This window comes from Amblyomma americanum, chromosome 1 (assembly GCF_052857255.1).
Source record: "Amblyomma americanum isolate KBUSLIRL-KWMA chromosome 1, ASM5285725v1, whole genome shotgun sequence".
Taxonomy (NCBI): domain Eukaryota; kingdom Metazoa; phylum Arthropoda; class Arachnida; order Ixodida; family Ixodidae; genus Amblyomma; species Amblyomma americanum.
The window spans coordinates 99,707,442-99,829,230 of NC_135497.1; the positions used below are offsets into that span (position 1 = coordinate 99,707,442).

Below are 121,789 nucleotides of genomic sequence, written 5' to 3' on the forward strand. Positions count from 1 at the left end.
CGATCAGTAGCTTCCAAGTAGCATCACTTGCACCAAGCGCTTCGTATGGAGTTCCTTGCGAATTCAGAACTGTAAACTAACTGGAAACCTGCCGCGGTGGCTCAGTGGTTAGGGCGCTCGAGCTACTGATCCGGAGTTTTCGGGTTCGAACCCGACCGCGGCGGCTGCGTTTTTATGGAGGAAAAACGCTAAGGCGCCCGTGTGCTGTGCGCTGTCAGTGCACGTTAAAGATTCTCAGGTGGTCGAAATTATCCCGGAGCCCTCCACTACGGCACCTCTTTCTTCCTTCACTCCCTCCTTTCCCCCTTCCCTTACGGCGCGGTTCAGGTGTCCAACGATATATGAGACAGATATTGCGCCATTTCCTTTCCCCAAAAACCAATTATTATTATTATTATTATTATTATTATTATTATTATTATTATTAAACTAACTGGAAAGTTAATTCGCAGATTTTTTTTTCGAAAATTGAAAATGAAAATTGGTTTTGAGTGAGGAGGAGGAAAGAACATTTATTGAGCTCTCAAATTCGTTTTTGATGGCTTCAGATGGTGTCTTCCTTCTTCGGTTGACACTTACAGGGTTGGGGCCCTAGTCTGCACTGAGTATGGCTGCGCCTCGCACTCTGTTTATCATACCCTAGCTTTTGAGTCTCCAGCAGGTGTGTGCTGGTCAGCATACACACCCAATGTTCCATATTCGGCTTATTGACTATCATAATGATCGGCGGCTCACAATGACAGGCCCATGACGTATGATAGTGCATTGGTTTGTCACCACACCATGGGCATCTTGCCTCGTACTGTGTAGGAAACATTTTGCTTAAGATATTTAGGTTGGGGAAGGTGTCTGTTTGGATTAATGTCCATGCAGCTGTGTCTTCCCTGCTTAGTCTTGCGTTGTGCTGGATATCTTCTTCTTACACCTTTGTAGTAATTCAGTTATGTCCGATATTTTAGGGTTACTGGTTCGGGTTCCTCGTGGCTGTATGCATAGGGTGCTCGGCTTGTATGCCCTCGAGCCACTCTATCAGCAACCTGGTTTCCCTTAACAGCTGTATGCCCTGGTATCCAGATAATCGTGTTTAATATTTTTGTCGGCTGGGTGGGCATCTATAATGAGTAGCGCTCTGATCCCTATTCAGCCATTCATGTAATTTCGACTTGCCGTTTCGGAGTCCGTTACGATTGTCAGGGATCCGCCGGTACGGTTGCCTTCCAAGATTGCTATAGAGCTATCGCCGTCTCTTCTGCTTTCACTAGTGACGCGCTTGTCAGTTGTAGGTTTTCGTTTACAACTGTGGCTACTGCGCCGTTGTGGTCGTATCTCGCAGCGTCGGTGTACGCAACGTTGCTTTTCTCCTCTAACCTTTTTTGCATGTGTTCGGCCCTAGCCTATTTTCTTGCCTTATGCAGATTTGGATCCATATTTTTTCGTATCGGCGCGACATGTAATGTGTTCTGATACTCTTCACGTATCTCTTTTGTGGCCTCGAGTTCCTTTACGAGTCCTTCGCTGAAGTATCTCCTTTAGAGTACCCTTCCTGCTTTGGTTTGTTTTAGTCTTTCGATTTGGTTGCTCATTAATGTCTCCTTTAGCTCGGCAAAGATATTATGTATCCTTAGCGCTAATAGTTTTTCGGTTGATGTGCGTTGTGGCAGGTGTAATGCTGTTTTGTATGCCTGCCTTATAGCGTCAATTCTTTGCTCTTCCTGCTTGGTGTAGCTAATTGGTAGGGTAGGCTGTATGTTTGCTGATTACGAGGCTTGTGACCAGCTGGAGTGTGTCTTCCTCTCTCATCCAGTCTTCTGTTGGATACCCTGTTTATCATGTGTGCTACTTGCGTCGTGGTGTTCTTGAGTAGCGCCAGAGTGTGGTTGCACCTTTGGTTGGACTGGAGCCACATTCCTAGTACTCTTACGGTTGTCTTCTCTGGTATCGGCTGACCCTACAGATAAACCCTTAGCTTATACTCTTCTTCTTGCGGCACCGTCTGGTTCATCTTGCCTCTCGACTCTTAGCAGTTCTGATTTTTCTGTAGAGCAAGCGAGCTAGGCCTCTTGCTTTTATGTATTCCTCTATGCATGTGGCCGCTTCTTCCAGCTTTTCTTTTTCTCCAAGTGAGCCTCGGTTTATCCAGACCGTGATGTTGTCGGCGTATATCGCATGTCTGATTCTTTCTATCTTTTCTAGTTGTTTGGCCAGCTCGATCATTGCTATATTGAAGAGTAGCGGGGAAAGTACTGTTCCTTGGGGGGGTTCCCTTGCTTCGGGTGCGTATCACCTCGGATGTAACTTCTCCCATTCCAATCGTTGCACTCCTTTTTGATAGAAAGACCTTCACGTATCCATGGATCTTTTCCCCACAGTTTAGATTATTTAGATTAGATTTAGATTATCCATTGAGTATGGCTTCATGCCTGACATTGTCAAAGGCTCCCTTTATATCCAGGGCCATGATGATGTGAAGGAAATGACACATTTACTCCAACTGGAATGTCCAAATTGAATGCCTTGAGCATTGCAAGTGATACCAATTGGAAGGTCCAACTGGTTCCGAATACGAAATTGGAAGTCATCGGTTGCCTTGACTTGCAAGTCAAGGCAATCGATGGCTCTGCATATATTGCTCTCCCCACATAGAACAGTCAATTAGGTTTTTCTACAAGATATTACCAGCTTTATCTGCTGAACTGTTTTCATCGTTTCCATCATCACCGCGGGCGTGCTTAAATACCTTTGCTCAAAGGAGAAGCGCCACTGGTTCCAGGGTGGAGCACTTAATTTGGATTTTATGGGGTTTATAACGTCCCAAAGAGAGTCTGGCTATGAATGATGCCATAACTAGTGGACGGCTGCGGTAATTTCAACCATCTGGGATTCTTTAGCGTGCATTGACACTGCGCAGCACACGGGCCTCTAGCATTTCAAAATGAAACACCCACGGCTGGGACTGAACCCGAGTCTTTCGGGTCAGCAGCTGAGCACAATAATCACTGAGCCACCGCGTCAGAAAGTCGAGTACATAAGTAAGAACAAAGTGTGTTCTGTGGATATCTATTAAGCTTAAGCTCCTTCTGTGTGATGCAGGCTTGTTTGTTCGAATCCACTTCCCTAAAAGCGTGCAATTCCCAACTTTTATGCCCCTGTAAAAATTATGGTTTTGGGGTTTAACGTCCCAAAGCGACTCGGGCCGTAAGGGACGCCATAGTGAAGGGCTCCGGAAATTTCGACCACCTGGGGTTCTTTAACGTGCCCTGACATCACACAGTACACGGGCCTCTAGAATTTCGCCTCCATCGAAATTTGACTGACGCGACTGCGAACGAACCCGCGTCTTCTGGGCCAGCAGCTGAGCACCATAACCACCGAGCCACCGCGGCGGGTCCCCCTGTAAAATTTATAGCACAAGGCAGTATCCCCCTGCAAGTCCTGGAAGAAAACCGAATTGGTTACGTCTGGAACTCCCAATGTTTTTTTTTTAACTGGTATTCTCCTGAACCAATAGGAATGTCCATCCTGTTAGATTAATCCAACTGGTTTTGAAAATTCCAACTGGTTCCTGAACTGGGAGAGATGACATCAAATGGAATTTGCGAAACCAGTTGGATAATCCATTTGGACTAACCAATTGGAGCTGCACGTCTATTTGAATTATGATGGCTATCCAATTGGTTCTATTTGGATTGAGCTGGGATGCCAACAAGTACCTTTTTTTTTTTTTAGTGGGATGGTACCGGTACATCCCAACCGGTCCTGACACCATGGGTGGAATAGGACTTCTGACAAGGTCCTTGCTTCTTAGTCGGATTTTCTACATGCAGCACAGATCCCATTGACGGGTCTAAAGTTCTGTCGGCAAATGACGGAAAGGAGGTTAGCAGGTCCAGCCAAGAGTCTTTCTCCCAAATTCTGATGAGACCTTGGAATGCTATGCTCTGCTTCACCAGACAGATTGGGCAATGTCACACTGAGCCTTTAAAGACTGGTTTTCTGGCGCTTCTCGTTCATGATTAAACTGCGTGATAGAACGGGGACAGACGGGAAACATGTACACACACTGCGCTCTACGTGTGTATGTTTCCTGTCTCTATCCTCGTTCTATCGCGCAGTTTAATCACGACTGAGCCTTTCAGCAACTTCATTATGAATTCCGAATGTGCGCTCTCTTATTCCATTATATATCGGATGTTGCACACCATAGTTTGTAACACGCAGCAGTAAGACGTACTTCCATTCCATGCTAACATTTTCTGCCTAAGTAGTACATCACTGCTTTAAGAAAGCCAATTTGTTAGTTTTAGAAAGCAAAATACCAACGGGCAAGTTTTTACATGCATGTAAAAAATTACGTTAAAGTGTCGCAAAGGCTAGAAATCACAATGATCAATGCCACAATTTGTCAAACAGCTGAGGGATTGAGGATTACATTGTTTCAAAGATGCACATGGTGCTAGAAATTCAGAAAAAAATTATAGCTGACAGAAAAATCAGTCTTCATTGACATGGCAAAGGTCGTGCTACCAAGCTCACTGTTACTGCAAGATGACATAAAAAGCCACCTTATTTGCAATATGAAAGAAGCCAAATTACCCTGAAACAAAGCAATCCCTGCTATACTCAGTTTCATAGATAGCAGTCAACACTGTCAAAGCTCACGCACCTGTTTGCACAGGCGAAGCCCGCACCCAAAAAGTAGTTCGCCATACAACCGAAGTGAACACTGGCACATTTCGTTGAGACAGGTCTCAAGTACCATGACTGACAACCTCCCCCAATTTGTTTTACCTCTTGCCACAGTTTCGTCCTGTGACCCATCAAGACTTCGAGAAGTAAGACTGACGTGTGGTGGTATGATACGCGGCTGGTAAGGCGAGTCGCTTGGACTCCATCCGCACCTAAAAAGTAGATCACTCAGTGAAAATTATAGCCAGAGGTTCTGAACACTGAGCACCTCACAACTTCGACTGAGATTACCAATGCTAGCACTTCCAATTTACAGTGCTCTTTGTTTTCGTCCAAACACTCAATGAGGCTTAGAGAAAAATGAATGATACATATCATAGCAATATGGCTTTCCAGGTGCACCACTTCTGCAGCCCCCGTAGCACTGAATGCTGTGTATGAAATGGTTTGGTTTGGTTTATGAGGGTTTAACGTCCCAAAGCAACCGAGGCTATGAGGGACGCCGTAGTGAAGGGCTCCAGAAATTTCGGCCACCTGGGGTTCTTTAACGTGCACTGACATCGCACAGTACACGGGCCTCTAGAATTTCGCCTCCATCGAAATTCGACCGCCGTAGCCGGGATCGAACCCGCGTCTTTCGGGCCAGCAGCCGAGTGCCATAGCCACTCAGCCACTGCGGCGGCCGCTGTATGATATGGAGTATAGGTACAGCACACAATCAAAACAGGCAGAGAGTTCACTTTGTACACAGCTGTGTACAAAGAACCTTTAAAGGGGCCCCGAAACACAATCTGTGCATTGTTTTGCCTCTTGGTCGCACAGAGAGAGTTAGTGATGCTATTAGCATATACTCCGGTTTTTAATATTTCAATTAGCTCGCAAAAACAAATTCATGGCGCTGACGGTGTCACCATACAGTGGCGGTTTTTAGCAGTGGATATGACATCACTTAGTGGGAGCTTGATGATTGGACAGAGTAAATATAGTAAAAATTGGGTTAATAACTAGAGATACGTTTTGTCAGTTTTTGTGTCTTATATTACATCAACAAAACCAACTTGTTTGCCTTAGATAAAAGCGCTGTAAAGCAAGCAAAACAAAAATACACCACCAGAGGCTCTGGCTACTTTTTGCATGGAAGGCCTTTGTGCCTTTCTGTACACATCCTATGACCTAGCACAAGAAACTTATGGCTACTCTCTATGTATCTGAGAACGGCTTTGCGGAATCTATCCGATCGAGCCATTGCACTCTATAAGCGTTCGTTTCGGTCCCAAGGAAGGATGCAAAGAAAAAAACCGTTCGTTTAACATTAAACAGTGTGCATCGTCAGCTTGTGGAGGATCACCGGGCGGCTGTGCCAGATGGCACCATTCCTGTCAACAGCGTGCTCCTTGCTCGCCGTGACCAACCAGTGCGCTAGGAGCGACGGGCCATGGTAGGCGGTAACCAGTAGCGGTACGCGCTATTCTAAATGTGTCTGATATCTTGGCAGGCCGTCGCAGTATCTCGCTCTCGAATTCGGATCCAGTTCGGATCGCGTTCGAATCCATAAGTCAGGGACACCACTGATCAGTGTTCCCTTCTGCGCCGTCGACGTGACGATGAAGTATCGCTGGGCGTTCACATGGCTGTTGTAGCCATGCAAACGGCGCTGCCAGCCTTGGCAAGAACAAGTTACAGAGAACAAGCAATTATGAAGTGCAAACCTCCGCGACATGCTCAGATAGGCTGTTTTGATTGGTCCCCCCCACGGTGTAAGAATAACATACTGAGGTGTTGACACTCTCCCCCCGTCGCGCACGAGAGCGCCGCCCGCTCGCGGCCACAGTATGTTCAGAGGGAAGGCGAAGGGTTGCCATGGAAACCGGTTGCTAACTTAGTGGGCGCTGCGAAAGGCGGGCCCACGCTGGGCGGCTCGGTCCGGCGTGGTGCGGCACTGCGCACGTGTTTTTGCACATTTCGGAGTGTGCGGCTGCACTGCTGTGCAGTTTTTAACAAGTTCTTTTATTCTGCACCAAAACCTTGTGTTTGGCTATCGTCGGCAGAGTAGCCCAGAGTAGGCGAGTGCTGCGCAATGGGAAGAAAGGGCTTCGTGCCGAACTGCAATTCGGGCTGCCGGACATGTGCGGAGCGTGTGCCATTATTCAAAGCTCCGTCCGACAATGTTGTTTTGGAGAAGTGGCGCCGTGCGATTCCTAGGGCAGACCGGACGTTAATGCCCACTGACCATGTCTGCGCCAAGCATTTTGCAGAGGACGCAATTTCCCGGGCATATTACGCGGAGCTCGATGGAAGAATGCTACTTTACGCGGAAAAGAGGCCCGTGCTTTCCAGAGATGCAGTTCCTACATTATTTCCGAACTGTCCCAAGTATTTTACGTGGCCAAAGAGACACATAAAGCCACTCCGGAAGAGGAAACCTCCTGTGCAAGCATCCAAGCTACGTCGGCCGAAAGTCAACGAAAACTGTGCGATGCAGCCTCTCCAAGCTTCCTTGCCTGTTGTGATGCCTGCAGGTCCGGAAACAGCCTAATTGTGCTTCACCAAATACCCCGCATCGCCATTTAGCCTCCAGTGGAAAGGAGCTTATTGAAAATTATACCCGTTCTATGAAAATTTGCATCGGAATAAAAATGCTGTTTTCTCAAGCTTTCGTGTTGGGTTATGGTCCATGATCCGACACACCCCTTGATCCCGTCTGGCACACTTCCGGCGTGAGAAAGTTTTTACCTAAAACTTGAGTCGTAAATAGCCGCGCTATACTAGCGCTCTGCATCTTCAAAATTAGCCCACTGAACGAAACAATGTTTGAACGGTCTTCATATCGAGTGAAGAAGCAACGATAAGCGTGGAGCAAAAACTTTCCGGTGCAATAATTTTCTGCCCTTGTGAGCGGAAAAGGGCACGAGGATACCCAGTTACGTTTATTATGCCTAGATCTATGATTAGATTGAACGAAACATCAATTGAGTGAGGAAGCGAAACGTGAATGAGCTTCGAGTGTTGCTCGACCGAGTCCATAACATTAACTGCTTTACACAAGATAATTTCATGCAAAAAAATTTTAAGACTGCCACACTACTGATTTTAATTTCTAGCAACGAATTTCTTTCGCGTTTTGAGTTCGATTCACGCCACCAAAGCGAAAATCGAGCTTGGGCAGCGGAATCTCAAGGCGCCAGAACCGCTCAACTGGGCCTGCTGACATCGGCGCCATCCGTCGGCTTGCAGCCGAACTACAAGGCGCGCTCCGCCGCGGCCGAACATAATCTGGACGCTCCAGCGGGCGCAGTGTCAACACCTCAGTATTCTTGCACCGTGGTCCCCCCCAAGTGCCGTCATTGGGAGAGTAAAATGGGAATGGGAAGCTGCATGAAAATCGAGTTGAGGGCAGCATTTTGTTTGCTTGTATTTTGAAATTTCTTCACTGAATAACTCCCGTACCTATGCATCGATTCTTGTAATTCTTTGAGTCAGCATCTGTGACATAAAGAATCCATGCGAAGTGTAACCGGCATTCGTTCAAGCAGTGTTTCGCAGCCCCTTTAAAAAAACAAGATGTGTGGCAGCGTAGCAAGTAAGGCAATGCAATACTTTGCAATACTTGTCACACTGCAGAGACCATCAAATTGGCATGTTGACAAGCCAAAACAAAACTCCTGGCAAATTTAACATGGGAAAAATGGTGCAATCCACATTCAAGATACGCACGCACGCTCAGAGATAAATGGCTAGCACTTGGCCTCTCAATGCAACAAAAGATGAAAACCAGTATAGCACCTATAGTCCGGTTCAAGAACATTGTTAGCAGAGTGTATGTTCATTTACTAAATGTTAACCTTACAGCTTCTTTTGTCAAGTTCTGATTACTTTCAGATTACCTTTAACTCGCTTCATTTGCTGCCTGATACGAATGTGCACATTCTCACCTGTGGCCTAGATCATCATGCAGTAAAGAATAAAACTGGCAGAGTGCAGCAATATAACCACCACACTGATTTACCATGGGGAAGCGGAAACATGCGCACGTTGCTACTTATCAAACAGTATTTCGAGCAGGTGTTCCAAGTGCAACAAAGGCACTGGTACCAGATTGTGATCAGCACCTAGCTTAGCTCCTTTTGTGAAAGGCCACAAACCTAAGCATGCAGGAGCAATGGCAAATACTGAGAAAAGCCACAAACTATACTATGCATAGGGTTCTGTGCCTATCCACTAGAGCTGTCCATAAAGATTCTCTAGGGACCTGGATCTTTCAAAATAGTGCTAGAGCCCTTGAGCTGTCGTTTTCAATGAAGTTTCCTACTTTTCACAGCTGAGAACAAGACATCAAGGTGCGTGTGCCTGCTCCAGGATATGAATTGAATCGCAGCTATTCACTGCTTTGCAGCACAACACAAGAAAAAAATGGTGGAATAGCCTAGTGAAAAGCTACCAGCAGTAGCTTGTGTGTGTCCATTCCATACGCCCAATTCATGGTCTCATTTATCATTTGCATTCCTATCATTCTAACATAGCACTTCTACACCTGCTCCCCTATGCACTTCAATCAATTGCTAGTGCTCAAGGGGTCCCAACACACACATGGCTGCGAATCACTGCACTACAAATTATAAGTGCAAGGAAACAGCGTCTACAAGTGTGCTGTGCTTATGCACTGGTAGTTCAATCACAGCTGTGAAAGCTGTCATCACACATTTGAGTCTTCCACAAAGCTACAGAAATTTTCCCCGAATACAGATGTACAAAGATAATTTCTGGAAAGAATCTACAATGTCTGAGAAGCATGCAGTCTGCAATTTTTAAACTTAGTTAATAATCATTATAAAGAAACAAAAGCAAAAGTACAAACAGCTGAACACAGTAAATGCTATGGGACTGACAATGCAATGGCACTACCATGGGAACAGAAGTATCAGTGATCATGAGATCTTTTGAGGCACACTGAAATAAGCAAGCGTCATATGAAAAGCTCACATGGAGCTCACACATGGAGGCATTACACAGACTGCCTCAGGGACACCTACAGCCCCGAGCAACCAGCATGGTTGAAGAAAAACATCCACAGAAGACGAACTGTTTAATGTACCGGAAACCATTACAAAACGGCACCTCTAGTGAAGCCTCCAGGCCACTTGCCACAAATTCACTGCACAGTGAGTTAAGCATTACATGACAGGTGCATCTGCACTATAAACAAGAACTACAGATACACAGTGATAAGTGATGCTGCACTCTACTCCTTCCATTGTCAACCTTTCATACTGTGCCAGAAGCCCTTTTTACAAAGAAATGCAAAGCACAGCCGGCCTCGGGCTGACAACATTAAAATACTTACTTTTCATATCCTAGGTACATATGAAACATATTTTGTGTTTTATTTTTATTCACACGCAAAACTGTTCATTGCACATAAAAAAAAAATGAATGGGGGAGGGACAGGTTGTGATACCAAAATTTAGAGCTGAGTCTATAAGTCAGCATGGGAAAGCTGTTGGCCTACAAGAGAAACAGGTACCAGCAGCATGCCTTCAATTAGTGCACATGCCAGCTATAGGAACACACAGAAAAAGAAAGGCTCAACGCTAACCAGAAAGGAAGAAAGCTATGTGGAACGGTTTCAGCTAACATGACCAGGAGAAGCAAGCCCAAACACTGGCATTCGCGACCCCAGGCCCTAGTGCCAAGTCCACCAACAGTGGAAAGCTTTGAATCCTCCCCTCTAGCCCCCCGACCCTTCCTTCCGGGGCTCTTCCGCCACAGGGACCGTGCTTCCTGGATTGGATTCTAGGAGGTGCAGCTACTGATGCGCACACTCCACACTGCTCCGTGGTTGCTGCTCATCCTCATGGTATGCCTCCTGACGCTGGCTCTGGCTGTTGGGGTCATAGTCGTGCAAGTCCACTTCCTCCACATGCTCCCCAACTGGAACTTCGCCTAGGCCACCGCTGGGCCGGTCTCCAAGCAAGGCCTCCAGCTCCTGCAGCCAACAGGGATCAGGCTCAGTTCAATGCCCCAAGTCACACACAAGAAGCCCCCATGGCCTGACACCACAGCAGAAGCGGCAAGAGAGGTACAAAAAAAAAACACTGCCCCACATGTTCACCCCACACATGCAAAGTGACCAACCCCTATGTGTAGCTTCATTAAAGGAGTATAGACACCTATCATAAAAGCCGGAATATAGGTCGAACTTTTTTTTCAAAGAACCATGGCGAAAAGTCGACCCCCATCCTATATACTGGTCACTGGCGGAAAAACTACGGAACTCTTGCAACAATGGGCGGCTGATGTCAACAGCCTCCATCACCATCGCCATCAGCAGCAGCACAGCGTGGCGATGTTAGAGACGTTCTCGCACCGCCATTTTGCGTTTCCGTTGTTGCAAAGCTATTTTGGTTAAAGGCTGCTTTTGCACATTTTGTTTTAAAATGAGCAGAAGTCGACGGCAATTTATCGTCGCCTTCAAGAAAAACGCGATTGAGTACGCGGAGGCTAACAGCAAACTGGCGGCACAGCACAAATTTGGAGTATCCGAAAAGAGCATTCAGTACTGGCGGAGGCAGGAGCTGCGTATTACAACTTGCAGCAACAAGAAGAAAACATCATTTCGTGGGCGGACTGCAGCGTATCCACAACTCGGAGAAAAGGTTGCGCTGCGTGCAAGATTGCTGCCTGTGACTGCCTAATGCATCCGCGTGAATACAGTAGAGATCGCGCGTGCCTCTAGACTCACAAGGGCGCAACTTAAGGGCATGCCATCCTGGGTGCGGCGATTCATGAAGAGAAAGGGCTTTGCTCTACGGCACCGTACTTGTGTGTGCCAGAAACAAATACGCGGGTCGATGGGAATGCGATACCGTTACAAAATTGGCCAAGTGTACATACGAGCAGCATTTTAATGAAAATAAATACTGTCTCCATTGTGCAACCTGTTGAGTCACATTTGTTTCAAGGTAAGGGTGTCTTTGGATACTTTTTCCACTGAAAAATAGTTTTTTCATTTTAGAATTGGTTAGTTAGGGGGTCGACCTATAGTCCGGTTTTTACGGAAATCTTGGTGGCATGTTTTATTTTCTACAAAGATGCAGAAGACACTTCTATGTGGGAAGCACCACGTTAATTTGCCTATGATCACTACATAATTTATAATCGAATTTTTCTGCCGTCTTGTTTCAGTTTTGGTTTCAACAGACAACCGGTGACTGCGATGTCAACATGTGCTTATAGGTCACGTGATACATAAAAAAACCATGATTTAAACACAACATTTACTTGGTTAAGTAGGTTTCAGCACTGCATAAGTAGGAAAAAGTGTCATAAGCATCACGAAAGCAGAAGATTGGACAGCCGTCGCCATAGCTCAGTTGGTAGAGCACCAGATGCGAAATTCGAAGGTCGTGGATTCAGATCCCAGTGGCGGCATGTGGTTGTTTTTTCTTCTGCTTTCTAATCAATTATGTTTAAAATAATTACCCTATAATGAACACCACAAAATTAGAAGAAAAAAAACATCTATGCTCCTCGATTTCCATGACTGTTGGCTTCCGTCATGTAAAAGTGTTGTGTTTTGTCTGCCACAACGGTTCAGCAGCAGTTCCACCACAGTCAGGCCACAGATCACATGATGTCCCACCCTCTCGAGTGCAACAGCTCAAGGAGAACACAACAACCCAGTTTTTAGAAGTAAACTTAAATTGTCGTTTTCGTTTGTAGGTTCCATCTTTAACTTCCACTGCTTTCTTAAATAGGAATGCAATTTGCTTCTACAAACACAGCTGTGTATGATCATTTGTGCAGTAATTACAAGGAAATGGATTGCTCGGGCTAACAAAATGTCAACGATATACTCTAAACGACATTTTATTTCACAGGAATACGACATTATATCACTTAAAAAGAAAAAAATCTAATTCATTCATAAAAGTAATAGTCCAAAAAAAAAAGAACGAAAGCTGCATTCTAAAATAAACACCAAAAAATGTCCGCCTAATTTTCAAAACATTAAAATCGAAAAGTCCAGCCTGTACCTTCTACAAGCAATACATTGCACCCAAGCTAGTGGCGCACATCTTAAAGTGACGCCCGACCCGCCGGTGCCACGGCACCGCGCTGTTCAAAGGTACTGATTGCTATAGGGCTAATCTGCTTCAGATCAAAGCCGCTACAGACATTACTTAGAAACGTAAACATTTCGGCAGAAATCTGCATGGTCAGGAGGGGAATTAGAAATAAAACTGATATTCCGACCAAACTCTCATGAGAGAACAGACATTTCACTGCCAACTCGGTACCTGCTTCAGGGTTAACTGGGTGGAAGCAAGGGTGCACTTTTTCTAACCACTGCCACTGGGGGGTCACCGCCATGCGAGTCACATTAAAGCCCCTTGATAATTTAAAAGTAGCGACACTCTCCTCCGCGCCGCGCTTTCCTCAATTCTCCTCGCGTGGCGGCTGCGAGCTCTGTGCACGACACGCTTTTTCTCCTAGGCGCCCGCCGGCCACAGCAGTGAGTGAAGCGCATTTTTGGGCCAGGTCTGCGCTCCAGGAGTGCACAAAATATTTGAAAAATTACGAGAAAAGCATTGAGAATACCAGAAGTAACGTTCATGAAGAGATTAGTTTCTTCTTTGAATGGGGAATACTGATGTAAACAAAGCTTTCAGGCGAGTTCTGTACTGCAGACACTTTTTAAGTCACATGATCAGGTGTTTTACTTTGTGCACCTGATCTAGTACTGCCTCTGACTTTGTGTTTGTTTTTTTAGGGCGTGAACTCTGTCAACGCGGTAAAACTTCGGAAAACGACCCAGTCTGGTGCTTTGAACTTCAAGATCAGAGAGGTCAAAGCGGGACTTAGTCTATTATGCTACTGTCAAGCTATCTGTCTAAGCATAGTATATGTCACGTGACCAACTGTGAGTTTGGATCATTGGTTAATTATACTTATTTTGACCAATTACTGGGCCAAATAAATCGACATTTAGCAAATTGCAATTAAAACCCAAATTTGGACTGCAGCATCGAGTCATATACAGATAGAAAGTTTAGGCCAATGTAATGGCACTGTACTAGTTAGCGATCTGCATGAACCAGCATTAGTCAATTTTGTATAAAACAAAACTGAGCTAGACAATGGTCATATACCGTTGAAAAGCTTAGGATGAATGCAAATGCTCTGAATTAGTGATCTCTATTAATTAGCATTAATGAGCTATATGCAATCAAACCCACCCTTTGCATTATAGCATCGAGTCATATCTTTCGAAAGCTTAGGTTGAGTGCAAATGAGCTGTGCTAGTTATCGACCTGAATTAATTAGTGCTAATTATTTACCGGCAGTTAAATCCAAACTTGCGTGCATCCGCTTAGAATAAATTAGTTATGAGTGCATCTTCCGTCCATAGGTTTGTCTCATCACTGTAAAAGTGGCTTTTGCACTACAGTCTGTTCATTGAATAAATCAGTTGCGCACTTTCAATGAGATCAAGGAGTGCAGAACAATTCATCGAACCTTATTAGGCACTGGTGTCAAGGAAGCTTAAGAACATACTCCGTATACCTATGAGAGAATGCATTCTATATCTATAGGCAAGATAAACGTTTCTCGATAATGTAATACTTGCCACTGAAATTTCGTTCCAGTATGTAGTAGGGAATATAAAGCTGGTATTTTGATTAGGCATCACAAAAAAATGTATCATTAAAGAAAATGAGAGCATGGTCAGCAGGATGATTTATTTTCGCACACACACAAGAACGTTGAATGACAAGATACACGTAAGAGACGGAAGTATCACATAATATTCGACATCTACGCTAGTGCAGAAATGTGCTGTGCAGTATTGACGACAGTTGAGAAAAAACATGCTCAAGGAAATATAACAGTGGTGCACGTCATAGCTCAAATCAACGTCACTTTGTACATCTATACAGCAGTTGATGGACAATGGAATCTTACGCTAAAAGCTTGTCTGTTACAAATTGCGGATTTGTTATAGAGACGACGCAGCTGGTGCAAGAACTAGGACGTTTTGAGTCGAGTCGCTGTTTCCAGAGAAGATGCAATGCGCGGATGCTTTGGAGATTCATTCTGTTCTGGTCTCGCATGCAAAATAACCTAAAAACAAAGCAGCAAACAACCCCCGAAGGCTGCCTTCCAACCAACGGCGTCAACCATTTGTTATGACGTCATGGTTAATCCCCTAATGTGAATATATATGGTATCATGAATACCGCATAACCATCTTCAGGCTGCTTGCTGCAGTTGTACGCGCAACAGCACGGCATAGCGCTTGCACGTTGCAATAAAAGCACAGCACTGTAACATTCGGTCGCCGAGCCTAGGAGAAAAATGGCACAGAGGAAAAAGAAAAACAAGCAAAACGCCGGACCCGCGCATTTCCAAGGGCAACGGCAGGGAGACCAATCGTCGCGCAGGAAATTGGGCGGAGAGCTGGCCCTCAGGGAAGGGGCGCACAAGGGGTGAGGAGGAGGCAAGGAGGTCGCGCGGCGGCGGCGAAGTCCAATGGTTGGTGGAACTTTCATATTATCAAGAGACTAAGTTGCATGAGTTGGTGCTGACAATGCGCCATCGCTAGTTTGGGGGGGGGGGGGGGGTGATGTCATGAAGGTTGTGTATATAAACTGATGGAAGATTTACATTTCCAGGTGTGGTTTGAATGTGCCAGGATTCTATGAGCTGTCGCTTGAATGCATTGGGCTCAGTGTCTACAACCCCAGCATGCTCAAAGTTGATGTGATGGTCTAAGTCCTCAGGATGCTCCATAATTGCACTGCGCTCTCGTTCGAAATTCTATGCTTAGTTCCTGTGCAGGTGAATCCTTTGTGGAAAATTTTTCGTTTCACCGATGTAGCGGGCGGAACAATCAGCACAGCATATTTTGTAAATGATGGCAGGCGCTTGTTCCTTCGGTGTGTGGTCCTTTGGCCAAGGAATGAAGGTGCCCAAGAGTTGACGATCTGTGACACACCTGTTTTCCCTACTTACGAAACAGGCGGACCAGCCTTTCACTTGTGCCTTTCATGTACGGAATGGTGCTGCGGGCTGTTTTTGTGTCTCTGGTAGTCTTTTGTCATTCCAGTTTGCTGTGCAGCCATCGGATGACCTGTCGGATAAAGTTCTTCATGAAGCCATTGCGGCAGAGATCAGTTACATCATTTTTCTCCTCAGCTTGCGCTCGATGACCCAGGAGCAGACTGTCTTGGCTCTTGACAGAAGAGTGCAGACACCTGTTGCTTTGTGGGCTGTAAAGCAATTTGAAACAAAATTCAAATAGCGCCCAGTGTGGGTGGGTCTTCTGTAGACGGAGAGTGCCAGTTGAGGTCCTTTTCTCTTCACTAGTACATCGAGAAACAGGAGGCCGTTGCTTGCCTCACATTCCAGGGTGAACTTGATGCCTGGTTTAATTCTGTTAAGGTGAGTCAGGAATTCTTCTGCCGCGGATATCTTCAGGATGGCAAAACAATCATCCACGTAATGAAGGAATACCTTGGGTCCATTCATGAATGACTGCAGCTCTCGTTGCTCAATCACCTCCAGCACTAGGTTTGCAGCCTTCACAGAAATTGCCACTCCCATTGCCGCGCCGCTGGTTTGCCTGAAGAATTCTCCTTTAAAGGAGACGTATGTACCACCCAGGCAAAACTCCAGGAATTGGAATAGCTCGTCTACGCCCGCATCATCATTCCGTACATCAAAGGCACAAGTGAAACGATGGTCCACCTTTTTCGCAGGCAGAAAATACAGGTGTGTCAGACCATTGTCAACCTTTGGGCGCTTCATTCCTCAGCCGAAGGACCACACACCGAAGGAACAAGTACCCGGCATCGTTTACAAAATACCCTTTGCCGACTGTTCCACCAGCTACATCAGTGAAACGAAGAATTTGCCCCACAGGCTTTGCCAGCACAAGAACCATACGCAGAATTTCAAACGAAAGCGCAGTGCAAGTGGAGAGCATTCTGATGACTTTGGCCGTTGCATCAACTTCGAGCATGTAGCATGGGTTGTAGACACGAGCCCAATCCATTCCAGTCATATTCAAAACACACCCGGAAATGTAATCCACTCTAAAGGCTTTCTTTCAGCAGTGTAAGTACAAGACAGCATACATGTATGTATGCTACGCAGTTGGCTTTTTTCAACTGAGAAAGACTTATTCCAGAATAAATTTTGTGAATTTATAGGCTAGTTGGCATTAAATTGTATTCAAAGCAGCATATCTGCTTTGAAGAAATTTTCTGCATAAGCTACAGGGTTTGATGTGAACGTGTTTGCAAATTTATGAGATTCCACAATCGTGCACCTGCGCTTGGCTACTGAGCCAGAGTTCCTGGGTGCAAACCCGGCCACGCCGGCCACGTTTAAATGGAGGTGAAACTCAAAAGGTGTCCATGTGCTAAGCGATGCTAGCACTTGTTAAAGATCCCCAAGTGGTCGAAATTATCCAGGAGCCCTCCACTGCGGCGCCTTTCTTCCTTCTCTCACTTCCTCCTTTCTCCCTTCCCCTACGGAGCAGTTCAGGTGTCCACCGAGGTGCGAGACAGTTACTGCGCCATTTCCTTTCCTCAAAAACCAATTTCCAATTTTCACCTGCAGTACAAGGGCAGCTAATGAGAAGTATGAGAAGTGGGTGTTGCACCATTTTACAGCAGCTCAATTACTAATTTTACACTTAGAAAAGCTCTACAAATAAGCATAATTATGAGACATGCCAGCTTTATTCATTAAAATTGCGATAGAAACCATTCGTGAAATGAAAACCCCCGCCAAATGCTGCCATCCTCATAATCATGATAATAAATGTCAGCTCGTGGTCAGCCCAATCCAGATTAATTCATCAGACACCCAGTGCACCGCCATTGTCAATTTGCTGCGAAGTGTAATGCTGCTTTACAGCTCTTTTATTAAAATGCATGGCTTTGTTTGGTCTGTGGACGAAAGTGGTGTGTAACTTGACCAATTCAAAAGACGTGGGAAGTGCCTGAAGCTCTTCTGGAACACTGGAATGCCATACTACGCTGACTTTGGATGAAAGAAGGCTTAGTATGATTGCCTATGAAGGTAAGTACAGTACAGACAATGCAGAAGGATCATATATCATTTGTTCGCAGGAGCGTGCGAGTTAAAAGCGCGAGACGATGGCTTCCACAAGTGTGCTCTACTTGTGGTTTCGAGAGCCTGCACAACACAGCTCTGGGAGCCCAACTCATAGTGCTAATTCCCACTCCTGCGCCAAGAATTCTAGGACAGAGTATTTCCGTATGTTGTGAACTTTTAAGGTGTCGCCTGGTTCATTGTTCTGATAAAGAAAGCCAACGTGCGAAAGGCAGAACGTCGCGAGCACACGCGGTTTGCAAGAGTTCGCAACAGAAGCTTGGAGGCCTTCTGTGCACAGTCGCATACAGTGTTGAGCAAGTCGGGGCCTTGTGACGGTGAATTGACTGTTGTAAATATAAAATCACCAGACCATAACGTATAGATACATTTTCGCATATACTATGCAAAAAGTGAGAGCTGATAATGCCTTACAATTATTGATGCGCTTATTAAAGGGACTATGCAACGAATAAAAAGTCACTTGTAAATGTTTTCAATCCTTAGAAATGATGCTAAGAAGCATTCACACCAAGCATGAGTCTTCAGAACTGAGCCGGCAATTTATTAAGAAATTTTAAAAACCGTGTTTTTTAAAATTCGCGGGCCAATTGGTGTGCCCGTAGTGACCGATTTTGGAACTAAAATCGTGGAAGAAAGACGTCACACTACCAATGACGTCGCCAGGCCACCACACGCTCTCATTTGCTGGAGCCACGGCAGCCACGACGTCACAGACACACTTCCGGTAGCCGTGAAAATTGTCTGCTCGTGCCGCCGCCCGACCCTCTCGGGCAAGCACAAGCCAGGGCATTGCCTTCGCGCATATGGTTTCAATTTTCCTCTGCCGCCTCCTTCAGTCGGGAGTTCCGGAGCCACTCGCACGGCTCTTCGTGCGCACACATAGGGCTAGATGCCCATCGCGGCCGTAAAAGCAAGCAGTCGCACCTCAAGGTCCGGGTTTATTACTGCTAATTGCCACAGATGACAAGCAAAGAAACCCAACGCGCGCCGCAATCCAGGAAGGCGAAGAGACCGGAGAGATGCCGCCATGCCGCCGACGCTGCTGCTGGGGGGCTAGGAGCTACAACCGGAAGTTGCAAAGCGAACGTCATCTGATGACGTATTCATGGGCGGGGCTCAGTCCCAGAGCTGTTTTCTTTATTATTTTTCTGGTGCCCCGCATGTACGAGTTGAGGGGGGAGAGGAGGAGCGTAATTTTTAATCGTCTATATCTTCGCTGTTGTTGATGCTAGCTCAAAAATTCTTGCACTGGGGTGACGAGTGATCGAATGCCTATCTCTCGTCTGCTTTACGTAAACTCAATTTATTGCATAGTCCCTTTAACGTGAATTTTTTGTTATACTTGCATCACGAACAACACTAAGCTTTTTGTGGAAACTGTTTTTGTTAATGTTTCCCTTTGTAGCTGAAAAAGACAGTGCTAAAAAGGACCTTTGCAAATGAATAGAAGAAAAAGAACCGTTTGCTAGACATGAACGCCAAATTCCTTCCAAGCAAAATGTGCAATATTCTGTGCAAAATGTGCAATATTACATAAAACACATCATACCCCTGTCACACTAAAACATTTGTGTTATCTGGAACAGTTGACATGTGTAATTTGAAATAGTTGATATTCAGTACATGAAGTGCCATTTAGCCCCTTCGGTGTTATCTGGTAAAAAAATTGTCTTTCTCAAATGATGGCAATAGCACTTACAGAAAAGGGCATGATATGAAACACACCTATGAATTAATTTTAATTTAATGTTAATATATTCAGTATTTCTAGATTCATTTAAAGGCTAAAAATATTAATATGAAATGTTTGCTCCATAACATAGAAAGTAATTAGGAATGCTCTGTGAACACTTCTGCTAATTCGTTCCAGATGTATTCACTTCAGCTACTGCATTCTGGCATGAGTTTCGCAAGACTGATGTTTGTTGCTTTTTTTCCCCAGATCCTGTGGGTGGGAAGATTATGGATGTGCATCCAAAGCTCGTCATATCTGAGAAGACAGATTTATGGAATTTTACGAATATAACCCAGTATTCTTCTGACGTACATCAACCACAATAAAATGTGCCTGCTATACATTGTTTTTCCATTTTATTGCCTCACGCATACCTGCCAACCTGGCGAGATCAAAAATCGGAAGATTTTTTATTTGCGCCAAAGGGAGGGGGGATGTTCACCTTTTCTTGATGTCAAATTCAGAAGCATAAGATCACAAAAATTTCTGCAAATACCGTACTCGCATAATTTGCACACTTATTTTCTTTATATTAAGGCTCCATTTTCCAAGCACGACTTAAGAACGCTACAGTGGTCATAACGCGCAACATATACTGTACATTTCCGCCTATATGTTGACCTGGTACCCATTAAGCATCCCTTGCTGGCCAAAAAAAAAGAGAAAAAGTTGACTCCAAATATAACTCATATCCCCCCACGTTAAGTTACGTAGTTCCCCACGGGACGGTCTGACGGCGCATGCGCAGCTCAGAGCAATAAGCCAGCAACTGTACAATCGCGAAGATAACAGTGGGAGGCAAAGGAGATAGCGGGTGCAACAAAACGGCCCCCTTGCGAGCAGCCCGGCTCACTAGCGGAAAACCGAGCAGCAAACGGCTCTGTATAGTATCGGATTCGGGTGCACGCGCAACTGATTGTGTGGGAAAGCGACCACCAGCGCGAGCGAGCTGGCTAAACAGCACACAATTCGTGCCCTTGTCAGTCGCAACCACACATGGTGATGCGGCCGTGCCAATCTTCCCAAGACTGCCTTGCGCGCACCCGCGTACGTGTTGATGGTCTGGCTCAACAGAGTGCGCAAAATATGCAAGTAAAAGTTTTTTTTTTTAAATCCGGGTAAAAAGTTGGGGCTGTGAAAAATTATGTGAGTAAATACGGAACCTTTTCTAGGGCTCTGATATCGCCATGACATCACACGAGAATTTGCTGTGCACCGCACACAGACGGCCTAGCTAACCCTAACCATACACACAAGCAGCAGCAATAGCAAGCACAAAATCATGCATGAAATGCAACTAGCCACAGCTACTTGGGCTTGGCTTGATTTGGCTTTGATCAGCTGCTTAGCCGATGATGCCGATGGTACTAGTGTGACCGTTGATGGTGATGCTGGTGATTGCGGCGCGGTTGCCGATACTGCGGTGCCGGTTTCGAAAAAACCATTTTTGCGTAGGCAGAGACAACTTTTCGGGAGATATAAGGACGTGGTCATACAATTGGAAAGTTATCAAAAATCTGGAGTCACCCGGGTGAATCAAGAGAGTTGGCAAGTATGTTCACGGTAGCGAGAAAAGTATGTATGCACCATATATGCATTTATCCGAGAAAGACCCAGAGACAAATGTCCTTAACCGGATGTCCGTCGGCGAGACAAATATCTTTGGATTCCTATCAGATGGTCGACGGACATCCACTGGCTGTTAACGGATGTTCAATGGATGTCCGGAACATCCGAAATAGACCTCCGTCAGCCATCTGAAGGATATCGGTGGTTGCTTAAGGCTATTGAAGCTGTAGAATAGTCACAGAATAAATTTTTAAGCACGATGAGAAAATTTCTACCAAGTCCCTGTCTAATAAACCTTATGAAATGACTATGGTAGTACTAATCTTCTGGCTGTAAAATATAAGATCCCAAAAATAACTTCTGGTCTGTACTGCCATGGCTAACTATGCTTGCCTACTCAGTCTGACAAACTTAATATCCAGTGCAGAGGAGAAACACAAGAAGGGAAGCTCGCCACTAGCATGAGCATGAACAGGTTACCAGATATCCCCTACTGGCAGAAATTATTTTTCAAGGGAGGAATGTTAAAATTTTCATCCTCCCAGAAACTTAATTATGAGATTTCTGTGGGAACCTCAAATCTCCGCATCCGTGACTCAACCCTGGTTTCAGTATCTGTTACGCTTGACCCATTCTTGTCATAAGAGCTCTTTACATAGACAAATCAGCACATTTTAGACATTTCAAAGCACTCATCATTGCAAAAAAAAAGAAAAGGCATCCTGATCAAAGCAGAGAGCTAGCATTTAACGCAGGGGCATCCAGCTTTTTTCATATGTGGGCACTCAATGCCCTTAAGAACATTCTTTAAAGTAGACAAAAAGGGACACACCATCATTACTTGATTTGATACCCATTACATTATCTCAATTGTCTCTTACTTGAATCCAAATGCTTTCCAAATACTGTTGAACTGAACGATAGTTCGCAGTACTTACAGAGCTCTTCCTGCAGAACCTAGCCTTCTCAATCACATGACCACGCTATGTGCAGCCGGTCAATAAATAAAAATATACTTGCATTGTGTCACGCATTTTCAATCCCAAACTTTGTATTTCATTTTAGTAAACTACTAAACTGCTATTTTGGCACAAGCCTTGCTGTCAGCAGATGCTACAACTGAGGACTGTAAAAAGTAACAATTCAATAGATGTGCACATTGATTTCAGTGCTCAATTACACTTCTTTGATAGCACTTAAAACTGCTGAGTGTTTATACATAGTTCTTAAGTGAAACTTCTAAACTTATGCCTTCACTATCCAGCACAACAGTTTATATGATTAAAGAACAAACTATGGCACGAAGTGCCACAGAACTGGCTGATATGGCAAGATCACCAACCACCATCTTGTCAGTTGACCTGCTCAACTCTGATTGCTGATCTCAGCTGTAATATAACGCCGCTTAGAACAGAACAGTAGCTGAAGCTGCCTCTGTGACAGGGACATAACACCACTGATACCAGGAAACACTATTAGAGAAAAAAGGAAGAGTGAACCGAGTAATCAGTGAACTTACCTTAAGTTTTGCTTCATCAGCAAAGTGGTTCTCAGGAAAATCCACATCAAACTTTATGTAGAGGTTACCCTTCTCAGTTGGATTTCGGTACAAAGGCATGCCTTCTCCTCGAATGCCCTTTATGCACCCTGCATGAAACAGACAGTTGTTCTCACTTAACACAGTCACATTAATAACAAATTTTTAAAAGTAGGCACCTGAACAAGAGCTTGCACTATGATACTGCACATTAGTGTTCACCCCTTTAGTAACACTGTACTTCGTCCATTAAGCTGCAACAAGACCCAGCCCCTTTTGTATGCTAAAAATTACCGTTGAAACATTTGCACATCAAAATCCCACAACTATTACAATAATTACAAATTTTCCGTATGTTGTGACCCAGAAAGCATGGTCGCAAGTGAAGTTTCTGCACATTAAAATAGGCCAAGTAAGGCGCTCCGCTTTCTCAGAAAAAAAAAAACTAAGTTAAACTCGTAATTATTATCGCAGCTCAGAAACAATGACACACCTCCTTACATAAGGTTCCCAATGCTCTTGACGACAATATAGAGGTGTAGCACACAAAAAGACTTCAAAACAAAATTTTCACAAGTTTAAACATCTTTGAGGTATCCACCTCCGTTGCGAATGCGAGCAGGCGCTCCAGAGTCAGAACAGAATGGAGCATTTTTGTTTTCAATCCAAAGCTCACTATGGCATGCCGATCCCAAACCTGCAGGCACAATTCTCTATTTCATAATCTTGCAAAAGTTGCCAACCATACACAAAACAAATTCCACAAGGGCTGGAACATGGAACAAAGCCTGAAGGAAGGCAGTGCAGAAATGATACCTACCATGTAGGAATTGACAAAGGAAAAATATTCCCAACCATCTGCTACACCAACTTCTGCATACAGCAATGCAAGATGCAGTGACACAAGCTGCTGCTTCTACACATGTACAGACTCCTAAAAGGACGGGTTTTAAGTTTTTTTTTGCCTCAAGGAACCCCAACAGCCTTCAACAGGACAGGACTTGTGAGCAATGAAAATTTTTATCCTTTACATTGCACAAAGCAGATTTACCGAAGTACGCTCCGATCCAACTATAGGGTACAGATGTCGAGGTTTAGTCTCCCCTTCCTCTCCTCGATAATATTGATGCTGGTCTACCATTATCTGTGCCCACAAGTGTGTGGTCACCAGTTTATGTAATACTTTCAAAGTATTGAATTTGTTTTTCAGCCTGACAGTTCCATTCTTGCCTTTTAAATGTGTATAGTAACTTATTGTCATATTCATGTATTTATACATCTTGATATTTTGTTTTGTTGTGCAAACCGTTCGCGCATTCTGTGTATTACTCTGTCCTTTTCACTGTACCTTCGATGCTTTTTTTGTTTCATGTTTGGATGGAGCGCTGCAATCTCTTTCAGGGCTCGAGAACCTGCCAAGCTCCCGGGAGCTTTTTAATGCAAGAGCATTACTTGGCTCATTGTGTGAAAATCCCGCATTCACCAGAAACTCGTGGCCAAAACGCGGCACGCAAATGACGGCAGTTATGCATGTAAGGTGCATAACTGCCTCAAAATTGTAGGTGAACACCACCTCCTACTTGCAGTGAGATTGAGGTGTCCTTACCCAGTGAGCCAGTTACACTTGCTTTCGCATTTACAGATCACAAGAATTGCTTATAATTTTTCCTCTAGAAGTCCCCACTTGCTGAAGGGTTAATAAACTTCAACTTAAGCTTCAATGCAGTACAGACCTGACCTGACCTCAACATGGCACCGCTTCGGGAACCCGTCCGAATTGACCGATGCCAGCCCAGGGGCATCCAATTAAACGCGTTTCTGCCGCCATAAGCTTACATGGGCATTCGGCGGATCTCCTGCGGCAATTAAAATATTCTGAATTAACGAAAATTTACTGTACGTCAAAAATAGGTCCACATAACAGGAATTTTGGCAGCTTAATATTTAGGCAATTCGCTGCGCTGTATTATTCAGTGATGTCATATATGCAAAGTGGATGATGTGGAGATGGCAATGACATGGAAAAACTCGCGAGCATTGTAAGGAGGGGAAGTTCAGGGTCCTTACACAATAAGAAACGAAAATCTGGCACCTCAACAGAAATAAATAATATTCAAGCAACTCCCAGGTACTTCTGATGTGGCAGTTAAGAAACCATAAAGAATATGTCATTAATATCCAGCTCGGTATACCAATCTCCTGAGGCCACTAACTACTTCAATGCGTGACGGATCATATATGACAAACGTTGAATGCTTGAACATGACACAAGCACTACAACTACTGCATTATAATTCAAAATTTTTTTTGTCCAGTACACAGAAAGTTAAGAACAAATAAAAAATGAATGAAATGAAACAAGTTTTAGTTCCAAATATCAACAACCTTTGATTGCTCAAGCTTCGCGATTCTAGCACTCCATCAAAACAGCCACTGTGACATGGTCACTGACCTGCAAATAAAATTCCCGATATAATGAAGGTGTCCACTGCCTACTGTGCTACTGCCGGAGTTTGTGGTAACGTCGTGGCATTGCCTTAATCTGAGAACCCTTCAGCTCTACAAGCTTAGTCTCGCCAGCTTGCAGCCCTTGCTGACCTAAAAAAGTTAATTCCGAATATAAGTAGTCAAGTGTGCTTGCAGAATGTGCCCCCTGTTCCAGTGACCTGCAGGTCCAATAAAAGAGTGTGAATGCCAAACAGACTTTTTGCCAAATGGCTGAAGTCTTGAAATGACGACCTGGTAGGCCAAGACTGCAATGCCTGCCTCATCGTAGGCAGCAGCTGTGCCCACCGCTGCACTGATATATACCAGCCACATTGCACTGCGCTTCCCGCTGCTGAAAACTACGCCTGTGCTCCAACTCTTGGACCAGCGGATAATCTGTGCGGTGAAGGTTGGTTGTAGAAAACGTCAGGCTGAACAGCTCCAGTAGAATCTGAGGACTGGAAGAGACCTAAAAATCGACCTTTTAGGCACCCTGTCTATGCTGAGTGGGCCGTGGAATGTCAAAAATGAAACTATACAGAATTGTTTTCGACATCCTTGCCTCTTTCTCAGAGATGACAGAGCAAATTCTTTCACTGGGCGAGCTCGACAAAGCCATTGCAAGTCTAGATGATTTGTGGAACCAGTTGCCCGAATTTTCTGGTGCTTGGTGCTACTTATGATGGGGCAGCCGTAGGTGACAGTTTCCGCAGGCAACGCTGACACCTTGCAGACGAAGGCATCATTGCCAACATCATGGATAACGAGTTCTTGAGAGAACCAGAACTTGAGAGAAGCTGTGCCCATGTGCTTCAACATGCTCCATGCTCTCAGCCTGGTTTGTTACTATTACGCATTGACAGAAGGCTGTGGTCTCAGCTGTTTGGAGTCCATCGATAACATTGAAAAACATGATCTCTCAGAGGCAACGAAGATGAAGTAAAAAAATTTATTCCTACTTTGCTCAGTAATCTGCACACAGTAAATGGCTATCAAAGAAATACATTTTTTGCCATCTCGGCATGTTTGTACGTTGTTAAATTTAGTGCTACTTTTATATCGAACTACATCTTATACCAAACTCTTAGGTGTATTTTTGCGAGTTCAATATATGCGGGTTCGACTATAGCGGCAAACCGAACTGGGAACAGTCGCGTAGTTTCGGATTCCGAAGCAACACACTTGCTCCAGTGGTTACCGGAAGTCTGTTTTGCTGTCTACCATTCGTCAGGGTAAGCGGCCGCCAGCGTGCGCGACCAGGGCAAATGGCGCACAATTCGACTTTTGTAGAGGAACCAATTCGCATGTGAATTAACTTTTTTTTTCACGCTGTAATTCATTCTTGACAATATTTCTCTTGGTCCCGTGAGGTTCATATGAGATTCTACTGCATTGCTTATCTAAGACCCACAACATTCCCTTAACAATCCTATGCAAGAGTATGATAATATTGCATGCAAATATCCTGCTGAGCTCCTGCTGAACGGAAAATTCAATATATCAAATGCCATGCCATGCCCCTGCAATTGACATCAGCTTTTGCGCGCAAGCGCAGAAGGAAGAAAGTGCAGTAGTGTCTGCTATGCAGCCCTGGTTACCTGATGGTAGTGTTAGCCATACAAAGTTGCTTTAAAGCCATAAAATGAAGGGTGTTGTGGGGTGCAAAGGCAACACAGGAGGCCAGGCAAACAGCACTGGCGGCAACCAAATGTGTTCTGGAACAGCTGACGCAGTGTACTCAGGCATATTATTAACAAAAACGTAGCATATGGACGGGACGAAGGAGGACGAAGACAAGACTGTTGCCACACTTACAACTGAGTAGAATGAAACGGTAAACCCCGCCCCATCGCAGAGCAACAGCACGCATGCGCATGACTTAAAACAAGGTAAAAACAAACTGAATCTTAAAAACGTGTGGGAAAAGAGCAAAAAAAGAAAAGAGAAAGAGCGATAGATGATAAGAAAACTCGTGCGTTTTAAAAACTTCAATTCCTTCTCCATCAGATACACAGATGGGGTACTAATGCACGTGCCTTCACTGCATATCGAAATTTCCTTGGCTTCCAAGATTTCCCTAGCCAATTGGTCTTTACCACGCCCTACAATCTTAGTACGATTAAGCAGGGGAAAACCATTGCACTTCTTGCAACGCTCTGGCATGTGTTCCCCAGTTTGTTGGTGAAGTGAAGAGGCATGTTCGCCCAGCCTCACGTCGTTTATACACCTGCCCGTATGCCCAATGTACACAGACTAATAACGGAGAGGGAACTGACAAACAATATCTGTTGCGCATGAAACGTACGGTTTTCTATGTTTTGTGCCACAACCTGGTTCTCTTTCCCTCTCTCGATCTGCTAAAGCACATAGCATTGCCAGCTTGAGGGGCGTAGAAAACACGACGTCAACCCCAAATTTTGCTGCCACTCTCAAGTTGTGGGAGAGCCTGTGTACGTATGGCATAACCTTAAACTTCCTTTTCTTTTGTTCACCTGGTGTGATATGTCATAACAGGAGCTCGTTTTTCTTTTAGCAGTTTCTTTCTGAGAGCCTCTGCAACTTCCACAAGAACATCGGCAGGGAAGCCTGCTTCCTGAAGTCTCTCGAGCCGAATGTCAAAACTTTTTCCCACTCTGCGAGGGCATGACGTGCAGTGAGAGCACTCGCATTAGTACCCCATCTGCGTATCTGATGGAGAAGGAATTGAAGTTTTTAAAACACACTTGAGTTTGCTTTCTATCGCTCTTTCTCTTTTCTTTTTTTTTGCTTTTTCCACACGTTTTAAGATTATCAGTTTGTTTTTACCTTGTTTTAAGTAATGCGCATGCGTGTGTTGCTCTGGGATGGGGCGTGGTTTACAGTTTCATTCTATTCAGTTGTAAGTGTGGCAACCATCCTGTCTTCGCCCTTCTTCGTCCCATCCATATGCTACGTTTTTGTTTATAATATGTCTGACCAACTGGCCCCTCAGTATACTCTGTACTGAGGCATGCCACAAGAGCAGTATGGCAAGTTTTCCTGCTCCATTTACAGTGCCTTATTCCTTGAATACTGGAACCATAAACATAAAGAGGAGGAAGACCCTAGGTTTTTCTCTGATGAAGGAGGACTTTGCCAGTGGCTATTGGCACAAAGCATCTCTCGACGGGCCTGGTTCACACGCTTCACTAATCAAGGCATAAAAACGTACTATACCTTCATATTAACGTGAAACCATTGTTTTCGCGGTTAAGTGGTAGAAAGATGAGACTTTTTATAATAAGCAGTGACTAGTTCCAATGCACAATGCACTGAAGCTTAAATACAAAGAAGGCTAGGCTTAGCAACACCCAGCAAGCGGCACGCCATTGCAGAAAGTGCATCGCTAACATGAGTGAATCCCATTTTTGCTTCTATTATTCACATATATACCTATTTTTGATTGCCTTTCAGTTTGACATATCTGGGATCAACTGTAAATTTATAATAGAGCACAATTTTCCAGAATGTGGAAAATGCTCCTCCCTGCCCATGCTGATATGACACCAGCATCTGTAGATGCTGACTCGCGTCCAACATTCTGCTAAATAAATAATCATGCTGCACAAAGCTGCCATGGTATTCCAGCTTTGAAAGCATCAGTTTCCGACATACAATAAGCACCTATTTCCATTAAAGGGAAATTTCAGCACTTATTAAGACAAACTACTACCACACTGGCTTGTTAACATCCTCATCAAGTGGCTGCACCATCTTCTAGTATTGCACGCATGTTCCCACAACAAATGCCTTGGCAATTCTGTCCTTACTTTTCAGCATTTAAACATCGCCAATACCAAAATTCGAAATCCTTTGCTGTTTGACTTCTTTTCCTGCTCTTCTTTTCTGTGGCGGTATTTGCTTATCTTTCAAAGAAAGCAGCTTGTGCTTCTTTAGTAACACAATGCTTCCTTGGCAAAAATGCTTGATCTCTCATATGATGACAAAGGGGAGAAGACATCATACTCTCAGCAAAAAATAAAAAAAGAACGGAAAAGAAAGCTCCACACTGCAAGGACCACGTACAGCCTTTGTCAAAAATTTAGAGCCCAAGGGGGTTTGCTTCTACAGGGCGCGGGATAATTACTGTCACCCACTTCAATGATCGATAACTGGCCTCCAATTTCAAACATTTCTCCACATTGTGTAGAAAAATTTCATTCCAAAATATATTACAGATTGCATTAAAACATAGATATACATGCATTCTTATTACAGATTATGCAGGCCAAACTTGGTCTTGGTTAGGCTATAATTAGTACATAACATGGTGCACACAAAGCCATGTTTGGCACAAAAGTTGAGAAAAACACTACTGAAAGTTATACAAGTTTGATGCTGTTGTAGCAGCGTTAGACCTACATGAAAATTGCACAAAATACAGGCCAGGACACCATGATACAGCACACAGCTGTGTCAGTATCTGTATGGCTGTACAGGTCCAGCGATAACCTTGAAGAGAGTCATCGAAAGCAAAAAGAAGACAGCCTATCCCCCACATGATCAAACCACGTGATGGTATGCAGTGATATCACCACTGCACACGCATGCACAGACCAGCGCGGCAAACTAGCTTAGAACGACCTCCTTGCTGTAAACGCATGAACAAAAACTTACCAACAACAAAACATATGGACAGACAAGGAGAGCAAAAAATCAGGGAAGGTGGTGATGGTAACAACTCTATTTTAAGAAAAGAACAAACGGTCCTCAAAGGTGGACTTTTACTTGTCCGAGAGCCCACGGGCCTGGGCTCCACGGAGAACTTTGTCCACTTGGAGTGTTTGGCCAGCTGGTTGAGCAACTCACAGAGCAGCCTCACATAAGGAGGGGTATGCGTTGAGCATGGGGGAGGGAACTGCCATGGGTTAAGGGCATTCCAACAGGAAGTGCATCAGGGTAGTCTTGGACACCCCACATGTTGAGCAGGGTGGGAGGGTCACGTTACGGTGGTAGCGATGAAGGAGGTAGGGTGAGTGAACTGCTTCATGAGCACTTGGCTTGCGAAGGCTGGTGTCACGGCGTCACGCTCTCTCTCGAGTTTTCCTTTCCTCCATGTGCTTATGCAAGCAGGCAGGTAGGTAGGTAGATAGGTAACAATTTTATTTCTAAGAGATCTTAGGGAGGAGCTGGAGATCAGACGGTCACAAGCCCTTGCACCGTGGCGGGCTCCGCAGCCCAGGTGACCGTCCTCTCAAGCAGCGGCTTCTGAGCTGTGCAACAGTGCCTCCCCCTGTTCGGATGTAATGATTGTTGGCTGAGTGAAGGGTAGGTGTTGACATTCCCAAAAGAAGTGTGGTAGTGTGGCTGGTTATAAGCAAAATTTGCATGTTGGTGTGTATCTGGGGTGTACTCTGGAGTAGAAGCGGGTGCAGGTAGGTAGGTATTTGTCTGTAGCCGCCACGTGTTCGCTGGACTTTTGGTCAGCAACTTGTGCACTGGTGGATAGAGGGTACACTAAAGTCGGAATGCTGATGCAATTTCTTGGCAAGTTTGGGTCCTATCCCTGGATCCAGACGCCGGCACATGCTTTTTCTTCCCAAGGCCAGCTTCGCCGCTCCACACCTCAAGGAAGTAATAATAAAAAGCATATTTTCGCCAGAACTGAGCGCTTTCACTGTACCTTAAAATCAAATGGCGCCATTTTGCTCACGCCACTGGCTAATAGCACCCCTAGCGACCATAGCTTGTCTGCTGTTGGTTTCGTGAATCTTTGCTTCTAGTTTCGAAAGATGCCTAAACAAAATGAGACTTTCAAAGTTGAAAGTTTCGAACGAAGCACAAAATAAGAGAACTCGCGGCAAAGTAAAGTGGCGTGCAACGAAATCATCTGCGGCAGCTAGGCCTAACTTAAGCAGAGGCGATGCTTCGGAGTCAATCGGACCTTACAGCTTCATTGAAAGCGTCGACACATTCATCAGCGCATCGCAAAAGGAGATAAGGACCTAAAATGGAGGTAGGAATGGTGAAAAGTCTGAGCACTTGAATCATCGAGATGACGAAGTGAACATTATTGCGAGTCGCGGTGCTGCATTCCCGGAGTGCGGACGGTGCGAACTTTGTATCTACGCATTGGCCACGACACGTGTCGTACATCCGCTGCCTCATCCTGGCGACTGCTGCGGTGCAGCATGTCCTTGTGCAATTTGAAGACCGTTTTTGCCGTGGACGTCAATGCAGTGGCTGCGGCGCACGATACTAGAGCTAAACACACAACTAAACTTCTTTTGAGGCTCATAGTCTGCTTGCGGCATACACAGATATGGGTAGAAAAAAGCCAAAATCGACGTCGTCTTTGTACCATATGCTAGGGACAAGCAGTCCGAGTGATGTTACGCCATTTGTTATTCATATTTTTAGTTCAGCATATGCAAACGTAGACGCAACGATTGACTAGGATAGATTAGAAATAGATCAGCTAGACAGATATTAGCCTACCCTTTGTATCAGGCAGTGATAAGTGTCACCTAGCCATTAATTCTTATCGCGCTCAGTATCTTCGGATTAACTGCTAATTTTCTTCCAATTACTAAGCTACTCTCTTAACCTTCTCCACCAATCTCTAGTAGTCTCTTACTTGTTCCTACTTTCTGAAAATTGAGTATGTCCTGGCTATTCCGAAAACCTACTGCTTCGCGGATTCCTGCGGCAGCATCGTGCACCGAGGGTTGGAGGGTCTTCTGTAGCCTACCATGAAAGCCTATATTTATGATGCCCTGGTCCATGGGCTGCAGTCTCGCTGTGGTGTTTGGCGGCAGAAACTTGAGTTCAATGTTTAGCAGCTTGCAAGTCGTTTGATGGGCCGAGCAGCTAACAGAAGGCATACTTGGCGGCCCGATCTGCTCAACTCGGCGTCCCAAGCCTGCAGCCATTCAACAAAAAGTTGGCGTGTCATCCACGCCTTTCTATTACAGCCGTAGTGGACGGGACGCTGCTAGCAATTCTTGAAGCAGCGCGGTGTGACGTGCTCTTTCAGATAACAAACGGATGCAGCTTGCACGAGCCATCCATGTTTGCTGCAAGCAGAACCTTAACACGCAGTTTGCTCATTTTCCTGCCGTGACACGAGCTCCCACGGAAATCGAGTGTCTTATTCGGCAGCATTTGCTAAGGGGGACCAGTCTCGTCTGCAGTAAAAGTTCGGCAGGTGAAAACTTTGCAGCGATCTTCGGCCACTCCTCTGAAAGCCACTGCTGCATCTCCTGGCTGCCGACAGCCCCACTTTTGCCTGAAATGGCTTTTCCCACAATGTTATGGCAGTTGTTAAACCGTTGCAGCCACCCAGTGCCACTGCGAAAATTCTCTTTGCCAAGAGCCGTGGCAAACCATTTGGCCCTCTGCACTAAAATAGGGCCATCCACAGGGATGTTTTTCGCTCGGACTTGGAGAAACCACGCATACAGCGCCTTCTCAACTTTGTCGAAGCAGCAGAGCACACAAGACATGCTCCCAAGCGACTTTGCTCACCTGCTTTGAGCGTGATGTCCTGCTTGTTTTTTAACAGCGCACTTAAGAGTGCTCCGCAGAATGCCGAATGCGTGTGCCACGGAGGACTTCTTTTCGCCATTCTCTACGCGCGGGATCACCTCAAGCTTTGTTGCGAAGTCCAGATTCTTTAAATTTTTTTACGCCCTTAGATGCCATAGCTCACTAGATGACAGCAGTCACGCATGCTACAATCGCCGCGTTGAAACAAAGACACGCACAAGAAAAATGCGACGGGCCCCACACTGCCCAATGGAGTCTACTGGCGTCGGTCGAGGAGGCACAAAGGGAAATGAAGGAGAGAGAGAGGGAGAAAACTCGGCAGAAATGCACTGTTGGTGTAGTTGTGCCAGTCGTGGGGCGCTGCGTGCGCAACCACCGCCTGGCTCGTGGCCTCCACGATCAGCTCCGGTGGCACACGCGCGCTCTACTGCGGAGGCCACGCCTGACTCTTTCCAGTTCTCTAGTCTCCCCCACCAATGCGGAAGTGCTGCCCTCACGACCGGTTTTCTCTTTCCCAAGGAGGCATGGCTTGCAAACGTCGCCGCTCGCCTCCGTGTCGCGCGCTGTGCGACCAGAGATGCGAGTAGGTCCGTTCTATTCACCTGCACTCCCTGCATCAGTTCTGTAAAGTTCCGCGGCACCGTTCCGCGGCGGTGCTGCGAGCGTGCAGCGCCAGTTCCAGCAGTTCAAGTGCCGCTTGGCACTGGCTGCTTCCAAAATGAATAGTCGAGTGCAGGCCTGGTCGTCTGCTAGCCTTGGCGTCACCACCAAATTGCAGCCAGCAGCGTGGCGCCCAAATCAACGGCCACCAACATCCCCAACCGCGTGAAGAATTTTCAAACAGCACATCGCAGCAAAGTGTTTCCATGAATCAGCCTCGATGCAACCTCGCGGCAGCTAAGCGAAGCACACATGTGTTCATTTACTGAACACGACTGAGGTGCGCGCGCCAACTTGTATGTTAAGCAGTTGCTACAACAACGTGCATCATGTGCTGCAAGCATGTGTTTACTTTTCAGTTAACATAACCAGCTTCGAGTACTAATAAAACTTAATAGTACAAAGAAAAGACGCCAGTGACGGGTCTGTAGAGGGCACGCTGGTCGCGAGATGCAAGGTGCCGACGAGGACCGCAGTCACCACCTCCGTCGCAGTCTTCTCGGGTGGCCATCACGTTCCATAAGAGTCGGCGGGCCCGTGCGAGGCACCGTTCTCATCGACGAGTGAAATAATTTGAGTATCTTCGCCGTTTACCACAAAGCGCAAGCCATCATGGATCGCGCAAGCCGTCGTCTGCTTCCATGACGGCTGCAGCTGCACCATTTTGGCACTAACCACTGAGGAAGTGCACAGTTTTCCTGAACTAGACCTGCAAAACGTCTGCACTTTTTTGAAACGAATGGCGAAGTGCAGCACCGCGAGAACCAGTTCACGTAATGCAGCTGAATCGAACGGACATAGTGCCTTTGGGGAAAGTGCACCTCCTAGGGAACCAGTGCGGCGTTCGAAATATCAAACGGCCGGCGAAACTGGAGTTCGATATACTACGCAACAGTCCTATACTTTAACATAGTATTTCAAGGGAATAATCTTTGTGTTCGATATAGCCAATAATTCCAAATATGCGGGTTTGATATATCCGGGTTCGACTGGATTGAATAGAGTCTGGACAGCCTTAGACTTCAATCAACCAAATGATCAGGGCAGCTTTCGTACAGGCTACTCAACAATAGACCATATTAAGACGATAAGACAGATGGAAATATGCACAGAATGTAACCAAGCCCTATATATGCCCTTCATAGATAACGAGAAAGCATTTGATTTGACTGTCGAAAACTCGGCAGTCATTACGCAATCAGGGTGTGGGAGAACATTTGGTAAAAATGCTGGAAGATGTCTATAATGATTGCAAAAGCCACCACTCCTCTAGAAAAACAGCAAAAAAATTCCAATAAGGTACGTTTCAGGCAAGCAGACATGATCTGGCCAATGCTATTCACCACCTGTTTACAGGAGGTATTCAGAGGCTTGGATTGGGAACAGTTGGAGATAAAGAGTTAATAAAGGATATCTTAATAATCTGATTCTGTAATGACGTCTTGCTAACTCACTTAGAGGGTTGAATTGCAAAACATGATCAATGACTTATACAGGCAGAGCAAAACGGTGGGTCTGAAAATTAATATGCAGAAAACCAAAGTAATTTTCAACAATCTCTGAAGGGAATAGCAGTTCACGATTGATAGCAAGGCGCTAGAAGTGGTAAGGAAATTTCTGTACATAGGGCAGGTAGTGACCGTAGATCCAGATCACAAGAGTGAAATAACTAGAAGAATAAGAATGGAGTGGAGCACATTTGGCAGGTTCTCCGAGATCACGAATGGCAGTTTACCAATATCCCTCAACAGAAAAATACGTACAGTCGACGGCAGATTTTTCGGACTTTCTGGGGACCCCGATAGCGACCGAAAAATGTGGCAGTCGGTAAAATCATATTTCACCGAAAAAATCACGAATTTATTGCCAATATGCCACAGGAAGGGGTCAGTTGTATTACACATATTATGAAGCTCCTCATGACTAAATTTTGCAGCGCGTGTTGTGCACAGACTGGCGGCGACCACTTTCACGAGCTCGGCCTGGCTGTGCAGACCTCGGCATGTCGCCAATGAAAGCACGGGTTGGGGCAAAGTATTGACAGGATTTGATTGAAAACATCCTTATTTACTGAATATTCATAAAACATGTGAGTGGGCCGCCTAGTCTGGTAGTCCACTGGTTACTGCTGCTGCCCTGGCCCTCCCCACCAGCCAGTGCTGACGGACAGGATCATCGCTGAGCAGAATAGCCTCCCACTGTTCCTCTGAGGGGTTTGGAATGGGATCAACTATGGGATTAAATTGGCATGCCCACACCATGTGGTAGAGGTTAGCTACCTCTCCACAGTGTGGGCACTGCGGAGAGTATAGTGCAGGGTACCACTGGTGTAACTTAGCTGGCGATGGGTATGTGTTGGTTTGTAGTCTCCTAAGGGTGTTCTTCTCTAACTTATTAAGGTATTTATGTGGTGTTGGGTACTCCTTCCTGGCTGTTCTGTATGGCGCGAGATTTTCAGCACACACTGCTAAAGCAGTTAGGTCATCAGGGGGGAGACGCCCGGTATAGAAGAGCTCAGGCATGCCTGTGAGCGGCTTCATTTCCTCCTGGTAGTTCCAGGTGACCAGGAAACCAGATGACTGAGGCCTGGCTGTGTGGATGCTTAATCAGCAATGACCACCCTTACCTGTGAATTAATCCGTTTATGAAGTTCCAACAGGCGTTCTAGGAATCAGTGAGCACAACGGCGCTGGGGTTAGATGCTACAGCTAATGCAATACCTGCTTTCCCTGCGTGAGTGGGGTTGGATGCTTTCATCAAGGCGCAGTTCACCATAAGGCATTGAGACCACAATAGTCATCACTCCGTTCTTAGGTCTTGCGGCGTCCACATAAAGGGTGTTAGGTTACTCGTCCCATTTCTTCTGCAAGGCTTCCCCTCTTGCTTTTCTCCTTTCGATGTTATATACGGGATGCATATTCCGCTGAATGGGGTACACGATGAGTCCCTCACATCGCTTGGTACCTCTTCACTTTAGCCTATCGTATAGGGCAGATTAATATGGATCTTTTTGAGCAGATCTCTGCCTGATTCGGTATGTTCTGTATGGCGCGAGATTGTCAGCATACACTGCTAAAGCTATAGAAGGGAAAGCGAACATGCCGCTGCGAGAACTGCGCTGCGCCTGCAGTACGATGGGCCCGGAACACGAGGATGGCGAAACTATAAGAACCGAGAAATGGCCGAAGCAAGCACTCGGTCAGTGTTGGCCTTTGTCATTAGGCCTAGTGACTAGAGCCAAAATCAGCATCACAGCCAGCAATATGTATTCTGCGGTGGCTTGCGTATAGTGAGAGGCGTCTTGCCTGACGCCAGTTATTTACGGTTCTATGATAGAAAGTTGAGAGTTCAATGTGGTGCGTATTGACAAGAGTACGCTGACCTCGCTTTGAAATGCACTAGTATTTCCTTCCGCGCTCACCGTCTATGTGTGAAGCCTCACGCACGATTCGCTGCTACCTCTTCCCATATTCGGGACGAAAGACTCTGCACAGATGAGTTCAGCGAACTCTGACTACTGTTTATGTTCGTGCAGCAGAAGACATTCAAGAACAGTGCAAGTACAAAACCACGTGGGCACAATGTGCCAACTCACGCAGAATATCAGCACCGCAATTTAGGAGGCTCCCTTTAAGTTTGAATTTCGATATGTTTGATTAAGTTTTCGATCTCTCCTGCAGTTTGAATTAATAGGTTCCACTGTACACATTATATGGCGGCTTAAGTATTGGCGGCAAATGCTAACGAGGCCTGAAAAATAAAGCAGCTCTGTTGCAGTGAGTCCCGAAATTTTCAGGCGCTCTTATACATTGGCTCCATGGGCCACATTGCGGCGCTGCGAAAAAGTCCGAATAATCAAGCATGTCCAAAAAATCAGGTGTCCGAATTTTTGGTTGTCGAATGTACCATATTTACTCGAATTACCGTATTTACACGATTGTAAGTCAACTCAAATGTTAGTCGACCCCCTCAGATCACATTTCTGAAAAAAAAAAACTTGCGTAGGTCGTTTACGCTTGGCCCTCAATAAAAGAATGCGACAGCACTATCCTGCGGCCTCTGCTTATCGCCAGCTGCTATTGGCTGCCATGCGCGGGAGCACCTGCAGGCACATTCCAAAGCAAAAAGGTATTAGGCACTGGACTACTCGTCCTCACTAGCGCTGCCGTCGTGATCGCTGCTGCGGTCCCACAGCTCGTCGTTATAACATTGTCGTGCAGCGAAATCCCACACTTCGCAAACAGCCCCATCATGATATCGCATGGAACAGGTGAAAATTTTGCCTCGCTGAAGCTGCCACACCTGTATCACCTGTTGCAAACATCGAACCTGCGGCCCATCGCGCAGTTCGTTTCTTCGGCGTAAAGAATGACAGACATCTTGAATGCATAACGTGAACGAATGCCAGTTGTTTACCGGACCCGGAGCACAAATGACAAATCACGAAGCACTACATTAAAAACTTGTGAAACGTGACTGGCAGTAGTCAAATGCGTCAGAGCCGAAGATAAACTACGCTGAGCGGCATCGGCTCTTTCGTTGGCTACTGACACTGCCCGGCGCCGCTGCGGTTCCGAGTGGGGGGCCGCCGCGATTGGAACAGCGGCCCTTCCATCAGCTATCGACGCTCCCTTGAGCGCTGAGTGCGCGGTTGAAAGTAAACAAAAAAAAACGAAGAATACTCATTAAGAGTAGAATACGAATGCGTTATTGGACCGCCACCGCTTATCAGCAGATGCAATCTGCGGCCAGGTGTGGGGACTGGGCTGGTGCCGGTTTGCTGCTTATCAATAGCTGATGCCGGTTCTCAAGGCCAGCACCAAGAGCAATGTGACGGAGCCGCGCAACAAAAATGCAACCACGCTGTGGCATGCCTGACACCTCGTTTGTCTCACCTTTATTTATGGTGCATTGCTTTTAATTCGATTTTAAGTCGACCCACCCGCCTAAGACCTTAGAAATTAAGGTCCTTTGCCCCAAAGGCGCGTGACGCGCATCTACACGGCAAAGCGTCGAGACCTTTGCGATAAAGGTCCGTAGCAATAAAGGCGGCCGTCAGCGGCCTTAAAGTTGCTTAAAGGAGCAACCCAGACGGCAGCGCCAGCTAGCGAGCTCAAAGAATAAAAAATTGACGCAATTATAATTTTGAAACCGTAAAAATATATCTAATTTATCTTATTTAATGGTTAATTTTGCATTACAGTGCACTTAAGGGGGAACGCGGGTCTTGAAATCGCGAAAAATGGTCAAAAATGGGAATTTTCAAAAATTGCGATTTTGAAGTCTAATGTCCCAACTATGCCTCTACAAAATATTTTAGCTGAATTCCAACTCAAAGTATGAAAAAAACGGCAATTTAGAAACGTCGGTGAGCCGAAATTGAACGCCAAGCGCGAAGGTTTGCCCCATTTTCAAGCTGCCGTAGCTCCGCGCGACGCGAACCGATCGGCGCCATCTTGGTCTCGTTTGAAAGCTGGTTTCCCGCTCTCCAATTTGACACCTTTCGGCAAGCTGTAGACCCTCGCACAGCGGAGCTATCAGCACCCGTTCGCAAGGGGGGAAAGCGTCGCGAGACGGCCGCCGATTGGGTAAAACGGGCGCCTCCTCGAGGCGCAGCCCTCTGATTGGCCGTGACGCATGCTTTGGCCCCCGCGGCCGCGTTGTACGGCTCCTTCCCGTCGTCTGCTTTCGCCTGCACGCCCGTCATTTTTCGCGCTCCTCTTTGTTTCCTAGTATTTTTCGTTCTGCCGTTTTCCTTATCGTTATTGTAGATATTTTGGCTGTTGAATCGCTTCTTTAATACCCGTGTTACACGGGCGTTTTCAACGACAGTTCAGTTAACCGCCAGTTGAGGATTTCAATTGCCGTTGAACTCAACTGGAATCGCCAGCTGTTACACGAGCACTTCGCGTTCAGTTCAGTTAGCACTCTAACCACATGTCCTCGCGTCTAGAGCGAAGTTTAAATAAGAAAAAAAGCAGTGTGTGCATTTTTTCTTGTTGTAAATGATCGTAGTGTATATATTATTTACTATAGTGACAATTATTTTTGTGTACTTTTTGCTTTGCGGTAAAAATTTGCGGGTTTGAAGCACACTGAGCCAAGACAATCCAGTAAGAGGGCACGTTTTTCGGTCTGTAGGTGCCGTTGAGATTTCAACGGCAGTTAGCACTGCCGTGTAACACCGCTAACTGCCGTTCAGTTCAACTGAGAATCAACTGAACTGCCGTTGAAAACGCCCGTGTAACAGCCTCGAATTTCGTGCTTTTGCGTGTATTTGCCTGCCTGGTGTCTTTGTTCCGTGTGTCACGATGGCCCGAGACGCGCGCTTGAAAGCAAGCACGCGAAAAGCAGTCGGCAAAAAGAGACGCGCATGGAATAAGTAGAGCGCTGCATCGTCGAGAACTGCAGCTTCGGTGATGCCGCAAGCTGCTGTACCCTCGGTGCATGCGGCTGGACTGAGCTCGCCAACAACAGCTTCGCCGGTGGACGCGGCTGAACAAACCCTGTTGACGCCAGCATCGCCGGTGGACGCGGCCGGACAATGCCGATCGCCGTCAACTTCGGTGTTACCGCAAGTCTCTGCAGTGCCGGTGGATGTGTCTGGACTAAGCCCGTGGAAAATGTCGACATTTGATACGCTGCAAGCCGCTTCGAATTCCGTGTCGTCGGAAGCGGCCGAGCCGGCTGACCTAAGCCTAACGTCGACTTCGGCGTTTGCGCACGCCGCTTCGTGCCGACGGACGCGGCTGAACCGAGCTCGCGTGCTCAACGCTTCGACAAGCACGCGCAGCGCGGACCTTGGCAGCGCGCCAAGCCGCTGCCGCCGCTGATAACATCATTAGTTTTTTATATATATATATTTTGAGGAGAGCTCCTTGGGGGGGGGGGGGGGGGGGGGCTCGGCGAACTTGGCAGAGCGCCAAGACGTTGTGCGCTCTAAGCTGAAGCTTGAACATTCGCATTAGACACTCCTCACTGTCCTGTTTTTAACCTCGCAAGAAGCAGTTTCTCGCTTCAACCAAGGAATGGCAACAACCAGCAGAGCTGTTGCAGCACAGCTTGGTTACAGGCCTGGGAGCTGCCTCATTGGTAGGAGCCTTGAAAAAGAAACAGAGGCTGTGCAGGTCTGATAAAGGTCCCACCAATGCTGAAAAGGTGAAGAAGAGGATGGCCAAGAAGCACAAGCCTGACAGCACCCAGGACTGTGCCAATGCAATACAGAGGTTTTCATAATCTTTACATGAACAGATTTTTTTGGTGTTATTGTGTTTGGCAATGACTGGGGCGGCATGCTAAAGCATTAAAATTTTTTCCATATGAATCAGTAAACAAAAATGGGCAGAGTAAGCAGAAACTTTGAATGCAATTTTCTCAGCTTTGCTTTTTCTATCAAATGCCTTTGCCTTACGGAACTTTTTCATAATCTTTGCATCGACTGATTTTTATTGAAGTAGGTATTTTTTTTCAGCAATACCTCAGCTACATCCTAAAAACTTTCCCAATTTTTCATTAAGCCCAATAGACTAGCAATTAGGTCAGATGTAAGCTAATTACTCCCGCATTGTTTTTTTTTTTTCCTACTTTGTTATTCATTCATGACCTATGTGATGACTTTTTAAAAATTTCTTGAGCTTTAGGATGTTGCAATGGGCCCCTTAAGAATGATAGAATTACTTTAAAATTAGTTTTTTAATTAAGAAATCACCATAATGGCCCGTAAGAAAAAGACCTAAGTGGCATAAATTATTTTTGCCATATCATCATTTCTAGATGAGATATATAAAAATCTGAATATATATTTTGGGATTAGCATTCAAAGATATATCTGCATGCCCAATTTTCAGGAAGATATGTTAAGAAATAAAAAAAAAGTTTTTCAAGACCCTCATCCCCCCTTAACCGTAGAGGAGGGCTATGACTAAAGACATCCCACACTGCTAAGAAAGGACGAAACGCTTTTTCAGCAGCTGGCATCGACACACACGTGCTTGCGGCATCTCGCTTTGCTGTTTTTTTCTTCGTTTTGCCTCTGTTGTGTGCGTGTTTTTCAGTTTGCTTGTGTGCACAAAGACACAAGCAAACAAAGCACGCTTCTCGAAACACAACGAGGAGCCTGTTGTGTATTTCTGTCTTTTTTTGGGGAAAGGGAGAGTGCGTCTTCCACGAAACTGCAATCGTTTACTACTGCCTGTGTTTTCCTCGTCGCCCGTTGTGCCCCTCCTTTGAGTTTTTGTTGTGTGTGTGTGTTTTTCCCTTCGCACGTGTGCGCGACGGGGGTGCCATTGGGGGACCGGAGCAGTGCGGGACACTCCCAGTTTTTTGGAGCGCCGGTGTCCTGGCCCGGGATCGGGTTTTCGACGACGGCGCCCGGGAGGCGAGTTGGGCCAGCGGAACGGCCGGATGCAGCTGAAAGCGGCCGGGCCCCTCGGACTCTCGGCAAGACAGTGGCCTTTTTAGACGGCAAAGAAGAGAGACGTTTGTGTCGGGTGTTTCCGTTTGACCACGCTTTGTGTATCCGTAAAGTAATTACAGTTTTCCTTGTCTGTTTGTTAAAGAATACGCCTCCGAGTCGTCACTGTTTCCTGAAATTATTCACCGTCGCACGATTCGATCACTCTCCCACACGAAGTTTTTTCTCACAAAGACAAACATGGTGCCGAAACCCGGGAACTGCAATCTCCAGGACTTGGAGATCTTCTGAAAACTGGAAGCAGGCTGCGACGGTAACGGAGAAAAGTGAGTGACGCCACGGTCCGTGTTCTGCGCAATCATGCAGAGATCGAAAGAAAAGAGAGAAGAGCGCGTCGACAGCAAAAATACCAAGCTGATCAACGAAGCCAAGACAGCTTTTGGGCGCGACAGACATCGGAACGCTGTGCTCCCTAATCGAAAGACTTGCAGCCAACAACGACGAGTTGCTTAAGCTGAACGCCGAATTGGAAGATTCTGTTGCCGATGAAGACTTCGCTTCTGAGTTTGAGACGGTCATGCGGTACGAGGGACGCAGCCAGGGGGCATGCTTGGACAGCTCAAGGCGAAAGAAGCTGAACTGCTCAGAGCTTCTCGCCTATTGGCTACACAGCCGGCAGAGCCACAACGAGGAAGCCAACATGGCGGCGGCGAAGCTGTTTCATCGCAGTGCAGTCAAGCTGCCCACCCTTCAGCTGCAGACCTTCAACGGTGAGCTTCGACAGTGGCCACGGTTTTTTTGGGAGCAGTTTAAAGAAGCCGTTGATGAGAATGGAAACCCTCACAAAGGGAGAAAAGTTTCATTACTTAAAAGGCCTTCTGAGCGGAGCGGCAGCGTCATCGATAGCCGGATTACAGGCGACAGGGGGAGTGCTACGACGATGCCGTACACATTCTGTCCAAGCGCTTTGGCGGACACCCCGGCAGATTATACAGGAGCATCTTGCCCAGCTGAGATCGCTACCGTCTGTAAACGTCATCGGACGACGTGCGAGGCCTGCGGAAGCTCGTGGATCACGTTCAGTGCCATGTGCGTGGACTGAATGGGTTTGAAGGTGAGCTCGACCCACTTATTCTGCCATGATGATAGACATTCTTTTGAAAGCCCTACCTGCTGACATCGTCGTGGGCTATTATAAACGGCTGGGCCAACACTCCGGAGTGGCCGCGTTCAGCTAGCGACACTCAGAACGGTGAGCCTACATCTGTCAAGAGCCCTTCAGACGGTGAGCTGGAGGAACTTCTAACTTTTTTGACAGTCGAAGTTGAAAGCCGGGAAAAGAGCGGTATTGACAGCAATAGAGACAACAAGCGAGTCAGACAGGAAAGCGAGAAGAAATCGTTGTCTCTCCCGCCGACGTCTGCTGTACTGCACGCAACTTCCAAAGTAAGGGAACAGTGCTTTTTCTGCGGCTCACTTACTCACAACGCTGCAGATTGTGACAGTGAAATAAACAGGGAGGAAAGATTGCAAAGACTTAAAAAGGACAACCGCTGCTTCCGATGTACCTTGAGGGGACATCGTTCGAAAGACTGCCGCCGCCGACTGAAATTGCGGGAAGTGTAGCGGCAGACATGTTCTATCAGTGCGCGATCCAAACTGGAAGCCGAAGAAACTAGAGGTGACTCCAAGATTGGAGATTAACAGCTTGCATGCAAGCAGCCGAAATTCCCTCAACAATGAAATTCTTCTGCAAACCTGCCGGCTTTGGGCTATTGGAGAAGGTAGGCGCGGTTACATTCGAGGCATCGTGGATGGGGGAAGCAACCGCACTTTTATCCGTGAGGACATCTCTAAATTTTTAGGCCTCAAAGAAAGTGGAAAGACCTCGATCCAGCTGAGTACATTCGGGACCGCCACATCAGCACCAGAAAGACGTCGTCTAGTAGAAGTGCATCTTCGCAGCCAGTACAGTGACAAGGAATACATTATAGAGGCCATTGAGGTTCCTTTCATCTGCAACGACATAGTCCAGGTGCCTGTCGAAAACAACTTTGTCAGAGCAATAGAAGAGACAGGACGGCCCATCGCGGACAAGCTTCTATTGCCGGGAATGCCAGCGGTACCAGGAATTGGGCTTCTTATTGGCGCTGAACACCTGTGGAAATTCATGACTGGCGAAATTCAACGTTCCCAGCAAAGCGCTGACTTGGTTGCCCTGGGGTCGGTCTTCGGTTGGATGTTTCAGGGTCCGATATCCGTGCATACCTCAGTTGACAGTTCAGCCAACTCCTGTGTCCTCAGGGTAAGTACAGTCCTTGAAAGCACGGAAAGACTTGTGAAAGGCTTCTGGGAATTGGAAAGCATTGGCATTATGGATCATACCGGAGGGCCGAATGAGGAAGCGGAAGCGATTGTGGGTCAGTTTGAAAGAAACATCAGAATGAAGAACGGCCGCTACGAAGTCGCCCTTCCGTGGAAAGAAAACAGTGGACAACTTTGTGACAACCGCTCACAGGCACTAAAGCGACTGAAGAGCCTAGGGAAAAGAATTCAGCGCACTCCGGAATTTGGCGCGGAGTATGAAAGTACAATGCGGAGCTACATAGATTTGGGCTATGCCGAACGTGTAACACCTGAACAGCAAGCCACCGATCAGGTTTATTACATGCCCCACCACGCTGTTTTGCGCAGTGACTCAAGAACGACTAAGCTACGCATTGTCTTTGACGCCTCCTCACATGAACAAGGGTCTTCCTCCCTGAACGAGCATTTGGAGAAGGGGCCTTGTCTCTTAGCTGATCTGGTCAAGCTGCTGATTCGTTTTCGACTTCATCAGGTCGCTTTGACAGCTGACATTGAGAAGGCATTTTTGCAAATCAGTGTCCGAAAAGAGGACCGAGACTCCCTGCGCTTTCTCTGGTTTAACGGCTTGCCTTCAAAGGAAGAACCTGATCCTGAAGTAGAAGAGTGGCGAATGAAGCGTGTGCCGTTTGGCACCAAGGCTAGCCCATTCCTGCTAAACGCCACCCTGCAATACCACCTTAAGACAGTTGAGGAGCCAAAGCAGAGAATAGCTGCGCTTCTGGCGGAGTCGTTCTACGTCGACGACCTGTTGCTTGGAGCAGACACAGAAAAAGGATGCGGAGGAGATTTTCGCGCAAGCCAACGATATTCTTGGAGCTTGCGGAATGAGTCTGCGACAGTGGTCGTCGAACTCAAGGCACTTGCAAGACCTATTTGCGTCGCAGGAGGGACTGAATGACTCGGTTGGAACAGTAAAAATTCTTGGGCTTATTTGGAATCCTGCAGAAGATACGATCACCATGGCCACCAAGTCTCTCTCAAGCGTTTTGGACAGAGAGCACAACTGCAAAAGACTTGTTCTACAAACCATCGCCAGAATATTTGATCCTCTGGGATTGCTAGTGCCATTTACCATACAAGCCAAGGCACTCTTTCAGGAATTGTGGCAACGGCACATCGGTTGGGATGACAAATTACCCAATGATATTTTCAGGAAGTGGGAAGACTGGAAGTCGGAGCTAATGGGCCTTTGTTCACTGACCGTACCCCGATGTGTTGCTCCAGTAGTTCAACCGCAGAGTGTACAGTTGCACATCTTCTGCGACGCCAGTCAGCGAGCGTACGGGGCATGCGCCTACCTGCGTCTACAGGACTCCAAAGGCAGCGTTCACACGGAACTCATCTACGCGAAAGCGAGAGTTTAACCCCTAAAAGGTATGACTCTTCCCCGACTTGAACTGATGGGTGCACTGATAGGTGCTAGAATAGCCAAGTTTCTGGAAGGCTGCTTAATGATGTATGCTGGTCGAACGAAAATGATTTACTGGACCGACTCCAGCATAACCCTTCATTGGTTGAAAGGAAACCCTTTGCAGTGGAACCAGTTTGTGCGAAACAGAGTGACCGAGGTTCAAATCTGCACAGAGAAAGACCAATGGAGGCATTGCCCCGGTTCACAGAACCCCGCTGATCGTGTAACACGTGGAGTGACTCTACAGAGTCTTCAAGGAGACCGACTGTGGTGGTTTGGACCATCATGGCTTTCAGAGACAGAGGAGTCCTGGCCAGCTCTGAATGAGAGTTACGTCCCAACGCCTGAGGAAAGTTCGGAAGAAAGGAAAGAAGTAAAGGTGTTGCAAGTAAGGGCATTTAGGCCGATCTTGGACCTGGCTCACCACAGTAGTTTTTTCCGAGTTTTACGGATAACTGCCTGGGTGTTCAGATTCATAAGTGCTTGCCGGAATCCGTCGGGCATAGTTTCTTCTTGTCTAGCAACGGAAGAGGTAGAAAGGGCCGAGGCATACTGGTTGAAAGTCGTTCAGGAAGAAGCATACACGGATGACATATCCCGTCTTGGCCAAGGGCTCTCATTGAAATCTCAATCAAGTTTACAGAAGTTACAGCCCATTTTGGATCCTGAGGGACTGCTACGTGTGGGAGGGCGGCTGCACTTCTCTGACGAGAATGAACAGGTGAAGCACCCACTGCTCCTCCCTCCTAGCCATCCGTTCACGGAGCTCGTTATTCGAGACGCTCATTTACGAACATTACACGGCGGCTCTACAGAAACCCTCACAGAAGTGAGAGAGAGGTTTTGGATCCCACGAGGATTTCAACAAGTAAAAAGGGTTGTAAACAAATGCAACATCTGCCTCAAAGGTCGCGCGAAGCCTGGAGAAGCTCCCACAGCGCCCTTACCAACAGAAAGAGTTTGCCGTTCTGAACCGTTTCAAGTGGTTGGCATAGACTTCGCCGGGCCGCTCTTCACTAAGGAGAAGGACACGGTCTCCAAATCCTACATTGCCCTCTTCACTTGCGCAGTTACGAGAGCAGTTCACCTGGAGCTTGTCTCGAACCTATCATCCGAAATGTTTCTGCTGGCTTTCCGACGATTTACCGCCCGACGAGGACTGCCATCAGTGATATACACTGACAACGCCAAAACCTTTCAGAGCGCCTCTAAAGAATTTGCAGCATTGAGAGACCCCTTGTTTGACGGAAATTTCCACGACCACTGTTCCAAGACACGCATCAAATGGAAATTCATCGTGGAAAGAGCAGCATGGTGGGGTGGATTCTGGGAAAGGATGGTGAGGACTGTGAAAGTTTGCCTCTGTAAAATCCTACACCAGGCAAGACTCACCTTCGAACAGCTTACAACAGTACTGCAGGAGGTGGAAAGCATTGTTAACTCCCGCCCACTAACCTACATTTCTTCGTTGCCAGAAGACCCCGAAATTCTTACTCCGGCGCATTTTTTGACAGGAAAGAGACGTCACTACCTTCTCCGTGTCATGATGTCAGTTCGTCAGCGCAAACTGTGACACGAAGGTGGATGCACCGCAAACGATTGCTGGAGCAGTTTTGTAGGCGATGGCGGAATGAATATCTTTTGACGTTAAGGTCGGCGCACACTTGCGGCAAACAACAAGCTCGACAGACCTCTCTAGGGGACTTAGTTCTCCTCCGCGAGGATAAGGCGCCACGACACATGTGGAAGACGGGGAGGATCGTAGAAGTGATCCACGGAAGAGATAACCAAGTCCGAGCGTGTGTTGTGAAGCAGCCCAATGGATCCACAGTGCGAAGGCCGGTACAGCTTCTCTACCCCCTCAAGTTGTGTGTGTAGTGCTGCCACTGTTGGGGCCGGGAGGTTGTTGTGTATTCTGTCTTTTTTTGGGGAAAGGGAGAGTGCGTCTTCCACGAACTGCATCGTTTACTACTGCCTGTGTTTCTCGTCGCCCGTGTGCCCTCCTTTGAGTTTTGTGTGTGTGTGTGTTTCCTTCGCACGTGTGCGCGACGGGGTGCCATTGGGGACCGGAGCAGTGCGGGACACTCCCAGTTTTTGGAGCGCCGGTGTCTGGCCCGGGATCGGGTTTCGACGACGGCGCCCGGGAGGCGAGTTGGGCAGCGGAACGGCCGGATGCAGCTGAAAGCGGCCGGGCCCCTCGGACTCTCGGCAAGACAGTGGCCTTTTAGACGGCAAAGAAGAGAGACGTTTGTGTCGGGTGTTCCGTTTGACCACGCTTTGTGTATCCGTAAAGTAATTACAGTTTTCCTTGTCTGTTTGTTAAAGAATACGCCTCCGAGTCGTCACTGTTTCCTGAATTATTCACCGTCGCACGATTCGATCGCTCTCCCACACGAAGTTTTTCTCACAAAGACAACAGAGCCGAATGGAAAAGTGCGCCTACCGTGGTCGGACCGAGAACGAAAAAAAAAAATCTGTTTCAAAATATCCGTTTCTCACCGTCAGAACGCTCGTTTATTATCGTGATAGCTACTTTTTCCAACATAAACGAAAGCACTCTTAGCTGAAGTGCTACCGTCTGCTTTAATTTCAAAATGTTACTAGCACCGCTTCACACACAGCGGTGACTTTTGGCATTCACGGAGGCCGCGTTCTAGCTCCTTTGGATGTGCCGTGTAGCAGCGTCGCTGCTCCTTTTCGGTTTTCCTCCTTTAGTGCAATAAGACAACTTTACGGCAAAGGCCGAGAAGAAGTCCCATGTGACAGGGGTATTAGTGCATTAAGACACCTTTACGGCAAAGGCCGTGAAGAAGTCCCGTGTGACAGGGGTATTACAATCGTGTAAATACGGTGAGGCCAGCCACAATTCTAAGCAGACAACCGAAAGTAAAAGGCAAACTAATTTTAAAAAAACTTTCCTTGAAGGACAGTAGGCGAACATTTCCACGAACCTGCTCCCCGCTCATAGTCATCATCGCTGACCTCCTTATCGCTGTCCTTTTCGTAAAGTGCACAATCTTCCATGCCATCAAGTGCATTGGAAAGGCTGCACTTTTGGAACGACTGGTCTGTGGGATTTAACGTCCCAAAGCAACTCAGGCTATGAGGGACGTCGTAGTGGAGGGCTCAGGATAATTTTGACCACCTGGGGTTCTTTAACATGCACTGACATCACACAGTACATGGGCCCCTAGCATTTCACCTCCACCAAAAACTGACTGGCACAGCCGTGATCGAACCCTCATCTTTGGGGTCAGCAACAGAGCACTGTAACCACTGAGCCACCGAGCACGTAACGAGTGGCACGACTGCGCAACCAAGCTTTCTGGGATGTCATCCCAGGCTGCAGTGATCCAGGTAGCTACAACTTCTAGCGACGCACACTTGATGCGGCCTGTTGAAGTTAGCTCGCACGTTTCACTGGTCCCGTGGAATGCCTCGCTCTCTTACCAGCTCTCTCGTTCTGGCCTATAGCCTTCTGTGGTCACTGGAAGTGCCACTGACCTCCACAAATTCGAGAACTCTGCCAGTGCCGATTCCACTTAGGGATGGCGGCCTTTTTCTTCGAGACCGTGAAGGCCCTCCTCTTTGCGGCGCGATCAAAATGTTAATCACACTGCCCACTCCAACGGCGAACACTCTTTGTGTCGACGCTGAAGTCCCAACCAGCTTACAGGTTTGAAGACTGCTCTGCAGCGAGCACAACTTTTCACTTGAAGGTGGCACTATTCTTACACTGTCTGCTTGGTGCGCCACGATGTCTGAAAACCATGTGTGGAAAACTTTCACTGCCGTGGAACGTGCCCACGCCACCACAGAGAAAATGAGGTCAAAACAGCAGCCAATGCTCGAGTGTTTTTATTGGTATCGGCTACAGATAGCAACAGCTGCAGTGTAGTCTTCTGTTGGCATTTCGTGGAGGCGCCACCTGCGCGCTACTTTTTTCGTTTTTATGCACTGTTGTATTTTATGAATGCAATGACAAAATCCTCGAAGCTAAGCCAACCCAAGACATCTCGTGTTTAAAAAAAAAAAACTATCGGCCTAGATTCGTATAAATATGGCAACAGCTGTACCTTACTGGTACTCACTTATAAAGCAGACGCGTGGAGGCTAACGAAAAGGATTCAGCTTAAACTAAGGACAATGCAGCGAGCTATGGAAAGGAAAATGATAGGATTAACTTCTGAGAGACAGGATGAGGAGATAATGGGTCAGGGAAGAAATGCAGGTTAATGACATCCTAGTCAAAATCAAGAATAAATGGGCTTAGGCAGGGCATGCAATGCAATGGCAAGATAACTGATGGTCGTTAAGGGCAACAGACTGGATGCCAAGAAAAGGCAAATGTAGCAGGGGGCAGCAGAAAGTTAGGTGGGCAGACGGGATAAAAAGGGGATAAGATAGCCGCAGCTGGCACAAGAAAGGTTTAATTAGAGAGATATGGGAGAGGCCTTCGTTCTGCAGTGGGCGTAGTCAGGCTGATGATATTTCAAACCAACCAGACTGACTTTTGTCAAAGAAGTTCCTATTCGAGCCACTGGTAGGGCGTTCGGTATAACCAACATAAAATTTATGAAAGGGGTCCATTACCTTCTATGTAGCTTCAATGCTAAACAAGCTTACAACAAAAAGTAGTACTCACGAGGCTTGATAACAGACCCTGGCACTTCTCGAATTACAAGGTCTCTGCCATCTAGATGCTTCAGCACCATTTCAAAACCACAAAGGGCTTCTGTCAGAGTCACTGAGTGGGTCATGTACAAGTCGCAACCATCCCGGTGGAACACCTCATGTGGCTTGGTCTGCAGCACTATGATGATGTCACCAGGCTCCATTCCAGGCTAAAAGAAGAAAGATGAGAAATTGAAGCAATCAGGCTCATGCAAACACCTGGGCAGGTGTGCTTATACCAAGAAGCTACATACCTAACCCTGTGCACACTAATCTTGCCATATCGCTGATGAACATAGTTTCCCATTTATAATAGCCATGACTACGACAAAGCAATTCACAGTAAGTCTAGACATGCCGTCGAAAACATGCCTCACAGAAATCAGTCTAGTAACAATTCTTGTACTCTCATTGCATCCTAAAAGAAAGCAGCTGATGATCCACAACATCTCGCGTCTGGCACATCATCTTAACAGAAGCCACCCAAAGAAGTGTGTACCCCCGACACTGCACTGAAGCAGACTTCAATAAAAATGCAAGGATCCGAACACAGCAGACCCACCAATGAGAGCAAGAAGAAACCATAAAAGCAAGATGTTGGAGCAGACAAGAAATTTGGGTTGTAAAGCCTAGCTACTACCAGTTGGGCCAAACTTATGTTGGTCTGCCAGAGATATTTGTAGCAACACAAAATGACTACAGTTAAACCTCGATTTAACAAAATCAATAAAATCTGCAGTTTACTTCGCAATACTGAAATTTTTCTACATAAAAAATTTGTCTCCTAGCACACTAAGAATCCACCATAAATGTGCTGCGGATAACTCGCAGGAAAAACCTTTATATGAAATTAAAGTGGTCCTTTACTCCTACCCTTTCTTTGCCAACAGCAATGGCATTATGCGCACCTTGCTTATGTTGAGAGCTCGCGAGCCGCCTCAGCACATCTATTGTACCAACCACCTCGTGGCTTGCTGTAATCATTATCCTCTTGCAAGTGCCAAGCACAACGCCGACATGTCAACGCGTTCCGCTGTTGTGACCTCGTGGCCGGCGTGGCAGGCCATGCCGCCTGCCTCCACCCTACTATCCTTTCTCCACGTCAGAAAGAGTAAAAAGAGCCCTCCAATCACGAACTAATGAAATGAAAACAGGCCCACTCCACTCCGTGTTTTCCACCGTAAGCGCGAGTGTGTCTTTTTGCACACAGGCACATCGTCTGAGTGCGTATGTTGAAAAGTGCGAAGCACGCGATGGGCTTCGCAGGTGACTAGTGTGCCAACAGCACTGACCTTACCAGACCTTATGGAGTACGGCGTTGCCTCTGAGCACGGGCAGCGCGTCGCATTCAGTGCCGATTTTGTGCGAGATGGCGAGGTGACAGTTGCTCATGCAAGCCTTTGTTGTCTATGTTATATGGCATGTTGTCTATGTTGTCTATGGCATTAAGTTAGCTTGTGGTGCACAGGTATTAACACCATTTCCTTTATCCCCAACTGTCAACCACAAAGGAAATGCATTAAGGACGCTAACATGAGCAAATGCAAAAATACGGCATCTAAAAGCCTCCACTCTTCGACTCAGTGTTCATAAAGAGTGGCGTCATTTCCCAAAATCGAAATATATATGCAGAATAGTGTAGTCACTCCATTTCAACAAAACAGTCGTCACCCACAGTTTGATTCAGCATCAAAATTTAAAACTAAGCTAAGAAACAGTAAGCGCATACTAACCTGCTGATCACCTTCACCTCTGAAAACAATGCGCTCATTGTCCCGCATGCCCTTGTCCACGTCAACTTCTAGGTACTTGAGCTCCTTTATCACCTTGCGACCCTTGCAGCTCTTGCATGCATCCTTCTCATTGATCACTTCCCCTGCAAACATATACATATCTTGTCATGACTGCCCAGAAGACACAGCACACTGCTGCACCCATGGCTTGCACAAAAGAGACCCATATACAGTACACTCCCATTAAAATGAACTAGGTAGGTTGACAAATTCTCGAATGAGATGAACAATGTGTGCCTCTTTGGTACTTTTACTATAGGATTCAAAGTAAAAAAAAAAATCCACTTAAGACTTCCTGTTTTATGCGTGCTTCGGTTAGGACGAACTTTCACAGCAAGCAAAAAAATTTGAGTTGCAAGTCAGCACCTGTCTGTGTGCGTCTTTCCTTTCATCTTCATCAATTATGTACAAACTCGCCCAAGCTTCTGTTCTAACCAGTAATACAAACACTGCTGCGTAAATGGCCGAGTGAAGATGGTTCAGGAATCTCAACAGAATGGTACATCGCCAGTATGGTTGTAGCGCGCTTTCAAAACATCTTTGAAGAATCTGAGCAACTGCATTCCTGACACGTCTAAAGCACCGATTTCAAGGTACATGTGACGCCTATTTAACGCACAGTTACACGAGCACGTGCGCCTCGCCTTATCCGCACCAAAATGCCTCCAGGCACAGCGGTTTCAGTATGGACTCTAACAGGATGAAAGCAGGGGCACTTTGCGTGCAAGTATAGTAGGTACGTTTATTACGTGAATACCGTATAAACGCATGTAAGGGCCGCACTTTTTTTTTCTAGATTTGAGGGCCAATTTTCGGGGGGTGGCTCATAAACGCGATTTGCGAAAAAAAATTTTTGAAGTAAAAGCACACCAATCAGGAAATCAGCAGCATTTATTCTACGTTCAATCGCCATTCGCGGTGTATTCCCACTCAGAGCTGGTGTTGTGCTCCGGTGCACGCTCATCCCACAAGAAGTCGCGTAGCATTTCCGCTGTCAACGCGCAGCCGTTGTTCCGCACTTCCGTTACTTAGCAGAGCAGCTCTTTCAGTTCGGGAAATTTGCACGGCTTGCCTCGGAAAGCGCGCTTTTTGCAGCTTGTGTTCCTCAATGCATCCTATTGGTTGCCCCATCGTCGGACGCACTTCTCGGCCACGTTAGAGTGAACTAGATCTAGCCACGTCGAATTTTGTGCCCGCTGCACGCTTGCCGTGTTCGACAGCTAACTCCCAGCCGCGCAACTTGCTTGCCCACCCTGCTAAAACTACAACGCTCGGCGGCATCATGCGAAAACCACAACTACGGTGAACCACAACTCCCGTGCCTTCGACAGCCACAGCCACAAAACGCTGGAGCTGGTGATACTGATGACGATACGGATAGCGGGAGCTGGCAGCGGAGGAAAAAGTTGACGATGATGATCGTGAGCCTCGGCCTCTGACGCCATCCATGGGCGGCACCTGGAAGGTCCTATGCGCATGCGTCGCCTCTGCGATCAAGCGCGCCGTTGCTCGCAGCCCGAGCTGATCGCGGAGGCCACGGCGCGTGCATTTCGAAGGTTATTCCCGTGGGGTCGTGTGGACAGTTTGGGTGCAGCCCTTACACATATTTTTTTTTCTAATATTTCCTTCTGGAAAACAAGGTGTGGACCATACACGGGTGCTTCCCTTATAGGTGTCTATAGGGTATGTCCATTGTCCGAGATTTCCCGAGTGCTGTGAAAACCACACCATGGCGCCGATTTCAAAACAGTGAAATATCAAATCTGATAAATTTCTGGAAATAAACCTTCATGAACTACTAGGCTGATTCGCCCAATCTTTTGGTCTTATTTCATGACAATGAAGCTTCCGCTTAAGCGAAATTTTTCGCGGGTCCCGTGAATTTCGTTGTAGCAGGATTCGACTGTAATAGAACTTGAGTTATGGGGTTGTGAAGCTACCACTTCAGGAATTGAAGAAGTTTTACTCCTGTTTCTGAACTGGCAACTTCAAAACTCATGACTAGAGCCGCCGCACTGGCTCTGTGCCCATGGTGCTCGGCAGCTGAGCCGACAGACGCGGGTACAATCCCGGCCACAGCTGTCTCATTTCGATGAAGGCAAAATGCTTGAGGCTCGTGTACTGTGCGATGCCAGTGCACACTGAAGACCACCAGGTGGTCAAAATCATGCAGAACCCTTATACAAGCAAAACAAAAATAATCGACAGCACTGAGCCAAAATTGATTACAAAAAAAATTTATATGTACAGAATGTTGCACATATTCTTAGCTACCATTCTTGCAATTTTCAGCTACATACATAATACACTACACTTTCCGCAAACTTTCAAGTTAGGCAATATGACTGCTGTGCCACTAGAGAAAGCAGTCGCAAGAGGACATGAAGTGGAGGTAAATGTGGGATGTGCTGCCCACTACACTTGTTCCAAGTTCTGTTCTTGTTCTTTCTATAGCAAAGCTTGCAGTTCCTACTTTTTTTCCATTCTTTGGGGGGGCTGCTAGTGAATGGGTTCTATAGGTGAAAATGGGCCGTGGCCTTCCTTGACACCATCACAATCAAAAATCTGCTGGTGCATTTGGCAAAATATCTTGGCAGTATGCTGCAAAAGACCCTAAGAAGCCCAAATAAAACCATTCTCATCATTTACAACTCAAGTGCACTACATAAAATACAATGCGAATAGTAAAACGAAACACATGCAAACATGCGTTCATGTCTCGGGCCTCTGGGATGAAGCCTCCCTATGCGAACTGAAATCCAACCATTCTGCGTTATCTAACTACGCCATCTAAAAAAAAAAAAAGACCAAGTGCAAGGCAAAACAGATACCATGATTGCCAAATGGCAAACTATATCCAGTCAGTTTCATTTTTCACGTCTCCTCCTCACATTAGGAAATAAACTAAGCTGAAAGCAAGGTGTTGGTATTAAAGAAGCAAACTAGATGTGTTTTCAATTCATCAGTAACAGAGTTAGACCTCTTAAGATAGGCGGTGGCTTCTCCCAAAGCACCGTCCGCTGTGCGGCTTCGATATGAAGTGAGCTAGGCCTAGCGCCAACCAGAGAGCGGTGTGCTGCCAATATGCAGGCGGGCAGCAGGTGTCACTGGAGGAAGCATGCTGCTAGCGTGGGTGCACTGTATTCATACTTCTGGGCTACAGATAAAACTTTTATCTATTCAATTTACCGAACTATTTCGTGATCCCTTTCGAGTTCGATGTAAACTAAATCCATGCCCTCTCCGCATACCACAAAAGTCCCTCTACAATAGAACTACCATCATTTAGGTAAACAGAAGGTATTGCTGTTCCTTTGTCATGAAAAACAACGAACATAGAACTGAAACACTGATGAGCCGTCAGCATCCGAAAGAGGAAAACTCATCACAAATGCTTGCTACTTCGCTATGTTGGGGAACTAAGTTCAAGGGTGCTCTGATATGACGACACTTACCATCACCGCGACAATCAGGGCAAGTCGACTGCACTTGTTGCATCATATTTGGGCCAATGTGCTTGAATGTCACCTTGATACCTCGACCTCGACAGCTCTGGCATGTCAGTACCGCACCAGAACGGCCACCAACACTGGGGGGGGGGGACATTGCAATTAACAACACTGTGCAAAGCAACAAATTAGAAGACTCAGCAGCATTTATGCATTACTGCGAACCATAACAGACAGCAATGACAAAGGCCACCTGAACAGCTAGCATATTAGTTTACATACGCGGAATTGCAAAGACACTACGAACAAGGCAAAAGACAAAAAAATAGTCTTTATGTGTGAATACAGTCAAGCCAGAATATGAACTATGTTACAGGACTATAGACACTTCGCTTGTGTGCTCTTTCAAACAATGCATTAGACATTAGTATACATGGAGCGCCTCGTGGTATTCATGTATGACCGCTAAATAGTTTCATCAACCGAACTATGGCCCTGACGTGTAGTTGAACTTAAGGTCACATGAGGCATGAAAAAACAGCAATATAGCCGCTGATATGTTCAAATTATCAGATGTTTCAGTTGTCCAAAGTACACCTTAATATGATCCAAAACTAAATGCAATTTGCTTTATGTATATCTACGCATACAAATAGTATTTTGGATCTATTTCTGCAAATGTAGCTCATGAAATATGAGTATAAGTTTACTCAAGTGCAGTTGAAAAAAGTTATCAATGCGCTGGTTTCCCAACAAAGTAAAACCACAATAGTTACGAAAGACCGAACTGTCCGAAGGTCAAATAGTCGAACTGCTACAGAAACATTCACTCAGAAACATTCCGAAACAGTTTCACGCCGCAGGAAAGTTAACTAATGAAAAATTAAGTAATGGTCACCTGCTTTTACGAGAAAACTGCAAGGCAATGATGATTTTTCACAATTCCTTCATGGTGTACTGCATGCCCATTGTCAGAAACACTGAAGCAAAACTGCTCCAAAATAGTGAGGCTTCCATGGCCTCTATCACAATGTCGCAGTAGCGGTGAAGCTTTTTTACAAGTGGCGGCATCCATGTAAGGAGCTTTCACCACACAACGAGCAGCTCGTGATGAGCGCACATCATCAATGCATCATGCAGACGGAAGCAACAAGAACGAACATATGCACTGAAACGGCGAGATGCCTTCTAAGAAAAAAAAAAACAGCGACGTGCCAGTTAGCATCCGAACCAGTGTGCAACTGGTCTTGCTTCGCTGAAGCACAGTCAACAGCTGCAATCGCTGCTCGCGAAGCTCAGGTAACGAAACGGCAACAGGGCAACTCCACTCAGCATTGTATCAGACGCGCATGCGCTCTATGCATCGGCCCTGGCCAGCGTGCTATCTGCAACACATGGCTGTTATGCAGCCGCCGGTAGACTATATATGTTGGGAAGCAATCTTGAATTAAGTTCTTCTTCTGGTTGCTTCCACGCTGTGTGTTCGTTGTTGGACGCCGGAACATGGTGTCAGAAGTGGGGTCGCCCTCACGTACGCAGTAACATGCTGGTGGAAGGGGCGTTGCTGTGCCCTGGCACGATGGATTTAGTGAAGCCACCGCAGCCGCTGGTGCTGTCCGGTAGCACCGCAAAGAACTGGAGCCTCGAGCGGTTCGAGCTGTTCCTGCAGGCCACGGAGCCGATGAAAGAGCCACGGACGCAGGGAGTAAGACCGCACTGCTGCTCACCGAGGCTGGAGAGGACGCCCTAGAGGTATTCAACAATTTTATGTTCTCGGAGAACGAAAACAAGGAAGATTATGAAACAGTTACGAAGAAGCTTAAGGAATACTGCAAGCAGCAGCAGAACGAAGTGTACGAATGGTATGTAACGCAAGTTGAGGGAGAACCTTTCGAACATTTTTCACGGGACTTGAAGAGACTTGCACACAGTTGCAATTTTGGAAGCCTAAGTGACTCCATGGTCAGGGACCAGGTTGTCTTTGGAACAAAGAATACGGAATTGCGCGAAAAGATGCTGAAAGTTAAGGACCTTACCTTACTGAAGGCGGAGGAAATATGCAAAGCTCAAGAGGTATGCGCCGAGCAAAACAATGTATGGGCTCAAGCGGAGAAGCAAGTAGCACAAATCAAAACGCGTCAGCAAAGCAAATGTTCAGCTTGTGAACAATCGGTGGAATGTTCGGAGCAAGACGAGGCTCAACGAGAACAGGAAGTGGCTCAGATCAAAGCACGTAGGCAGTTCAAGTGTTCCAAGTAAAACCACTTCTACGAACATGGCAGATGCCCAGCATTCGGCAAAACATGGTTTCGGTGCCGTGGCGTTAACCACTTCTCGGCCTGTTGCAGAAAAGGGTCTCAAGTGAGCTAAGTATGTGACGAGCAGGCAGGATTCGAAATCCTCGACATCAGCTTCAGCAACAGAGCCGATTGGGTCATCCACGCGAGAGTGGCTTCCCAACTAGTGTCTCTGAAAGTAGACACAGGCTCGCAAGCGAACTTGTTGCCTTGCTCCGTTTTTCAAAGGCTCAAAGCGAAGTCTGCTTCAAGAGCAAGCCCCTCCGTCCTCCGCGCACACACCGGCGACATTATAAAGCACATTGGCGTCACTATGCTACAAGTGGCTGTGAACGACTGAAGTGGGCATTTCCACTTCTTCATTGTAAAGAAGGGCCGCCAGGCCATACTGGGGCTGTCTGCAAGCGAAGCGTTAGGACTAGTGTCTTGTTCTGTCAATGCTGTGCACACGAACAGCACTGATCAACTGGTCAAGGAATTTACCGAGCTGTTTCAGGGCATCGGCTGTCTACCACGCCAGTACCACATGGCTCTGCGGGAGGATGCAACACCGGTAGTCCAGCCGGTGCGTTTCTCGAGCCCCTGTGAGAAGAGCTGGATCGGATGGAACGTGTTGGAATCGTGGCCAAAGTCAGCGAACCGACGGACTGGGTGAGCCCGTTTGTTGCAGCACGCAAAAAGGATGGGAAAACTGCGCTTATGCATTGACCCGAGGTGAATTAACGAGTGCCTAAAGCGAGAGCATTATCAAATGCCGAAACGAGAAGACCGAGTCTGAGCTTGCCCGGTGCCGCTTTTTTCTCTCGCATCAAAGTGTACTTGGGCTTCCATCAAATCCCCTTAGATGAGGCTATGTCAAAGATGTGCACAATTGGAACGCCCTTTGGGCGCTACCGTTCCTTGAGAGTTCCCTTCGGCATTGCCTCGGCGCCTGAAGTTTTCCAGAGAACTATGAATGAAATATTCGACCAGGTTGCAGGGGTGCGAATCTATATCGATGACATACTGATATGGGGGAGCACAAGGGAAGAGCACGATACTCGCCTCCGCAGTCTTGCAACTAGCTAAAAAGGCCGGCCTGACGCTCAATGCGGCGAAATGCAAATTCGGTGTCACCGAAATTGACTTCTTGGGTGATGTCATAAACAAAGACGGAATAAGACCTAACCCTGCAATGACCGCACCATTAAGTGAAATGCCTCCGCCAAAGGACAAAGCTGGCGTTCACACAATGCTCGGTGTCGTGAACTACTTCGGGAAATACATACCGCATCTGTTGGAAAGGACGGCGCTTCTACGAAGCCTCATTAAAAAAGACAACAGTTTTGAATGGTCCGAAAACCACTCTAAAGAATGGCAAGCTGTCTGCGACACATTAAGCGGTCCACCTTTGCTAGCCATTTTCGATCCTGCTAGGGAGACGAAGGTCGTTGCAGATGCTTCTAAAAATGGGATTGGTTCTGCCCTTCTTCAGAATTATGGTGGTAGTTGGCGGCCGGTCGCCTATGCATCACGCACAATGACTGAGGCTGAACAAAAATACGCGCAAATAGAGAAAGAAACGATGGCCATTACTTTTGGTTGTGAGAAATTCTTTCATTTCGTTTACAGCCGCAAGTGTGTCATTGAAACCGACCACAGACCACTGTTAGCAATTGCTTCGAAAGCCATTGGGGACATGCCACCAAGACTGCAACAGTTCTTTCTGCACTTGCTAATGTACAATTACGTTCTTCACGTTGTCCCAGGCAAACAACTGTTCCTGGCCAATATGCTATCAAGATCATCGTCGGCCGTTCCAAGCGACAAAGATGACTTCTCTGATGATGTCGACGTCCATGCAGTGAGCGAGACTTCGGAGCTGGTAAGCAAAAAAATGTTTGATCGACTGGCAGAAGCGACAGCCACTGACCCAGACTTGCAGACAGCGTTGCGGCAAATAAGGAATGGAGAAGAAATTGAAGGGTGGATGAAACCATTCGGTCCTGAGTTATCAGAAGTCAAGGGCATTGTTATGAAGGGGACCAAAGTCGTCATCCCCTAAAGGCTATGGGAACTGCAACACACGGTCGCATTCATGAAGGTCACTTAGGCATAAATAAGTGCAAAGCGAGAGCCCGTCGCTTGGTTTTTTGGCCGCGACTGAATACGGATATTGAAAACATGGTCAAGACCTGTTCTGTTTGTCAAAAATACGCGTACAAACAACAAATCGAACCAGTGGTGCTTAGGCCGATCCCAGGCGATGCCTGGTAGAGGGTGAGTGTTGACATTTTTACGTACAGCGGAAACTCCTACCTGTGCGTGTTTGACACATTTTCGAACTTTCCTGAAGTCGAAAAGCTAATCGACACAATGACATGCATTGTCATTGCTACACTTAGCTCAATTTTTGCAAGGTATGGAATTCCGGTGGGAGTCTGCACCGACAATGGTTCTCAGTTTTCATCCCATCAATTTGCTTTGTTCGCATCCAGATAAGAGTTCAAGCATGTGACATAGAGTCCGAGATTCCGACGGTCCAATGGCCTCGCCGAGAAAGGAGTTCAAATTGTGAAAACAATAATGAAGAAGACTGGCGAGCTCAAAGAGGACTTCTGGTTGGGTCTGCTCGGCTATCGCTTAACTCCACTAGCCAAAGGCCAGCCCCCTGGAGAGTTCCTTCAAGGCAGGAAGTTACGCACTCGGTTACCAGACTTCGTGTCATGCTCCAGTCAACTGACGTCTCGGCGCCAACCACGCAGCCAAAGAACATCCAAAGGAAAACTCTGCCAGCACTCAAGAAAGATGCAGTTGTATGAGTACGAGGGGATGCATGGGACTGCAAGGCTTGAGTCATGGGCCTGGTGGCACCAATGTCTTATCGCATCCTTACAGAGGACAACAAGGCGCTTCGACACAACCGACAACATGTTCTAGCCACACGTGAGCCATTCCAACGTGACTTAACAGAAGATGACTCTGACAGTGAAGACATTTCTCAGGAAAACGCGGGAGCACCACAGTCAATAACACAGCCCACACAAGCCCAGGAAAGTGCTGGAGTATCGCAGCCTACAACCCAGCCCACGCAGTATGTGCCAAGGCGGTCCACCCGACAAAAGCGACAGCCCAGTCGTCTTCACTACGACCAGAATTTCCACCAAGTGTCTCGTATTGTGCTCGCAGGCTTTTAAATATTGCACTGAGGCAGATGTATTGTATCAGACGCGCATGCGCTCTATGTATGGGCCCTGGCCAGCGTGCTATCTCTAACACGTGGCTGTTATCATGCAGTCGCCGGTAGACTATATATGTTGGGAAGCAATCTCGAATAAACCTTCTTCTGGTTGCTTCCACGCTGTGTGTTCGTTGTTGGACGCTGGAACACTCCGGATCATGTTGGAGGGGCCAAATTTTCAGCTCATGCAATGCCGGATATTTGATGTATCCGACCTCAGTCGCCGCTCCTCACATCTGGAGCATAGGAGCGAGAATAAGTCTGATTTGACCAAACTTATGACAAATCGAGGTATGAATTAAGCGGCTTTAAAATGCATTAAAAATATAGCCAGCGAACCAAAATTTTGAAATTTGTTTGCATTAACCGAAAGTACAAATTACTGTGAGTCTACTGTATACTGTCCCTTAACCAGTATACAGACAAGAACGCAGGACCATACAGCTTGACGAGGCGAACGGCTGAACGTCAGCTGCTCAACCGTTTACTTCAGCTTCCTCGCCTCGGGGAGATGCGCGCTCAAAAACAGCACAGAGTAAAGACGAAGAATGCTCTGTGTCATTGGGCCCCATCTAAAATAAGCATCAGCTGATGCTTAAAGAGTGGGCCTAAAAGAAAAAAAAAATAGCACAGAGACAAGCCAAGGAGACGAGTAGTTGTGCCCGCAAAAAAAAAAAAAAAAAAGGCCAAACTCTACGAGTCTAAGGTTTGAGGTGGACCATGTGTTCCCCTTCAGGGAGCACGGATCATCAGGACTTTTGAAAGCCATCGGAGTCAACCTCGAAGCTAAGTTTCCCAACTAGCCTTACCACTCGGTACGGTTCAAAGTATCCGCAGAGCCCTCGTCTGCGAATGGGAAACCGGACCCACACGCAGTCTCCATTTGTGTACAGAGCATGACGGCATCGGAGATTGTAGCGTAGAGCATCGCGACACTGTTGATTCTGAATCTGCACCCTGGCCAGCTGACAGGCCTCTTCAGCGAGGCGCAGGAAGATGTGAACATCAGCATGCAGACTGTCGCCATAGCGTCAAGCATCGTGGTTACTTCATGTCCATGAACTAGGAGGAACAGTGACAGTGACAGCAGCATTGAGACCGAGTCGCAAACCACTGGACCAATCAGCGAGCGAGCCGAGCAATGAAGTGAGCTGCTCCCTGGCTGCCATAGTCGTTGCTAAGCCTGTTTCACATCAGCCAAATCAGACGAAACTCTCGAAAGCGCGCGAACGTCATTGTCGGTAGTTTTCGCTTCAAAAGAGGCGGCGACCCGTAGGTCGCCCTTGCAAGTGTGAGCAACGGTGTTGTTGAGCTGCTCCCTGGCTGCAAGCCCTTTGCCATGTTCGACACGAGGAGCTACGTTAACAAACCGGGAAGACAACTTCGGGGAAGCCGGTCTAGAAATTTGCTCGCCGCTTGCCATAATCAACCTGCATCGCAATAAAACATCGCCCGAGGAGCTACGTTAACAAACCGGGAAGACAACTTCGGGGAAGCCGGTCTAGAAATTTGCTCGCCGCTTGCCATAATCAACCTGCATCGCAATAAAACATCGCCCTAGCTTCGTTGCACTTCTGACAGTGCAAATCGACCAATAACTTCCCGAAAATGCGAAAAATCCGATCCTCGCCAGCGGCAAGTCAGGCTGTCAACATGGCAGTTCAACGCAACCATGGTGTTTCCCCGGCAATTTTCTCGAGCCGGTCATGCTCGATTTGCACCATCTGACTAGACAAACGGTCTAAATGCGTGGTAGGGTCGTTGAATTTTGTTCCTAGACATTTGTCAATGGCGTGGACGCGACGCTGCATGAACACCCGACACTGACTGTAGAATTAGCATAGCGTCTTCGACAACGGTGCGCCGAAAACTCTCGCTTTGCAAATTTCACGGCTGCACACCCCGCGAAAAAACTGCTCAGTAAAAATTGCTCAAAGCCCCTACTACAAAACCGTTCAGGGTCCGTATTCCGAGTTTGTGTCATAATAAAAAGCATCATAATCTGACACAGCAGCCACACTTGATTGGTCGAAACGCCGGAAGCAGATGCGGTGGTTCGGATGAAGCGAAAAAAGTCGAAGAAATCGGACGGTGACGTCAGACACATAGCGTACGCTCCTCTAGCAGCAGATGCTCAAGGACAGCCGACATTGCGGCGCGCTCTGAAGCGGAGCCTCTCACTTTGAAGTGAACTCGTCGGTGTTACTGCGTTTTTCGGCCCGGGAACTGGCTATACCGTATTTACTCAAATCTAGGCCGGTACCTTTTTTGTTTTAAATCATTTACGAAATTCGGGGGTTGGCTTAGATTCGAGGATGCGGTTCGCCCGCAACCGCTAGAAACATAATGTCATCTCGCGGGCATAGCTTGCAGGTCTGCAGGCTCCATTTTGCCTGTTTGCGCTGTCTTGTTCAAACGTTGCGAACAAAGGTCTCGCCGTCCCGTACTTGCTTGTGTTCGTCGCCACGTCACTTCGAGAAACACCCGTGTTTGCGGCGCAATGAGGCCCACAGAGCGATGCCATTACACCACGGCTCTTAAGCGGAAAGTAGTTTTGGCGGTGGAAAGCACTTCAAACCTACAAGCCCAGCGCGACTTCGGCGTGGACGAGAAGAACATGCGTCGGTGGCGGAAGCAGCGGAACGAGCTGCACTGCAAAGCGAATGGCCTTCACTGGACCCAAGAGCGGGCTACACCACGAGGTGGAAAAGGATGTTGCCAACTTTATCAGGAAGCAAAGGGAAGGTGCGATGCCCGTGATGATGGAGGTAATACAGGCAAAGGCGAGGGAGGTCACTAGCATTAGAGGCGTCCCACGGACCCAATTTAAACCCGGCAGGGGCTGAGTCACACGTTTCATGAAGTGTTTCGGGTTCAGCCTGCGACGGCGGACTTCCGTATGCCAAAACCTACCACCTGATTTTGAAGACAAGCTGGTGGCATTTCAGCGCTTTCTGGTCAAGAAGCAGCTGGAGAAGCAGTACAGCCTGGGCCATATCGGTAACGTCGATCAGACCCCAGTGTATTTAGACATGCCTATGGCGTACAGTCAATGAGAAGGGTGCAAAACAGGTGAAAGAAAGAACTGCTAGGTATGAGAAGCAACGTCTTACCGTGATGTTATGTTGCAGAGTCGCTGGGCGAAAACTACCACCCTACCTCATTTTTAAGTGCAAAACGCTTCCATCTGGACAGGTTTTCCCTAAAAACTGTGTGTGGCGTGCACAAGAGAATGGATGGATGAGCAGTGCCCTAGTCGAAGATTGGGTGAAGACCATTTGGCAACGTCGTGCCAGAGCCCTGTTGTTCAAAGAGTCACTCCTAGTTCTCGACTCCTACCGCGGCCACTTGACGACAAATGCCGTAAAGTCAGGCTTTCAAAAGGCAGTGCGGACATTGCGGTGATACCCACAGGAATGACGAGTCAACTACAACCGCTCAACGTTGCAATCAACAAGCCCTTTAACGATACGCTGCGGAAGCACTACAACGACTGGCTGACGCTTCAGGACCACCAGCTCACACCGACCGGGCACATCTAGCGTGCTTCGCTTAGCCAAGTGGCGAACTGGGTTGCCACGGCATGGGAGGAAATTCCGGCTGAACTGATTGCCCGCAAGTGCAGCGTCTCGAACACGCTGGACGGAAGCGAAGACAGTGCGCTGTGGGAGGAAACCAGTGACAAAGAGGACAGCGGTGTTGGCGAAGACGAGTGAGCATTCGACGTGCTACGACGAGCGTCGCAAGTTAATAAAATGCATATTCTAGTCCTAGTCAAAGCCTTTTTCATTTGGCTTGCATTCGAGTACACTTTTTTTACTTTCCGACTATGAATTTCGGGGATCGACCTAGAATCGAGGCCGGCCAAGATTCGAGTAAATACGGTAAGCAGGGTGCGGGACTTTCACTTATCTTCCCTATAACAAATTGGATGGACGATAAATTTGGCCTGTTCTTTATTTCCCTGGACGATTCAGTAGCTTCTAGGCCTGCTTTCAGTAGCAAGTAGGTCTGCTAAGGCCAGCCCGTTATACAGGGGCACAAGCTCCTTAGCGATGTCCCTGCTGAATGCTGGGCGGTGCGTGCGAGCCACAGACGGCTTGCCCGCGGCAAGCAAGGCCTGGTGCCTGTTGTAATGGCACCAGGAGTCCTAGCCATGTGGGCAGGCAAAATGCAGTGGCTTATCATCAGTAGAGTAAGAATGAAAAAGGGCGGCCATAACCCCTTTCTGCATCTTCTTCACGTCTGGAGCATTTTCTTTCAATGCAGATGCATAGAATGCCGTCAGTTTCTTGGAGATAACCCTTGTGAGTGTTCCTTTGCCTCCCAGGCCGATCTTCTCCTTCTTGAGCTTTTCAATTCCAGCAAACACACATTTGGCGACATGATTTACACAGTCTTCTTTGATTATTTCTTTATCATAGAGAGACCAAGCTTGGACACATGCAAAAAAGCCTTACTGTCTCCATCACTTAGCACTGTTGTATATTGCATGTTGTGCAGCACTTTGGACCTGCTGAATACAATGCCAGCAGCCTCCACCTCCATGGCATTTGAAGAGCCAGAAAAGTTTTTCTGACAGAGTTCCTTGTGTGCCTCGGCCCATCCTTCATGACTCGCATCACCAGGCTTGGGTCCCAAGCTGCACGCATGGCAGTAGTTACTCTGGACAGAAAAGTCGAGCACCAGGTCAGAGTCCACTTCAATCGCAGCACCAAGCCCAAAGTGGGAAGTGTGGCCTCGTTTGTGCCAGGTTCCGTCGTAGCTGACGCTGACACAAACATCGAGCAACTCGTCTTGGGCTGCCTTTTTTTTTCTAACGGCCTGCGCGGCATCGTGCATGGCGTCGCGCGCAGCGTCCATCACAGCGCCGTGTATCTTTTCTCCTAGCAGCTGGTAGGTCTTCAGATGCATTGGTGGCGGACTATTCAACTTCATGAAGTTCATTCCGCAGTTCCGGGCAGCCAGTGCGAGACACACGGGCAGCTTCGGCTGACGGCTCTATACCACGACGGGAGAATGCGGGACTCTGACTATGTTTCCGCACCCACTGCACAAAACAACAAACTGAAGGTTCGCGCCTGCACCACTTTCTGTTAAATCAAGCGACTGCTTGCTGCACATGGGACACAACAGTGCGCCGATCATTGTTCTTACCGCTGCTACGTCAACAAAACGGTAGCCAGTCGGCACTTGGGGCCCACCGCTGACGTCAGGTGTCGCACGTTCAGTTGAGCCGTCGCGGTCGTCGCATTCTTGAAGGAGCGCGGCCTTCCTTTCAAATGCAGTCAGCACATCCTCGTCATCGGGGCTTGAGTAAGATGCTTCGGTCCCCGGTGATGGAACGGAGTTAGGCGATATCGGTGGTTCCAGCGCTCTCGGTCGGCCTTTGCTGGCTCGGCCTCTCGCTTTTGTGAAGCGGCTTCGTTTACCGAAGCTGTTTCGCGGCGCGAACTTCGTAGCTGGCATTCTTCCAACAAAAATATATGTTTGAAGAAACCAGAGGGGAAGAGAGACTAGATTCAGCGCGGGATGTGATCAAGCGTGGTCTGACAGAGAGAGGGCTCGCATAGAGCGAAACGACATTTAAAGCGTCACATGCTGCGTTTGCGCCAATCACAGCTCAAGTTTCGGTTTGCTTGCCAATCAGGGCTTGCCGTTATCAGATTTTTGTGTTTGCTTTTTTAACTTTGCTGACGTTTTGCTCTACTCTCGACGGAAGCGCGCGCAGTCGCTGGAGAGAGGAAGAAACGACGCTTCTCCCAAGGGTACTCGCTGCTCGCTAGGCCTAATAGACGCTCCGCACGCGCACTTTGAAAATGGCGAATGCGGGCCATTTTCCTCGACCCGGAACGACGTGCGGGCGCCGCCGACCTTTCAATAAACGAGAATTTCTGCGTTTCTAGAGCACGCCCGTGAATAAAATTTTGACGAGAGCTTCTTTATTAGTCCAGGAATCGAAAACGATAATCCAAAAATATACTTTTTGGCCCAAAATTGCGTTTTTTTGCACCATGTCCCCCCATAAGTACACCTCCAGGCTTTACGGTACAGAAAGGAGTATCTGAACTATTGTTTCTATTTGCTGAAGTCCATTGGGCAAATAAAGCAGCTTTCATATTATCCCTTTACAGTGGAATCAGATGGGCAACTGAACTTGTGGCTGAATGTTTCTTCTCTCGCATTGGTTGACTTTTATTCCTCGGCAAAGAGCAAAAGCGCCGTTGGACGTTTCCCTGCGGCAACCGCAACGCGGTGACATCCTGCCGTTGCACATATCGCAACCGAATTGACATCTGCTTCCGGTGTTTTGACTACTCAGGTGCAGCCACTAGGGCAGATGACGACATTTTTTATTATGACACAAAATCGGAATACAGCCCCAGTTTTCATGATCGCGCTGCAGTTTTCACGATCGGGGTTGCACGCGCAGTAAGAATTTGAAACAGCCAAAGCTCACTGCCTTTTTTGCACATAATAAAGTTTTGCTTCACTGAATACACTGTATTTTGACTGCGTTGTAGTTGCGGCGCAATTAAAATTCGACTGCTTTAGCTTTTCTCGGGTGGTCGCTTATATCGAATTAGCGCTTATAACGAATTTTTTCACCGTTCCGCTGACTTCATTATAACGAGAGATTACTGCACTTTTGTTTCCATATCTGCACCTATACAGTCGGGGACAAAAGTCTCTGCATCACGTGCTCCCCAAGCGAAGCCCATAGCTCTGCTATTGGCCTGCGGCTGGAGACCACACTTGTGGAGGTGAAAGTCAATATTTTGTTCTTTCACCTCCACGGGTGTGGTCTCCAGCCACCGGCTAATAGCAGAGCTATGAGCTTCGTTTGAGGAACACGTGGTCCAGAGACTTTTGTTCCAGACTGTACACAGGCAGCAATTGCGTGCTCGCTCTGCATTAATTGCAATCTGCATTTTACTTAAGTTAAAAAATCTCTTCTCTTTTACACCAGCTGTATGTTTACTCAGTGCGACAACTCCGCAAGAATCACAGAAGAATGTAAGCGCCAGCCTGAGGAACGTCTCAGAGCCAGGTTGTCGACATCGCGCAGGGCCGACGTTTCTCGCTCATTGCAACTGCTTTTTCTGAAGTGTCCAGAACTAGACTTTAAATTGGTTTATGTAGAAGTATGTTTTCTGGACATTTGCGATAATTAAGATTGCTTAATTTGTTGTCCTCAAGCAATGCCAGTAGCACTGGTCGGCAGACTGTGTCGCACCGCCTAGCAGTGGCACTTCCCAATTGATGTATGTGCATCATAACATGCAAGCAATCATCGAAATCAGGTCACTGTTGCCAAAACTATGCTCGATGACCATTTGCATTCACTAAAACTTGTGAACTTTCTCTCTCCACAATCACCAACATCGCACATGCAAACCCTGCAGACTCAATAGGTCTATTCGTACACCTGGTGAGTGTCAAAGGGCGAGCATGTGAAATGTAGTCGCTCGTTTCGCTTACCAGTAGTACGGAGAAGATGTAGACAAAAGCAACAACTAGTAAGGTTGCCGTCTCATCACATGAAGGTTTTGCTAAGCCACCGATGCTGGTGCTGGCTGGTGTGTCAGCGATGGCACATTTGCATCAGTCCACCGACCACAGAATCACCAACGCAGCACCTGGTTGATGTCGCGTGTCGCCGTTCACAGTAAGTCACACGTTACAGTGCTGTGATGTCACTAATATTCCCCGATATCATTCTCAAGTTTCTATGTCACGAACCTTCTCACTAGCGATGGGTCTCGATAGTGAGAAGGAGCGTTTAAAGACTGTTTGGAGCTGAATTAAAATATATTTTAGGCATTGACAGCATTCAATACTTGGCCGTGGGTAACCTCATATACAAAGGAAGCCCATACAAGCTTTTATAGCCTCAAAATTAGGCGTCTCAACCCCTTTAACCAGGCCAAAAGGAGGATTACTGTGGAACTTACCCATCACACGCCTTGCAAATAACAGTGTGGTCTACTTGCAGCTTTGCTCTTTTGCCATTATACAAATCTTCTAGGGACACCCTGGAAAAAATCAAACTGTCACCACTTTCTCCTAAACAATTCCTTTCTGTAGTGCAGATTTTTTTTTCTAAAATTTCAAAATGAAGTAAATGCAAAAATAAGCAGACAAAAAGGCAAAAGAAAAACATTTTTTTTCATTGACATACACACCTGGGAAATTATTTCCCATAGGCCAACAAATTAATGCCAGTTATTCTAGTGCCAGGACTAACAAATCAGCGACACTAAAGAAAAATACCAAATTCACCAGACTCAAAAATCAATCGGCGTATGAAGTTTGTAAATATGTCATTTTTCCCAAAGCCAAAGCTTGGATAAGCCACTAAATTACACAAAGGCATAAGACTTAAAGGCCACCCCTTTATAGCTCCAGTAACTTTACCCGGTCAACTGAATTATTTGCTTCAATACTTTGACATGAAACAACATTTTGATCAAAAAATACCGAAGAGTCTCGATCATACGAATCTCACAGGGTCACGAAAAATATTAGTATCAACTGAGATTCATATCACCCAAACCAAAGAAAATTATCATAGAGAAATGATGCAGATCTGTTTCCGGCTGACAGGGTTTACTTACGGCCACAGGCACCACCGACTCTCGACGCTGGCACTGTGCCGGTCGCGCGTCGCCGCTCACTACTTGCGGCACTCACCCAGCAACAGACGATCGCGGTGTCCGCGACGTATGGTATCGACAGTCTAGCGCAATTTGAAGGTTATCACATTCGTTCCGGTTAAAAAGGCCTAACAAATTTTTCTTGGCTTGACGTTCACTTAGTCCACAACAAACACAACTGTGCAGTTATAGGAATCCTTCGGCTAGCTAAGCTGGTAGCAGTTTTCTTACGAATATAAACAGTGTTAGAGTAGTTTAATCCAAGTAGCTTAACCCTGAAGTGATCTAACCTCAATTCGCGACTGACTGCACGGACCGCGTGCCGCTGCTCACTACTCGCAGTGCACACCGCACAATAGATGATCCAGGCACCGGCAATGTACAGGCAGCAAATACTTGGTGCTCGAGGGTACGGCCGCAGCTCATGCGCTCATATCATCCATAGAGGGGCATGGGTTCGTAACATCCGAATTTCTGCCCAATGCACACAATGCACTCTAGCCATGGCATTTCACGAATTCGTATCATCCTGACACTGATATCAACTGGGACTGTATTAACGAGATTCTAAGGTACTGCTGAAATAGGAGGAAAGAAGCAACATACACGTGTTGCTGAGGTACAAAAATGCAAACCATTACTCGCTTTGCATGTCGCCCAGTAGGCCTAGATGCCAGCTGCCGTGTACAACTTCAGAAGTAGAAGCTAAGCACAAATTTTCAGGGCCATTTTTGCCCTTTGCAATGGTGAGGCCCCCTGTTTTACATGAAGAGCGGTGATGATGAACAGTACAGTGGTGCCATCTGTTGATAAACGTAACAAGGGGCTGTCCGATTGGAAGGATCTTATTCCTGTTAATACTTTCCTTTCGTATCCCTTTAAGGTGGGGCAAAACTTTGAAGATGGTTTCCAAAAATTTGCTGCAGAGTAGCTGTAACAAAAGCTATGGCTACAAAATTTGTTCCAATTTTCTAAATGGATGCTGATTGCATTTGAGGTGAAACTTGACTTAAATTTAAGCTAGCAATGTTTATTTTGTTTTTATTTTCCACTAATGTATCAGCTGCTTAAAATTACAGGATACAAGGTCCCTAACTTCTGTTCTACAGTAATAACTTATTTTATACAACTGCAACTAAAATTATGTGCTTTGAGAAAAAAATATTTTTTTCTCTGTGCAATGAAATTGCCATCTGTTATTGGTTTTTTTTAGTCATGAAAATACAAACTAACTTAGGCTTGATTCTAGTTCCAGTCATGTAAAAGGCACTGACTGAACTCTGCGGAAAATTTTGTTTGCTTGCACCTTACAGTTACTAAGAAAAAGGCACATACGCCTCGAGAAATGCTGTTTTGAGAAAAATGCAAGTGAAACTTCTGATAACCCACTTTTCTGGTCAAAGTGATGCAAAAAAAAAAGGGTCAAAAAAGCATTTTTGAAGTCTCGAATACCCAAATGCAATATATTTTCTGAAAGCTAAAGAAATTCTCCATCATAAGGTCACAAGATCATTGTTTTTTTGACAAAACTGTTTCAATTCCATATGTAGGAGGCACCAGCACAAAATTTTCAGTGAATGGGAATCCCAAAGTGCTAGTAAAAGATGGAGGACTAAAATCTTATTTCAAACAAATAAAGAATGTTTGCTTTCTGAAAAGGACATTATACACACTTACAAAGTGCTTCACTGAAGATTATAAAATTGCATATTTCTACATGTTTTCAGTACAATCCAATTACCAGAAAATGATTTAAATAGAGCAAGGTTATTTCACGACACAAGACAATATCACCAAGTCTTCAATCACTAGCAGTTTTTCTCTGCAGCTTTTCGTACTGCCCAGACAGGCTTCAGTCTAACAAGTGCCCTGCTCACTTGAAACTAAGAACACTTACTTCAGAGGATGGATTGTGTCTTCCCCTCGTTGGCGCCTCCTTCGCGATCCATCCATGCCAAACATGCCACCAAATGGGCTTCCACCAAATATATGCGAGAATATATCCTCTGTCGCAAATGGACCTATACCAGAGGACGAGAGAGAAAAGGGGTTCAGAAAGAGAAAAAAATAAGTCTGGCAAAAATTCATGCTTCCAACAAAAACAGATATGATGAAATATTTAACTTTTACGCCATGTCTGTCACTGCCACCATGACTACACACTGTGCATAAGCTTCGATCAAGATTCTGAGTTGCAGATGGCAACAAATGGATTATAAAACTTTATCCATGCTTCTGGTTTAGCAACATGATGCCTACTACGATGCAAGTGCAAGCAATCCACAAGCCATTTTCCGGTCACAGTTTACGACATAAGCAAACAAGCAACTACAGCAAGCAGCCCCGTTCAGTCAATTTGAGCATGAATAATTGGAATCCACGCCAGATAAGGCAAAAAATAGGAAAGAGATTTGAGAGTAAAAATGGAATCTGTATCTGTGTCTTGTCTGTACTCAGACAGATGCTTAGTTAGATAAAAAAAAAATGTGTCACTATGTGTTTGTCTGGATATGCCACATCTAAAGCCACAAAGCAGCTAGAGGGGGCTGAACACACATCCCAGCATTCTATACTTTTGTAATTATAAAAGTTGAATTCAAGACCAAAAAATTAAATCAAGAAAACAAAAACCACAGAAGTTATCTCCACAACAAAGCTTCTACAATTAGAACTGTCTTGAAGCCGAAGTAGATTTTCAAGAAAAACTCACAACTGAAATAACTAGTTTGCAACACAATTTGTCAGCAAATGGCACTAAAAAGCTACACTACCTGATGCAATATGCCATATTCTCAAGCAGTATAGATTTGGTTATGCAGTTAAATATTCTACTACTGCACGTGCAGTGCGGTCTACTGAAGTCACAGAAAGCAGAAATTTGTCTCAGGTGACAACAATGCAAACAAAATAAGCCCAGCTGAAACGACAGCTGCTAAACTAAAAATTATCAGCTCCATCCCTACTGAGTATACTTTCTGCACCTTGGCAGAGCCTGCAACAAGTTTTTCAATAATACGTAGCACGACTTTGTCTTAATGCAATTCGAAAAGAAAACAATGTCAACACGATAAACTCCTAATCGGTGTCCAGCCTACATAACCAATGAAGTCGGTGCAATATGCGTGCATTCGTACGGATCCTTTACATGCAACATGAGATGCGACGTCTCCGCGTGCATCCGTTTCCGCTGTTCCACTCGGTCGCATACAACAGTCGCTCCTTACTTTCATGGACGCCCTCTTTGAGTCCATTCAGGCCGTAGGTGTTGTAAATTTCCCGCTTCTTTGGGTCCGACAGAACTTCATAGGCGAAAGAGATCTCCTTGAACTAGAAATAAAAAAAGGCAATGAGCTAAATGGTGAAATTTCATATTTCACACGCTACGATGGATGTCAGAGGCAGACGAACAGAGGCAGACGAAGTACAGAACTGCGGTGCAATCGCCTTTGCATGCATCAGAACCTAGCGGCAGTGTTTCTGCCTAGCAATAATTATTTCTGCGCACTTTCGTTTTCTAATTGAAGGCCAGCCAAACCCACATTGCCGAACCGCGCACAAAGCACCAATACCTTTTCTCCTTCTTGCGGATTCTTGTCCGGGTGGTATTCCTTCGCCAGCCGTCTGTAAGCCTGCGAAGTGCGTTTATGACCACTGAATTATAGCTCGGAGGCATAGAAAGGCAGTAAAGTGAAGTCAGCATAACCCATTGCAAAGCTACGAGGGATGCATCACCGAACCGAAGACTCATCACTCGCAGCACATCCACGTTTGCATAATACGCAATAGCACGGAGAATATGCAGAATAAACTGAAACGCTTACATGCTAAAAATCCAGACATCATTGATCACAACGTTCTAGACATGGCACTGAGGCACGCGAAACAACACAGAGAACCGGATAAACCATTGCAAGGAGTGATAGGCTTATTCCAGAGTAGGGCTAAGTTCCTTGACGCCGCTCAACATATCAGGAATAAAGAGCCACACATTTGCCGCTGTGGTAATGCTAGTACCACAAAAAAATATACTAACCTTTTTAATCTCGTAATCCGTGGCGTTTCTTGAAACTCCCAATACATCGTACAACTTTCCGTCAGACATTTTCTCATAGAATGAAACACCTACGCTGCCTGCGCCTCGGCCAACGTCTGCCTCTGCCACTCGATTGACGTCACACAAAAGCACCGACTACAGCGCCATTGGAAGGTTGCGTATCGTAATACTTTCGCCATTAATTTATGCTTTGTGGGCATAATTACTGTTTGTTGTCATTACGGTTGTTATTTCTTTTTTTCTCAAAGCGAAAGCATGGCGAAAGATTTTTCGGGCTTGCGAGCAGGCCCTACCCGCTGTCTGTTGGGGTCTGTAGCTGTAGCGGAAGAAGCAAAATAAGTAGTCTCTAAATTACTCTAGATAAAGCCCATCTGGGGATTTTGGTGTAAGGTGCAAAAAGAAAAGCTTGTCTACAGTCATTTGGTTTGGTGCTGTGCCAAAGCAGCCAAAGGGCCAAAGCCGGCGGATTCTTGGTGATAGCCGCCCGAAGCATCGCCGTTAAAGAAGCGGGTAGAGCATGAGTTCTGATCTTTTGTGGTGCTTATGCGCAGCAGTGGCAACCAAACCCACGTATCTCTTCACGGCCGCTGATGATGCTTATCAGAACGTTTCGTTATATGGTTCATGTGTGGCCAGGCGTGCGAAAGGTGCACACCACATTGCATAGAGTGGCATTGAGACCCCCATTAGAGGAGGCTCACAACATTGACTACCAGCGCGGCGACTACATTGTCACACCGGCGTGCCAACGTCCAGGCTCGCTCGTGATAACGCTTTTGTATTGAATGGTGGTCGATCACAGATCGTTCGCGGCTCCGCAAGCTGCTCCTGATAAGTGCCATGCCGACCGAGACCCGCACTTGAGCAGTAAGCCCAGCCAAAAGACAATGGGACTAATTGGGCTTTCCGTTTGGAACCACTTGAACCCAGAGGTCATTGAGTTGGGCTCATGAATCAAATTGGATAGTCCACTTGGTACTGGTTCCACTTGGGCATTCCAATTATTTCTACCATCCAGTTGGTTTCCGAGGTTACAGTTGGTTGCATTACTCCCAATCAGATCGCCCAGTTGGCTTCCTGAATTCCACTCATAAGGGGTGTGCGAATAGTACATTTTCCACATCGAATCTAATACAAATAATGTAGCTTTATTTCCGAATTGAATGCGATTAGTGTAGCTAGAAACTAAATTGAATATGACTCAAATACAAATAGAATATTCATACTAATATTTGCTACTTGTGCGAATATTCGTAAAAAGCAAGCAATTATATGAAACACTGTCGTATGGTGCTATATGTTTAAAACTTGTGAAGTGGAAGCTATAGATGTTAAACGATGCAACATCATTCTCCACCAATGGATCACAACACGAAGTCACTGCAATAATTGTAGGACGGTCAAATTTCAGGTATAGGAAAATTACCATATGCTTGGTTTGGTCAAGGACCCTTTTCCCAAGCATTTCACCCCAGAAAAGCCAAGCACAAGGCCTGAGGAAACCTTGTACGCATTCGAAAACCAATGGGTACCTGGTAGCACTAAAGCCACACCACAGGGAATGAGACTGGTGGCGCCTACATATGAGCCATGGCCTATGAGATTGAGCATCAAGGCAGAGTTTTGCTGAATTTGCTCATGTCCTGCCGCATTGTCCAGTACTAGAGGCCATGTATAAGCATTGTGAATGCTGCCACATAAATGGACGGCATCATGGTGCTGAATCCTTCATCGTGCACGGCGTCGGCGCGTGGTCCGTTTTTGGAGCAGTCATTGAAGAAAAATACGGCTGGCCTTTTTGGACATCCTGCCGATTATTCGAAAACTATTAGAAAAGTTGAGAACATATTCGATTCGTTTCAAATAATTTTGAAAATACACATTTGATTCATTCCAGTAGTTGAATAGAAGGATATTTGATTCGCTATTCGAAATTTTCTAATATTCACACACCCCTACAATTTGTTTCAAATGATTTCAATTGGTCCTTAGAAAATTTTTATATTGGACAGTCCAATTAGAAGCCAATAATGTCCTTGACTGAAATCTGCATATATAGCTCTCTATAAAAACAGAACAGACAAATAATTAGGTCATTGTAAAATAGATACAGCAGCGTAATCCACTGAATTGTTTTCATCACTTCCACCATCACTGTGGGTGTGATTAAGATAACTTCACTCAGCAGACAAGTGCCACTAGCCCCAGCAGGAGGGTCCCACAAATGGAGTGTAAAAGTTTGCACCAAAAAAAAAATTCTGTAGATATATATACTGATCTCGTGGTAGTAGTGTCTAAAGTGTTCCTTGTATATGATGCAAGGCTTGTTTCTTTGGCCTGATATCCAATAAAGCATATAATATTCATATCAGTTCCCTTGTAAAAATGCTGGCAGAGGTCTCAGTCCTAGGAGAAAAGCCAGTTGGTTCCAAATGAAATTCCCAATGTGTGCTTCTTTTTTAACTGGGAAGATCAAACCATCTGGGTCCAATAGGTATGCCATTTGAGTCCAATTGCCAAGTCATTTGACCTGGTTTGCGGACCCATTATTTCCAACTGGAAGCACCAATTGGGCTAAAATGGTACAGCCCAATGGATGGTGAGAAAGCAACTGCTTTCTGAACAATTGGTATCAATTTGAAATTTTCTAGCTGTATCCATTTTTGTAGCATAAGCTACACTGGCCGAGGTTGACCAGTTTCGCGTGCATCCTGGAGAGCCGTGCTGCGCATGCGCGAGGAGCAGTGACGTCACAAAGGTGAATAAACAAAGCCCTGTGTCGAAGCTGAGAATCGAACTAGGGCCTTTTGCGTTTGAGACGAAGACGCTACCACTCCGCCACAACGGCTCGATGTTTAACCGTGAATAAAGGCACAAAATAAATAATCGCAAGGTATCCGACATAAGGAAGTTAAATATGGAGAGAACCGAGCATGCTCTATAAAGAACGGAGGTAGCCTAAAAGCGGTGAAGAAGAAACTAGGCATAGGGAAAAACCAGACGTATGCGTTAAGAGACAAGGAGGGCAATGTCATTAGCAATATGGATAAGATAGTTAAAGTAGCCGAATGGGGTGGAGCGCATATGGCAGGTCCTCTCGGATCATGAATAGCACGTTACCAATACCCTTCAAGAGAAAAGTGTACAACAGCTGTATCCTACCGGTACTCACCTATGGGGCAGAAACATGGAGGCTAACGAAAAGGGTTCAGCTTAAGTTAAGGACAGCACAGCGAGCAATGGAAAGGAAAATGATAGGTGTAACATTAAGAGACCGGAAACGGGCCGAGTGGGTGAGAGAACAAACGCGTGTTAATTACATCCTAGTCGAAATCAAGAGGAAGAAATGGGCTTGGGCAGGGCATGTACTGTGAACGCAAGATAACCGCTGGTCCTTAAAGGTAATGGAATGGATTCCAAGAGAAGGCAAGCGTAGCAGGGGGCGGCAGAAGGTTAGGTGGGCGGATGAGATTAGGAAGTTTGCAGGCATAGGGTGGGTGCAGCTGGAAAAGGACAGGGTTAACTGGAGAGACATGGGAGAAACATTTGCCCTGCAGTAGGTGTAGTCAGGTTGATGATAATGATGATAATGATGAGTGAATGCGCACCTTTCATATATTAACTCTCCCGAACCAGATGTCGCCGCGTTTACGCTACGTATATCCTGGCCTAGCAGGGCTAGGCCATCATCAATTTTGTTTTTTCAGTTCAAACTGAAAACTCCAAACCCCTAGATACATGCAACAACTCTTTGTGAGCATGGCAGAAATTTTTGCTGTGATGGTTCATGTAGTCAAGGGTTTGACAAAATCTTGTCTACACAAAGCAAGAAAGAAAGCAGCATTTAGGCTGCCATATAGTGCAGCCTTACTCGTAATGGAATGAGAGGAACAAGGGAAGTGTTTAAATATGCTTAAAAAGATTAATTATGTGTAGGGCCCTTCGTGTTCGGGTTTTATTTTTTCCGAAATTCGGGGGAGTAAAAATTGAGTAAAAATCGGACGAAATTTTTTTAGCTCAAATTAGGGTACAAATCGGGTTATTCAGCAAGATGTTCCGTAATTCGATATTTATCGGGTCATATTTTATAGCAGAAGACAATTTATTTTAGACGTTCGTTTTTGTGTAGGACATCAAAAGGTCTGTTTTTTGCACATTGTTTAGCAAACTATACTGAAATGCCAGGTTGTAATGCTGCAACACTTGTACCAAATGAATTTTTTTTTTCTAACTTATTACAATCGTTTTCACACGAATGTCATCATCTACTCTGCAGCACTTCCATGACCGCGCAAGACTTGCATGCCTTCGTACACTGCGAAAACATTCATTCAACCTCACAGCGATCATTTTAAACACAAAACAGCCCCGGAGCAGGACATCGTAGCATGGGTATTGCTTGATACAATGGTGCCAGTAAGACATTTGATCAGGACCTTCGTGTTTTGGCCTCTCGCTATCAAAAAGTACTGTTCAAACCTTCTCAAATTAAGCACGGTTAGAAATAAAATGCATTAAAGAAGTTTAAAATGATCAGTTGACTGAAGACACTCTCTGTATTAAGCACGAGACAGATGCTGATTTTCACGCAGGGTCTTCAGGTTTGTAGGCAGGAAAACTAAGTTCCCTAAAAGGCTTATTTTTGGGTAGAAATTGGGGTTAACCCGACTTTTAAATTATCTGTTCGGGGTACAAGAATGGGGTAAAACGACGGCCCCCATGTATGTAGCGTACATAGACCAGAGCAACATGGCATCATTATGATCCAAGCATACGCACTCTGAAGACACAAGGTTCGATTACATTCAGTGACTAGCAAGTGCTTGACCCAACTCAGAATAGTGTCTTGTTGATAGAACTGAATGACCAATATACAGTGTGGTCTAGTCTGCCACTTTCCATACACAGATGGCAGCCAGGCATACAAAGGTGAAACAGGAAACTTTGAAAGACGGCCCAAAGAATGCTGATATGTAAAGAATCAAAGGTGTCATCTAGCACTATTGCAGTGTTCCATATCAAGTGAACACGTTAGTGACGAGGGAAAAACACGTTGGTCACTGAATAGAATCTACCCTTCCCACTTCATCTCAAGTCGTCGTTTGTCCTAAGCACTTAATGACAGCGACAGCAATCTCCGGCCAGTCTACACATGCTGCTTGTGTTACCTTTTTGAGCTTGCTTTTAACGCTTTCTTTGTCTATATTTTTTAGGTTTGGAAAGTTATTTTTTCAAAGGCAGTACAAAAAGTTATAGAGGGCACTGCTTACATGTTTTAAATATGAAAGCGTTCTGTCATTGTAAGCTCTGTTGCAAGGTTCATTAAAGACTCCTTCCTTTCTATTGACACACCTACTCATTAGCATACAGTTGTAGAAAAACGCATATACTAAGTTCATCTTTGTTTGACAAGAAGTAGCGTGGTTTTGTGGCCTATGGGTTGCGTGCTCACCTCGCAATCTTTTGTTCACTTCCCCGCACCTTCGGAAGGAATTTTATTTCTTCTTCTTTGCTGTAGACGTCACTATCTTATGGTCTTTTGCTGACGTCCTGCGAGAGCATGATGTCACTGAGGAATATTGTGCCATGAACAGAGACAGATGGCGGCTTTTGTGCTAATGACACATACAATGCTTTAGCAGTAATAAATATTTTATTGTGAAACACTTTCTACTGTGAGCAAGGGCGCCACGTAGGAGCCTAAATGTTGCTTTCTTGCTTGCTTTGTGGCCTGCGTCTGTTTCTGTTTGATAGGATGCTTCAAATCATGATTCAAAACATCGACAATATTGTAAGTGCATTTATTAGACTGCACGGTGCAATTTTTGCTTAACAGTAAAAGCAGTGTTTGTGTGGCACTGTCATTTGATTTGATTAATTTGGGTTTAACGTCCCAAAATGACTCGGGCTGTGAGGGACGCCGTAGTGAAGGGCTCCTGAAATTTCGACCACCCGGGGTTCTTTAACGTGCACTGACATCGCACAGTACACGAGCCTCTAGAATTTCGCCTCCACCGAAATTCGACCGCTGCGGCCGGGATCGAACCCATGTCTTTCGGGTCAGTAGCCGAGTGCCATAACCACTGCGCCACCGCACTGTCATTTCAAAATTTTTTCCATTTTTTGCTTATGTTTCTCGGTGTCAAGATGGATGCACTATGTTATCACTAGGAGCCTGTCAAAAGCCACTGTTCCTTGTGTGTGGTGAACTGAAGTATTACACTCAAACTTTTGCCAATGCTCTTAACCCTTAACCTAAACTTGCATTAGGAAGCAATGTGTACTATTACTTTTGCAGACATCTTAGCCTGTGTTAGAAGATGCTGAAATATATTTATACACACAAAATAACTGTATGAACACTTTTATTGCCAAACAAACAGACTTACACAAGTTTTCCTTAAAATTAAATGTCGCCAGCACAGCTAGCACCAGTTACAAATGTCTAAAAATTATACAGCATGTACTTTTGTATAGCTAGGCAATATGTATATGCTGTCAACAAAAAGACAGTGAAGCATTTAACAGCAGCAGATGCTGGCAATGTCTAATGAGCAGCAAACCGCCAAAGTGCGACTAGTATTGCAGTCTACAACTGCACAATAAAAACTTGCAGGCACCAAAGCAAGGCAATATATGCACGACAGTGCATGGAATAAACATCTGCCTACAGATGCACGCATGCTAAAACTAGCAGAACAAAGAAAGTACGCCGAAAGAGCACCTTAATGTCGCTCAACTTCCCAAGCGAACTCAAGTGGCGCGATGATGTAAGATCACTGAAAGAAAAAAAAAAGTAAAGAGTCTAAGTACAAAACTACTAAAATATAAAAATTCTGCCTCTCAAAAAAAAAAAATTTTAATTTTATTAAAATCCTTAATCCATCTAACTGGCAAAAGCACAAGAGACATAATTATCCACATTAAGTACTATACACCTAAGAGAGGCAATAGTAAAGTGCAGTGATCTGTAGCCTTCACAAGTAAAACACATACCAATTTTAAAGCAAGGAGCAACCCGTATAAGAATACTAACAAATGATTCTTGGAAGTGATCTGATAGCCACGTAATTTGTTCATACTAAATCTCTCAACATTTGTTCATCACATACAGAAATGTTTCATGCATTTGTTGACATATTAACAGAAAGCAGACCTTCTATCCTTCAGAGATTACAATCATGTCACAATGCTACACTTTACAATGTAAACACCAAATAAACAGAAATAGGTGCCAGCAAAACTCAATACCACGACACCATGCTTGTACAATAGTATTTAGGGCAATGAACTGATTGCAAGCAGCTCACAAATCTCCTGAGGTTGCGGGTAGTTAGTTCCTTGTGCTATCTTTTCACTTTGATGTGCTCGAAAGGCAACTGGTAGAAAGGTTCCAGATAGACTGGAATTCCCAAACAGCTGGTACTGATTGCAAATGTGTTTCCCCTTCGTACTCTGAACTTGGACGGTGCTAGCTTATACATGAACAGCAACAGTAAAAAGCAAGTGCACTTGGGTGCAAAGCACAGCGTGTAACAGTGGGTAAAGGCAAAGGAACTCTGCTGAATGCACCAACTATTCAAAAACACAGCAGCAAAAAGGCACCAAGAGTACAGCGAGTTTGCATAGCGACAAGCAAACAAGGCAGCAGTGTGTGATATACAACCCTACAGCACTGTATGGGTGTGCATGTCTGTATACGAAGGTGCGTATAAATTACACACATTAAAAATACACAATGCTTGCCCCAAAATATGGAATGTGGGCTCTATAACTAGTTTCTACAGTATTAGGCGCTTTGGGATAAGCACTGCAAGGTCTCGGCCACGGAGAAGTGGCAGCAGGTGGCCCTGAGCTTTGACTGCACAAGAGGGAATGTAGGTGATATGTCTATCCATAAACTGCAGTCAAAGTAACTTTGATAGTGCTGGGAAAACTGTCAACTGGTCCCATGATATGGCCAGGCTTGGACCCAATGGCATCACCAGTAGTCAAATTCAAGGCATGCATGGCAAAATAGAAATCATGCAGCTTCGTCAAGCCATTCATTAATTATTGTACTAGTGTTTCACTACAGTTCAGTGTGGAATGATTCTTGATTGTGTCTGCCCTTTGCTTTGGAACAAAGAACTCCTCGTACCAGCTATATTGCTCTCATAACCTGTCGTCAATTATTTCTAAAATCACAGTAAGTGCAAGTATGTACACGTGCAACAGGTGCATAAGATGACACAGGTCAGGCTTGTAAAACATCGCCTCAAGTTTACATTAAAAATTATAACCAAAATATTAAGGAAGAACATACAATTCTCTGCAGCCTGAAATAGCCAGGTTGCTGCAATAAATTATTCAGCAAAAGAATCAACAACACACTCAATGCTACTATCTTATGACAAGCAGCAGCAGGCCTTGAAGCCACTTACTCCCACATAAATGGGAAAGAAATGCAAAAACAATTTGTGTATTGAGCAGTAAAAATGACTTCCACGAACAATTGCATCATGAGTCTATACAGATATACAATGTTTTCAAAAAGTCATGCTTATCAAATAGCTGAACATTTTCAGTAACATATCGCTTCGCAATGCAAGCAGAATTAACACAAATACATGTATCGTTCCTTTGTGGAATTTAGATACAAGCAGGAAGGGCATTCATGGGATCAGACTTGTTTCACCCCCAGCAATCGTGCAGCTGAGTCAGCGGGATTCATCAGCATCTCATCAATGATTTTTGAGTCCTGGATTCCCAAGAGGTTCTGGATGAGATCACCATTGCCACATTCAAGAGGGCTCTTGGTTTCTGTGCTGCCAGTCTCTGCAGCATCAGCAGCTTTTTTTTTCGGCTTCCCGAGCAAAAGCAATTTTTTTGAGGAATGTTTGTGATTGGTTTGGGGCTGGTCTTCCGAGTTTGGTTGCTCTTCTTCCGAGCTATCTCCCGGCTCGGACAAGAGCAAGTCGTGGTGCTTACGTTTGTGCCGGGTTATGCTGTTTTTGGAGGGAAGCTTTTGGTGGCAAGTGTCACAGGCAAAGGTGTCCCCAGTGTGGCAGCCAAGCACATGCTTCTTGAGGCTGTCAGTGGACACAAACCGACGGAGACAGAAGACGCATGCAATGCGGCACAGGCCATAGTCCTCGCTGGTTCCCGGTATGATGCTCTTCATGTGAGCTGCCACAACCTCATGCTCTATGTCAGCAGGCAGCTGCAATTCAGTGTGGTCCGACTCCAAATGGGCCAGGCAGTCGGCCCGCTGCACAAAGGCACGCTCACACTGGTGGCAGCGGTAGGGTACCTCAATGAGCTGGCCCACATGGTGCTCGATCTCAGAAGCTGTGCTGAAAACAGCTTCACAACAAGGGCAGTGCAGCCGGTCAGGGCACTGGTGGGGGTCCTCACTTCCATTATCAGAACTGCCCTCCCCAGCATCATCCATGGCATCCAGCGAGTCTTCATTGTGTGGCTCACTGTCACCCTCAGCTGGCATGCGTGCACTTTTGTCAGCCCCATTGCGGGACCAGTGCTTGATGTAGTAATGCTTACGCAGGTTACCTCGCGTCGAAAACGTGCTGCTGGGGCACACATTACATTTGAAAGGTCGTTCGGGCACACAACGTGTCAAGTGGTCACCATGGCGGCCATGCTTGCGCACATAGTGTCGCTCACAATTGGACTTGGTAGTGAACCAGATGGGACACCGTTCGCACTTGAATGGCTTCTGGCCTGTGTGTGTCAGAATATGCCGCCGCAATGAGCTGGTCCAAGGAAACTTGCGTGAACAGTAGGGACAGGCAACGCTATTGGGGGAGTCAGTGTAGGAGCTGCGTTTCTTTTCGCGATGCTCTCCACCATCACTTTCACTACATTCACCAGTGGCTGTCTCTTGCGTTTCCTCAGGCAAACCTTTTTCATCTAGGAGGTACTGCTGAAATACTTGCGAGTTGGCAGTGTGGATAACTGATGAAACACTGGCTAAATCTGCTGACCCTTCATCACTCCCATTCTCTACAGTTCGACTGGACAAATCTTCCACACTTCTGTGCTCGTCTTTCGACTCTGCCTTTGCTTGCTGTTCCTGGGAAGCAGAAGATGGCATGCTCTCGGCAGCATCAGCTGCTTTGTTGGCCTTGCTGCTTAGGACAACCCGCAGAGCAGTTCGAGTTTCATCAGATAGGGTAGACGAAAAAGGTTTTGAAGAACCAGGGCTACTCATAGTTGGGATGAAGTTACGGCTTCGCGTGGGTCGTGCATGTTCTGGGTGCTTTCTCTTGATGTGCCTCTCCATGTTAGACTTGAGAGTGAATCCTGCAGAGCAATACACACAACTAAAGGACCTCTGGTTCTTTGGCAAGAGCTTTGGCGAGAGCTTATCATTGACCATTTTAAATGTCATTTTGTAGATATCATCACTGGCGCTTGAAGATTCCAATATAGTAGGGTTCCTAGCTGAAGGCAGCCCATTGACAGGGGGACGGCCAAGTGGAGGAGTCTTGGGAGGCAACTGGATTTTTGAACTTGGCTGAAGCAGCTGACTTGGAGGTGGCAAAGGTGGTGGAGGTGGGGCGCAGGGACTAGCAGAATGAGTGCCTTGAGCTAGCTCAGGGCTGATGGAGTTCCTCCAGCTCAGATCTATGGCATGAACAGCCAGGTCCAGCGGTTCTTCTTGTGGCGGGGGCAATTCAGACAGAGAGACCAAGCTTTTGGCAGCTATAACTTGCTCATCATTGTTGTTGGCATCACTTTCTCCAGTAGCTCCCTCTTGTGCTGGTTTGAGGGTCAAATTGAGTGGCTCAGCAGCCTCCGATGAAGCCTTGCCTTCTGGTGGGTTTTGCGACGACAGGTCCAGGCACTGGTCTCTCGCAGGTTCCTCGGGCAGCGGTTCCTTTGGAGCCGGAGGCTGGCTGAGTGGAGCTGTCGCATCAGCAGGCGATGTCTTCTGAGGACTGTCCTCAAGGCTGCCCGCAGTGAGGTCCTCTGAAGAGTCACTCAGTGCCAGTGGCTTAGCAGCTACAACTTGTGCCAAACGATCACGCATGTCTGGATGCTGCTTGAGGGCATGTCGGATACAGTTGTTCTTTGTAGAGAACCCTAGCTTACAGATATTGCAGCAAAAAGGCTTCCTGCTGCAGCTGTTGTGAAGTGAGCGCAAGTGGTGGCGGAGTACTCGGTTAAACTTGAAATCTACACTGCAGTACTTGCACACTGTTTCTAGGCTGCCCACTTCTGGAGCCAAAGTCTCAGAGCTTGTACTTCTTTCAGCCATATGTGGATTATACTGCATTGCCCCTCGCACTTCACCTTTAGTCAGCTTCTTGTGCCTCTTGCGCACATGCCTTTCACAGTTGGCCTTGGTGGTGAAAGCATACTTGCAGATAGCACACTGAAATGGTCGCTCACCATTGTGTGTCCGCAGATGTCGAATGAGCGTGCTCTTGTCCATGCTCGTGTAAGAACAAACATTGCAAGCATATGGTGTTGTGCCATGAGAGTGAAGCTGGCCATGCTTGCGCAACAGGCCAAGACTTGCAAAAGACATGTGGCACAACTTGCAGCCGAATTGTGGCTGACCATCCTCTTCAGCATTAGATTCATCCCTTGTGCCCTCCTCAGGCTTGCCACCATCAGGGCTTGCGGAGTCAGCCTCTAGTGGTGAACCAGGCCGTGGAGAAGCTCCACTCTGACCTGGTGAAGTTGCTGCCAGAGGTGCTTTGGATGTCACTGATATTATAGACTGAATGTCAGCAAAGTCATGGCCTGCTTCCTTCTCTGGCCTTGGTGTCCCACCATTGAAATACGCATAGCTTTCAAAATGTTCCTCCTTTCCATGAGGAACAGCTTCCTCTAGGGCAGCACTTGATGCTCGCGTCTGAAGCTCAAGCAAGGCCAAAAAGTCCTCCTTGCTGCAGGCAGGAGGTCCACACTGTTCAGCACGACGATGCTTGAGCTGGTGTGCCTCTAAAAAGCGAGGGCTGGGAAAGTCACAACTACAGCTGGGGCAAAACGTGCCACGTCCATGGGCCTGTGCATGCAGGCGTAAAGCACTGCTGCAAGGAAATGCACGTTTGCAGAGGTTGCATTCGAATGTATGAAAGGCACTGCTGGGTCGCCGGGCCTGGCTCTCGCACAGAGACTTGGCAATGAGTGAGAACTTGCCTGTGGAAAAGTCCACAAATGTGAGGTCATGAAAACCAGGCCCCTGAGGTGCCACCTCCTGAGGGCCACAGCGGTGGTCTAGGTAGGCAGCGTAGCTGGCCGTCACCTCGCAGCATTGTGTGCACTGGATGGGGTCGTGCGGGTGGGTGACCATGTGGCTAGCGAGGCCAGCCCGACACAGGAAGGCCTTCCCACACACTGGGCAGGACACCTGTTCGGGCAAGGGAGATAGTGGGGGTGTATCAACCTCAGGCGGCCGCTTGAGGCCTCGCCGGGCCGGCCCCTCGGGCTCCTCGGGCCCCGCATGGGTGCGCATATGTCGGTGCATGTTGCCATTGGTGGTGAAGGCCATTTGGCAGACAGCGCACTTGAAAGGCCGTTCGCCCGAATGAACCAGCATGTGTCGGTCCAGGGAGCTCGCCGAACTCAGCGTTTTGCCACAAAGCCGGCAAGTGTGCGAGTGGTCAGTCGGGTTGTGCTGCCGGATATGCAGGGTCAAGGCGTGTGATGAGCCCAGCACATCATCACAGACAGGGCAGATGTGGGGGCCTTCCACCTGCAGCACGTGCACAAAAGTCCATAAAGCACTGTCCAAGGCTCACATGCACAAGTGAATATGTCAACTGGCTGGCCTACAAAGCACAATAGCCTAACAAAAACTCAGATACAAAAACCCTTCAGACATTAATTTGCAGCAAACAGTGTGCTGCAACAGAACACTAAAGAAGCATCAGCCATCAATTTCACGCAAGACAGCCGGTGAAGTACAGAACAATCTATGTCAATGTGGTGTATATATAAAAGCACCCACAAACTCTTGGCGCATGGTGAAGAAAAGCATTTGACAACTATGAATGATCCACCTATAGAAATCGCAATTGAAGCCAAAGCAACTTATGTTCCGGCACCCAAGAAGCAAACAAGAGTACACGAGCCTAACCAGCAGTCCTTCTGATGGTTTCAGTCATTGCTTTATCAGTGGCCTGTGCTGTTCTATGCTGCTGCTGCCATGCCCTGCACACCAGTTGGAATGATGTTGTGCCACAGCTCCAATGGAACACTACCAGCCCAACATGGTTTATAAAATCGTTGTGTGGCCAGGGGCCTATGCCATCATGCATGAAGTTAAAGCACAAGGTCTACTGAAAAGAGCAGATGATACACTGATGGCCAATCATAGTAGATGTTCTGCCAAACCTGTGCCAAAGCACAAGCAGCCAATTTTTTCTGGCTGGCATACAACATAGACAAGTCCATTCTGGTAAATAAAAAATGGTAGTTTTAATGTAGCTAAACTGAGTACACATGCTTTCACACGTGTTTAGCCTGATTGGCCCAGGTTTTGGCAAGTCTGGCGACAATACTAGACTGAGGTTAAGCTCTGATTGAGGTTAAGCTGATATGACCTGTTCACACCGCAGATAGAAGTTGATGAAGACGATGATGTGCAATGCACAGCGCAACTGTGTGTTGCAGTGCAACGCAAGGCGTGATCGACTGCAGCGATAGCATAGTGCTCTGGTGCACTGGCCAGCAAAGCTAATCTGTTCACGCCGCCGCAGGTTCGAATCCCACTCGTGGCAATATTTATTTATTTCACACAAGAAACTTTATATGGCATCGCTGTTGCTAGGCAACGGCTCAAGACCATAAGATCAGTTGACAAGATTCATGAACGGGGTTGGTGAGCATATGAGTGCTTTCACACTAAAATTTCAGTTTCAACCCACAGAGCAAAAAGGTCTCACATGGCATGCAGCAGCAACATTGAACAATACTGGCCACAGATAAAGTGGAGATAACCGGAACAGCCACCAACCATCTCTCATACACTCTTATTTACTTCCTGGGGCACATGCACTAGTTTTAATACCTATCTGGCCATGTCAGAGTAGAGGCGTGTTTCCCAGTGTTTGATGCTTCACTAACAGTTCAATATGCAGGGTGCTTCACCTAAGGCTTTCCACATTCCACAATTTTTAAAAATAGGCTTTGAGTTAGATGAGCCCTTCCTTTGGCATAGCAACATCAGTGGTGTAGTACATCAGAATACAGCTAAGACGTGCTACTAACTATTACTGTTAGCCTCCTTATTTAATGAAAGGCATGAAGCTCACCATAACTGATATCCATATCAGTTTTTAGAATTTCGAAAACGTGGTTACCCTCGGCGTTGTAGCCCAATAAATTTTGGCTATTTTGACCAGTTACGTGCACTGGAGAGGTTGCTTTGCCTGCAAGCGTCTCGAAAGCGCAGGCACGATGTAGCCAAAATTTGTTAGGCCACAGCGTCGAGGGTAACCGCATTTTTGAAATTCTAGAAACTGATATGGATATTACTTGCGGTGGGCTACACGCAGCTAAATAATTAAGGAGCCTAACAGTAATAGTTAAAAGCTAACTACAGTAAACTCTCAGTTGTACAAACGTCTGTTTATCGAATATTTCAGAATAACGAACTTTTTAAAAATCCCCGGCAGTTTTCTTATAGATTCTATGCAAAAATGTATCGCTTAAACGAATTTCGGAACAGTCAGTATTTCAGTTTAACAAAGTCACTCAGAGGACCCAGGCTTAGTTTTCCGATCAGTTCAACGAAGTTTTGCGTTTTGCGCCCTGCACTGCAGGCCCAACCGATGCCCGCCCTCACCAAACCGCCGCTCCAGTGGCAGTGTAACGTCACTGGCGCTACAGCGACGAACGGCAACGGAAGACGAACGGCAATGAGGCATGGCCTCCGAGATCACCCGCACGAAACGAGTGCGCGTGATAACGAGTGCGCGTGTGATCTCGGAGGCTATGAACAAAGTAACATTGCTGGCGCTTACAGCGCCGCCAGAGCAAAGTGGCGATCTGTCACACCACAAACCACGTGGTGTGTGTTTTTTTTCTGACCGGCTAGTCATGGCATGGTCATCGTCTCTTTCTTTCCAGTCTCGTCGGTTCCGCATGTCCACACAAATGACCCACGTGGTGTGTGTTTTTCATCGGCTTCGTCCAGCCTTCCAGTTTTAAGTAACAACGGCAATTCGCGTGCCTACTTTCGAGATGAGTGCGATGAAACGGAAGCAGTTGTCTCTTTCGGACAAGCTGGAAATCCTTCAGTGCTTGGACAACGGTCAAAGGCAAGTGGACGCTGCAAAGGACTACGGAATTGCACCGTCGACATTGTCAACGATAGTGAAACAAAAATCGAAGCTTGAAGGAGAAACTTCGATGAATCCCGCCAGGAAACTACTGTGCACGGAGTACTTCAAAGCAGTGGACGATGCCGTTGCGGTATGGCTTCGCGACCTACGATCCCAAAACAGCCCAGTGTCCGGCCCGATGATACAGGCAAAGCGAAGGAATTTGCTCTGCTTCTGGACGTCCGCGGCTTCGAAGCAAGCAGTGGATGGCTTACACGATTTCAGGATAGGCATGGGATCGCATGGAAAACGATTTGCGGCGAAAGCAAGGATGCCGACCAAGAGGCAGCGAGAACCTGGAGGGATAAAAAACTATTCGATATCATTATCAGATATACCCGACGACATTTACAACATGGATGAGACTAGTATGTTTTATCACACTCTTCCAAACAAGACAATGGCTTTCAAGGATGACAGTTGCAAAGGCGGGAAGCAGTCAAAGATTAGAGTTACTGTGCTCTTGTGCTGCAACACCAGTGGCACCCACAAGCTCAAGCCGATAGTGATAGGCAAATACGCGAAACCACGATGCTTTAAATATCTCCCTTCACTGCCATGTACCTATAAAAGCAACCAAAAGGCATGGATGACCAGGAATATATTCGGCGAATGGCTCCTGAGCCTGAACGAAGAAATGGGGAAGGCAAAGAGAAACATTCTTCTGATAGTAGACAATTGCTCAGCCCACCATGTTAATGTCCATTTGAGCAATGTGTGTGTCGAATACCTCCCGCCTAACTGCACAGCTGTGCTTCAACCGCTCGAACTGGGCATCATTCAAAACTTGAAGGTGGAGTACCGATGGCGGCTGGTTCGGCGAATTTTGATCAAACTGAGGGTTGGCAGCAATGCCCCCATCAAATTCAGACAGGCGGCCGATCAGGCAGGTGGCCGAGATGGTGACAGGGTCCTGGTGGTCAGTAGCTCCGGCTACCATTAGAAACTGCTGGCAGAAATCTGGCCTCTCCCCCCTGAGCAATGAATGCGAGCCTGAGGAAGAGCGCGACGAGACGATAGACTCCGCGATGTGGACAGAGATCTGTCATCAGCTGAAGGTCGATAGCAATACTTCGTTTGAAGACTACGCACAGTGTGACAGTGCACTAATTACCTGTGCTGAACAGACAGATCTGGAGATTGTTTCCAGTGTTCGTCCTGAAGAAGAGTGCGGCAAAGAAGAGGCAACTGCAGAGCCAGTTTCAAGCTGAGGTTGTAGGGTACATTGGAAAGTTGAGAGACTTTGTGTCTCAACAGCAAGCCGTGCCAGAAGAAGTGTACAAAAACAGTGACTCTTTGGATAGTTTTGTTACTTCCTGTGCTTTAAAAGCACGAGTGCAGAAGAAGATTACAGATTTTTTTGCAAAGTGAGAAAGGCAGCATTATAACTGTTATGCACCTTGTACTTGTTGATATGTATAAATTCCATTTCACACATATTTATTTAACACTATGGATGCCATGTCTTATGCTCCACGAATTGCACCTCAAACTTTTGACTCTGTATGCCATGTCTTATGTTGGTCTAGTGAATATTTAGATTAGTGAACTTTCAATTAAGTGAATGATTTCCTTCGGTCCCTTGAAGTTCACTCAAGTGAGAGTTCACTGTATTCAATATTAGTTAACGAACCCACTAGTTAGCACGTCTTAGCTGTATTCTGATGCACAACACCGCTGCTATGCCAAAAAAGTGCTCTTTTAACTCAAAAAGCCTATTTTTAAAAACTGTGGAAAGTCTTAGGTGAAACACCCCGTACAGCTCCTCAAAATAGCTTCCAAACTTAGTGGGCATCAAACGAATAGGTCTACTAAGGCTTGCTGTTATAGAATACTCTAATGAAAAAAAAAAAAAGAAAACAACATTGGGGTTACTTTGCAAACCACTACGATTACTAAGTTCGCTAGTTAAGCTGAGAAATAAAAATGTTAAAATTTGAGTGATTCAAAAATATGCACCTGCCAGAAAACTTTATCTGCCACGTTAAGGTATGGCTGGGAAGAGTAGTACAGGCAGTAAGTAGCAAACTTGGCTACAGCCCTATTTCAGTGAGCAGACGCACTCAGTGCCTGCTGCAAGCGTGGCACCAATATCTGGCATGGTCAGATTGCCAGACCTTGGCACTACGCATGCGTTATCTGCCATGCATTGTTTCTAGTGCTCCAAGCGGAACATAGCATCGAGACTTGAATCGTGTGATGTGGCTCACGTCTCATCCACATTCCCCTGTGAGGTGTGAAGACAAAGCAGAGGCAGCGGAATGCTGCCGCAGCCACCTCACAGTAATGGCTGCAAAAATCGTCTCTATATGTACTCCGTTTCATGCATCAGGTGCAATGCTGTCCAAGCAAGCACTCTTGTTTGCCCTGCCTGCATCTGCAATCAAAAAGTAGTGCGTTCCTTGTGCTGAGCGAAAAATAGTAAATGCTTTGCCCTCAGGCATATTACATAATACACTTGCCATGGGCCTGATTAAATGTACTCTTACTTCTGACGACACGCTGTCGCTTTCTCGTGGCTTAGACCACTCGGCCACAAAACAAGAGCAGAGTAATACGCCCGCCTTATTAACTCAAAAGCCCTATATGGCTCATTAGCCAGAAAATCTGCCGTTCAAAGACCGTCCACAAGAAACTGACCGAAACTCCCACGTAACCTCAAGACATCATTGGCCGTGCCTACATCATCAGGAAACAAAGTAAAAAAAAAATTTCTTCTAAAGTGGGTTCCGAACCCAGGCCAACGTGAACAGATCAGCTTTGCTGGCCACTTCATTAGAGTACTACGCCATCTCTGTAGCACCACACCACACTCGCTAAACTGCCAGTCTCTCAAGCTGGGCTTTAGTATCATCATCTTCATCAACTTCCATTTGGGCAGTGCAAACAGGTCAGCTTCACTGGTCATTGCATTAGAGCAGTACGCCGCTGCCACAGCCAAACACCCTGCATGCATGCTTCCACATTCACAGCAAGTGCCCTTTGTAATGTTTCTTTCATTTGGACTATTTCTCTATCTTTCACAGTGTTGCACCTGATGTATAAAACGGAGTATAAGCGAGCTGTAGCACACAATCCTCGTGTCACTTTGATTACACCATTTTGATTACGCCTACATTTTGAAGTCCAGTGCTCTGATCAGCATAAATTCAGAAGCTGGCTAATTGTCATGCCACTTGCGGCATTCAAATGAACTGCCCACAGCTGCTCACGACATGATTCAGGATGCCATGTATAGCCGATTGCGCAGCTCAGGCGGTGCACATTGGTCTGCTCACCTTCCAGAAAATGGTCGCAGGACATGCCCGGATTTTGTATTTGGATTCTGATCCAGTTTCATAACTGGTAGAATAAAAGAGCCCTGTGCCATTTATGAGCCCTACGATGATCCCATAAATGCTGTTGCATTTTTCAAGAAATAATACAGTGATCTCAGCAGCAATAATTCAAATTGAACAAATAAAATGCAACAGCAGTTTGTTTTGTTAGTTGGCCCCATAATGGTGTATCATGAGTGTTTTTCATGTTGTGAGAGCTGTTGCCTAGGATATTATTCAGGTTTCTGATGGTATGTACTGTTTAACGTCCTGAAGCCTGCACATAAGCTATGTGTGGGGACTGAATTTTTTGGTTTGAACCGAAAAAAAAAAAGCGATATACGTACGCCGAATTCAGTTTTCGAAATTCGATTTAAACGAAAGGGCAGTATCTTTTATTATACATGCCACAACTAGCTCACCATTGATGGGAGTTACACTCATGCAAAGGAAAAAATTAACAGATTAAGTAGAGCAGATATACGTTTGGAGGTATCAACCTGCTACTTTACATGCCTCTGCAAACTGGAAGGTTTGGCAGTCAAGTTGGCGGGCCATTGTGCAGAGGATCATAAAGCAGCCAACACCCGGATGCTGTTAGCTCAGCGCTTTCTTGAGCTATTTTGTTAGGGCTGGTCATGCAGCCCCCTTTCCCGCCTTCCCCTCTCTACCCGGCGCCATTTGAATGAGTTGGTTCGAAAACAAATGCCGTAAACTGCAGGAATGGCGGTTAGCTGACCGCAAAAAGTCAAAGCTTGGAAAGTCGCTTCCTTCCTGCAAGACGCAGCTGACACGTGGACTCCTTGGGTTTGGAGAGGGGTGTCTAATGTGGCAGTTCAGCGGTACGCCACTTAATGAGGACCGGATATTCCAGTGACGGACAGCAAAGAAGCGAGTGAGAACGGAGCAGTGCGCGCAGTCCTGGCTGCGTGTTGGCTCCCGTTCAGTTGTTGCTGTCCTTTTGGGTGTGTGGTTTGTGCAGTAACTGTATGTAAATGGTTTCATGAATTGCACGCAATGCTCGCGAATAAGCAGCCTCGTGGGCACCAGTGTGCTACTGATAAGGTAGCTTTTTGGTGCCAAAAGCAGGCACTCGACTTTGCTCTTGGTGCAGCGACAGAAAGAGTGCACATGGCCAAGCTTGGTGCTGGCACCGGTCCGAAGAACAAGGCACTGCTACACTTTGTGCTATCAGGTCGGTCAGGCTGACAGGGTTTTGTGAGGAGCGAGCTCTGGCCTAACGTTCCTGACTGCTTTGTATGATAGCGACCGCCTTGGTGGATTTGTAAATAAGTTGCAAATAAACCATGCCGTAAGCTGTCCTTGTTAACTGCCATCACTCACTAAGGGTAGCTGCATAGTTAAGTAGGCTCCTCCACAGCACGTAAGGGCACTGACAAGAAGTCATGCACAAGTGCCATAAAAAAGTGCCATGTTCTAGCTGCTTCGACAATTAAAGCGGCAGTTCCATCACTGTCATCAACATGCAGACTCCATGAGGCCCAACCTCTCGCTCCACCCAGAGGAGAAACCCAACCTTAGCATGACAACTTAGCTTTTAGAAGTCAATTTCCACTTTCATTTTTGTCTTACGATTCCTCCTGTTTCTTTTTCAATGGTGATAGCATTTCTTCCTATAAGCACAGTCCTAGGTATGACCATTTCTGCACTAATAGTAAACAGAATGATTGGGCTAACAAAAAGGTCAAGAGAAATTCTAGGTGACCTTTGACCTCTTAAGATTAACACCTTATATCACCGAAAAAAAAAAAAAACCAGTAATTCGTCTGAGGAAAATATTCTTCACAGGAAAAAAAAAAACGAAAACTACATTCTGAAATAAACGACCAAAACCGTATTTTTAAAAAACAAAAATTGAAAAGTCTAACCCCCAGCTATGACGGAGGAAGGTTCTGCGGAAGGCTCTGGATTAATTTTAACCACCTAGGGTTCTTTTAACGTGCACCAACGTCGGAGACAGCACACGACATTTTTTGCATCTTGCCTCGATCAAAATGCGGGTGCTGTGGCTTAAATTACTTTTGCTGTTTCATTTTCTGCACCCTTTCTCTCCCTTCTTTCTGGAGCAGGCAGGTGTTGTGTCCGTTTTAGCGGCAGCCGCCAGCCTTATTCCTTTTCCCTTGCCCTGTATCTGGGTGCCAAGCATTCAAATTCTAGACCAAATGTAGCCATCATCAGGTGTACATTATAAAAGTTACGGAGGGCACTTAAGACTACTTATGTGCTGTGAATGCGAAAGCATTTTTATAATTATTTTCTTTTTATATCTTTTTTAACTTCCCACCCCCCTTCCCTCTCTAATGACACACCTACTGATTAGCATACAGTCGTAAGGCAACGCATATACTGGGTTCACCTTTGTTCGCCAAGAAGAAAAGCGGTTTTGGGGCCTATGAATTGCATGCTCGCCTCGCAATGTGCAAGTCCTGGGTTCAGTTCCCTGCACCTTCGGACGAAATTTGCCAGGTCACCTGGGTTACAGGACAACACTTTTTCTGGACATCGAGTTTCTTCGCCAATGAGCCATATGATACTTTCGCATTAAAAAACCAAATACGCTTTCCTCTTTCAGCTACTCTTTGTAGACTGTCCAGGTTAGAAGTCAACTCCGGAGCTTTCAGTTAGGTTTAGGTTTATGGGTTTTAACGTCCCAAAGCGACTCTGGTTATTAGGGACGCCTTAGTGGAGGGTTCTGGAATAATTTCAACCATCTGGGGTTCTTTAGTGCGCACTGACATCGCACAGTACATGGGCCTCTAGCATTTCACCTGCATCGAAATGCGACCGCCGCGGCCGATATCGAGCCCGCATCTTTCGGGCCAGCAGCTGAGCGCCAGAGTTTTCAGTTAAACCATAATGTTGCTATATAGGCAGTTTCACTACGAGTCCAACACATAACTTTTTTTTACTGGAAAGTAGGCAGATGGTGCATACTGCTGCAATACATCATGTTAGTAGCAAGTCCCTTACCACAGAATGTTTTCGTCTACCGGTTATGGCATCTCTCTGGAGATCACCATCTTGCTGAATATGAGGACTTTCGTTCGTTGAAGATTCGGTTCCACTGCTGCCAAGTTTTGAAGGCACACTGTTAGGTCTGGCTAGAGGTGTGGTTGCACGTCCAAGGTGAATCTGATCATCGGTGCCCGACTCTGCATGAAAAGAGCAAAGGTGGCCATTATTTGGTCACTTGAACGACCTTCAAACAAGGAATGAAAGCACAAAAATCAGAAGCAAAGTATCTTTCATCAGGCTTTCACACAGATCAAAAAAAGTTGGAAACACTTAAGCTCTGCCTTAAGGGTATGACGCGATAGCATAATGGGTTAATTCCCATATATGTGGAAGGCCATTCTCTACATTCATAGATCCCTGGGAGTCCTCACAACACTCCTGGTGCAGTGGTGCAGCGGTTAAAGGATGCGCCACTGCCCTGTGATGGCAGGTGCTCCCGGTGGTGGGCCTTGTGCGGCCTTGGTTGCGCTTCTCGAGCGACCAATCATTAATTCAACCGTCACCTTCCACGGTGGGCAGTTTTCCCACTATCCGGTGGGCAGGTTTTGATGACATTGCAAGGTCACATGACCTAGGTGGCCCACCTGCCAAAGCCATGCCCGAATTTTTTTGAAGCAATAGCTACATTACGGTAGCATTTCGAGCCTTCCGCCACGCTGTCACGTGGTGCGGAGCAGCTGCCGGTGGCGCGCCGCCATGGCTGATCACTTGGTTCGTCACGTGGTTGGTCACGTGACCAAAGTTCCACTCGGCCAGCTGTAGCTATCACATCACTCCAGGTTTAACCAGAGCTAAACCACCGCCAATTTTTGCTCACAATGCCGACACCGTATTTTCTGGTGAATGGGGCCTTTAACACTATTGCGTCAAAACGTGAATAATGAACAAGCAAAGTAAACAACACTGATGAGCCTGATAAACATGTTACCTCACGCATGTATTTAAATGATACATTTTGAGAATAGTTCTTGGCTCGGTTTGGTTTGGTTTATGGGGTTTAACGTCTCAATGCGACTTGGGCTATGAGGGGTGCCATAGTGAAGTGCTCCAGAAATTTCAACCATCTGGGGCTCTTTAAATTGCAATGACATCGCACAGCACACGGACCTCTAGCATTTCACCTCCATCGAAATGCGACCGCCAGGGCCGGGATCGAATCCGCATCTTTTGAGTCAGCAGCCTAGAGCCATAACCAATGTGGCTCAGTTCTTGGCTCAGAGTTACGATACATAGTTCTACAAATTCCTTGTGCTAGCCTTACAAGCTGCAAATTTGAGAAAAATTTTGTAGTGTAAATAAAGCTGCACATAAAAGTCAGTATACATGTCCTGTATGTTGACTCTAGTAATATTCACAGTCTTGTTGCAGTTGTCCATACAGAAGTGCAGCACGCAGGAGTTGTTATTCATGACTGAAAAAGGCTGTACCTCTGTCAGTGTCTCCTGCGCCATCATCTTTGATCGAGTGCACAGGAGACAGCTTCCCTGGGTCGCCATTCATGTCGCATCGAGGATTTCAGCAGCCGCCAGGCATCGGCGGTCCGCAACAGACCAGAAAGGCACTCTGTGGCGTCTGGACAAGCAGGCACGTTGTTGGAAAAGGCCTGCGACAGATGCAAGAGTCAAGAATATCATTCGTGAACTTATATAAAAAAAAATGCAGCCTAAAACACATGGCCGGTACTACATGAAAGCATAGCACATAGGTGCCAAAGGGAAGCAAAAATAATTCCTTACCAAAAACAAAACAAAAGAAAAAAAACTGAGTACCAACAGCTTTATAGCAAAAGTGTTTGAGTGCACACTCAAATCACATAGACTAGCACTGTAGAAGAAAAAATAACTAAAATGAATAAGAGACAGTGTTAAAGTGTCAGCAGATACTTGTGCAGGTATAAATACTCAATGTGTTGGCATTGAAGCACTGCAGATAACATGACAAGGAGAACACGCAATGGTTAATACGACTGATACTTCGCTTGTATAATTAAGAAATGCTAACTTCCCATCACAAAGCACAGAAATGTATGCATACAGGTGCATATATATGCACATGTCACATATATTCCATCATTTTCTTCTGGTCCTGTACTAAGAGATGACAAGAGCACACACACAGAACAAAGGCAAATAAGAATAGTTTCCAGAATGACATAGAAGTATGGTACTGTAGGGAATTCATACACTGTTGATCCAGATGGCAAACTGCAGCTCCAGGTAACACTCAAATATTTAAAAATCAGAACATTCACAGAGAAAAAAGTGACAGCTCCAAAGCATGAAACTGACACCTGCTAAAATTCTCATCAAGAATTAAAAGTGAAGTGAGCCAGATTATGTGCCGCAACAATTTTTGCCCACACATGACATTTCAGCCACAATTGGATTGCCTTTTTTTCGAAAATGATCTTGTGAAGGGTAATCCCTTCATAGCAGAGTTGCAATACCAATTTGAAATACATAAGTGCCAAGATGCCTGACTGCAGTCATTACTGATCCCTTCGTCGTGCTCCGGGGCCAAGAAGCAGTTTTCACGGGTGGATATATGCTCATTGACCTTACTCATTTGCTGCTGAATTTTGACTTTCCAATATAACTGACAGCACTGCATCCGACTGCATGTAGCAATTAAAGGCCCAAAGACATGTAAAGGCAGGCGCAAAGAAAGAGAAACGCAAAAGTGCGAAGGCACGCACGTAATTTAGTACAATAGCTGTATCTCGGCTGCAGCACTCTCAATGCCGACACCTGTATGGAGCGTCTACACAACGCTTGACGATGGGACGCGGCTCTTGCGCATCGCCGGCTGGGCGCGCAAAGGCGGACAGTTCCCGCCCGAGGCGGCCGACCATAGGGTGGCATCGATGACGGAGAGAAATGCAGGGAGCACCGCGCGCAACGATAAGCGGCCCGTGGATCGAAATTCGGGAGGGGGTAGGGAGTTTCGAGCGCAGGTATCATCTCCAGCGGCCCTCGGCATCGCGTTGCCGTAGCAACGGATAAACACAGCGCGCGGTGGCCCCGCCGTTGGCCGACGGCGGCGTTCGCGGCGCGAAACCCGCATGCAGCAGCAGCTGCCCGAGGCGGTCTCTCCTCCCTCCCGCGCGGGAAAGGGCCGCAGAGGGCGCTGGTCGAAAGTGCAGATCAATCGACTGCTCGTTCATCACTCGCCGCGCTGCATGCGCGACGCGATTATTAGGTAAAACTAGCGCCACAAAGGCAGGCAAACCATTGCCAACAACTGGCGGAAGAGCGGAGCCGCCGCACCTCGGGCCGCATCTGACGAACGCAATGATAGAGCGAGCGCTTTCTCGTGCACGCGCGCATGCACGCAGGATCTCGCGTTATTAATTCTGCAAAATTCCGTTGCTCAAAATCATCCGAGTCTTGTCCGCCGCCCTGGAGCAGAAATTGAACGGTACATTCCACTCGCAGGATCGTGACGTCAAAGAAGGAAAGGAAATGGCGCAGTAACCGCTCACTTCTCGGTGGACACCACAACCTCGCCGTAAGGCAAGGGAGGAAGGTGGAAGTGAAACAGAGAAATGGGTGCCGTACAATTTCGACCACCTGGGGATCTTTAGCCTGCACCGTCATCGCACAGAAAACGGGCGCCGCGCGCCCGCATGCGACTGTGCCCCGTGAAAGCAGCTCTTGACCGGAGTGCACAGCCTGCAACGTTGATCCAGGTTGACGAGTGCTCGTGGGTCGTTAGGCGCGACGCGGAATGACATGTAATTCAGCTTTAGGCACCCAGAAAACTCGAGCGACGACACAGTGGCTACACTGAGTGGTTGGAGCTGGCCTTTCCGTGCATGACAACGAAGGCGCGATCAGGGTGCATCGACGGACCCTAAGTATCGCTTGAATTTTCCACTATAATAGTCCTTGTACTTTGAGTGACTTAGTAATAATTAACACTCCATGTACCGCACGTTAAACGTGCTGGCCGCACGTACGCCACGTGCTAGAGTGCTCTGGGTCGCGCCTGAACGCCGGATAAACTCCGAACGAACTAAAGACCGGCTGATAGTCAGCACTGGCATTTAAAAAAAAAACAGAGAGAGACTTGGGCGGGCTAGAGGAGGCCAGTGCGATGACGGACGTTGCATCCAGCCCGGCACTAGGCCGGAGGAAAGTGCGCGCGCGCAGCAGCAGACGGAGCGCGCGCCCGAGGCGAACGTTCAGTCGGTGGTCTCGCAGCCGACGAGGAAAGACGGGAATAGCCACAACGTCGGGGCGGCGCTTTCCGAGGCACACTCGCGGGCGCGGCAGACGCACCCCGCGCACGAATGGCGCCCCGCGACGAGGAACCGGCGGATGACGAAACGGCCACCGGACTGCCTTCTCCGGACACGGGGGATCCGCGGCGACAGTTGATGAGCCCATGCCGCGCGGCGGAGAAGCGACAACAGCCCCCCCCGTGCGTCAGCAAGCGCGCAGGTAGCGACGAAAATTAAACAAAACGAGCAACGCATCGGGGCACCCTCGCAATGAAAAGCGCCGTAAGCTGCCCTCCTCGATGACGAACTCGAGACCAGATAACCGCTGCATACACACATCGCATAAGGACGCATCATCGGGCCAGGGAAATTGAAGAGGATGCGCTAAGCAGGAATCCCGAGTCTCGCTTAATCCTATTACGCAGAACGTTCAGACTAGGCGCCTCCTCACTTCCAGCTGCAATGAAGCACAGTCGCTCTCAACCGTGCGCCTAAAAAAAATCTGCAATACTGCCAGCTATGAACGGAACCGCAAGCGCGACATCACACTTCACTAGACGACCATACGAAGCAGCTGCCGAGAGTCGCGACATCCCATCGTTCGCGCACTTCCTTTACTGCACAGAACCAATGTGTACGCGAACCGTGGACCGCCCAGTTCGCGTGACTTGGATCAAGGCAACAGAATCCGGTAGAAGAAAGAAAGCCTCTTACTCCTGTTTGGTAACGACATTCCAGCCTTTTCTCTCTGCCTCACACATCCTTGTGATGGAGAATGAAGACATTATTACTATCCCTTGGACGGGGCTCAAGGAGCAGCGATAGGCAAGTGTTTGCTGATCAACTAGGACTGATAACGAGCAGTGTTCTTCGAACGAGGCGGGTATGTACTGTAGAATCGTTAGCAGATAAAAGCGCGATACGCGAGCCTTCGGTTCATTCCGCATTGTGGCGAAGCGCTCAAGCTTCGGGTGACTCTGAAACAGTGCCGCGAAGCAGAAGCACCGTCAGAGCTTTTATTTCAAAAGAGTTCCTTCAAAGGAAGCCCCTTCAAGCAGTTATAAAAGAGCGCCAAATTCGCACGCTCAAGGTATCGCGTTTCGTCAGCTGGCGTACACCCGCGCGGGCCAAAAATACAGCCCCAACTCTCCCGCTTCGAACAGCGTTTGGGACAAGGCTGTAAGCGCTGTTCGTTGCTCACTGTGTCAGTAAGAAAGTGAATTGAAGAAAAACATTGAATAAGTAAGCCTAACCATCGTTACCAATTCAGGCGCTTATGCAGTTCAAATCCAGAGAGGGCGGAGGTTTCCGTCTTCACATTCCCCTTTCCCCATCCACTTGCCCTCGCAGGACACATTTACGTCATTCAAAACGACTACCTCTGTACAAACTATCATGTATCAACTCCTGAAAATCCCCCAGTGAACACCGCAGCAGAATGTATTCGCACATGAGATTGATTAAGTTTTTTTTTTTTCGTCAACCGCAGCGCACAACGCTTTCATGTACACCTAAAGCAGTCCCGTGACGACGGCGCAGTTTCATTAGAAACTGGGCCCCAAAGGCACCGCAGAGTAGTGTTAGGGGGCGCAGCATCCTGCAGCGCCACCCCGTCGATGGCCCGCGACGTGCGCAGATAATGGGCGGGAGGGCACGGGAAATTGAGTAAGTGCGCGCACCGTTATACCGGTGGACGCCCTGGCGACCGAGGGAGCCTGGATGGACCCCGAAAAGCGCTCCTCCGCCGCCGGGATCGATGGCGGGCCCTCATCAGACCGAGCGGGCACGGCAGGCCCCCCACCAAGGTCAGCGCGCGCGCAGCCGCCCGACAAATGCCGCCGCTTTCTGGCCCGCCGCGCGTCGCCCACCCGCGCTTTTTAGTCAACGGCATCTCTTTCTTCTCCGAGAGCGGCCGACTCGCACGCGGTCCGTGACCGCAGAGAAATGAGGAAAGCGCGCGCCTTTCCCTACAGTGTGGCCGTGCATCGCGGGGGGAAGGGCGGATCAGCGGGCCGCCCTCTCCCCACAGGGTTCGGGCGATGTGCCGGGCGGCATGGCGGAGTCCAGCAGCATCGGCCGAGATCCGGCCGTCCGGTTCCGGCGGAGGGAGGGGGTGTTCCCGTGTTGTCTTCCCGTCACCATGGCTGCGCTCCCTTCTTGCTATTGATCGGGCTCCCCCCGCCGCCAAGACCGTCCCGAGCCGCGCTCCTCGCCGAGATGGGCGGCTTCCCCGGACGCCGCATTTCTGCGGATGGGGCCTGGGAGGTCCCCCCCAGGCACACCGAGCGCGCTTTTCTCGAACGGCGCATCGCGACAAATACTCTTCGTTCACTCTTTGTTACCCGTTTCGGCAAGCAGGAAAATTACGTTGAGGGCCATACTTTGCAATGATCCTTTTTTTTTCCTACCTGATCTACATTGCCTGCTCAGCGCTAAATGTCACAAGGCGAACGCAGCAGTAGCGCTGCGGAAAATAATCATTATACAAATACGGCCTCAAGATATTTCTGAGGGCCCCGCCGCGGTGGCTCAGTGGTTAGGGCGCTCGACTACTGATCCGGAGTTCCCGGGTTCGAACCCGACCGCGGCGGCTGCGTCTTTATGGAGGAAAAACGCTAAGGCGCCCTTGTGCTGTGACACGATGTCAGTGCACGTTAAAGATCCCCTAGGTGGCCGAAATTATTCCGGAGCCCTCCACTACGGCAACTCTTCTTTCACTCCCTCCTTCATCCCTTTCCTTACGGCGCGGTTCAGGTGTCCAACGATATATGAGACAGATACTGCGCCATTTCCTTTCCCCCAAAAACCAATTATTATTATTATTTCTGAGGGGGCTAAGATGTGCTAAGCAGCGAGATAGAGAAGGCAGAAGATCGCTTAAACGCTCAGCTAAGCTGGCGCGCTGGAATGAAGCCCGAAACTTACAAGTGGAGACTTCCTCTCATTGATGCCTTAAATGGAACCGCCACAGTTCCACGGACATGCGCATGAAAACCCGTCCGCATTTAGAGTAGGCGCTAACCTACCTCTGGAAAAAGGCGGCGCGCGCGATAGCTATCAGATCAAAACGAGAGACGCGGAAGAGAAGGCTGGCAGCAACCCGCGTATTTTTCGGGAATTCCCTCCGGGAGCTCCCCCTACCATTAACGCTTGTTTACAGCTGACCGGAAACGAGGCCTTCACAGTCACAGCGACGAGGCAAAGCCCTCTCTCGGCATTTCCACTCTTCCTGCCACTTATGAGCACCCCCAAGAGAAGAGGAGGACGGTCAGTGCCAAGCGCTTTGAAACGGGCCCTCGTCTTTCTAATTAATAACGTAAAACCAACTAGCCCAGCTTTCAGCCTTCGCGCAAAAGCAGCCGGCCAGCTCGCAACTATTCAACTGTCGTAAGCGCGCCAGCCATCGCTCACGAGGTGCGATGCGAGCCGCGCAATTAATTCCGACCGGGCAGCTGCATACGTCGGCGGCCCGCGAGTGCATCACGTGACTGCAAGCGTAGTCTGGCAGCGGGCATTGCGGTGCCGCTGAATGACAGGAATGCTCTCGAGGCGTCGTCGCGTGAATAATTACGCGTACCGTCGGGATGATGCAACCGCTCGCGCTTCACCACGTCGGAGTGATGTCGGTCACGCGCCAACGCTCGATAACGAACGCTGCCGACTTAAAAGCGCCGCGTCTGGTAAAAACACGAGCGCGCTACACATAAGCGCGAAGCAAATAGAGAATCGCAATAATAATAATTGGTTTTTGGGGAAAGGAAATGGCGCAGTATCTGTCTCATATATCTTCGGCGCGGTTCAGGTGTCCAAAGATATATGAGACAGATACTGCGCCATTTCCTTTCCCCAAAAACCAATTATTATTATTATCACCGGTAAGTCTTGCTAGATTAAATGAGCACAGTCATAAGTTAATCCCAGCAATTAATGAGCGTTCAAAAGGACTGAGGTAAAGAAATATGTGCAACTACAAAATGGTAGCGGTTAAAAAAAACGAAGTAAACGTAGCGTTGGGTTTCGTGAAATGCGCAGTTTTAGCGACGTATGCCTTTTTTTTTTCTTCTTTTCCTTGTTCTCTATAAGCAATCGCGCGAAACACGACGCGCACAAGATAGCGGCAACAGCGACGCGCATTCGGCAGTCACCATAGCAACGCAAGGTTGCAGCAGCCCCGAAGAGCGACGCGTTCGAGAGGCGTTCTGCCGCTCACTGCCTGAATCGACTGGGCCTTTTCCACAACACAAGGAAGACAACAACAAAAAAAATCAGGAACAAGGGCGTTACTAGTGATCGCAGATGTTACTGGTGTCCAGCTGTTGCGATTAGACCAAATAAGTACGCTCCAGAAAAAAGCACTGACGGAGAACATTATAGTCTCGCGATAACAATTTAAAGCTCCTCCTTCCCATCTAAAAAAACAAAAGAGAATTCCCGACCGTCTTCAAGGGCTTCAAATGCAATATTCCAAACGAAATGTTTCGTAGTCCAACACCCAACAAGGCAAAAGCTCCGACGCGATGCGGATAACACCAAGCTTGCTCCGAAACTATGCAGCGAACAATCACCGCACAAGGCCCCAAGTGCCTTCCCAGCTCTCAGTAGTTCCTTGCAGCACTGCCAAAGCTGCGATGAGTGCATGCAGAGGCGACGCACTGACGCTGCAGAACGAAGTGCGAGTATAAACTGGGCATATGGGACAGCGTACGCTAAAAAAAAAAAATTGAGCGTTTCATAGTGTACAGTCCTTGTCAAAAGTATACAGCCCAAGGGGTCTGCTCCTGAGCCTTGCAGCGCGGCTCCTGTTGCGTATTCAGGGACGCTAATCTCGCGAAGCTGGGAGGAACTTAAGTCCTCAACCCTCCCGAGCTTAGGACTGTCAAATGTGCTAAATGGCCCCGCTACAAGGCTTGGAGGCGAACCCCTTGGGCTGTAATATTTTCGACAAAAACTGTATGTACATGTGCCAAACGCCATTTCAAATCGAGCCTTATACCGCACGCTCGAACTACACGAGCTATTTCCCGTGTTTAGCGTGAGTGGTTCTTGCGTACGCTAAAATATCGGCTGCAAAATGGTGGCGCCCTTCGAAGGACCCCTCGCTTCAGACTGGATTCGTGGTTGTTACTGCCGTTTTCAGTACGTTAAACGGACTTTCGCTCCGTCTCATCTCGCCTATAAGAAAACGCACGACGGTATGCGCGATAAATTTGCTTTATTTTTAATTTAAACGGGCGATTCTACCGCTTCAAGGCCTACCGAGGGAGTCGGTTTGTTGACAAAAATGGTTCCTATTTTATCAACTAGATGGCGCCACCACTAAGCTGAGTTTATCCTTGAGTCTCCGTTTGCATACGCTGAATTAGATGTGACAAACGGCGTAACACCCCGCCAAATGCTTGGGTTTAGCGTACGGCACGCAAGCGTGAGTACGCTGATGATGCGTAGGCAGCGTTAATTTGTAACCTTTTCCAATCATATCCGCGAACGCCGCAAGCAGACGACACGCCGAAGATGCGGCGCGGAGGAACACAATTAATGCGCTCTCCTGGTTGGCTAAGGATGTCTCTACCTTCCATAGTGCTGCAAGAAACATACATGTGATGTGGCAATTTTCCGTAACTCGTAAAGAAGATTTGAGGAGGCGGGGGTTCGTAATCGATTCGTGCGGAAAGGCAGGAGGGGATGAAAAGTTCCGTGTAATGTCAGAAGTACAGCGTTGGCGAACAATGCTTTCAGGAAAAACAACGATGATAAGATAAGGGTGCAGCGTTGGTGAACCTGAAACCTTAATAGAAACCAAAGAAAGAAAATACGGGTCGCTCCTGTCCGAGGGCAAAAATCACATACAAACTAAGCGACGGCCACTAGCTTCGCAGACAACTAAAACTTGCCTCTCGTTACTGGGTCTTATCACACTGTCAGGAGCATCTGAGGCAGCAGCCACAGTTATATTCCATCGTCAAATAATGCGACTCTAAGGCCCTCTTCAATTCTCTGCGACGCTTTATCTTCATCTCTAATTTTTCATTTTGGCCACGAACTGGGATCGATCAGTTCCTTCTTGCCGATACGTGTGCGTGAGTGTTAGACTGTTGCGTCATGCCCGCTAGCGGTGTAAAGGACGACTCTTGCGATTCTTTACAGGCTACCCAGTGTGATGACACTTTTACGGCACGCTGATTTAGCTGCTATGAGCCACTGACGCCTAAAAGAAAACGACAAGATGTTACTTCGTGTACCCGCGAACAAAAATAAAGTACGGGGAATCGTCGACACAATACTGTGATTACACTTGACGTTTTCCACCTCTTCTTTTGTTGCTAGTCTTTGCTTGGAAGGTAAGCAGCACTTTTTTTTTCTTACACAACAATGTCTCGTTAAGTGCACGTGGAAGGAAATTGGTAATTAGCCGCATCCATTTCTGACAAAAAAACAGCTGTGAAGTAGTCAGACCTCATATGAGCTCCAGGGCCACACGGGCTGCTGCTGGCCTACCATTTTGGTACTATTACCATGATTATGTTGCGCGTAGCTAAAAACATGATGCACTCAAACTGACAAAGGAATGCTTCAGACATATGCGGTGAAAATCAACTCCAATCTGTCACATCCCCCTGCCTGTGCTCCTACAGTAACAAACGCCCACGCTGGCCCATCAACAGCGTCAAGCACCCGGCACAAAAGTGCTTCAAAAGTTAACCTCGCAGCCTTCCTCCGAACAGACTTTGGTGCCGGTGGCTCAGTGGTTAGGGCGCTCGACTACTGATCCGGAGTTCCCGGGTTCGAACCCGACCGCGGCGGCTGCGTTTTTATGGAGGAAAAAACGCTAAGGCGCCCGTGTGCTGTGCGATGTCAGTGCACGTTAAAGATCCCCAGGTGGTCGAAATTATTCCGGAGCCCTCCACAACGGCACCTCTTCCTTCCTTTCTTCTTTCACTCCCTCCTTTATCCCTTCCCTTACGGCGTGGTTCAGGTGTCCAACGATGCATGAGACAGATACTGCGCCATTTCCTTTCCCCAAAAACCAATTATTATTATTATTAGTACCGGTGCAGAAGAGTCAAGAAAGCATAGGGGGCGCAGCCAGACAGCGAAACAACGCTAAGGAATTACAGGGTGACGAATTACGCCCGAGAAGGCGCCAGGCACGACGAGTAGTAAGTGGCCGGCCTTTTATAACGCAGACATCAACACGAGTGAGACGACGGTCCCTCCTGTGTCGCTTTGTAAGCACGATGATGGCTGAACAACAGAATAGCATGTAACGCAGCTTTCTGCAAACCCCGGAGTGCGCCTGACTCGAGAAGGGGATATCGGCGGGAAAGAAAAAAAAAATTTTCAGAAGCGGGGAGAGAGTTTTGAGTAAGCCGGAAAACCAAATAACACACCCGCGCCACGTGCAGCACGTCATTCTTCTCCAACACAAAAGATGCTCTCAAACACGTTCCCAGACGCAGCTTGTTACGTAACGTGACGAACGCATTCACAACACTAACTAGGCACAAATGGTTATGGAAGGAGATCAGATAAGTGCGCGATGATCCTGCGAGGGACGTCCATCGCACGAAGGAGCCGGCGACGCGGACAGCCAGACTGTCTTGGCTCCTCCCGGAGAACGCTGCTGTTTGCTGACTCGATAAGGCGCGCGCCAAGAACTGTGGCAGTGGCCCCCGGCGGCTATCTCCGCGATAAGATTTCCGAGTAAATATTCTTATTCCGTGGAAGCCGGTAAAGGAAGGAAATAGAGGCCACTTTCTTTTTTATCGGGCCACCACGACACAACCCTGGCGGTGAGGCCTCGCGGGAGAGAACGACACATAGCTTCTCACCAAAGGTGACGTCACGACGAGCAATTTGGGAAACGGGAGATGGTGATGTCATTCCTCATATTTCCCCATAGGAAGCCACGGCCATTCTTGTACTCGCGACGCTGTCGCGTCGGTTCGCCTCCCCCTCCCTTTCAATGGCACAGCACACTGCCCGAACAAGTCCCGCTTTTAGACAGGCTGCGGCTGCGAGCGAGTTCTCGCTCGTCCGTAGCGTCCCATCTCGCGTCCACGTGATGACAAGAGCTCAGTCACATGCACACGAAAGAGACTGCGCTCGCCACCGCGGGAGGCAGCTCGCGAGCCTAGGCGCGACCGGGGACGTGGGACCGAGGGCCTCGGGGCTTCCGGCCGCCGGATGCGTGCTCGAAGGCGCGCCGAACGAACCCGCCGCGGCAGCAGCATCCCCCGCCGCGCTGGGCGGACGCAGAGCGGCAGGAGGAAAAACGGCTCACGCCGGACAACATCCCCCGTGTTTTCCGCAGAACGCTCGGCCTGGGGGGCAAGGCGCGTCCGGAGCCGGATGCGAGCGGCTCGGGCACGCAACGTCGACGAGTGCCGGCGGGCGCTTCTCGACACCATTTCTGAAGCGGGCAGCCGTTCTCGCGGCGCTGCACTGTGCTCGGACCCCGCAAGGGGCACACGGAAGCCAGGCGCAGAAAAAGCGAGAGCGGCGGAAAGGCGCCTCCTAAACGGATTCGCAGGAGGATGCTCACCTGGGCGGCTGGGCTGATGGCCGGCGGGCGGCCGCGGAGCGAGTCCGCGTGCGCGGGGCTCGGCGCGTCGGCCGCGGGCGCCGTTGCCCCAGCGACGCTCCAGTACACACACACACACACGCGGGGCTCCCCACCTGCGCGGCGGATCCGCGGATGGCGGATCGATGGAATGCCCCCATCACCGCCCCGCCGGGAGCCACGTGATCGTGGACACTCGGAAAGCCTTTCTCCTCCCTCGCGCGGGCGTCAATGGAGGAAGGCCGGCGAGGTCGCTGATCGCCTTCCCGCATCCCCCACCCACCCCGGAGACGAGGAACAAACGACGGAAGCACGGCGACGTCACATCCTCCGGGCGGCTCTGAGGCCGGCGTGTCTTCGAGCACACACCGGCGGTGGTTGCGGCAGCGCACCTGGGCCTGTTGTCGCCGCGTTGCGCAAAAGGCGCGAGAGCGCTGACCGCCGGTGACAGCGTTAAGCATTCCAGACGCTCGAGGAAAAACCCGACAGAGTCGCCCTCATCCCATTAAAAGTCCGGTCAGCCACGGACAGGCGCCTTCGTCACGGGCTGTGCGTTGGCCTTTGAAAAACATCCGTTTGCGCGGAGCGCCGAGAAGACTCGGCGCTCCGAAGTCGTCGCCGCAATCGATCAACATCCCGGAGAGGCGGCGTTCGAGCCGAAAAGGTCAAAACAGGCGCGTTTTTTGTCGCGGCGATGACGGCTAGCTTCCCGGGCCGCCGCCAGGTGAGCCGCGAGCGGTGCAGCAGCAGCTGCGCCACATCGACCGCGGCCCAGTGGCGCAGTATCGACAAGGCGCCGCCACAAGCCACCATCGCGTGAGCGGCAATAGAATGGCACGCGCTGGAAGGCATCCAGGCGAGGAACAGAAGAGCGCCCGCGTGCTGTGTAATCGCGCTGCTTTGGGTGGGGGGTGATACCGCAGGAGGCGAGGGCATCTGTTATCGGACAGCCATTGTTCGCCGCGGGGCCCCGGAACATCCACCCGTCGAGCCCTTCCGCGCGCTGTCCACGACGCTCCTCGGGTGTCGTCCTCTCGCCGACCTAGGCGGGCACCGACTAGCTGCTCCGCTAAATTTATCCCGCAAAGGTGGGCGACCTTGGAGGAAAATCCCCGGCGGATTCGGAGGCGAACCGCAGCAGCAAGCAGCGTCCTACGTGGACGGGGTGGGGGGAGGGCAGGTCTGACAGGGCGAATCGCCGCAGTTAGGACGCGAAAACAAAGTTGCACCACGCAGAGCCGCCGGGCTCACGAGTGGCGCACGCGCGGTTTCCAAGCGCTCGTTTCACGCTGTTTGTTCCACGACGTCAGTAATAGGTGAGAACCAGGCGAAGATAACACACTCGGTTATCGGCCAGGACTGGCGATTTCCCGCCACGCTGCAGCTGCTCAAGTTCCCGCTTGGGCGTATTTTCGCGAGGGCAGCATTAAATGAGGGCTTGGTCCGCGCCGTTAAACAATGCAGCAGAGATGGTTTTTGTTGCGAAACCTCGGAAGACGTTGGGTGCGATGCAGTAGGCGAGCCTTGCAAGGCGACGTCAATAAATGCTATGGCATTTTCTAGATCGCGGGGACCGACGACTGGCGCCACGACAGAGCCGTAAAAGACACCACACACATGAGCCGAAGACACTGCCGAGCTCGGTCGGCTAGGCGACGGCACGGCAACCAGCAGCCTCGTTACGCGCTGTCTATGGACTGCGTGAGCAGCATGACACTCATTCCAAGAAAACGCCGTGTCCGAAGGCTTCGTCCATCCCTCTCCAGAAGCTCCACCCACCCACCAAAAGCACACGCCGGCGAAATCAAACTCAAAGACGCGATAGCAGGCGCTCGTTGTAATAACGAAACATGTAAAACTGATCCTGCAAACGCAGATTTGCTGCTTCACAACGTATGATCACCGGTTACCTTTTCTTTTTTCGAATTTCCGAACACGTCATTCTTCGAGCGCACGAATAGCCTATGGTCCTCCTCTGCAAAGAGACGAAATGAATGCGCGAGGGGAGAGCATAGCGCGAATGGCGCCCGATCGCGCCGATTCCACCACGGGCCTTCATTCAAGGAGCGGCCTGCGCCTCCAACGTGACCAGGGAGAGCCTGCGGCTAGGACCGACTTTCGCGCCAAACGGAGCGGCGCGGACTCCCTGCTCGAAGCCACCATGAGCGCCCAGAAGGCGACGCCGCGCGCTCGAGGGCAACGGCCACCAAGGCCGACAGCATTCCTGATGCTCGCACATGCATGCCGACCAAAGCTGTCAGCACCGAGTATCGGTACTCGGACGCGGTGCGATCGCGAGCACACCGACGCCATTGCTTGAATTCAACTGGTTTTTTGGGGAAAGGAAATGACGCAGTAACTGTCTCACATAACTCGGTGGACATCCGAACTGTGCCGTGAGGGAAGGGAGTGAAAGAAGAGGTGCCGTAGTGGAGGGCTCCGGAGTAATTCGACCACCTGGGGATCTTTTTTGATTCATATTGCAGCGAACAAGCACACACACACAGAGAAGGAACACGCAAAAAACACGGACGAACGCTGTTTTTTGCGTGTTCCTTCTCTGTGTGTGTGTGCTTCTTCGCTGCAATATGAATCAAGAATGTTACCAACTTGCCCAAAAACGTGTTTTACTGGGGATCTTTAACGTGCACTGACATCGCACAGCACACGGCCTTCGCAAGGCAAATCACGGAGTGCAAAAAAAAAAAAGAAACGACTGCTTCACTGGAGCGACCGTCGGTCGAGAAGCGTCAAGAGGCAGGCGCTAAACGCGGCAGCACTGACGAACGCCCTACCATATCTTTCCTCCACGTACAATGACCCACAAGCAATCCGGTACCCTGACGGCGAGCTCTGCTTCCCTCCGAGTATTTCAACAAATACGAGGCCATTAGTAAGCCAGCCACACCGAAGCGCCACCGAGCAGAGCGTGCTGTGGAAACAGGTCTCGCAACAATGACAACACGCGACACCCCCGCGCGCACGCGTAGCCGTTTATCTCAGCCGGGAGGGTGCCGTGTCCGTCCAGTTCACTTTCCCCGGCCGAGGGGCCAAGACGCATCATCCCCGACAAGCGCCCTTGACCACGCCTCGCGGCCTCCCCGCCGCCACGAAGGGCGCGCTCCTCCTGCGGAGCACCGCGCGCGCGGCCGGATCAACTGGTCGCCGCGCGAAGGCTGCGCCGGCGGCAGTTTCCTCGTCGGAGAGGCCTGCGGCGGCGGCCAGGGCCCGGCCGGTTTTTTCCCGCCGGGCCAAGCCCGGAGCTTCCTGCTGCCGCCATTGCCGCGCGTGCCGTCAACCCGCCACACGCGCCGCCCAGAACGGTTCTCCCCGGAAATGATCCCGTCCCGGTGGTGGGCGCAGTCCCAAACAGCGCTGCTGCTCCGGCCAGGCCAGATGAGACAACCGTCACCTGCGCGCTCAAAGCGTGACCGGGAGACGAGGAAGCTTGTGGCACTGTTTACACTCCGTCTTTCCCCAGGTGGCGGTTGTTACCCGCTCTAAGAATATCGAACGGAAGGTAAAAGAAACGGGTGGACAGGACGAAAGCAAAGCAGTCGCCAGAAGTCTACCGAGCCGGAAAACAAAGAGCACGAAAGGAGTTCCTATAATAAACTGCACACCTCCAACCAAACATTTTAATTTTAACCCAACGTTTCGAAGCCACATTACAGCTGTCGTTCCTTTGACCCCCTCCTCCACTCCACACTTAAAAGACGCTAGCTACTGCCCTCAGTCACCCCTGATGAAGGAGCCGAGTCGGCTTCGAAACGTTGGGTTAAAATTGAAATTTTTTGGTTGGGGATGTGCAGTTTGTGTCTTCGAACCCAACCAAAGAGGCAAATCTGTAAAAATGTTTAGTTTTCGAAAGGAGTTATACGACAAACTGGACAGCGCGCTGCACTTAAGACGCCTGAGCAGAGGCAAGTTCAGTTTGCGGAAATGGACCAGAAACGATTCTGCGAATTGTAACGGAATGCCAACGTACCCGACGAATCGAATCCAATCACCGAATCATTTTATTTCAGCATCGCCAGACAAATTATATGGATGGAAAACTGCAACTCCCTGAAGCCCTGGAATTTGAAATGAAACTGCAAGCGAAATTAGGTGCCAGTGGAAATCAGCAAAAGATGTCTCGAATGTTGGTGGAAAATACGTTGAGAGACAGAGAACATAACCGAGGCATCGATACAACTTAATTCGGAACAATGGATGTGCCTTAACACAAAAACCTGACAAAACGTATCGCTAGTTATGAACCCAATTTGCAGTATATTTACTCTTTGTCCAATCATCAAGCTCGCGCAAAGTGATGTCATACCCGCTGCTAAAAACCGCCACTATTAAAGTAAAGCAACAGCCCAGCTCAGGCAACCTCGCATAACTGTCAACGTCAAAATTCGGGAGTTCGCGGGAGAGAGGAGGAGGGGGGGAGGGGGCGGCAAACGGGATTTGGAGAGTGACTTTGCCATACAAGGCTTCGCGCAGTTCGGAAATTTCACGCAATAGGTTTTCTCTTCACAACTGAAGACTTGCAGTGTCAAGTTACGCCCCAGCAGCCTCAGGTGCCTGTTTTTGCTTTTTTTATTCCTTCTCGAGCTTCGTGTCGCGCGAGGTAGAAACTGCAGCGAGCGTCTAGAATTCGCTCCCAAGACGAATTCTACGAAAGACGGACCCTCTCCGAGGGTTCTACGGTACCGTCACGGTCGGTGCACGCACCAACGCTGGCTGCATGTCCCGCTACACCTTCAGACTTTGGGGGACAAAAGCACCAATCTCGTCGTTCGGACAATCAACGGGGCTTGGCAGGGTACACGGGTGCAACCTCGCCGGTTTTAGCGATGCTTATCTTTAGTTATCTTTAGCAGCGCAGATGGTATCCCTGCGCACGCACTAGGTCACTCCTCTTATCTATAGGGGTTTGCACTTTTCGGCTTAGATTTTTTTTTAATTCGGCGGAATTCTTCCGGTTTTTATTTCAGAATCATGGTTTCAATTTTTTTTTGGTAGATATTATTTTCAAGAATGAAGTATTGACTTTTTTTAGTGATTTAATGCAGCAAGCCTGTGTGATGAAAAGTCAGTTGAAATTATCTGTTTTTGTCATCACGAACAATTTATTTACCAGTAATTAGCTGGCTACTGGCACTACTTGCACTTGTGCTTTCAGAAGAAATTGCTCTCGCCATTAAGAAAGTAACGCAAATTAAATGACATAGCCGGCAGACAAAAATGCAAGTTGAGTTTACTTGACGATCCGGAGCCCCGGCTTCGAACCCGACTGCGGCGGCTGCGTTTTTATGGAGGCAAAATGCTAAGGCGCCCGTGTGCTGTGCGATGTCAGTGCACGTTAAAGATCCCCAGGTGGTCGAAATTATTCCGGAGCCCTCCACTACGGCATAATAATAATAATTGGTTTTTGGGGAAAGGAAATGGCGCAGTATCTGTCTCATATATCTTTGGACACCTGAACCGCGCCGGAAGGGAAGGGATAAAGGAGGCAGTGAAAGAAGAAAGGAAGAATAGGTGCCGTAGTGGAGGGCTCCGGAAAAATTCCGACCACCTGGGGATCTTTAACGTGCACTGACATCGCACAGCACACGGGCGCCGCCGCGTTTTTATGGAGGAAAAACGCCTCCACTACGGCACCTTTATTATTTCGCTCCCTCCTTTATCCCTTCCCTTACGGCGCGGTTCAGGTGTCCAACGATATGAGACAGATACTGCGTCATTTCCTTTCCCCAAAAACCAATTATATATAAGTTTACTTGAACTAGAGGCTGACATGTTAATGTTGGGTTATCGCGTTGGGTTCACGGGCATGACGTGGTCTGCGTGTTGATGACAGCGATGGAACTGCCGCCTAAATGTCACAGTAGCCATAAAATACTTTTTCGCGACGCCCATGCACGGATTCGTGTCAATGTCCTGCATGTAGGTCAGACTAGCTGCTCTAAGCAGGTGATGACGGAGAATAAACAGTGCTTAGCTAGCAGGCGGCGAGGATGTGGTGCTTCCCAGTCGTCATAGGCATGTAAGCTAGCGGAGCACAACTGCGTTGCTTAGCCAACTCCACCATCGTCGCATCATGCCCCTGGCTTCCTGCTTACTTAATTTCAGCTTTGACTGAGTAACGCGCATTCAACAGCCAGCTATCTATGCCTTGCATGCCAAGAATACTGACTTTTCTTGGTTAAAACCGAATTTCGAAAACGGAATTCACTCCCTCTCTTATCCCTTCCCTTACGGCGCTGTTCAGGTGTCCAACGATATATGAGACAGATAGTGCGCAATTTCCTTTTCCCAAAAAACCAATTATTATTATTATTCGGCGAACTTTTATCGTTTTTTTTCGGGTTAGACCGAAATGTCCAAGCCATACTCCTATCCAAAGTGAGGACGCTGACGGTTTCGGGCGGCCATCAGCCTTCGGAGTCGAACCCGTTCCGTCTGTTTATAACTGCCTCGCAACACAGGTGAACAATATTTGCTAAGCACGTGCTGCACGCGGATATATATATATATATATATATATATATATATATATATATATATATATATATATATATATATATATATATATATATATATATATATATATATATATATATATATATATATCACCCCGAACAATGTCGAAGGCAATTTTACGTAAAAATAACACCGTGTTCATACAATCGGGTTAGTGGACCATTTACAGAAATCTGTAAGTCAGCTTCTCCGCAAGGCTTGTTTTCCAACCCAAAGGTCTCGTTCCCAGACGACACTCTCGCATTCTTTGTGGAAACGAAAAGAGTCAAGTTCCCCCTCCTGAGTAAACTCAGGAATGTCGCCAGTTTACTTCAAGATGGCTCCGAGAGAGCCGTCCAAAGAGTACAATGGTACAGTATAGAAAAAGGGATTGTAGTCCAACTTCAGTAGCACTGCAGTAGAGGCTAGGCAGGAAATAGAAGGAAATGGGCCTTTGTTCCTGTGCCAGCAGAAGTGAGCTACCTCATACTGAACATTCTTAAACTTTTCTGCTGACCAACACCATCTCCCCAACTTCCTACACCCCCCCCCCCCCCCCCCGCAACCCTAGCCAGCACAAGGAAAAACCCACTCCCCCACAGCACTGCCACAAAGGACAGTCTCCCTCCTTTTCAGAGTGCGACCATCCGGAGTTTTCATTCGCTCGAAGTTTCGTCAGGATTCGAGACCGTTTGGATGGAAAACAGGCCCTGCAGAGAAGACAACTTACAGGTTTCCGCAAATGGTCAATTCGGGAGTTTGTACGCTCGCCGCCGGCCCGGTACCAAGGGGAAGCCTGGACCCACCCATCTATCCAACCATCCTTATTCAAACCCCAGCACACAGGAGATTTTCGATATATTTTGGGACTGAGCCTCGATAGTACGAACGTCCCTGGACGCTGCACTCGGTTGCAACGAAGACCTGTGAACAAAACAAAACATTTTACTGAGCCGGAGCACCCGGGTTCGAACTCGACAGCGGCGGCCGCGTCTCGATGGAGGCGAAACGCAAAAGGCGCCCGTGTGTTGTGCAATGTCAGTGCACGTTAAACATCGCAAAGTGGTCGAAATTATTCCAGAGACGTCCACTTCGGCACCTCTTTCTTCCTTTCTATTCTCACTCCCTCCTTCCCTTCCCCATCCCTTCCCTAACGGCGCGGTTCAGGTGTCCACCGAGATGCGAGACAGATAGGTTTGGTTTTTGGGGGGGAAAGGAAATGGCGCAGTATCTGGTTCAAATATCGACGGACACCTGAACCGCGTAGTAAGGGAAGGGATAAAGGAGGGAGTGAAAGAAGAAAGAGTTGTCGTAGTGGAGGGCTCCGGAATAATTTCGACCACCTAGGCGATCTTTAACGTGCACTGACGTCGCACAGCACACGGGCGTCTTAGCGTTTTGCCTCCATAAAAACGCATCCGCCGCGGTCGGGTTCGAACCCGGGAACTCCGGATCAGTAGTCGAGCGCCCTAACCACTGATCCACCGCGGCGGGTGAGACAGATGCTGCGCCATTTTTTATTTTTAATAACTAGTAGCAACCATCCACGGAGTTACTATTAGTTACTTTTCCATCTATCAGAACGTCTGCTAAGAGCCCACGGATTGTTACGAAGAGCTCAGCGGAAAAAAAAGGGGGGGTGGGGGGGTTGGAGGACAGGTTTCCCCTCAAGAGGACAGGGGTGCCGAAAGCAGAGGACACAAGTCCGACAGCATGTCTGGCGCGCCGCTCCGGTCGCTGCTTGTGAACTGCCGCCCACTGCAAGCACATCAGTGTGTCGGTGTACTTCACGTCCGCCCAGAAAAGACAAAACAGCCCTACTATTAAAAAGACCGCTGTATTCGAGCAGCGACAAAGCATGCCTGCGCAAGTAGCGAGGTTTCGGCAAAGGCGCCGCCCGCGGGGGCGGTCGGCCAACGAACGGCGCTGCTGCCTGGCTGCCCTGGTCGTCGCTAGGCCTACAGCCTGTTTCGCATCAAAGCCGCACCGGACGGCGCTTCGGGAGTCGCTTGAGCTATAATAAAAGGCTCACTCTTGACGTCGATTTAGCTGTCCACAGCATTATCTCATAATAGAATTAAAATATGATCGGTTTCAGCAGCGGAGCTAGCGAACGCTAGGCGAGCCGCACCGCCACGGCGGGCAGCGGCCGCCGCAAAGCTGCTGCGGCACGAAATTTGCTTGTATCGCAGTCATGGAGGCAGGAAAGAAGGATATTACAAAGACTGCCTGCCGTGTTATAGCAACGGCAGCATGGCCTGGTCATGAGCCGAGCTTTCAGCAACGACGCCACCCGCGGGCGACGAACTTTGCTGCCTGGCAGCTAGCCCTGGTCGTCGCTAAGCCTAGCCAGTTTCGCATGATGCCGCAGCTGAGGGCGTTTCAGAAATGGCCATCGCTGCATTATAAAGGGGTTACTATCGTAACCGCTTTATTGTGAGCAGTCTCACAATAAAATAAAGATATTCTAGACTTCCGCGCCGCCTTCAGCAGAGGAGCTAGCAGACGCCCGATGATCAGCAAGAGCAAAGCGACTACAGAAAGAAATCTGCTTGTGCCGCAGTTATCACCTCCACCAGCCTCGGTATTAACCAACGATCGCCAAAATGACCTATTTTTGACATTCCTCCATCCCAGGGCGTGCTATGAACGTGAGCGCATTTTTCAGGCACCGGCGACAGGCAGCCAGGCCGGCCGTCCGGCTCCGAGAGGAGCACCCCTACGCCATCATGACGCAGGCGCTCTCCGCGCTCGCGTTGGCTGCCGTCGGACCTTCACCGGACGCGGTGCACCGGTTTCATGCATCCGGCGGTCGCCGGACGCGGCGAGCCGGACCGGATTCGGAGCGCTCGCCGGACATGTGTCCCCGCCTGAAGACTCCCTTTTTACACGACGTCAGGATGTCGAACAGACCATTAACTACCCCGTATCAACGCTAGTGTGCCGCTGATTAAGCCAGGCATATGATATCTTACATCGCGTTTCAGTTCAGCCCTCAGACGACTGAGAGAAAGAAGCGGCTAGAGGAGGAGGAGGAGGAGGAAGAGACTGCTCTCGCTAAGCCCCGCTCCCCATTTCTTTTCCAGTTATCTCCACACAAAAAACGAGCTATCTCTCGCCAAGCCACACGATTCGTATCCCGTATCTAGGAGACGTGCTCGTCCGCGACGCACACTTCCGCCAAAAGCCTTCTCTGTACATTTTTTTCCGTCTCTCTTCCGTCGCGTTGGTGCGGAAAGCGCGCTGCTTCCTTCAGGAGATCCCGTTATACGCTTCACGCCAAAGGCCTCCGCAAGCAGTACTGTCCAGGCGCGATATCGAGCGCGTAATAAATAATCTCCGCCAATTCTACGTAAGACAAACTAGGCGGGCGACTCTGCGTACTGCGCAGGCGCCTATTAAGAAACTAGAGGAGAACGAGAGAGCCGCTTCACAGGCGACTCCCGGAGCACGCGTGCAAGCACTCCGATCTCGGTGGGATACCGCGAACGCCTCGGAAGGGTCCGTGAAGCACGCCTCGGAAGGGTCCGTGAAGCGGGCTCCTCAAATTGCGCGGCTTCCCAACTTTCTTCGGCCTGCCCCAAGATCAGCCGATCACATCCGCGGCGCGCGATAAAGCCGGCGCAAAAATACGCACCGGCGGCGAGCGAGAAGCCAGCGCTAGACCGGATAAGCTTTCTCCTTCAGCGGCAATGGAGGTTAGCGGGCCAGCAGGGAGGGGAGGGAGGGTGCTTGGAGCAGCAGCAGCGGCGGTAAGCCAAGCGGCACAGCGGCCGGCCCACAAAAGGGAGCGGCGCGCTCCCATCTCACCAGGCGAGATTGCTTCCTCCATGCCCGCCGGCTCCGGCGGATGCTGCAGCGAAAGGAGCCCGCGCGAACACCGCCGCGGCAAGAAACGGACGCTCGCGCGGCCCGCCAGCCTGCGTGCGCCGCCGCCAGCGAGTGGCAACGCGAGTTCAAGGCAGCTTCTTTCTCCTGGATCACACGGCTGGTTTCGGGACGCCGTCCAACCTGGGCTCGACGCGACAACGGGACGCTGTTTCTTCGTCTCGTGGCCAACGCATCCCGCGATTAGTTGCCCCGCTGAATACGAATAGACCACACGCAAAACGACCGCAGACAAAGGGCTGCTCCAAACGCGTTCTATTTTGCAGGTTTCAATAAATGTTTACATGTTCAAAATTAAGCCGGTCGATAGTAGCGTTTTGCCTGATGTCCGTTTTTCGTATAGTCTCTCCGTATCCACTGTGACAACCGAGCGCTACCGATTTACTGATCGTGATGTGATGAATCGCCAACTAGCCCCTTCTCGTCTTGTTACAATGAATCTCAAAACTGCGGCGTTCATCTTTCCGAAAGCAGCCCCCTTGCGTCCCACATACGTTGCATCAACTATATATATATATATATATATATATATATATATACCAAAAGTGATTTCTGGCAGCTGATTTGGTCAATATAATATAAAATCACGAAAAAGGCTGGTCCTCCAGCCGAAACGTCGTGAATTAAATCCTGTTATGTTTCTTCAATTTTTGGTGATATATATATATATATATATATATATATATATTATATATATATATATATATATATATATATATATATATATATATATATATATATATATATATATATATAATCGGTAGACGTCCTCGGCTGGAGGGCCTCCTTTGAGGGTACTTGCCGCTACGTTCTCGGGTTGTATTCGACTACAGCCGTATTCTGCCTTGTCCCCCTCCCCTCAACGTCGCCAATCAAAACCTTCCTTCCATCGGTACCGCTTCAACTTCCCGGAAATAGCCCCCAGCTTCGACGGGAAAAGCAATAGTGAAAAGTTACGTAATTACAAACTAGGTTACCGCATCCAGTCCCCATGACTGAAGCGGAGAAACCAGCCTCGGGAAACTGTACGCTGAACAAAAAAAAAAAAAAGAGGGGACCGAGGAAAAATGCGCGTGGTGTTTGGTGGCTGCAGCGCCGAAACGCGAACAATGCCGCCGGACTTTCGCGATGCCAAGGGAGGCTGGGCTCTACCGAACAAGTGGAAACTGAAACGCGGAACATACCCCCTAGACCTAGTCACGACGATAGGACGCGATAAGAAGCCGGGGATATCTGCCCAGCCGGATAACGATACCACCAAGAATAGAAGTGTTATCGCGAGTGGCAGGCAGGCGCCCCGACCGTGCCACAGCGGTGACCAGCGTTAAAGGGCGGAATGTTTGTAAGTACACACGCGTTTGATTCAAAGTGCAACTGCATGACCACAGCTGGCCTGCGAAACGCGGTCAACCTCGGATTCCATTGGAGTGCGCAAAACATGGGGTCTTTCGAAGGCAGAAAGCAACGCCGGCTTTGACCTCGCTCAACCCTTTCCGGCCCCAGCGATTCCAGGAATCGCCAAATTTAGAGGTGACCAATCTTCAACTCAGCAAGAAAGTCTACTGTTTTTGCAGTAGTTCCGACATTCAGCAATTCACCAACGTATGTTAGCGGTCTCTCATCTGACCGACATATGCTAGTAGGTAGGAGAGGGATATAAAAACTGCGTACGCTTTGCTGTCGCATTCGCTGGTGCCACTTCTTTCCTTGCAACGTGCAGAAGAATGAAAAATATTTTCTTTTTTCTCTAATAGCGTGGAATGGTGCAAAAAAGCCTCACCTTACTCCTTAATAACAATAATAATTGGTTTTGGGGGAAAGGAAATGCGCAGTATCTGTCTCATATATCGTTGGACACCTGAACCGCGCCGTAAGGGAAGGAATAAAGGAGGGAGTGAAAGAAGGGAACAGAGAGGTGCCGTAGTGGAAGGCTCCGGAATAATTTCGACCACCTGGGGATCTTTAAGGTGCACTGACATCGCACAGCACACGGGGGCCTTGGCGTTTTGCCTCCATAAAAACGCAGCCGCCGCGGTCGGGTTCGAACCCGGGAACTCCGGATCAGTAGCCGAGCGCCCTAACCACTGAGCCACCGCGGCGGGTCCTCCTTCAAAATAATTTCTTCGGACAACACACAGTTAAAAGCATTAAAATATTTTGCAAATGATAATGATTCGAAATGGCACCACAGGGGACCTGGAGGCCCTGTTGTGGAATAAGCAGCGCGCTCGTATTTGAGTTACCTGCGACTGCTTGTGTCGCCTAAATATCGCTTCTGCCGCAGTCGATATGTAACAACAAACGTTTTTCGCCCGAAGAAGTTCCTACATTTAGCGGATGCACTTTTCGTGCGAAAAGGAAAAAAAGTTTTCAAGAGCGCCCCACCGCAGGTGTCGAGATGTGGATTCATCCGATGAAGAAATAGCAATCATCGGCCGAACCTCAAGACATAGTATAACGTGGAAGCACTGAACCTCTACGAAATATCGCCCATGACAGCAAATTGAAAACTTCGGGACGATGCAGAACCGAGTGGGAGCGCAACTGCGTCGAAAAGCCGGTCAACTTCAAAAGCGTCCAAACAAGTCATCACAGACAGGAAAAACCATTTTTTGGACGCAGCATGGTCTAAACAAGGCAGAAATCAAGAAAACGAACCCCACATCCTAAGGAGCACTTACAACGTACGAACACTTCCCGAATTTCTGCATCGACTCAATGTTTAATAATTTTAGTTAGTGCAGAAAGCTAGACGCTATGCTGAACACCTGGATACTGGGAGCTTGGTCATCATGCCTCTTACACACCACCTCTCAAAAGAGCCAGCGCTTGTATTGAACCAACACAAGAATTCCGCTTGCATAATCCACATTTACATGAACACGCCAGTGGTGCATCGTATTTCCAAGCGCATCTCGCGGAGGCGACGCGCCGCTCTTCACATGTACAGCCAATGGGGCTCTCTAGCACATTTAGCAGTCGCAAGGTTGGGAGGTTTGAGGGCCCGGGTTCCTCTCGCCTTCGACAGATTGGGGTCGCTGAGGATGCAAAATGAGCGGAACAGCAGGACTGGCTGTAGCCTCTCCAGAGCCCCGTGCACCGCTCCAATCTTGAGCGTGGTCCGCTTTGTTATGCGACTGAGGGGGTATTGTTTACACACTCTGAGGAGGAGGAGGAGGAGGAGGAGGAAGGAGGAGGAGGAGGAGGAGGAGGAGCGCCCCAAGCCTGCTTCCAGTCACCAAGGAAGTCCACCT

At 47.7% G+C, this 121,789-nt stretch overlaps 2 protein-coding genes across 5 annotated transcripts; both read right to left on the reverse strand.

Annotated features, from left to right (window-relative positions):
- Positions 1 to 9,756: 9,756 nt before the first annotated feature.
- Positions 9,757 to 73,797, reverse strand: LOC144113338 (dnaJ homolog subfamily A member 2-like). Its single transcript, XM_077646359.1, has 10 exons — positions 73,641 to 73,797; positions 73,177 to 73,236; positions 72,832 to 72,934; positions 71,505 to 71,628; positions 68,906 to 68,986; positions 55,440 to 55,573; positions 51,925 to 52,067; positions 50,163 to 50,361; positions 22,656 to 22,783; positions 9,757 to 10,669 (listed from the first exon to the last, which is right to left on the reverse strand). The coding sequence occupies exons 1-10, from the start codon at positions 73,707 to 73,709 to the stop codon at positions 10,490 to 10,492; spliced, it is 1,221 nt and encodes a 406-aa protein (XP_077502485.1). The 5' UTR covers positions 73,710 to 73,797; the 3' UTR covers positions 9,757 to 10,489.
- Positions 73,798 to 80,009: 6,212 nt separating this feature from the next.
- peb (zinc finger protein pebbled) lies at positions 80,010 to 118,622 on the reverse strand. 4 transcript variants are annotated; one of them, XM_077646362.1, is made up of 4 exons: positions 118,458 to 118,622; positions 96,780 to 96,955; positions 95,308 to 95,489; positions 80,010 to 86,367 (listed from the first exon to the last, which is right to left on the reverse strand). In XM_077646362.1, the coding sequence occupies exons 2-4, from the start codon at positions 96,850 to 96,852 to the stop codon at positions 82,324 to 82,326; spliced, it is 4,299 nt and encodes a 1,432-aa protein (XP_077502488.1). In that variant the 5' UTR covers positions 96,853 to 96,955; positions 118,458 to 118,622; the 3' UTR covers positions 80,010 to 82,323. The 4 variants fall into 4 exon arrangements, with proteins under 4 accessions (XP_077502488.1, XP_077502486.1, XP_077502489.1 ...); XM_077646360.1 differs by lacking the exon at positions 118,458 to 118,622 and adding an exon at positions 108,117 to 108,355; XM_077646363.1 differs by lacking the exon at positions 118,458 to 118,622 and adding an exon at positions 107,404 to 107,425.
- Positions 118,623 to 121,789: the final 3,167 nt, after the last annotated feature.

Coding starts and splice junctions, on each gene's coding strand:
- LOC144113338 (XM_077646359.1), bottom strand. CDS start 73,709: ATGTCTGACGGAAAGTTGTACGATGTATTGGGAGTTTCAAGAAACGCC. Junction 73,237..73,640: donor CGGATTACGAGATTAAAAAG/GTTAGTATATTT, acceptor CGCACTTCGCAG/GCTTACAGACGGCTGGCGAA. Junction 10,670..22,655: donor CTGATGAAGCAAAACTTAAG/GTAAGTTCACTG, acceptor TGTTGGCTGCAG/GAGCTGGAGGCCTTGCTTGG.
- peb (XM_077646362.1), bottom strand. CDS start 96,852: ATGAATGGCGACCCAGGGAAGCTGTCTCCTGTGCACTCGATCAAAGAT. Junction 95,490..96,779: donor CGCAGGAGACACTGACAGAG/GTACAGCCTTTT, acceptor CTTTTCATGCAG/AGTCGGGCACCGATGATCAG. Junction 86,368..95,307: donor GTAGACGAAAACATTCTGTG/GTAAGGGACTTG, acceptor CACGTGCTGCAG/GTGGAAGGCCCCCACATCTG.